The sequence below is a fragment of a genome, unplaced genomic scaffold, assembly GCF_019419815.1.
Source record: "Pyrus x bretschneideri cultivar Hongxiangsu unplaced genomic scaffold, Pyrus_bretschneideri_v1 Contig1, whole genome shotgun sequence".
Classification (NCBI taxonomy): domain Eukaryota; kingdom Viridiplantae; phylum Streptophyta; class Magnoliopsida; order Rosales; family Rosaceae; genus Pyrus; species Pyrus x bretschneideri.
In genome coordinates this window covers 4,732,647-4,867,526 of record NW_025999390.1, presented here as the reverse complement: position 1 = coordinate 4,867,526, position 134,880 = coordinate 4,732,647, and the positions used below count along the sequence as shown (strand labels likewise).

At 36.6% G+C, this 134,880-nt stretch overlaps 16 protein-coding genes, 1 long non-coding RNA gene and 2 pseudogenes across 24 annotated transcripts; 6 read left to right on the top strand and 13 right to left on the bottom strand.

Moving 5' to 3' along the window:
- Positions 1–14,587: 14,587 nt before the first annotated feature.
- On the top strand, positions 14,588–41,849 carry LOC125475759 (protein TIC 22, chloroplastic-like). The gene is made up of 3 exons (XM_048581026.1): positions 14,588–15,015; positions 15,265–15,384; positions 41,542–41,849. Exons 1-2 carry the CDS (start codon positions 14,620–14,622, stop codon positions 15,352–15,354), a joined length of 486 nt encoding a protein of 161 aa, XP_048436983.1. The 5' UTR covers positions 14,588–14,619; the 3' UTR covers positions 15,355–15,384; positions 41,542–41,849.
- Positions 40,745–44,006, top strand: LOC103950014 (protein TIC 22, chloroplastic). Of its 3 annotated transcripts, none has more exons than XM_009361165.3 (8): positions 40,745–41,172; positions 41,422–41,481; positions 41,856–41,930; positions 42,447–42,494; positions 42,927–42,986; positions 43,094–43,165; positions 43,324–43,359; positions 43,456–44,006. In XM_009361165.3, the coding sequence occupies exons 1-8, from the start codon at positions 40,777–40,779 to the stop codon at positions 43,546–43,548; spliced, it is 840 nt and encodes a 279-aa protein (XP_009359440.2). In that variant the 5' UTR covers positions 40,745–40,776; the 3' UTR covers positions 43,549–44,006. The 3 variants fall into 3 exon arrangements, with proteins under 3 accessions (XP_009359440.2, XP_048436974.1, XP_009359448.2); XM_048581017.1 differs by having other exon boundaries at positions 43,324–43,371; XM_009361173.3 differs by lacking the exon at positions 42,927–42,986.
- A 1,496-nt stretch (positions 44,007–45,502) lies between these two features.
- Positions 45,503–48,273, top strand: LOC103950028 (UDP-glucuronate:xylan alpha-glucuronosyltransferase 2-like). Of its 2 annotated transcripts, none has more exons than XM_018648189.2 (3): positions 45,503–45,970; positions 46,173–46,813; positions 47,139–48,273. In XM_018648189.2, the coding sequence occupies exons 1-3, from the start codon at positions 45,717–45,719 to the stop codon at positions 48,080–48,082; spliced, it is 1,839 nt and encodes a 612-aa protein (XP_018503705.2). In that variant the 5' UTR covers positions 45,503–45,716; the 3' UTR covers positions 48,083–48,273. The 2 variants fall into 2 exon arrangements, with proteins under 2 accessions (XP_018503705.2, XP_048436969.1); XM_048581012.1 differs by having other exon boundaries at positions 45,826–45,965.
- Positions 48,274–56,789: 8,516 nt separating this feature from the next.
- LOC103950039 (protein WEAK CHLOROPLAST MOVEMENT UNDER BLUE LIGHT 1) lies at positions 56,790–61,100 on the top strand. Its single transcript, XM_009361193.3, is given in 5 exon segments — positions 56,790–56,996; positions 57,138–57,197; positions 57,803–58,596; positions 58,599–58,675; positions 58,886–61,100. Coding segments are annotated over 3 exon segments (2,730 nt in total). The 5' UTR covers positions 56,790–56,996; positions 57,138–57,197; positions 57,803–57,824; the 3' UTR covers positions 60,767–61,100.
- Positions 61,101–61,498: 398 nt separating this feature from the next.
- On the bottom strand, positions 61,499–63,514 carry LOC103950048 (protein HEAT INTOLERANT 4). The gene is made up of 2 exons (XM_009361204.3): positions 63,349–63,514; positions 61,499–62,891 (listed from the first exon to the last, which is right to left on the bottom strand). Exon 2 carries the CDS (start codon positions 62,883–62,885, stop codon positions 61,830–61,832), a length of 1,056 nt encoding a protein of 351 aa, XP_009359479.2. The 5' UTR covers positions 62,886–62,891; positions 63,349–63,514; the 3' UTR covers positions 61,499–61,829.
- A 620-nt stretch (positions 63,515–64,134) lies between these two features.
- On the bottom strand, positions 64,135–65,841 carry LOC103950058 (photosystem I chlorophyll a/b-binding protein 5, chloroplastic). Its single transcript, XM_009361215.3, has 6 exons — positions 65,624–65,841; positions 65,400–65,532; positions 65,096–65,208; positions 64,812–64,916; positions 64,546–64,634; positions 64,135–64,441 (listed from the first exon to the last, which is right to left on the bottom strand). The coding sequence occupies exons 1-6, from the start codon at positions 65,824–65,826 to the stop codon at positions 64,302–64,304; spliced, it is 783 nt and encodes a 260-aa protein (XP_009359490.2). The 5' UTR covers positions 65,827–65,841; the 3' UTR covers positions 64,135–64,301.
- A 167-nt stretch (positions 65,842–66,008) lies between these two features.
- On the bottom strand, positions 66,009–69,049 carry LOC103950068 (protein CYPRO4-like). The gene is made up of 2 exons (XM_009361225.2): positions 67,283–69,049; positions 66,009–66,499 (listed from the first exon to the last, which is right to left on the bottom strand). The coding sequence occupies exons 1-2, from the start codon at positions 68,921–68,923 to the stop codon at positions 66,200–66,202; spliced, it is 1,941 nt and encodes a 646-aa protein (XP_009359500.2). The 5' UTR covers positions 68,924–69,049; the 3' UTR covers positions 66,009–66,199.
- A 340-nt stretch (positions 69,050–69,389) lies between these two features.
- On the bottom strand, positions 69,390–71,922 carry LOC103950077 (pentatricopeptide repeat-containing protein At2g04860). The gene is given in 2 exon segments (XM_018648202.2): positions 69,390–70,202; positions 70,204–71,922. Coding segments are annotated over 2 exon segments (2,169 nt in total). The 5' UTR covers positions 71,593–71,922; the 3' UTR covers positions 69,390–69,422.
- A 153-nt stretch (positions 71,923–72,075) lies between these two features.
- LOC103950105 lies at positions 72,076–74,026 on the bottom strand (annotated as a pseudogene).
- A 799-nt stretch (positions 74,027–74,825) lies between these two features.
- LOC103950098 (sterol carrier protein 2-like) lies at positions 74,826–76,098 on the bottom strand. Its single transcript, XM_009361251.3, has 3 exons — positions 75,708–76,098; positions 75,558–75,618; positions 74,826–75,199 (listed from the first exon to the last, which is right to left on the bottom strand). Exons 1-3 carry the CDS (start codon positions 75,834–75,836, stop codon positions 75,015–75,017), a joined length of 375 nt encoding a protein of 124 aa, XP_009359526.1. The 5' UTR covers positions 75,837–76,098; the 3' UTR covers positions 74,826–75,014.
- A 2,169-nt stretch (positions 76,099–78,267) lies between these two features.
- Positions 78,268–79,946, top strand: LOC103950088 (thioredoxin-like 4, chloroplastic). The gene is made up of 3 exons (XM_009361245.3): positions 78,268–78,807; positions 78,944–78,997; positions 79,588–79,946. Exons 1-3 carry the CDS (start codon positions 78,277–78,279, stop codon positions 79,717–79,719), a joined length of 717 nt encoding a protein of 238 aa, XP_009359520.1. The 5' UTR covers positions 78,268–78,276; the 3' UTR covers positions 79,720–79,946.
- A 4,220-nt stretch (positions 79,947–84,166) lies between these two features.
- LOC125479435 lies at positions 84,167–88,000 on the bottom strand. The gene is made up of 2 exons (XR_007260014.1): positions 87,735–88,000; positions 84,167–84,546 (listed from the first exon to the last, which is right to left on the bottom strand). It is a non-coding gene; the product is annotated as an uncharacterized LOC125479435 (long non-coding RNA).
- Positions 88,001–92,319: 4,319 nt separating this feature from the next.
- LOC103950115 (abscisic acid 8'-hydroxylase CYP707A1) lies at positions 92,320–96,006 on the bottom strand. Its single transcript, XM_009361265.3, has 8 exons — positions 95,659–96,006; positions 95,244–95,565; positions 94,815–94,964; positions 94,459–94,707; positions 94,034–94,123; positions 93,839–93,917; positions 93,066–93,172; positions 92,320–92,773 (listed from the first exon to the last, which is right to left on the bottom strand). Exons 1-8 carry the CDS (start codon positions 95,862–95,864, stop codon positions 92,558–92,560), a joined length of 1,419 nt encoding a protein of 472 aa, XP_009359540.2. The 5' UTR covers positions 95,865–96,006; the 3' UTR covers positions 92,320–92,557.
- A 16,045-nt stretch (positions 96,007–112,051) lies between these two features.
- LOC125475729 (coenzyme Q-binding protein COQ10 homolog, mitochondrial-like) lies at positions 112,052–114,317 on the bottom strand. Its single transcript, XM_048580948.1, has 4 exons — positions 114,034–114,317; positions 113,544–113,739; positions 112,540–112,671; positions 112,052–112,380 (listed from the first exon to the last, which is right to left on the bottom strand). Exons 1-4 carry the CDS (start codon positions 114,312–114,314, stop codon positions 112,258–112,260), a joined length of 732 nt encoding a protein of 243 aa, XP_048436905.1. The 5' UTR covers positions 114,315–114,317; the 3' UTR covers positions 112,052–112,257.
- Positions 114,318–115,502: 1,185 nt separating this feature from the next.
- Positions 115,503–117,961, bottom strand: LOC103950130 (cold-regulated protein 27). 4 transcript variants are annotated; one of them, XM_048580915.1, is made up of 5 exons: positions 117,719–117,961; positions 117,025–117,234; positions 116,617–116,928; positions 116,206–116,268; positions 115,503–116,067 (listed from the first exon to the last, which is right to left on the bottom strand). In XM_048580915.1, exons 1-5 carry the CDS (start codon positions 117,818–117,820, stop codon positions 116,035–116,037), a joined length of 720 nt encoding a protein of 239 aa, XP_048436872.1. In that variant the 5' UTR covers positions 117,821–117,961; the 3' UTR covers positions 115,503–116,034. The 4 variants fall into 4 exon arrangements, with proteins under 4 accessions (XP_048436872.1, XP_048436881.1, XP_009359564.1 ...); XM_048580924.1 differs by having other exon boundaries at positions 116,637–116,928; positions 117,719–117,957; XM_009361289.3 differs by having other exon boundaries at positions 116,159–116,268; positions 116,637–116,928; positions 117,719–117,956.
- A 4,017-nt stretch (positions 117,962–121,978) lies between these two features.
- Positions 121,979–126,836, bottom strand: LOC103950158 (serine/threonine-protein kinase tricornered). The gene is made up of 12 exons (XM_009361320.3): positions 126,330–126,836; positions 125,742–125,916; positions 125,416–125,499; positions 124,859–125,100; positions 124,354–124,585; positions 123,995–124,159; positions 123,778–123,909; positions 123,397–123,510; positions 123,120–123,167; positions 122,795–122,873; positions 122,628–122,684; positions 121,979–122,426 (listed from the first exon to the last, which is right to left on the bottom strand). The coding sequence occupies exons 1-12, from the start codon at positions 126,518–126,520 to the stop codon at positions 122,368–122,370; spliced, it is 1,578 nt and encodes a 525-aa protein (XP_009359595.2). The 5' UTR covers positions 126,521–126,836; the 3' UTR covers positions 121,979–122,367.
- Positions 126,837–127,554: 718 nt separating this feature from the next.
- Positions 127,555–128,091, top strand: LOC103955080 (probable E3 ubiquitin-protein ligase ARI11). Its single transcript, XM_009366955.2, has one exon. The coding sequence runs from the start codon at positions 127,555–127,557 to the stop codon at positions 128,089–128,091; it is 537 nt and encodes a 178-aa protein (XP_009365230.1).
- A 183-nt stretch (positions 128,092–128,274) lies between these two features.
- On the bottom strand, positions 128,275–131,657 carry LOC103955089 (glutamate receptor 2.9-like). Of its 2 annotated transcripts, none has more exons than XM_048580900.1 (5): positions 131,162–131,657; positions 129,793–131,084; positions 129,393–129,696; positions 128,903–129,300; positions 128,275–128,730 (listed from the first exon to the last, which is right to left on the bottom strand). In XM_048580900.1, exons 1-5 carry the CDS (start codon positions 131,421–131,423, stop codon positions 128,404–128,406), a joined length of 2,583 nt encoding a protein of 860 aa, XP_048436857.1. In that variant the 5' UTR covers positions 131,424–131,657; the 3' UTR covers positions 128,275–128,403. The 2 variants fall into 2 exon arrangements, with proteins under 2 accessions (XP_048436857.1, XP_048436860.1); XM_048580903.1 differs by having other exon boundaries at positions 129,393–129,627.
- A 1,126-nt stretch (positions 131,658–132,783) lies between these two features.
- Positions 132,784–134,880, bottom strand: part of LOC125475723 — a 2,901-nt pseudogene continuing 804 nt past the window's right edge.

Sequence of the window (134,880 nt, the reverse complement as noted above, 5' to 3'; positions counted from 1 at the left end):
CTTCTCTCAAAAGATCATCTCTATCAAAATCAACGTTTTAAAAGACGCTAGGCTCTAGTTGGGCGAGTGGGGGCCTAGCGCCTAGGTGCTAGGGCAAGGTCTAGGCGGACTAGGCGAATTTAAGTAAATATATTATATCTCGTATAAATAAGTGTTTGATTATACTTAAAAAATACATAATTTCACTGGAATACATAAATTGCAACATAGAATGACATATAGATTATAAAGTATTAGAACATAATGTAAACATGAGGAACACATATATCATGTGTGTTGATCTAAGTATTCAACAAGTCTTTTAAAATTTATTGAAAAATATAAAATGCAAAATAAAAGTTATATATTTTCTATCTAAGTGAGAGTCGTGACCTAGGCGGGTCTAGATGGGCTAAGTAAGCACCTAAGCAGGTCTAGGCGCCCCTTCCTAATCTTCAAACGCCTAGGGATTAATTAGAGCGATGACTAGCCGCCTAACGCCTAAGTACGGCCTAGGCGGCACTGGAAGGGAATTTTAGAATAGTGTCCAAAACATACTACCTAATATCGAAACAGTATGACTGTCAGACAAAATGGCAGTCATTTTAGTACCTTTTTTTCTTTTCTTTTTGTAGAATTAAATATATTTGCCTACTTTTTTACTACAAATGAACGTTTTAATGATTTTAGATTTATTTAATTTCTTGCATAAGATGATCTATGAATGATGATAAAATATAGAAAGTTCATATCCTTGAAAAAGGTTACGGAATGATAACCATAAAAAGGTGTGTTAAAAATTAAAATGTTTGTCATAAAGTATACGTCTCCCAATCTAATCTATATATCAAAGCTATCTTTCTTGTAGAAAATAGAGTCAAATTAATTTGACTTGGACAAAACAAGAATAAAATTATAGCACATGGGTTATCTTTGTAAGAATAAACTTAAAGATGGTACGGTCTCAAAATATCTCACATCAAGTAAAAGAAAAAGATAGCATAAGTTTTAGCCTTAATATCCTCTACAAGTTGTATTTATAGTTTTGTATGCGCAAATTCTATATAGGATGCCTAGTCACACCCAACTTCTAAATAAGTTTTGTTTTTGTGCGTGTACGTGAAGTATGGAACTTTGCAAAGTGATGGATAAATATAGGTTATTCTTGTTGACTAGGTCATATGGGTTTGCGATGAGCTAGCTTTGATTTCCCCAGCAGTTTTATATTGATCTCTAGAAGTAAGTGATGAAGTGCCGAACGCTACAATGGATCACAGTAAAATTCTTCATATCTGTCGATAATTCAACTTTTTTATGTTTGGGAAGCCTCTGTTTTCTTTTTATTTTTTATTTGGACAAAAAGAGACAATTATTTAAATTGGTTAGGCATATAGATAATTGCACAACGCATGATATAAACGAGCTAAATCAAATTATTAGTATTTTATTGCATTCATCAAACGTCGACCTAAATATCTTGGATTGGAAAGAATCAGAATACACCATTGGTAAACTAGCATATCAGAATCCACAATATTATACCATAGGGGGTTTGGTAAACTAGCATATCAGTGAAAATGTTTGTGCAAGAAGAATTTCCTAGGAAAAACACAAAGGGATAATTAACATTTGGCCCCTAAACTTTTGGAGTTTTCCATTTTAACTCTTCCAACTGTTTTTGGTCTCAAGTTGGTCCTTAAACTTTGAAAATGTGTAAAATAAGTACATCAGTGAATCAACTACAAAGGTTGATAGATCATAGAATTACTAGTGGACTCAATTTAATACGTGGTTGGTTGTTTGGAACGTACCATATTGTAAATTTCAACCCGACATCAAATCTTCGTAACTCCTGTAGATTTCAAAGAGAGATGAGAGATTGACAAAGCAATGTAACACTGAAATGATTAATTAAATTGTTGCACGTGCAAGAAAAAATTATTAAATCACATCATTTGTTCAAGTCGGTTATAATCATGTTGCTAAGGTAAAACTAGCTTCTTCCATTGGATCCATTACTGTCATATTTAAAAATATATATATATTTGAATTAGTGACACACCCCGACCGAGATCAGGGTATGCTGGCCGTCACGTGGAAGTGACGTAACCATGTGCACAGTGCAGAAGCTAATAAAATAATATTAAAAGTACGAATAATAAAAAAAAAAACCAGCTTTACACCAAGTAAGAACATACATGTGCAAGCGTAAGTGTGAAAACAAAGTTCAGAGCACGAAGACCTAATGCAGTCCGGGAGGAACGACACTACAAAAACACACTCAAAGGTGGTCCTATACTGGTGATAATATGTCAGATATGTCGGGGAAATCCTCTAGGAAGCCACCACAAGTGCTAGCCAACTAGAACCTGGAGGGGCGCAAAACGAAAAGTGTGAGTGGGCAAAAACAAAGCTTTTCAAAAACCATTTCATAAACAAGTTCTAACCCTTCGCCGTAAAACCTGTATACTTCCCAGAAAAGTAGAATATACCTATATATATAAGTCATGTTCAAAAATATGTCATGCCAAATGCCTCGAATAAATGCAAGTGCTCAGGAAAATGTCAAAATCAATGCCATGAATCTGTCAACCGGAGTCACCTAACGTGACCTGTACGGCTGAATCTAGAGCTCAAATCTCCATCTCGCTAACTGTACCTGCACACGAGTCGGAACCACCTAAAGTGGTATGTACGACAGGACTGGGTGTATAATAAGTACACTCAAGTGCTACGATCACGTGAAGGCTGGGCGACGAATCGCGGGTCACCTACGAGTCGGAACCACCTAAAGTGGTCTATACGACAGGACTGTGCACCTAAATTGGATCCAAGATGAGCGTGTGGTGCGGGAGGTGAACATCACGTGAAGGACTGTGCCCAACTCTGGGCGGGAGCACTAACACCGGGGGTGCAGGTTATGAGCTCTCTATGCATCTCAAACCACTACTGAAAATAAGCATAAACCATACTCACCTGGCACTTACCTGTGCGCCCGCAGCACCAACATACATACATACATACATATATATATATATATATATATATATAGGCTACTAATAATGCATAAACAAACGGCAAACATAATGCATGGCATAAAAACGTATAAATGTTTCAATTCATTTTCTGGGAAAAAACATAAGTATGTAGGTATATACGGAAAACCAAAAGCCCACTCACTGGTATGTAGAAGGGTCGTAACCCCCTTGCCTCGAGTGACCACGCTCGTCCTCCGGATAGGTCTCACCTATATGCGAAACAACTATAAAAACGTTAATTTTAAAGCACTTAACCAACCTTACGAAATAACTTCTCATACAATGCTCAAATGGGGTGTATGAATACACCAACGTGATCTACTCAACCTCAGGAACATCCCCATATTTTTAGAAAAAATTTCCACCGCCGCACGCGCCCTCACGCGCCGGCTAAGGCACGGCCACACGTGCCGCCCACGCGTAGGCACGTGCCTGGCACACTGACAGTGTTAGTTAACGCCATTAGGAACATTCCGTTAACTCTAACGGATTCCATTAACGCCGTTAGGAATATTCCGTCCAAACTGACGGAATATTCCGTTATCTTCTCCTGCGAAGCTCCGGCGCCGGAAAATCGGGAAAACTTTAAAACCTTGTATCTCACTCGTTTTTCAACCAAATTTCACAAAATTGGTACCAAAATGAAGCTTACAACAAGAGGAACAAATCCATACCACTTTCAAGCACTAAAATCTACGGAATCTCATCGGAAAAACACCACCAACTCCGGCCAACCTTGTAACTCACGATCCCGACGTCCAAAACCTTCAAACTAACCACCCCGAGCCTCCTAAGGACTTCACCAAGCTTCCTACAAGCTTGAAATTCCAAAAAACACAAGAATTAACGTGTGCATGAACAGTGACCAAATCGGGGTATCCCGAGTTCGACGTGAAAACGAAGGTATCCTTACCTGAAATGGGTATGGTTGAACTCCTACGGACCTCACGAACATGAATATATAATTTGTTTCCTCGATCTGTGAAGGTTTGGATGGTTTTGGTTGTCGTCCGTACAAGAAGAATAGAAATGAGAAAGAGAGAAGGCTCGAGACAGGGCAACAAAGAGAGAGTGAGTGAGTGTGGTGTGTGTGTGTGGTCCAAAACTAGCCAAGCAACACCCAAAAACAACCACACAATGAAACAACCATGCTAGGGGTAAAATCGTCATTTCACCCCTACGATTCGAAAATCCGGAACGGGTTGTCACAATTAGATCAAGCTTATTCATTTTTGTTGGTTTTGTCCATTTTTCTAGATAAACATATTCCACGTTCTAATCAATCAAGGACATTTTGGTCATTGTAATAGATTATTGAAACGCCTTAATAAAAATGGTGTCGTATTTGTCACCTTTGTAACAAAAATTACTTGTTACTTTCTTTCATCGCATTATTTAACACACTTTCAAAAATTTAGGGACCAATTATAGATGAAAAAGTTGAAGGACGAAAGTAGAAAACTATAACAAAATTTAGGGGCCAAATACGAGTTTAACATCCTGCCAAAAAAAAAAAAAAAAACAAATATCTCATTATCGCATACACCAACCACTTTTCCTTTTTTTCAATTATCGATCGAAAGGAAACTTTTAAAGAAATTAAATTTTTTAACGTAATTAGAGTAAATAAATAAACATGGCATATGAAATACGTGCATAGTTGAATGTATATATAAGACGTGGACTAAAAATTATGGTGGATTAGTGGAATTCTCCTAAAACATGCTAGGCGCTAGTTAGACGGCGAGCTAGAACCTAGCGCCTAGGCAGCTATGAGGGAATTAGACGGGCTAGGCGGATTTGAGTAAATTATTATATCTCATATAAATAGTGTCTATTTTTACTTAGAAAAAAACCTATACTAGTATTGGATGACATTGCATATAATATTTCTTTATTTTTATTAAAGTTACTATAAAACATATGAATAATTACATTATACTTGAAATTTTCAAATATTAAAAACTTAATGTAGGTCCACTAAGTCTAATAAAACACTAGAAATGAAAAAGCCCATTAACTTTCTTTTGTTATATTGTTGTTTTGGAAATTTTTGGTTGGGTCAAGAAGGCCATTAAATTTTAAACTCATTTAGCTCTGGTAAACGAAAAGTAGCGGATCCACTTAAATAGCAAACGACGACGTATAATGTAGGTCATTTAAACTATTCATCATCTTCATCTTCTCACCCGCTGCTCTCATTAATGCATCTTCTTGTCGGTGGCCACTAAACTTCACGCTTTTCGTTCTGGATGCAATTCTTTTTCAGACAAACTCAATCGCCCAAGCAGATTGCTCAGCCGCCCAACCCCGCCTGCTCCGCCTAGCCCGCCTAGACCCTCGCTTATGCACCGCCGAATGGGTTTTCCGACTTATCAAATAATTTGACCTTAATCAGAACGGCTGGCCACCGCCCACCACCTAGGCTCTGCCTAGGCCGATTTTTAGAACACTGGTATTCTGACTTCCCACTCCGCAAGGATGTTGAGCCTTCCTTGTGGCGGTGCTGCTGGTCCCTGGCGCTATGGCTCATGTGCCTGTTTTCATCTGGCTTCCATGGAGTACTGTCCATATCTTGTATATGCTCTTTGTTTGTGCAAGGTGTATTGAGTTAGATCAAATCTTTGTATTTCATAAACCCTCCCCTGTTGGGTTATGAAACTTGAGACTATTATTTCATGTAAACGTTATTTTTTTTTTTCCTTTAAAGAGTATTCATTTTTATGCTCTCATTTTCTGTTTTTTCATGCATCTAATTCTCTTTTCAGTAATTCGTTCCACACCAAAAAAGGAAGGAGTGGAAGAGAGAATAATGAAATGCGGAAATCACTTCCAAAAAGAAAAGACTTATATTAATTTGTTGATTTTCTTACGAGTGCTACTATATGGTTTCACAAAACTAACATTATTGGTATAGCTGAAATGCCTCTATGAATCTTTTCAACCCCCGAAAGGATAGACTGCCCTGGTCCCTTTAAAACAAAGAGTAATGCTAGGTAGAATAAACTTGTAGACTAAATCTGTAAATTAAATGATGTGTCACCAATAAGAAATAAGCGTGTTAATGAACACTTAAGTAATAATCCAATCAACTTCCATGTCATTAATTAGTTTATTAAATTAGTCTACAAATTTAGTCTCCCTAGTATTACCTTAAAATAGAAGAACACACTCTAATACATGTGAGTTCTACATGCACTAACAAACTTACCTATATTAGAAAGTGCATTTGTAATGTGTCTAAATAAATAAATAAAATAGCATTAACGGTTTTTTTTTTTTTTTTTTTTTTTTTAACAAACGATATTATCTACACTAAGAGGATGGAGGATTGGGTTAAGCTTCACAATCGGCTAGCAATAATATGGTTCACATTTGCTTTTGGTGAGAATCGAACCTAAAACCTCTCACTTACAAGTAAAAAAAAAATATCACTAAACCGTAGTACTAAATATCAGCATTATTGGTTTATTAAATATAAAGTACCTCTAATATATATTTTCATGAATTTGTAGTGATCCTATATGTGATGATTCTCCTTAACACATTTCTCATGAAACAAATAAAGAAGCAAGTTTAAGCACGAGATTTTTTTTCCTTCAGCGAACTTGAGTCCGATAATTATTTTTAAAACGGATATATTAAGGAGAATAATAAAAAGATTTTCGAACAATTTTTATATGATAAAATTTTATCATGCGGCCTACATGCATGAATATATTACAGAAATATACATAAATATGACTAACTAGTAAAGCAAAATTGATTTCTTTATTTTGTAGCTGTTTTGCTTAATTGGATATATTACATGATATATAATCAGGGATCAATTACATGGATCATGAGTCTCAGTATTTAGTATTCATGTATTTACACACATTTAATTAAATATTAACCATTATCTTAATCTAATGAATTTCAATCTATCCAGGTCAGTTTAATGTATTATATCATTTGCACTGTATCCCATCTCTCTGTAACTTTCATTTTCCATATCACAATTCCCAATCTCAACTTCATAGGCCAAAAATGCCTCTCTCTCTTTTTTTTTTACCTCAAATCAGCAGAAAATTTGAAGGAAATAAATGTAGCCCATAAAATTAAGAAAAAAAAATGGAGGTGAAAAGCTTTTTTGGGTTTATTGGTTTAGGAATATATAAGGTGAACTGAAAAAATAGGAAAAGGAAGAAGACGATCTGAAGAGGTGGAATCGGGCAAGAAAGAGTTCCAAAAAATCCAAAATGACAAAATTATGAGATTATTCATTTCTATTTGGATTTCAAAACGTGGACTTGATTTGCATCTAATGAAGGTCATGGTTATTTCATGGGTTTATGAGATTTCAGGTTTACGAATATGATAATATGGAGAACAAAAGCAGAACAGACTGAATAGTCACGGAAGAGAACATACATGAAGGAGAGATGGGATACGGTGCAAACGGTGTAATACAGTAATTCTGACGTAGATTGATACAAACTCCTAGATAATACTCAAGATGCACAGATGATAAATGTAGAAACTCGAGATCCCAAATATATTACCTTGTCCAATAAGGGGCTACGAAAGGTCGCCTCTTTTATTCGTTACACTATACACTTACACACACATATAGCAAAATATATAAAAATATGAGTAAGATCTTTAATATACATGGCACGTGAGTGATATTAAACTCATTATACTAATTTACGATATACCCAACGCCCACGGTATAGTCGCCAAGCTTGTCCAACTCCTTGTCTATAGAAATGAAGCCGTCGCCGTCGTCATCAGCATGCCTACGACCATCCCAAGCTCTAAGGCCAGGGCATATCGCGCCGAGTTCAGCGAAAGCTTCCTTGAGCTCGGCCTTGGAAAGTTGGCCGTCTCCGTCCTTGTCGTATCTTTTGAAAATCTTCAATATCTGCTCCTTTGTGTAGGGTATTTTCTCACGCTTCTTTGGAGGGATTATATTGGGCATTATACTCTTTAAGTTGATCTACTAGCGTGATCTTAATTTGCAAATACTACAAGAAATTAAGGCTGAGGTCACTTGCTTGCACTATGAAATTAAAGGGCAGATATACACATATATATATAGGGCTATGCCCGGTCAAGAGCCCGATCCCCTCATGCATGGGCACACTCTGTACAATAGGAATTATTTTAATTCTTGGACCTCAAGGGTCCACGTGTAGAAATATATAAGTAGTCAATTTTTTCTTTTTATATAACTACCAATCTAAAGTATTTTGGTCAGCATTTGGTTGATTCTAAGTTGATATACATTTGAGACATTAAGAAAGAATAATGTTGTTTGGCTACAGTTTTTGACTACCTACCTCTCTCATGAATCTCACTTATATAGAATGCGATTCACATATATAAGAGAATGGATGAGTATGTGAACTGAATAACAGCACTCATTTAGTAACGTTGGCAACGTACAAAGTTTTATAGTTTTTTATATTATACTATGCTACCAGCCAATCACTCTCTCTCTCTCTAAATAATAATTGATTCCCATGGAAGAAATTAAAAGGTTCCCTATCTTCTTTTGTTGAGTCATTTTTATTTTGTTCTAGCTAACTTTTAGGTGCTGCATGTTGTAGTTCAATTTGTAGCGGATCAGTTTTAATTTTCTTGTATTTGTATATATGTGGACTAGATTTTTGCGTGCACATAAAGCATGGAACTTTTGCAGTGGTAAAGCTTGTAACAGTAAAATTCTTCATCTGCCAATGCTTGTTATGGACAGTGATGGAAGGGAATGGTTCGTTCAACTTTTGGGTTTATCTTTATGAGGCCTTACGTTTTTTCTTTTTGTTTGGTTGATAATTAGATTCGTGAAACCTCTTGGAAAATAGGTATGGATCGGGACACATTTTTTTACACAATTTTTTAGGGTTCACTTTATGTTATATTTTAATGATCCAATTATTTATATTTTAGATCTTCTTTGAAAGATCATCTTTACCCAAGATATAGTACTTAAATTCGAAATCATATATGACCGTCGAATTAAATGGTAATCATTTTATTGTTTCTTTGGAGAACTATATATATTCGTTTATTTTTTTCATTCCAAATGGATGTCTGAATGATTTTGAATTTGTTTAAAATCTTGCAAAGATGATTTATGAATTATCAATTGAAATATAGAGGGTTCATATCCTTGATAAAAAGTTGCAGAATAAAAACCGTAAGGTTTATTTCCCTCCCCCTCTCCCAACTCTGCAACTAGGTGTAATTTTTTTCCTTTTCCATATCAATAAAATTCCCTTATTCCGTCAAAGTTCTCCGCACAAAAAAAATGTGCGTCCCCTGATCTAACCCATATAATTTAGAAGATAAAATCAAACTAATTTGACTTGGATAAACAAGAGTAAAACTAATGCACACGTGTTGTCTTTGTAAGTATAAAGCTTAAGGATGGTACAGTTACAAAATATCTCACATCAGGTAAAAGAAAAGGACAGCATAGGTTTCAGGTATTTCCTCTACATGTTGTATTTATTGACATTCAACTTCTACGTAGTTTCGTAGTTTTATAGTTTTGTAAGGGCAAATTCTAGATGGGGGGGCCTTTATTGACATTCAGCTTTTAAACAAGTTAACCGAACTAGTCGATGGTGGTGGTGGGACTCGAGGTCGACGCCAGACGATGAGGAACAACAAGATCAATGGTTTTATTGGATCTCTTGGTTCCTATGTGGGATGGCTTTAACGCCCTTTTTCGTATAGGATTCTGTATTTTAATTTTAACACTCTTTTTCATCAGTATTTCTTTACTAATCACTTCCTTCATTGTTTGATTCAATTTCTTGGTTACAGTCTTACAGATTCGTATATAGGTTGGCTTCAGATTGTCGAAAAAGAAGGAAGACGAACTTAACTTTAAGGTAATCCGATTTTGTAGATATAATTATTCCTCTATGTTTTGTCTTATCTTTTTCATTGTGGAAAGCACATGATGACGCTTTTAGAGTGATATTGACAACTCCTAAAATAATTTGCTGAATGGAATCCGCTACACTTGATAAAGCACTTATCATCAACCACGGCAATAGTTGCCTATAACATCCCATATTGTCTAAGGAAATGTATCCTATAAGCTTTATATGTATATTCTCATCTCTACCTAGCATGAGGCCTTTTGAGAGCTCACTGGCTTCGGGTTCGGTAGGAACTCCGAAGTTAAGCGAGTTCGCACAAGAGCAATCCTATGATAGATGACCCACTGGAAGTTCTCGTGTGAGTTCCCAGAAACAAAACCGTGAGGGTGTGGTAGGGGCCCAAAGCGGACAATATCGTGCTACGGTGGAATCGAGTCCGAGATGTGGTGGGGGTCTGGGCCAAGATGTGACAATTTGGTATCAAAGCCAATACCTGGCCGGAATTGTGCCGATGAGGACGTCGGGCCCCTAAGGGGATGAATTGTAACATCTCACATTGCCCAGAGGAGTGGATCTTGTAAGCCTTATATGTATATTCCCATCTCTACCTAGCACTGCCTTTTGGGAGCTCACTGGCTTCGGATTCCGTAGGAACTTCGAAGTTAAGTGAGTTTGCACGAGAGCAATCCCAGGATGGGTGACCCACTGGGAAGTTCTCGTGTGAGTTCCCAGAAACAAAACCGTGAGGGTGTGATAGGGGCCCAAAGCAGACAATATCATACTATGGTGGAGTCGAGCCTCCCAGGATGGGTGACCCACTAGGAAGTTCTCGTGTGAATTCCCAGAAACAAAACCGTGAGGGTGTGATAGGGGCCCAAAGCAGACAATATCATGCTATGGTGGAGTCGAGCCTGAGATGTGGTGGGAGCTTGGACCAGGATGTGACATTGCCCCTCTGCAAATACAAGTTGATAAGATGGTATATATTGTCTAATAAAGTTCTTAAGTTAAACAACTAGTGAAAGATGTTACTGATTAAGATTACTCTTATCTTTAAAAATGTCATTTATTAACTCATTTGGCATTTATATGCTACTTTAAAAATTTGTCACTCAAACCCATTTTTCAACATTCTTTACATTTTATCTCACATTTTAAAATATTAATATATTAACTTTATCTTATCATATGGAGTCCAAATTTTATTTTCAAACTCTTTACCCAACAATACTTTTAAATAAAATTTGTGCGGGATCCAACTTGTTAATTTGAAGAATTAGCAACTGATTGTATATTGTTAACTCTATTCAAGATGCATTTTTCCTATGTGTTATAGCAAACCTAACTTTCCTACCTCAAAGATACTCATGTTTATTACTACAAGTGATAAAAGTTTACTACAGTAGAAATATGCTTGACAATATGGAATTATTCGCAAAGAGTGATTGAAGGGAATAATTATCAACTTTAGGGTGAAGCCTCTTGATATGCTTTAAAGGAACGTTTTTATTCGTATCCCCAAAGTTGCATGCATTAATTTATGGACCATACTTTTCTCATTCTCCGGAGAAAAAATCTTTATCTTGAATATTACTTTTGTACGATAAAACAATGTCGCATTTCATCTTTACGAGAAAATGATGACTTTCGTCTTTATCAAAAATAATGCAAGTTTCATCCTTACTTTTGTATTCAAATCGAGAAACTCTTAGACCATTTGGATGGAAGGACTCTCAACACGTATATAGAGGTTTTACAATAAGCTTGTATTATTTTTGGTAGGTTAAAGAATTTTTTTACCATTAGTACAAGCAATGTATTACTACTCTCAAACATATTATAATGAGGGGGAGAGTCTGAACCCAAGAAACAATGAGTTAAATAATAGAGCTCTATTAGAGGGGGCATTGAGGAGGAGCAAAAGGTGTAGTCGCACATGGCCTCAAATTTGAAGGATCCCCTAAATTTTTGCCATCTAGCATCATGTAATAATGTTCTATATTTAAAAAATTGCTTTTGTTAGCACTTTAAACCGCATTGTGCACTCCTTATAAGAGTATTTTTTTTCCTTTCTAAATATAAAAACTTGGAGTACAATGATATTTTTTGAGTGTCAATAATAACACCCTGAAAAGCGACAGTTTCTTAATTTTATAATATAACAACGTTATATATATATTCAAGTGAACTATAAAGTTAGAGGTTTTATTTATTTTTATTTTTTATGTTTGGCTGTTTAAGAAATAACACTGCTTTTGATTATTTAGTGAAGGTTATGTTTGTAGCTCTTTTTACTTATCATTAAGGATATTTGTAAACATGCAATCAGTAAGTGCTAAAGTTTGTTTTGAATTTTTTTTTTGAACAAACGATATTATCTACGCTAAGAGGATGAGAGAGTGGGTTAAACTTCACAATAGGCTAACAATAATATGGTTCAAATTCGTCTTTAGCGAGAATTGAACATAAGACCTCTCACATACAAGTGAAGAGGAATACCACTAGATTGTAATACTAAGTGACTTTATTTTCTAGTATCAATACATTGTCATACTTTTTCAAAACTTAAAACTATCTTAAGAAGGGCCCCTTTTACAAATTTCGCACAGGGCCCTCAAAATCTCAGAAACGGTCCTAAGCTCTACCAGCTAAGACAATCCACTACTTACTAAAACTAAGGACGTTAAACCCCTAGGTCAATGTATTTCTTTGGACTAAAAGGAAATAGTTTTGAGGTCTCAATAGGAGCACTATGTGTACTCCTAGTTGAAATTCTCAAAACATACAAACAAGAGGGGTGTCCTTATAAGAATAAAGGGAAACATATATAGCATTGCCTCAAAATATCTCACATCGAATAAAACTATAGGACTGGTCTGCATGAACTTTTAGGTATCCTTCACTTACAAGTTGGTTTGTGAGGACAAGTTTTACTCATAAATTATTTAGCATGAAAAATTGATTCGTTGATCTACATTCGAGAGCACACCATGGCATCGATAATTTTCTCACAATATGCATTTTTTTTTTCAATGAGTCAAAGATTCAAATGTGAGATGTGTTTAACATTATGGATATTATAGAGACAAGTAGACAACCATTACCCCTTTAGATGCCAAATGGATAAAGAGTATGTGGATATGGCACGGAATAATGTACAACCCTATCATCCTCATAGGGGATTTATTCAGTAATTTTATCAAAGAAATATTAATAATAATCTAATCGAGTGGTAATTACCTTTGAGAAGAGTTGCTGTTTGGAGAGCACAGTATGATGAAAGTTGTAAGCTATGTTCCCCGCTGGGGGGGGTGTGGGGAGGGAGGGAGTTATTGTCTATCGTTGGCCTCTATGGTATAGATTCCAAACATTCATGATCTGGATGTGAATGAGTTGAGTTCAAAAACTCACCAAGCGTAATTGTCTTGATGGCTTTAAGAATGATGCAGTATGCAACAGCAAGCAGCAACATAGTGGAGAGCCTCCTTAACAACCTTAGGATACAACTTTCACAATTCATGGCCTTGCCTAGACCGAGAACGATCACGGTATGCAACAGAATAGTATAAAGCATAAGCATCATCTAACGTAATATCAGATTCCTTGAGAAGAAATCCAACAAGTACAACGTCATCAGAACCTAGTGCCTTGTGGATTCTCATGATTCTCTTATCCTCTATCGGCTAAATTTCCATCATACTTGATTCATCATTTTCCTCAGATTTGAGACGGTGCAATTTGTTGTCATTTGAAACTTCATGCAGAAGCTCTTTATAGCCATGTTGTCAAGAACGGACCTTGCTACCCTCTAGATGCAGTGGAAGGCAACTCCTCCTGCATCGGGCCTACACCATTAAGCTACGTGAAGCTACATTAAACAACACAATCTCCACACTAGCTTGGTGGAGTTATTCAAACTTAAACAACATGAAACTTAAATAACATTAAAAAAAACATTTAACAACATAAAACTATTATTGGGGGAGATTACATATTGACAATAAATCTAGACAGTTACTCACTTTAACGACACGTGTCATTTGAAATCTGTTCCGAAAATTTATTGAGATTACATATCAACAAGAAATCTGGAGAATTACTCACTTTAGCGACATGTGCCACTCGAAATCCGTTCCGAAAAATTATTGAGTCGACAAGAAATCTGGAGAGTTACTCATTTTAGCGACACGTGTAACTCGAAAACCTATTTGAAAAGTTACTGAGATTACATATTGAAAAATTATTTAAGTAACCATATTAATTCAATTAAAATAATAAATTATGTTTGGCCTATGACCCTTTGGCTCCCTTGGTTGGAGATGGTTTTTTGTTACAGGGCTATGTTTGACCTATAGCCCTTTGGCCCCCTCGGTTGAAGATGGTATGAAATATAGCTTGACACTGTTCATTAAAATATAATTTCTTGGAGAACTATAGGACTAAAGGGAGCCTTCTTGCCCTCTTTCGGTTGGAGATGACCTAACAATCAATAAGCACCTTTAGAAGGTGTTTAAGAGGCAACGGCCACACTTCAAAAAACTGTGTCCTTACACGTTCTAAAATTTGCATTACGGAGTGGGCCACCGAACTGCATGGGCTGGATTGTATTGGGCCATTAATTATAAGTCAAAGTGGGTTGCAATATTTAGCCCAATAAGTTTTATTTAATTATTTAACTTTATCAAAAAAACCATTCAGCTTTACTCGGCTCACGCACTGAGACGATGGAGTCCGCAAAGCCCTACCCGCGCTCAAACCCTCTGCTCTCGCTCTCCACCTTCATACACCAGCACTGCCTCCGCCTCGGCGCCGAGCTCTCCACCCGTTTCGAAGACACCAAGCGGCTCGCGGGAATCCTAGCCGGAAACTTCGCGCCGCTGGCGAGCAGGCGCATGTGTTCGGCTCCGGTTGCTCCGCCCTTCGCGTGGCTGGCTCAGAGCAATCACGCCCTGGCCGCTACCCTCAGCTCGGACCACGTGGCAAAAAGCTTGGCCGGCACGGCGGTGTATACGGTTAGCAATTCGAACAATGAGTTCGTGCTCATCTCTGATCCCAATGAGGCCAAGTCCATTGGATTGCTTTGCTTTCGGCAGGAAGACGCCGAAGCATTCCTCGCTCAAGTTAGCATTTTTAATTTTTTTTGGATGGAAAGATTAGTAGGATGAGTAATTAGTTGCATTTAGAGGTTAATTGGATGGAGGAATTAGTTGCATTTAGGTTCATTGAGTGGAAATTTAATGTTTTGCTTGATTTTTTGGCTGAAAGAGATGCATTTAGATAAATTGGGATTGTTGAGAAGTCAGTGATTTGAAATGTGGATGTTATTTTTTGCTTGAATTTTCAGCTGGTTTTGTATTTGGGTGATTCAGGTTCGATCGAGGAGAGAATTACGAAGTGCGGCTAAAGTTGTCCCGATTACTCTTGACCAGGTGACTTGGTATAAAATGGAAAGCAATTAGCACACAGTAACCAGAATTCCATATTATTACATTGCCCAGCTCCTTGTCTATAGAAATTAAGCCGTCGCCGTTGTCATTTGCATGCCTAAGACCTTCCCAAGCTCTAAAGGCAGGCCATTTCGCTCCAAGTTCAGCGAAAGCTGCCTTGAGCTCGGTCTTGGAAAGTTGCATGGGCGTCTCCGTCCTTATCGAATCTTTTGAAAATCTTCATTATCTGCACCTTTGTGTCATCTTTGTTTGTGAGGCGAACACGGGGCATTATACTCTTTAAATTGATCAACTAGCTAGCGTGATCTCAATTTGGAAAATACTACAAGAAATTAAGGCTGAGGTGACCTGCTTGCACTATGAAATTAAGGGCAGATTTATACATACATACATACATACATATATATATATATATAGGGCTCTGCCTGGTCCAGAGTCCGGTCCGCTGCATGCATGGGTGAATGAGAATCATCTCTAGATTCTCTTTGTGAGGATTCTGGGAATCCTCAAATCATGTCCGTTTATTGTATATCATGCGGTCAATTTTCGTCAGGTACTGTTTATGTTTAATTTTAAATAAAAATATTTAAAATAATTTATGACCATACGATGTACAATGAAGGAACATGATTTGAAGATTTCCAGGATCGTCACAAAGAGGATCCTAAGATGATTCATTCTGCATGAGCACTCTCCAGTCTCTACCGTAGGAATTATTTTAATTCTTGGACCTCTGGGGTCCACGTGTAGAAATATATAAGTAGTCAATTTTTCTTTTTATATAACTACCAAAAGTATTTTGGTCAGCATTTGGATTATACTAAGTTGATATACATTTGGAACACTAATAAAGAATAATGTTACTCAACTATAGCTCTTGACTACTATCTCTCTCATGAATCTCACTTATGTACAATTATACATGCGATCCACATATATAAGAAAATAGGTGTATTATGATTAATATATTAATGTGAGTAGAATAGCAGCACTCATTTAATAATATCGGCCATGTACGAAGTCCTATAGTTTTGTATATTATGCCACGCTACCAGCCCATCACTCTCCCTCTAAGCAAAAATTGATTCCCATGGATGGAATTAAAAGGTGTTCAATCTTCTTTTGTTGAGTCATTTTTTTTCTTGTTCTAGCTAACTTCTAAGAGCTGCATGTTATAGTTCAATTTCTAGCGAATTATTTATAATTTTCTTGTATATATGTGGACTGGATTTTTGCGTGCACATAAAGCATGAAACTTTGCAGTAGTAACGGACAGTGATGTTAACGAATAGTTTGTTCAACTTTTGGTTCTAGATTCTGCATATATGTGGACTCGTATATATGTTGACTAGATTCTCATCTGCCAATGTTTGTTGTGGACAGTTATGGAATAATTTGTTCAACTTTTGGGTTCATCATTTTGAGGCCTTAGGATTTTTTATTTTGTTTGGTTGGATTTGTGAAACCTCTGGGAAAGTGCCCAACATCAACAAGTTTTAATATGCAAGGTCCCTTAATTCTATAGATGATTAGAATTGACGGATGCATAGTTTGATACACATGTTGAGGCAAAGCCGGTTCTAGCCCTTTCCAGTACCAAACAGCAACATGTTTTAATATGCAAGGTCCCTTAATTCTATATATGATTAAAATTGACGGATGCATAGTTTAATATACATTTTGAGACAGAGCCGACTCTAGCTCACGGCTACTAGGGCAAGAGTCTAGGGCTCAAACCAAGGAGGGTGCCAAAATAATTTTAAGTCCATTTAGATATAATGTAAAAAAATTACAATAATTAAAAAATGGTTTTCATGCCACGATAAGAAAGAATTGCGTTGCTCCTTGCGGGTAAGAAAGAGAACAGGCACATGAAAAAACAAAAAACAAAAAAAAAGGAGGAAAAACCCTTTTCCCTTCCCGTCTCCCCCCAACTTCTAAATTCCTAATTTCAAAGAGCCGAGAGTAAATTAAATTATCTACCTATTTCAAGAAGTGAGATGCTATTCACAACCCTACTTTGTTTTACCTCCCATACATTCATATTAATTTATGTTTTTTTGATATTCTTCAATTTATTTGATCAGATGATAAAAAATTAAAAGGGAATGTGAAAATGAAAAATAAGTGTGTGAATAGCACATCCCTTTCAAGAATTCACAATTATGAATTTTTTCTTCCACATCTTCTCCTCTTTCCTCTTTTCTCACAATTATGCAAAAAAAATTACAATCCAAGCGGAAAATTCAAGTCTACGGACTACAATACATGCAATTGTATTGAACTGTACAAGGTATTTGATTTCTACTCATTCAAATTATGTTTTTCATTTTACGCTGCTAGTATTTTTCTTTGTTTGATTGTTTAGTTTTTTTTTTTTTCATTGTTTTTGCATTCAATTATAGTAGTAATTACGTGCAAATGTAATTTCTGTGACATCTCATATCGCCCAAGGGAGTGATCCTTAAATGTATATTCTCATCCCTACCTAGCACGAGGCCTTTTGGGAGCTCACTAGCTTCGGGTTCCGTAGGAACTCCGAAGTTAAGCGAGAAGGGGGCTACAGCAATCCCATGATGGGTGACCCACTGGGAAGTTGCTCATGAGTTCCCAAAAACAAAACCGTGAGGGAATGGTAAGCCCAAAGCGGACAATATCGTGCTACGGTGGTGGAGCGGGCCGGGAAAGTGATCCGTCCCGGGCCGGGATGTGAGAATTGGTATCAGAGCCTAACCCTGGTCGTGGTGTGCCGACAAGTACGCCGTGCCCCTAAGGGGGTTGGATTGTGACATCCCACATCGCCCAGGGGAGTGATCCTTAAATGTATATTCTCATCCGTACCTAGCATGAGGCCTTTTGGGAGCTCACTGGTTTCGGGTTCCGTAGGAACTTCGAAGTTAAGCGAGAAGGGGGCTAGAGCAATCCCATGATGGGTGATCCACTGGGAAGTTGCTCGTGAGTTCCAAAACAAAAAAAACCGTGAGGGAATGGTAAGCCCAAAGCGGACAATATCGTGCTACGGTGATGGAGCGGGCCCGAAAAATGATCCGCCCTGGACCGAGATGTGACAATTTCCCTACAACATAGAATTAGGAAAAGATACTGTCCATCGAATTTGAAATCCTTCCCTAATACAAATAGCCATAGGAATAGGAAAATATATTCAAGTTGGAAAACAAATATCGAATAAGGTAGGTGCACAGTCCTGTCGTACATACCACTTTAGGTGGTTCCGACTCGTAGGTGACCCGCGATTATTCGTCCAGTCTTCACGTGATCGTAGCACTTGAGCATATTTATTTACACCCAGTCCTGTCGTACAGACCACTTTAGGTGGTTCCGACTCGTGTGCAGGTATACTTATTGAGCTATTGGCTAGCCAGGATTGATGAGATATGGATAAGTCGTACATGTCACTATAGGTGACTCCGACTTATATGCTAGCCAGGATTGATAAGATATGGATAAGTCGTACAGGTCACTATAGGTGACTCCGACTTATATGCTAGCCACGATTGATGAGATACGGATAAGTTGTACATGTCATTTTAGATGACTCTGACTGATATATCACTTTGTATTGATTTAGTTCATTTGGCCTACTTATTAATGTATGGTGGAGTTGATGGCAAATCGTGGTTTGGTCAGTTCTGAGTATGGTTTGGATATATGTATATATGTTGTACTGTTTTATGGAAAACGATACGGGTTTTACATTTAGGGGCATTACTTTTAGAAAGGTAATAACTTTGGGAAGCTTGATTTTATTGCTTACTCACACCTTCTGTTTGGTGCCCTCCAGGTTTTAGCTGCTGAGTTTGTATCGACAAGAATCTGTGGCGAATCTTAGTATTGATGGATATTTCTGAGGGTATGATTCTTACCCACATTACTGTACCTTACTTATGCTCTGACATTGCGTGTGAAATGGGTTCGCTCCCACTCGTAGCGCACTCTGGTATTAATAATTTTTAGGTTCAAATTTATTCACTTTTTATACACTATCACGAATTATGGCTTCGTCACCTTCCAGGTGTCGGCCAGCACAGCTCGATTCAGGGTCCAAGTGGACTTTCTGGGTCGGGGTGTGTCAATAGTAGATCCCAAAATTTGAAGTTTAAAATTTGAATTTTTTTTTATTTTATGTGATAATTTGATTAGATGCACATTTTTTGTTTATATTAATCTTTTTTTAATTAATTAAAACCATTAAAATTAAAAGCATTAAAATCATTAATCAAGATTGTGAGCCCATTTTTCATCCAAGATGCACATTTTTTTAAGAAAACTAATGAAAATGATTTGAAAATTTTGAGTTTTAACGATAAGGATAAAATAAAAGGTAAATTGAGTAGTATCAAGATTTACATTTTAGTGTAAAAATATGGTTTTTCATTAAAGTGAATAATACCTGGAGCTTTTCGTTAAAGTTCCCCATTTTTTTTTTGTTTATGTTAACTTTTTTTTAATTAATTAAAAGTATTAAAAGCTTCAATCAAGATTGTGGCCTCTGTTTTTCACTTACGATTGTCCATGTATAGTCCTTATATGTGAGGCCATACACTATGTATCCGGTGAGTTCCTATACTTTAGGGACTCACTTTCCGATCCATTGAAGATCCATTTTGTCCCTATATTTGTTTAATACTTATTTTATACGATGGTTATCCCTATTTAGGAACTCCACTGGAAATGCTTTTAGGATTTGGAAAACCTCTTGGAAAGTGCCCAACATGTATTTATATGCAAGGTTTCTTAATTCTATATAGGGATAGGATTGAAGGATACATATACGCATTTTGACATAAGGCCAGCTTTGGCCCAAGACTAGTAGGGCAAGAGTTCATGGCCTAGACCACTATGACGTAAAAAAAGAGGTAAATTACATTTTACTCGCTCAAATTTGGATGCAATTACAATCTCATATACTATCTTTAAAACATTTCAATTTTCTACACAAACTTGTATTTTGTTGCAATTTCATACATCTGTTAATTAAACCGACAATTTTCTTGTTAAGTAATGACGTGATAAATGAATGACTCACATATTTGATGACATAGCATATAAAAAATAATTAATTATAAAAAAATTAAATAAAAACTAAAGTAAGACAAAATAAAATGGTGCCCACCCCTCTTCTCCCACCCAAGCATCCCATCTTCATCTCTTTCTCCATCACCACCAGCCATCTCGTATAACCACTGTCAATCCTCATATAACCGTCAAACAAAATAAAATATATTACCTCAATTCGAAGCAATATGACCATCAGACAAAAATGGCAATCATTTTAGTATTTCTTTGTAGAATCATATATTCATCTATTTTCTTCACTACAAATAAATGTTCTAATGATTTTGGATATGTTTAATTTCTTGCGAAGATGACTTATGAATGATGAATTGAAATATAGAATATTCATATCCTTGAAAAAGGTTACATAACGATAACCATAAAAAAAATATGTTAAAATGTTTGTCAAAAATGTACGTCACAGAATCTAACCCATATATCAAAGCTATATTTCTTGTAGAAAATAAAGCCAAATTAATTTGACTTGGATAAATAAGAATAAAACTATAGTCACATACAAGGTGAAATTCTCCATAACATCTTCGGGTTCAGAAGGAATGGATAAACGTAGTTTGCCACCAGTTATTTCCCATTTAAAGAAAAAAAAACAAGAATAAAACTATAGCACATGTGTTGTCTTTATAAGAATAAAATTTAAGGATGGTACATCTCAAAATATTTCACATCGCGTAAAAGAGGAGGATGGCACAGGTTTTAGTATATCCTCCACAAGTTGTATTTATAGTGTTGTAAGGACAAATTCTACATAAGATGCCTAGTGACACCCAATTTTCAAATATGTTTTGTTTTGTGCGTGTACTTAAAGTATGGAACTTTGCAAAGTGATGGATAATAAATAGGTTATTCTTGTTGACTAGTCATATGGGTTTGCGACGAGCTAGTTTTGATTCTTCCAGCAGTTTTTCATATATATATATGTTTGTCAATAATTAACGGAGACAGAAAGGAATAATTCAACTTTTTTAGGTCTAGGAAGCCTCTGTTTTCCTTTTCTTTCTTTGGACACGTAGAGACAGATAGTTGCAGAATGCCTAATATGAACGAACTAAATCAAATTATCCGTATTTGATTGCATTCATCAAACAGTCGACCTAATATGTGGGATTGGAGAGAATCAGAATACATCACGGGCCATCAATCAAAAAAGATAATCATCTTTTATGGATTCTTTTCGCCGCCCTCTTATCTGAGGACCCATGGAATCCACAATCTTATCTCAAAGGTGGTTTGGTAAACTAGCATATCAGTCAAGGTGTTTGTGCAAGAAAAATTTCCTACAAAAAACACAAAGAGTTAATCAACATTTGCCCCCCTAAACTCTTGGAGTTTTCCACTTTAACTCTTCTAACTGTTTTTGGTCTCAAGTTGGTCCTTAAACTTTGAAAATGTGAAAAATAAGGACAGCAGTGACCCAACTACAAAGGTTGATAGAACCACTAGTGAACTTAATTCAATGCGTGGCTGGTTGGAATGTACCACATTGTAAACTTCAACCCGACATCAGCTTCTGTAAATTTCAAAGAGAGATGAGAGGCAAAGCAATGCAACACTGAAATAACTAATTAAATTATTGCACGTGTAAAAAAAAATTATTAAATCACATCATTTGTTCAAGTCGGTTATAATCATGTCCCTAAGGTAAAACTAGCTTCTTCAATTGGATTCATTTCTGTCATATTTGAAACAAAAATATTCGAATTGGATCAACTTATTCATTTTTTATGGTTTTGTTCATTTTTTTTTTCACAATAAATGTATATTATAGACAAACATATTCATGCTCTGATAAATCAAGGGCATTTTGGTCATTGTAAATGAATATTTAAATGCCCTTAAAAAAGTGGTGGCATATTTGTCACCTTTGTAACAAAAATTACTTTCTTTCATTGCATTATTTAACACACTTTCAAAAATTTAGGGACCAACTATAGATGAAAAAGTTGAAGGACGAAAGTAGAAAACTGTAAAAGAAAATGGGGGCCAAGTACAAATTTAACACCCCGCCAAAAAAAAAAAAAAAAGGGAAGGAAAACAAAGTATCTCATATTATTGCATATAGTTATAGTAGACACACCAACCACTTTTCCTTTTTCCAACTATCTGATATGATAATATTGTTTTCGAGCCATGGATATTGATATAAGGATTCTGATTTGTGTGTGTACCAAAAGTGGGAAGAACCCAGTCACATGGATTGGAAGTTTTTTTTAAGGTCATTATCGAAAGGAAACTTTTAAAGAAATTGAAAATTTTAAAATACGTCCCCGGTGCTATGGCTCATGTGCTGCTATGGTTCTTCTTAGGCACGTGTGGTACAAGTCTCTCAAAGACTCATGTTTTCATCTGGCTTCTATATATGGAGTATTGTCCATATCTTGTATGTGCTCTTTGTTTGTGCAAGGTATATTGATTTTAGATCAAATCTTTCTATTTCACAAACCCTCCTCTGTTGGGTTATGAACTTGAGACTACTATTTAATGTAAACTTTATTTATTTAATTTTTTTTTATTTCTTTAAAGAGTATTCATTCTTCTTTTTTGTACACATCTCTTTTTTGAGTTACTTGTTCCACACCAAAAAAGGAAGGAGTGCAAGAGAGAATAATGAAATGCGGAAATCATTTCTAAAAATAAAAGCTTTACATTGGCTTGTTGATTTTCTTACGAGTACTCCTACATGGTTTCACAAAACTGACATTATTGGCTTGGCTGAAATGTATGTAAGTCTTTCTGGTCCTCGAAATAGTTCCAACTTCCAAATAATCCAAAATGATAAAATTATGGGATTATTCATTACTATATATTTGGATTTCAAAACGTGGACATGATATGAACCTAATGGAGATCATGATTATTCATGGGTTTATGAGATTTCAGGTTTGCGAATATGATTATATGGAGAACAAAAGTAGAATAGTTGCGAAAGAGAACATACGTGAAGGAGAGATGAAATACGGTGCAAACAGTGTAATACAACATATAATTTTGACGTGGATTGATACAAACTCCTAGATTAACCCAATAGTTAAGTTTTAACTATTCACAGATGCTAAATGTAGAGACTCAAGATCCCAAATACATTATACCCTGTCCAACGAGGGGCTGCGAAAGGTCACCTCCTTTATTCGTTACAGAATACATGTACACACATACAACAATATATATATAGAAATACCAGACACGACTAGTAAGATCTTTAATATATACGGCACATAAGTGATATTAAACTGATTATACTAATTTACGGTATACCCAAGATTCACGGCGTGGTCGACAACCTTGTCCAGCTCCTTGTCTATAGAAATTAAGCCGTCGCCGTTGTCATTTGCATGCCTAAGACCTTCCCAAGCTCTAAAGGCAGGCCATTTCGCTCCAAGTTCAGCGAAAGCTGCCTTGAGCTCGGTCTTGGAAAGTTGCATGGGCGTCTCCGTCCTTATCGAATCTTTTGAAAATCTTCATTATCTGCACCTTTGTGTCATCTTTGTTTGTGAGGCGAACACGGGGCATTATACTCTTTAAATTGATCAACTAGCTAGCGTGATCTCAATTTGGAAAATACTACAAGAAATTAAGGCTGAGGTGACCTGCTTGCACTATGAAATTAAGGGCAGATTTATACATACATACATACATACATATATACATACATACATACATACATACATATATATATATACATACATACATATATATATATATATATATATAGGGCTCTGCCTGGTCCAGAGTCCGGTCCGCTGCATGCATGGTTGAATGAGAATCATCTCTAGATTTTCTTTGTGAGGATTCTGGGAATCCTCAAATCATGTCCGTTTATTGTATATCATGCGGTCAATTTTCGTCAGGTACTATTTATGTTTAATTTTAAATAAAAATATTTAAAATAATTTATGACCATACGATGTACAATGAATGAACATGATTTGAAGATTTCCAGGATCGTCACAAAGAGGATCCTAAGATGATTCATTCTGCATGAGCACTCTCCAGTCTCTACCGTAGGAATTATTTTAATTCTTGGACCTCTGGGGTCCACGTGTAGATATATATAAGTAGTCAATTTTTCTTTTTATATAACTACCAATATGAAGTATTTTGGTCAGCATTTGGTTTATACTAAGTTGATATACATTTGGGACAGTAATAAAGAATAATGTTACTCAACTATAGCTCTTGACTACTATCTCTCTCATGAATCTCACTTATGTACAATTGTACATGCGATCCACATATATAAGAAAATAGGTGTATTATGATTAATATATTAATGTGAGTAGAATAGCAGCACTCATTTAATAATATCGGCCATGTACTAAGTCCTATAGTTTTGTATATTATGCCACGCTACCAGCCCATCACTCTCCCTCTAAACAAAAATTGATTCCCATGGATGGAAATTGGAATTAAAAGGTGTTCAATCTTCTTTTGTTGAGTCATTTTTTTTCTTGGTCTAGCTAACTTCTAAGAGCTGCATGTTATAGTTCAATTTCTAGCGAATTATTTATAATTTTCTTGTATATATGTGGACTGGATTTTTGCGTGCACATAAAGCATGGAACTTTGCAGTAGTAACGGACAGTGATGTTAACGAATAGTTTGTTCAACTTTTGGTTCTAGATTCTGCATATATGTGGACTCGTATATATGTTGACTAGATTCTCATCTGCCAATGTTTGTTGTGGACAGTTATGGAATAATTTGTTCAACTTTTGGGTTCATCATTTTGAGGCCTTAGGATTTTTTATTTTGTTTGGTTGCATTTGTGAAACCTCTGGGAAAGTGCCCAACATCAACAAGTTTTAATAAGCAAGGTCCCTTAATTCTATAGATGATTAGAATTGACGGATGCATAGTTTGATACACATGTTGAGGCAAAGCCGGTTCTAGCCCTTTCCAGTACCAAACAACAACATGTTTTAATATGCAAGGTCCCTTAATTCTATATATGATTAAAATTGACGGATGCATAGTTTAATATACATTTTGAGACAGAGCCGACTCTAGCTCAGGACTACTAGGGCAAGAGTCTAGGGCTCAAACCAAGGAGGGTGCCAAAATAATTTTAAGTCCATTTAGATATAATGTAAAAAGATTACAATAATTAAAAAATGGTTTTCATGCCACGATAAGAAAGAATTGCGTTGCTCCTTGCGCCTAAGAAAGAGAACAAGCACATGAAAAAACAAAAAACAAAAAAAAAGGAGGAAAAACCCTTTTCCCTTCCCGTCTCCCCCCAACTTCTAAATTCCTAATTTCAAAGAGCCGAGAGTAAATTAAATTATCTACCTATTTCAAGAAGTGAGATGCTATTCACAACCCTACTTTGTTTTACCTCCCATACATTCATATTAATTTATGTTTTTTTGATATTCTTCAATTTATTTGATCAGATGATAAAAAATTAAAAGGGAATGTGAAAATGAAAAATAAGTGTGTGAATAGCACATCCCTTTCAAGAATTCACAATTATGATTTTTTTTCTTCCACATCTTCTCCTCTTTCCTCTTTTCTCACAATTATGCAAAAAAAATTACAATCCAAGCGGAAAATTCAAGTCTGCGGACTACAATACATGCAATTGTATTCAACTATACAAGGTATTTGATTTCTACTCATTCAAATTCTGTTTTTCATTTTACGCTGCTAGCATTTTTCTTTGTTTGATTGTTTGGTTTTTTTTTTTCGTTGTTTTTGCATTCAATTATAGTAGTAATTACTTGCATATGTAATTTCCATACAACATAGAATTAGGAAAAGATACTGTCCATCGAATTTGAAATCCTTCCCTAATACAAATAGCCATAGGAATAGGAATATATATTCAAGTTGGTAAACAAATATCGAATAAGGTACAAATACACAATCTTTCATTTATCTTTTTTATTTTTGCAAACCATAGAATATCCATCAAACTACAGGGACGAAATTTAAATACGAGGCGCTAAGTGGTTTCAAGCCACTTGAATACTTCATTCATCTATTGCTTTCAATAAATTTTGTGTCAGGGTTAACTCTATTTCCCAATTACAATTTTTTATTTAAGGATCGTAACCATATAAAAATAACTAATTGGGTTTTCTTGGTTCGGGTCATAAGAGGACGGGGCATTCTAATGGGGTTGGGTTCTTCCCATTGCTATGAGGGATAGGTTGCATTTACGCTTAATCTCTTATGGCATAAGCTAAACTTTCTTTCATCAGATTGCCATTTTTTTGTTGTGTTAAACTTAACATCTATTATTACCTAATCCACTATTTAAATGTTAAGAGGATGGAGATGGTTCGTAATTATTAAAATAATTTAGAAGAGGAGGCAGTTTCGGACTCGGATGCATAGCTGGAAACCAAATACTCAATTCATTAAGATATTGGACCACAAGTAAAAAATAAAAAATAAAATAAAATAAAAAACTCTTAATAATGTGTATGAAATTAATTAATCTTTTGTAAAAGAAAATTTTCAACTAATTTGTCTATAAAAAAGCATCATTTGAGTTTTAGTCCTAGGCCTCCGAAAACTTTAGACCGGCACTGTTTTGAGGTCTTCTCTCAAAAGATCATCTCTATCAAAATCAAGGTTTTAAAAAACGCTAGGCTCTAGTTGGGCGAGTGGGGGCCTAGCGCCTAGGTGCTAGGGCAAGGCTTAGGCGGACTAGGCGAATTAAAGTAAATATATTATATCTCGTATAAATAAGTGTTTGATTATACTTAAAAAATACATAATTTCACTGGAATACATAAATTGCAACATAGAATGACATATAGATTATAAAGTATTAGAACATAATGTAAACATGAGGAACACATATATCATGTGTGTTGATCTAAGTATTCAACAAGTCTTTTAAAATTTATTGAAAAATATAAAATGCAAAATAAAAGTTATATATTTTCTATCTAAGTGAGAGTCGTGACCTAGGCGGGTCTAGATGGGCTAAGTAAGCACCTAAGCAGGTCTAGGCGCCCCTTCCTAATCTTCAAACGCCTAGGGATTAATTAGAGCGATGACTAGCCGCCTAACGCCTAAGTACGGCCTAGGCGGCACTGGAAGGGAATTTTAGAATAGTGTCCAAAACATACTACCTAATATCGAAACAGTATGACTGTCAGACAAAATGGCAGTCATTTTAGTACCTTTTTTTCTTTTCTTTTTGTAGAATTAAATATATTTGCCTACTTTTTTACTACAAATGAACGTTTTAATGATTTTAGATTTATTTAATTTCTTGCATAAGATGATCTATGAATGATGATAAAATATAGAAAGTTCATATCCTTGAAAAAGGTTACGGAATGATAACCATAAAAAGGTGTGTTAAAAATTAAAATGTTTGTCATAAAGTATACGTCTCCCAATCTAATCTATATATCAAAGCTATCTTTCTTGTAGAAAATAGAGTCAAATTAATTTGACTTGGACAAAACAAGAATAAAATTATAGCACATGGGTTATCTTTGTAAGAATAAACTTAAAGATGGTACGGTCTCAAAATATCTCACATCAAGTAAAAGAAAAAGATAGCATAAGTTTTAGCCTTAATATCCTCTACAAGTTGTATTTATAGTTTTGTATGCGCAAATTCTATATAGGATGCCTAGTCACACCCAACTTTTAAATAAGTTTTGTTTTTGTGCGTGTACGTGAAGTATGGAACTTTGCAAAGTGATGGATAAATATAGGTTATTCTTGTTGACTAGGTCATATGGGTTTGCGATGAGCTACCTTTGATTTCCCCAGCAGTTTTATATTGATCCCTAGAAGTGAGTGATGAAGTGCCGAACGCTACAATGGATCACAGTAAAATTCTTCATATCTGTCGATAATTCAACTTTTTTATGTTTGGGAAGCCTCTGTTTTCTTTTTATTTTTTTTGGACACAGAGACAATTATTTAAATCAGTTAGGCATATAGATAATTGCACAACGCATGATATAAACGAGCTAAATCAAATTATTAGTATTTTATTGCATTCATCAAACCTCGACCTAAATATCTTGGATTGGAAAGAATCAGAATACACCATTGGTAAACTAGCATATCAGAATCCACAATATTATACCATAGGGGGTTTGGTAAACTAGCATATCAGTGAAAATGTTTGTGCAAGAAGAATTTCCTAGGAAAAACACAAAGGGATAATTAACATTTGGCCCCTAAACTTTTGGAGTTTTCCATTTTAACTCTTCTAACTGTTTTTGGTCTCAAGTTGGTCCTTAAACTTTGAAAATGTGTAAAATAAGTACATCAGTATATCAACTACAAAGGTTGATAGATCATAGAATTACTAGTGGACTCAATTTAATACGTGGTTGGTTGGAATGTATCATATTGTAAATTTCAACCCGACATCAAATCTTCGTAACTCCTGTAGATTTCAAAGAGAGATGAGAGATTGACAAAGCAATGTAACACTGAAATGACTAATTAAATTGTTGCACGTGCAAGAAAAAATTATTAAATCACATCATTTGTTCAAGTCGGTTATAATCATGTTGCTAAGGTAAAACTAGCTTCTTCCATTGGATCCATTACTGTCATATTTAAAAAAATATATATATATTCGAATTAGATCAAGCTTATTCATTTTTGTTGGTTTTGTCCATTTTGCTAGATGTGATATTCACGTTCTAATAAATCAAGGGCATTTTGGTCATTGTAATAGATTATTGAAACGCCTTAATAAAAATGGTGTCGTATTTGTCACCTTTGTAACAAAAATTACTTGTTACTTTCTTTCATCGCATTATTTAACACACTTTCAAAAATTTAGGGACCAATTATAGATGAAAAAGTTGAAGGACGAAAGTAGAAAACTATAACAAAATTTAGGGGCCAAATACGAGTTTAACACCCCGCAAAAAAAAGAAAAAAAAAAAAAACAAAGTATCTCATATTATCGCATACACCAACCACTTTTCCTTTTTTTCAATTATCGATCGAAGGGAAACTTTTAAAGAAATTAATTTTTTTAACGTAATTAGAGTAAATAAATAAACATGGCATATGAAATACGTGCATAGTCGAATGTATATATACGACGTGGACTAAAAATTATGGTGGCTTAGTGGAATTCTCCTAAAATATGCTAGGCGCTAGTTAGACGGCAAGCTAGAACCTAGCGGCTAGGAGGGAATCAGGCAGGTTAGACGGATTTGAGTAAATTATTATATCTCATATAAATAGTGTCTATTTTTACTTAGAAAAAAACCTATACTAGTATTGGATGACATTGCATATAATATTTCTTTATTTTTATTAAAGTTACTATAAAACATATGAATAATTACATTATACTTGAAATTTTCAAATATTAAAAACTTAATGTAGGTCCACTAAGTCTAATAAAACACTAGAAATGAAAAAGCCCATTAACTTTCTTTTGTTAAATTGTTGTTTTGGACGTTTTTGGTTGGGTCAAGAAGGCCATTAAATTTTAAACTCATTTAGCTTTGGTAAACGAAAAGTAGGGATCCACTTAAATAGCAAACGACGACGTATAATATAGGTCATTTAAACTATTCATCGTCTTCATCTTCTCACCCGCTGCTCCCGCTAATGCATCTTCTTGTCGATGGCCACTAGACTTCACGCTTTTCGTTCTGAATGCAATTCTTTTTCAGACAAACTCAATCACCCAAGCAGATCTCCCAGCCGCCCAGCCCCGCCTGCTCCGCCTAGCCCGCCTAGACCCTCGCTTACGCACCGCCGAATGGGTTTTCCGACTTATCAAATAATTTGACCTTAATCGGAACGGCTGGCCACCGCCCACCACCTAGGCTCCGCCTAGGCCGATTTTTAGAACACTGGTATTCTGACTTCCCACTCCGCAAGGATGTTGAGCCTTCCTTGTGGCGGTGCTGCTGGTCCCTGGTGCTGTGGCTCATGTGCTGCTATATGGTTCTTCTTAGGCACGGGTGTACAAGTCTCTCGAAGATTCCTGTTTTCATCTGGCTTCCATGGAGTACTGTCCATATCTTGTATATGCTCCTTGTTTGTGCAAGGTGTATTGAGTTAGATCAAATCTTTGTATTTCATAAACCCTCCTCTGTTGGGTTATGAAACTTGAGACTATTATTTCATGTAAACGTTATTTTGTTTTTCTTTAAAGAGTATTCATTTTTATGCTCTCATTTTCTGTTTTTTCATGCATCTAATTCTCTTTTCAGTCATTCGTTCCACACCAAAAAAGGAAGGAGTGGAAGAGAGAATAATGAAATGCGGAAATCACTTCCAAAAAGAAAAGCCTTATATTAATTTGTTGATTTTCTTACGAGTGCTACTATATGGTTTCACAAAACTAACATTATTGGTATAGCTGAAATGCCTCTATGAATCTTTTCAACCCCCGAAAGGATAGACTGCCTTGGTCCCTTTAAAACAAAGAGTAATGCTAGGAGAATAAACTTGTAGACTAGATTTGTAAACTAAATGATGTGTCACCAATAAGAAATAAGCGTGTTAATGAACACTTAAGTAATAATCCAATCAACTTCCATGTCATTAATTAGTTTATTAAATTAGTCTACAAATTTAGTCTTCCTAGTATTACCTTAAAATAGAAGAACACACTCTAATACATGTGAGTTCTACATGCACTAACAAACTTACCTATATTAGAAAGTGCATTTGTAATGTGTCTAAATAAATAAATAAAATAGCATTAACGGTTTTTTTTTTTTTTTTTTTTTTAACAAACGATATTATCTACACTAAGAGGATGGAGGATTGGGTTAAGTTTCACAATCGGCTATTGAACTTAAGACCTCTCACTTACAAATAAAAAAAAAAATATCACTAGACCGTAGTACTAAATATCAGCATTATTGGTTTATTAAATATAAAGTACCTCTAATATATATTTTCATGAATTTGTAGTGATGCTATATGTGATGATTCTCCTTAACACATTTCTCATGAACAAATAAAGAAGCAAGTTTAAGCACGAGATTTTTTTTCCTTCTGCGAACATGAGTCCGATAATTATTTTTAAAACGGATATATTAAGGAGAATAATTAAAGGATTTTCGAACAATTTTTATATGATAAAATTTTATCATGCGGCCTACATGCATGAATATATTACAGAAATATACATAAATATCACTAACTAGTAAAGCAAAATTTATTTCTTTATCTTGTAGCTGTTTTGCTTAATTGGATGTATTACATGATATATAATCAGGGATCAATTACATGGATCATGAGTCTCAGTATTTAGTATTCATGTATTTACACACATTTAATTAAATATTAACCATTATCTTAATCTAATGAATTTCAATCTATCCAGGTCAGTTTAATGTATTATATCATTTGCACTGTATCCCATCTCTCTGTAACTTTCATTTTCCATATCACAATTCCCAATCTCAACTTCATAGGCCAAAAATGCCTCTCTCTCTTTTTTTTCCCTCAAATCAGCAGAAAATTTGAAGGAAATAAATGTAGCCCATAAAATTAAGAAAAAAAAATGGAGGTGAAAAGCTTTTTTGGGTTTATTGGTTTAGGAATATATAAGGTGAACTGAAAAAATAGGAAAAGGAAGAAGACGATCTGAAGAGGTGGAATTGGGGAAGAAAGAGTTCCAAATAATCCAAAATGACAAAATTATGAGATTATTGATTTCTATTTGGATTTCAAAACGTGGACATGATTTGCATCTAATGAAGGTCATGGTTATTTAATGGGTTTATGAGATTTCAGGTTTACGAATATGATGATATGGAGAACAAAAGCAGAACAGACTGAATAGTCACGGAAGAGAACATACATGAAGGAGAGATGGGATACGGTGCAAATGGTGTAATACAGTAATTCTGACGTAGATTGATACAAACTCCTAGATAATACTCGAGATGCACAGATGATAAATGTAGAGACTTGAGATCCCAAATATATTACCTTGGGGCCTACGAAAGGTCGCCTCTTTTATTCGTTATACTATACACTTATACACACATATAGCAAAATATATAAAAATACGAGTAAGATCTTTAATATACATGGCACGTGAGTGATATTAAACTCGTTATACTAATTTACGATATACCCAACGCCCACGGTATAGTCGCCAAGCTTGTCCAACTCCTTGTCTATAGAAATGAAGCCGTCGCCGTCGTCATCAGCATGCCTACGACCATCCCAAGCTCTAAGGCCAGGGCATATCGCGCCGAGTTCAGCGAAAGCTTCCTTGAGCTCGGCCTTGGAAAGTTGGCCGTCTCCGTCCTTGTCGTATCTTTTGAAAATCTTCAATATCTGCTCCTTTGTGTAGGGTATTTTGAACCGCTTATACTTATCCTTGTTTTTTTCATTTGGTGAAGTCTCACGCTCCTTTGGGGGGATTATATTGGGCATTATACTCTTTAAGTTGATCTACGAGCGTGATCTTAATTTGCAAATACTACAAGAAATTAAGGCTGAGGTCACTTGCTTGCACTATGAAATTAAGGGGCAGATATACACATATATATAGGGCTATGCCCGGTCAAGAGCCCGATCCCCTCATGCACGGGCACACTCTGTACAATAGGAATTATTTTAATTCTTGGACCTCGAGGGTCCACGTGTAGAAAAATATAAGTAGTCAATTTATTCTTTTTATATAACTACCAATCTAAAGTATTTTGGTCAGCATTTGGTTGATTCTAAGTTGATATACATTTGGGACATTAAGAAAGAATAATGTTGTTTGGCTACAGTTTTTGACTACCTACCTCTCTCATGAATCTCACTTATATAGAATGCGATTCACATATATAAGAGAATGGATGAGTATGTGAACTGAATAACAGCACTCATTTAGTAATGTTGGCAACGTACAAAGTTTTATAGTTTTTTATATTATACCATGCTACCAGCCAATCACTCTCTCTCTCTCTAAATAATAATTGATTCCCATGGAAGAAATTAAAAGGTTCCCTATCTTCTTTTGTTGAATCATTTTTATCTTGTTCTAGCTAACTTCTAGGTGCTGCATGTTGTAGTTCAATTTCTAGCGGATTAGTTTTAATTTTCTTGTATTTGTATATATGTGGACTAGATTTTTGCGTGCACATAAAGCATGGAACTTTTGCAGTGGTAAAGCTTGTAACAGTAAAATTCTTCATCTGCCAATGCTTGTTATGGACATTGATGGAAGGGAATAGTTTGTTCAACTTTTGGGTTTATCTTTATGAGGCCTTACGATTTTTCTTTTTGTTTGGTTGATAATTAGATTCGTGAAACCTCTTGGAAAATAGGTATGGATCGGGAGACATTTTTTTACACAATTTTTTAGGGTTCACTTTATGTTATATTTTAACGATCCAATTATTTATATTTTGGATCTTCTTTGAACGATCATCTTTACCCAAAATATAGTACTTAAATTCGAAATCATATATGACCGTCGAATTAAATGGTAATCATTTTATTGTTTCTTTGGAGAACTATATATATTCGTTTATTTTCTTCATTCCAAATGGATGTCTGAATGATTTTGGATTTGTTTAAAATCTTGCAAAGATGATTTATGAATTATCAATTGAAATATAGAGGGTTCATATCCTTGATAAAAAGTTGCAGAATAAAAACTGTAAGGTTTATGTCCCTCCTCCTCTCCCAACTCTGCAACTAGGTGTAATTTTTTTCCTTTTCCATATCCATAAAATTCCCTTATTCCGTTGAAGTTCTCCACACAAAAAAATGTGCGTCCCCTGATCTAACCCATATAATTTAGAAGATAAAATCAAACTAATTTGACTTGGATAAACAAGAGTAAAACTAATGCAAATGTGTTGTCTTTGTAAGTATAAAGCTTAAGGATGGTACAGTTACAAAATATCTCACATCAGGTAAAAGAGAAGGACATCATAGGTTTCAGGTATTTCCTCTACATGTTGTATTTATTGACATTCAACTTCTACGTAGTTTCGTAGTTTTATAGTTTTGTAAGGGCAAATTCTAGATGGGGGGCCTTTATTGACATTCAGCTTTTAAACAAGTTAACCGAACTAGTCGATGGTGGTGGTGGGACTCGAGGTCGACGCCAGACGATGAGGAACAACAAGATCAATGGTTTTATTGGATCTCTTGGTCCCTATGTGGGATGGCTTTAACACCCTTTTTCGTATAGGATTCTGTATTTTAATTTTAACACTCTTTTTCATCAGTAGTTCTTTACTAATCACTTCCTTCATTGTTTGATTCAATTTCTTGGTTACAGTCTTACAGATTCGTATATAGGTTGGCTTCAGATTGTCGAAAAAGAAGGAAGACGAACTTAACTTTAGGGTAATCCGATTTTGTAGATATAATTATTCCTCTATGTTTTGTATTATCTTTTTCATTGTGGAAAGCACATGATGACCCTTTTAGAGTGATATTGACAACTCCTAAAATAATTTGCTGAATGGAATCCGCTACACTTGATAAAGCACTTATCAGCAACCACGGCAATAGTTGCCTATAACATCCCACATTGTCCAAGGGAATGGATCCTATAAGCCTTATATGTATATTCTCATCTCTACCTAGCATGAGGCTTTTTGAGAGCTCACTGGCTTCGGGTTCTGTAGGAACTCCGAAGTTAAGCGAGTTCGCACAAGAGCAATCCCATGATGGATGACCCACTGGGAAGTTCTCGTGTGAGTTCCCAGAAACAAAACCGTGAGGGTGTGGTAGGGGCCCAAAGCGGACAATATCGTGCTACGATGGAATCGAGCTCGAGATGTGGTAGGGGCCTGGGCCAGGATGTGACAATTTGGTATCAAAGCCAATCCCTGGCCGAAAGTGTGCCGATGAGGACGTCGGACCCCTAAGGGGATGGATCGTAACATCCCACATCACCCAGAAGGGTGGATCTTGTAAGCCTTATATGTATATTCCCATCTCTACCTATCATGAGGCATTTTGGGAGTTCACTGACTTCGGATTCCGTAGGAACTTCGAAGTTAAGCGAGTTTGCATGAGAGCAATCCCAGATGGGTGACCCACTGAGAAGTTCTGGTGTGAGTTCCTAGAAATAAAACCATGAGGGTGTGGTAGGGGCCCAAAACGGACAATATTATGCTATGGTGGAGTCGAGCCTGGGATGTGATGGGGGCTTGAACCAGGATGTGACATTGCCCCTATGCAAATACAAGTTGATAAGATGGTATATATTGTCTAATAAAGTTCTTAAGTTAAACAACTAGTGAAAGATGTTACTGATTAAGATTACTCTTATCTTTAAAAATGTCATTTATTGACTCATTTGGCATTTATATGCTACTTTACAAATTTGTTACTCAAACCCATTTTTCAACACTCTTTACATTTTATCTCACATTTTAAAATATTAATATATTGATTTTATCTTATCATATGGAGTCCAAATTTTATTTTCAAACTCCTTACCCAACAATACTTTTAAATAAAATTTGTGCGGGATCCAACTTGTTAACTTGAAGAAAAAAGTAACTAGGCAGAATTGTAAAACGAATTCCTTGAAAACAAGATAATGGATGGATTAGTTAGAGGTCCATTCTCCACACAAGACACATTTGTATATGAATCGATTCTCCAATTGCTTTTCATTAGATTGTATGTTGTTAACTCTATTCAATATGCATTTTTCCTATGTGTTGTAGCAAACCTAACTTTCCTACCTCAAAGATACTCATGTTTATTACTACAAGTGATAAAAGTTTACTACAGTAGAAATATGCTTGCCAATATGGAATTATTCGCAAAGAGTGATTGAAGGGAATAATTATCAACTTTAGGGTGAAGCCTCTTGATATGCTTTAAAGGAAGGTTTTTATTCGTATCCCCAAAGTTGCATGCTTTAATTTATGGACCATACTTTTCTCATTCTTCAGAGAAAAAATCTTTATCTTGAATATTACTTTTGTACGATAAAACAATGTCACATTTCATCTTTACGAGAAAATGATGACTTTCGTCTTTACCAAAAATAATGCAAGTTTCATCCTTACTTTTGTATTCAAATCGAGAAACTCTTAGAACCATTTGGATGGAAGGACTCTCAACACGTATATAGAGGTTTTACAATAAGCTTGTATTATTTTTGGTAGGTTAAATAATAGAGCTCTATTAGAGGGGGTATTGAGGAGGAGCAAAAGGTGTAGTCACACATGGTCTCAAATTTGAAGGGTCCCCTAAATTTTTGCCATCTAACATCATGTAATAATGTTCTATATTTAAAAAATTACTTTTGTTAGCACTTTAAACCGCATTGTGCACTCCTTATAAGAGTATTTTTTTTTCCTTTCTAATATAAAAACTTGGAGTACAATAACATTTTTTGAGTGTCAATAATAACACCCCAAAAAGCGACAGTTTCTTAATTTTATAATATAACAACGTTATATATATTCAAGTGAACTAAAAAGTTAGAGGTTTGATTTTTTTTTATTTTTTTTATTTTTCATGTTTGGCTATTTAAGAAATAACACTGCTTTTGATTATTTAGTGAATGTTATGTTTGTAACTCTTTTTACTTATTATTAAGGATATTTGTAAACATGCAATCAGTAAGTGCTAAAGTTTGTTTTGATTTTTTTTTTTTTGAACAAACAATATTATCTGTTTTCTTAATTTTAAATATAACAACGTTATATATATATATATATTCAAGTGAACTAAAAAGTTAGAGGTTTGATTTTTTTTTATTTTTTTTATTTTTCATGTTTGGCTATTTAAGAAATAACACTGCTTTTGATTATTTAGTGAATGTTATATTTGTAACTCTTTTTACTTATTATTAAGGATATTTGTAACATGCAATCAGTAAGTGCTAAAGTTTGTTTTGATTTTTTTTTTTTGAACAAACGATATTATCTACGCTAAGAGGGTGGGAGAGTGGGCTAAGCTTCACAATGGACTAACAATAATATGATTCAAATTCGTCTTTGGCGAGAATTGAACATAAGACCTCTCACATACAAGTGAAGAGGAATACCACTAGACCGTAGTACTAAGTGGCTCTATTTTCTAGTATCAATACATTGTCATACTTTTTCAAAACTTAAAACTATCTTAAGAAGGGCCCCTTTTACAAATTTCGCACAGGACCCTCAAAATCTCAGAAACGGTCCTGAGCTCTACCAGCCAAGACAATCCACTACTTACTAAAACTAAGGAAGTTAAACCCCTAGGTCAATGTATTTCTTTGGACTAAAAGGAAATAGTTTTGAGGTCTCAATAGGAGCACTAGGTGTACTCCTAGTTGAAATTCTCAAAACATACAAACAAGAGGGGTGTCCTTATAAGAATAAAGGGAAACATATGTAGCATTGCCTCAAAATATCTCACATCGAATAAAACTATAGGACTGGTCTGCATGAACTTTTAGGTATCCTTCACTTACAAGTTGGTTTGTGAGGACAAGTTTTACTCATAAATTATTTAGCATAAAAAATTGATTCCTTGATCTACACTCGACAGCACACCATGGCATCGATAATTTTCTCACAATATGCATTTTTTTTCAATGAGTCAAAGATTCAAATGTGAGATGTGTTTAACATTATGGATATTATAGAGACAAGTAGACAACCATTACCCCTTTAGATGCCAAATGGATAAAGAGTATGTGGATATGGCACGAAATAATGTACAAACCTATCATCCTAATAGGGGATTTATTCAGTAATTTTATCAAAGGAATATTAATAATAATCTAATCAAGTGGTAATTACCTTTGAGAAGAGTTGCTCTTTGAAGAACACAGTATGATGAAAGTTGTAAGCTGTGTTCTCCGCTGGGGGGAGGGGGGGGGGAGGGGGGAGGGAGGAAGTTATTGTCTATCGTTAGCCTCTATGGTATAGATTCCAAACATTCATGATCTAGATGTGAATGAATCGAGTTCAAAAACTCACCAAGCGTAATTGTCTTGATGGCTTTAAGAATGATGCAGTATGCAACAGCAAGCAGCAACATAGTGGAGAGCCTCCTTAACAACCTTAGGATACAACTTTCACAATTCATGGCCTTGCCTAGACCGAGAACGATCACAGTATGCAACAGAATATTATAAAGCATAAGCATCATCTAACGTAATATCAAATTCCTTAAGAAGAAATCCAACAAGTTCAACGTCATCAGGACCTAATGCCTTGTGGATTCTCCTGATTCTCTTATCCTCTATCGGCTCAATTTCCATCATACTTGATTCATCATTTTCCTCAGATTTGAGACGGTGCAATTTGTTGTCATTTGAAACTTCATGCAGAAGCTCTTTATAGCCATGTTGTCAAGATCGGACCTTGCTACCCTCTAGACGCAGTGGAAGGGAACTCCTCCTGCATCGGGCCTACACCATTAAGCTACGTGAAGCTACATTAAACAACACAATCTCCACACTAGTACTATTTGGCGGAGTTATTCAAACTTAAACAACATGAAACTTAAATAACATTAAAAAAATATATTTAACAATATAAAACTATTATTGAGGGAGATTACATATTGACAATAAATCTAGAGAGTTACTCACTTTAATGACACGTGTCACTCGAAATCTGTTTCGAAAATTTATTGAGATTACATATCGACAAGAAATCTGGAGAATTACTCACTTCAACAACATGTGCCACTGGAAATCCATTCCGAAAAATTATTGAGTCAACAAGAAATTTAGAGAGTTACTCATTTTAGTGACACGTGTAACTCGAAAACCTATTTGAAAAGTTACTGAGATTACATATTGAAAAATTATATTTGAAAAGTTACTGAGATTACATATCGAAAAATTATTTAAGTAACCATATTAATTCAATTAAAATAATAAATTATGTTTGGCCTATGACCCTTTGGCTCTCTCGGTTGGAGATGGTTTTTTGTTACAGGGCTATGTTTGACCTATAGCCCTTTGGCCCCCTCGGTTGAAGATGGTATGAAATATGACTTGACACTGTTCATTAAATTATAGTTTCTTAAAGAGTTATAGGACTAAAGGGAGCCCTCTTGCCCTTTTTCGGTTGGAGATGGCCTAACAATCAATAAGAGCAACTCCAGCGGGAGCTTTTGCTCTGGGCACAGGCTCGTGAACAGGGCTAGAGAGCCCGACTAATTTGGTCCAGCGTGTGGTAGCCCGAGGGACAGGCCCAGCCCGGGGGAGAGGCCTAGCACGAGTTGCCAGCCCGAGAGCCCGAAGTGGGTGTGACGTCAGGGCGACATCAGCTGCTTTTTTTATTTTTTTTCTGTCAGGCGCGTGGGCGCGCGTTAGGGGACATAAATTCAGAAATGGGGCCCGTGGCCCACTCAGATTTCTTACCGTTGGGGAGGCCACGTGGCTTCCCCATGTCCATTGGATTTCAATGGCTATATTTTATGGACCGTTGGATTTTCAAAGGTAAAAAAAAAAATTAAAAACCTCATTTAATTTCAGTCGTTGAATCTGAGATCAACGGTCCACGTTATTAGGCTATGGAAATTTAAAAAAAGAAAAAAAGAAAAAACAATTTAAAATTTTGAAATGTTACAGTTGTGCCACGTGGCATAATCTGGAGTGTTGGAAATTCAAATTTTTTAATCCAACGGCAGAGATTAATTAGGTGAATAAAAATTAAAAAAAAATGTAAAAAATTATTATAAATCAGAAAAAAAAATGAAAACATTAAAAAAAAATTGATTTTACTTTTCTATAAATACCTTCTCATTATCTTCTACCTTACACCACAATTTCATATTTTCTCAACTAGTTTCAACCACATTCCTATCTTTCTTTCAAAGTTTCAATCTATTTTTTTTTTCCATCACCAATAATTGTCTTTTCGGATTTTATGACAAGTAGGGCAACAAGAACGATTAAAAATCTTATCTGAAATTACAAATAAAATTATTTTGTATTATTTAATAATACTTCGGATAATGACACGTAGCGCAACGAGAACGATTAAAAATCTTATCCGATATTATAATTAAAATTATTTTGTATTATTTTATAAATAAAAAAAATACTAATATTTTATTACCTATTGCTAGGGCTATTGAAGTGTAACGGTGAAGATGCAAATGCTATTGCCAGGGCTATTACTATTCATTAAGGGCAGTTACTGTTCATTAGGTGGATTGAATAGTGTATAGTCTGGGAGAAGGCCTCTAACGCCGGAGTTGCTCTAAGCACCTTTAAAAAGTGTTTAAGAGGCAACGGCCACACATAAAAAAACTGTGCCCTTACACGTTCTAAAATTTGCATTACGGAGTGGGCCACCGAACTGCATGGGCTGGATTGTATTGGGCCATTAATTATAAGTCCAAGTGGGTTGCAATATTTAGCCCAATAAGTTTTATTTAATTATTTAACTTTATCAAAAAAACCATTCAGCTTTACTCGGCTCACGCACTGAGACGATGGAGTCCGCAAAGCCCTACCCGCGCTCAAACCCTCTGCTCTCGCTCTCCACCTTCATACACCAGCACTGCCTCCGCCTCGGCGCCGAGCTCTCCACCCGTTTCGAAGACACCAAGCGGCTAGCGGGAATCCTAGCCGGAAACTTCGCGCCGCTGGCGAGCAGGCGCATGTGTTCGGCTCCGGTTGCTCCGCCCTTCGCGTGGCTGGCTCAGAGCAATCACGCCCTGGCCGCTACCCTCAGCTCGGACCACGTGGCGAAGAGCCTGGCCGGCACGGCGGTGTATACGGTTAGCAATTCGAACAATGAGTTCGTGCTCATCTCTGATCCCAATGAGGCCAAGTCCATTGGATTGCTTTGCTTTCGGCAGGAAGACGCCGAAGCATTCCTCGCTCAAGTTAGCATTTTTAATTTTTTTTGGAGGGAAAGATTAGTAGGATGAGTAATTAGTTGCATTTAGAGGTTAATTGGATGGAGGAATTAGTTGCATTTAGGTTCATTGAGTGGAAATTTAATGTTTTGCTTGATTTTTTGGCTGAAAGAGATGCATTTAGATAAATTGGGATTGTTGAGAAGTCAGTGATTTGAAATGCGGATGTTATTTTTTGCTTGAATTTTCAGCTGGTTTTGTATTTGGGTGATTCAGGTTCAATCGAGGAGAGAATTACGAAGTGCGGCTAAAGTTGTCCCGATTACTCTTGACCAGGTGACTTGGTATAAAATGGAAAGCAATTAGCACACAGTAACCAGAATTCCATATTATTACATTGCCTGTGAACTTGCGAATTAATCATTTGTAGGCTAGAATTTGGTGTCAAGTAATTTCAATAGTTGAACAAGTAAGGATAAAACATATCTGTGAGTGGCGAGAATTTGAGGAAAGGTTCCATCTAGTGGGCAGCATATGGTCTCAGATTATCAAAGTTATGGGGGTCGTATGACATGTCCCCCTTTTAAAGTGTAACGAGAACTAGTGTTAGTGTTATGCTACTTAATTTCCAAATTACTTGTTGCCTTTAAACTTAGATATTATGTCCAGTGGTAGATCCATACGATTTAGCATTACTCTGTATCTTGTAGGTGTACATGCTGAAGGTTGAAGGAATTGCATTCCGGTTTCTGCCTGACCCGGTTCAAATAAGGAATGCACTCGAGGTTTCTGTTTTTCATTATGTATTTGCTTTATATTTCAGTTACAATTGGTCCTCTTTTTTTTATTTTTATTTTTTTATGGTCTTATAGTTTCACTATGGTATGTCTATGTTTTGATACATAAGCCACATGCACTTTCATTCCTTATGCCCCTAGTGGCCCTTGGACACTTGCTTCGCCCAATGAACCCTGTATGACATGCATTATACTGGACTTCTGTCTTCATTAGTAATTGTCTTGGAAGAAACTCTTGGAATGCCTGTCATATGGGCCTTCATATCGACACTCTCGAATATCAATTTTTAAGACATCTAGTGCAAAGTGAGAACAAGGAGCTTCGATGAAATGGATATATTAGATGCAACACGTTAAACTGTGTTCGTACAGAAAGTCTACTGCCTGTCCTTACATATTGACTGTATCTTTTAAGACAATTCAAACTGGGTGTGCATTACATGAATCTGTAATTTCTTTTCTGAAACAATTAAGATTGGCTCGCAATCATTTTCTGTTTTGTAGCTCAAATCCGCTGACAGGAGTGCATTTGATGGAGTTCCTGTTTTTCAGGTAGGCTAGTCTACTTGTTGATTGTAATTAATAGATTGCAGGAGTATTTGAAACATGCTAGGTAGGACGATCCAGGGGATGAACACCTCCAACTTTGTAGTGCATGATATGGATGACATTAGTAATTCACACATGAGTAGTGCATTTTCATCGTATATTGAAAAAAAAAAAAAAAAAAAAAAAACAAGTTTATGTTTTGGGAATTGCCTGACCTTATGGGCTTCTATAAGTGCCCAGGCGGTAGAGTTGTCATATTGCTGTTCTCAGATCTAGTGAATTGGTGGGCATTATCTGGGAGTGATCCTTAGGCAGTAGAATTGCTTGGGTGAATATGGCGATTATCTTACGACTAAATTTTTGTTTAGCGTCGGACCTTCTGGAATTGCTTGTGTGAATATGGCGATTATCTTATGAGTAAATTTGTGTTTACAGTCGGACCTTCTGGTTATGAAGAAGAAAAACAAGTGTTACTGCCCAATATATTTCACCAGGGTACTTAGAATTGAAGCCTCGAGCTCGTATTTATGTATTGTTTTGTCAAGTAACTTGCTTTTATGAGATTGGTTTAGACATAATTAAATTTATTTTCCATGGTGCAGGAAGATATAGAAAAAGAATTGTCAAAGGTCTCAAGAGCATCTAGAGGACCTGGGGTTTCTCAACATATTATGGTGTTGTATAAGCTGTTGTCAAAACCTTTCTAGATAATAGATGTGCAAAAAATTTCATTACAGTCGGAAAATAGGAAGAAAATATGTTATCATATCTGTTGATAAGGCTTCCCGTTGCTTTATTGCATTCTCATTATTTCAATAAAATGTTTTAACAGGTTGGCAGTTTGGAAGACGTTTTGAGAAAAATGGAGGTATTTGGTCTGGTAACTGCAAATTTTTTTTTTTTTTTGGTTCTTTTGCTCCTACTCTCTAGTATTTTTGTTGAAAGAAGTTCAATGTTAATGCAGTCAAGCGAAAAGAATTCAGGCTGGGAAGACCTGATTTTCATTCCACCGGGAAAAAGCTACTCCCAACACATTCAAGATGTGGTTAAAGCCTGAAACGTACAGAGCCCATCTTCAACTAACCGTGCGAGGATTTCAATTAGCAGTGAGCCCCTTGCATGTTTCAAAAGGTTCTCATAAATAAGGCAGGTCCGCCATCATGCTCGCTCATTCTTTGTTTTCCCTCGGAGCTGGTCGATGATATGCAAAGGGAAGCAGAGCTTGGAAGAGAACATGGCAGAGTGGAACAACCCAAATTTTTCTTTGCTGGAGGTGAGTGAATTGCCAACTGTGGACTCTAGTGGAAATTATTTGGTAAATTTGATGTCATTGTTCTCTAGAGAGTGTATCAATGTTCCTGGTATCGTAGACGGGTTAAGAGTATTCAACTATTTATACACCATGTCGCTCTCCAATCCCCGTGTAACACATGTTGAAAGGCTTAATGCTAGACCACACTATATATTGTATGGAAGTTCTTCGACAGGAATGCTATGTTGTGTATTATCTTGTAAGACGACGTTATTTCGGGTGGTACTTTAAGGATAAAAGGGCAATAATGCACGTTGAGAAATAGTTTGCCGAAAAGAATGTCAACCACCAAACCCCAAACCCCAAACCCCAAACCAACTAATGTAAGCTTGATTAACCTGCTATTGAAAAACACTCCACAGCAAGAATATGTGGATTTGGTGTTGGGGTTTTGTTTGTGTATGTGGATTTGGTGATGGGTGGTTGTTGGAATCTTGTGAAAAATCATCATGAATCTGTACTTTTTTTCTCAATCGGAATTCATATGATGATGTGTGTTAAACAATATAATACTATTAAATATTTTCCCCATCTACACAATTGTTATTAAGGATTTTTTTTTTTTTTTTGGGTTTAGTGCCTAGATTGGATTAGATATGATTGAATAATTCACTGTGTTCAGAGTATGTTCAACAATAGTCGATAAGATTAAGAAATTTTGTCCAACTCAAAGGTAGAAAATAGATTACTGATGAAGGAAACTTTTTCCCTCCAAACTCCTTGAAACGAAAATTCATCTCCTCTATTATCTTACGTACCTTTAATTACATAAATTATCTAATCTCATTCAATTCCTTTTGGCAGGGCTGGAGCCATTAGCAAAAAATCACCTTGAAAGTGCTAGAATTCTAACTTTGTGTTAGGACATATGGTCCTAGGGATAAATTCTAAACACCAAACGAACTCTTGAGTATTACATTACCAAATTCATGGACTAATATGTGACATATGTAACACACTCTTGGATCTAGAGGACATTGATAAAGTTTACTCAAGGCCCCATCTTCAGTTGGTCACAAATCAAGATGTTAACATTTAATCCAAAAACCATGATGTGCTGATGTCTAACCTAAAGCCTATTGATAAGTTATAAATCAATTGCATTTTATGGAGGAGAAAATGTGGATATATAGGTGCAACCACACAATTTCTTAAGGGCTAAAAGCGACATTGCATTGCATGAAGGAAGATGACAGGACAACCATTAAGTTGTTGAAGTTGGGGGCCTGAATTGGATACCTTTGTATTTACTTTAAAGTACCGATATTGCCATTTGTCAGTTGTCACCCCTGCCCTCCTATCTATTGCTTTTATTTAACGGGACGATAAGACAAATTTAAAAACAAAAAGGGTTATTAAGGATATATAACTTCACGTGCTTATGACATGATTGTTATTTTTGTTTTTCAACTTTGTTAGTTTTGTTTTTCAACTTACGGTAATTCTTTTTAGCACCCCTTTTAACAAATTGAATTGAAATAATACGTATATTATCTTGTTATATTATTGTTAAAGTTTAAGTTACAATCCTACATTCGAACTTGATTTCATTCATAATCAATTAAATTGATAGTGATGACTACCAAGAGTATTTTTGGAATTTGGAAAATATTAAAATTGCCATTAACCACAAGTACTATTACTAATTTACTATCATGGAACAAGAAGAAGCTACGCGCCGACCTTTTGTTGTTGTCTGCGAGGGGAGGGGAAGTCCAAAACAAGGCAACGACGCTCGAGCTTTTTAAATGGTTTTCTTTTCTTTGAGATTTACTCTAATTTCGCTGTCTTTAGCTCTCTAACCACTGCAGCTAAATTCATCTCCCAAAACATATATTTCCTAATCGGAGAGAGAGAGAGAGAGAGAGAGAGAGAGAGAGAGAGAGAGAGAGTCGATATTTATATATATATATATGTGTGTGTGTGTGTGTGTCTATCTATATACAGAGAGTTCCCAAAAGATGATGGAAGGACATGCTGGTCTTCAAAAGATGATGAAGGCTACTTCTTTCAAATCTGCTATGGTGATCAAAATCAACTTGGTTTTAATTGCTTTGTTTTTCGTTGTCTATGCTGCCCTTCTTCTCCAGCCATCCTCCTCCGTCTACTACGAGAATGCAGCTTCTCTTATTAGGTGCTCATTGCGAGAGTGCAATCACAAGGTGAGGTGAGCCATTTCTCTTTAATTAATCATTCATTTTGGCTAAACAAATTACTTATTAAGCAGCATGCTCCAGGTGCGGTACCTTCCGTCAATTCTTTCAAGTTTTCAGCCTTACGACCATACTCTCCAGCCAAACAAATTTAATTTCTCATAACGTATATATAGACGGAGTTCTATTTATTAAAGCCCGTTTTTGTGTAAGCAGGTGGACAATGGAGAAGATCGTTAAGCCAGTATTGGAGGAGAACAAATATATATCAAGGCCTAAAGCCAATATGAGCAAGATAGAGGTGCCAAGCTTTTTGAATGAAACAATAGGAAGACGGATGAAAATTGGCATGGTAAATATGGATGAGAATGATTTGAGTGAGTGGGATAAGCATGGAAAGACAATTCCGATCCGTTTTGATCGGGTTTCGGATAATTTCAAATGGGATGATTTATTTCCCGAGTGGATTGACGAAGAGGAAGAGAGTGACGTCCCAACATGCCCGGAGATACCAATGCCAGATCTTCAAATTTACGAGAAGATGCACATGGTGGTTGCTAAGTTGCCATGCAAGTATCCGGAAGAAGGGTGGAGGAGGGAGGTGTTTAGGCTCCAAGTTCATCTTATAGCGGCTAATTTGGCTGCGAGGAAAGGAAGGAAGGATTGGAACAGGAAGACAACTAAAGTGGTGTTTTGGAGCAAGTGTAGGCCAATGCTGGAGATATTTAGGTGCAATGATTTAGTCAAACGGGAACGGGATTGGTGGTTGTTTGAGCCAGATATGGCTAGGTTACGGCAAAAGGTATCATTGCCTATTGGTACTTGCAATTTGGCTTTGCCTTTATGGGGACAACAAGGTATGCCTCCAAATTCTGACATCATTTTTGAAATATATTATTGTATATAATTATATATCTATTTCTTTTTTTTCTCAAGTAATTTAATTCGTGATTAGAGAGATAACTACATAATTGTACACCACTAACAATTTAGTAAAAAGTTACAAAGAGTTGTTACGAGATTTTAAAATATAGTCACAAATTTGTTAACTTGATTAAAAGAACAAACATAGCGAAAAACATATGGCAAAAATATGATCAACATTGTGACAATAAATGTGATCCAAATCACACAATTGATGATGAAAAATCTGTAATTGATGAGAACTTAATATTGTTACAGGAATTGATCAAGTGTATGATCTGGCTAAAATTCGAAGCACAACAAACAAACCCAAACGAGAAGCCTACGTCACAGTCCTCCACTCCTCCGATATGTACGTTTGTGGCGCCATAACCTTAGCCAGGAGTCTACTCCAAACCGGCACCAGACGCGACCTTGTCCTCCTCCTAGACAACTCCATCTCTGCCCTCAAGCGAGAAGCTCTCTCAGCCGCCGGCTGGAAGCTCCACGTCATCGAACGAATCAGAAACCCTAGAGCCGAAAATGGTACCTACAACGAGTACAACTACAGCAAGTTCCGACTATGGCAGCTCACTGAATATGACAAAATCATCTTTATCGACGCCGACATTATTGTCCTTCGAAACCTCGACCTTCTCTTCCACTTCCCGCAAATGTCAGCCACCGGCAACGACGTTTACATCTTCAACTCCGGCATCATGGTCATCGAGCCCTCCAACTGCACGTTCCAGTTTTTGATGGACCACCGAAGTGACATCGTATCGTACAACGGTGGCGACCAAGGCTACCTCAACGAGGTCTTCGTGTGGTGGCACCGGCTACCGCGGAGGGTGAACTTTTTGAAGAATTTTTGGGCGAACACGACAAGCGAGAGGACGGTTAAGGATGAGCTGTTTGGGGCGGACCCACCGAAGCTTTATACGATACACTACTTGGGATGGAAGCCATGGGTTTGTTATAGGGATTATGATTGTAACTGGGACGTGGCGGAACAACTTGTCTACGCGAGTGATGTGGCGCACGAGCGGTGGTGGAGGTTCCATGACGGCATGGACGAGGGGTTGCAGAAGTTTTGTGGGCTGACGAAGATAAGGAAGAATGATTTGGACTGGGAACGAAGAAGGGCGAGAAAGTTAGGGTTTCCAAATGGGCATTGGAAGATCAAAATCAAAGACCCTAGACGGAAAAATGTGTTGGCATAGCAGAATTTGTATGTTTTTTTTTTTCATTCATATTAATTTTTCTTGTCATTTTTTGTTTACAGAAATATAGGAGATGTCCCTTCCATAACCAGACTATATATACATTATGCATGTACTCATATCCTGGGATAATGTGTTTTCCTTTAACTTGTAAGTATGTGTTAATACTTAATAGAGATGCACAAGATCGAGATGGAAGCGTGACAATTTTCACATAAATGACAGATACAATTATTTGTAGCTTTGAGCTTACAGAGATACGGGTAACAATATGGTATGCATTATATTAGCTAATTGATATAGAAAAGTGGGTGAGCTTAGCTGAGGGACGTGCTTGTTATGGAGTTAGTGATTCAAACGTTAATTTTTTGGGTAAATTCTTAAAAGATCATGTTGGTAAAATATTCAATTGTTTAGTTAAACTGTAGTCATGTTGTTTTCAGAAAAATCGTGTTCATTATTTATTTTATCACAAATAGATGTTTTAATTATTTATGATTTGTCAAATTAAGCATATTTTATTATGTGCCAGTGATTATGTAAACCAGCTGAAGTGACAATTTTTTTCTTGTAATTAAGCTGGCCACTATCTGTCACTAAGACTTAAGAGCAAACATTAAGAGACAAAACTCATTAATCTGATTGCGTGTAATGTAATGCGAGGATCGATGGTTGATCGGGTGTGATAGGGAAAGGATACGGAGATGAAAGATTGGTTGAGCTAATTAAAATAATTTGGTATACCAACTAAATTAAGGATCACCACATACCAATGCGTAACGAAATTTATTGGCCCAAAGAAACTAAATGCTTTCAAAACTGAACACAGGGTAGAAATTGTATTATAAATTTAGCAAGGGGGTGTATAATATCTTTTTTGGTCAACTGAATCAGTAAGATTTACGTATAAACTTTTCACACAACTTGATGGGCTAAAGAAATATATATAGAAACCAGAACGGGAGATGTTTGTCACACCTTTTTAGCTTGTTGAACCTACTTTTTTTTTTAGTATTAGAACAGATTGTTTTACATACACAGTCTAACAATTATATATGTCGAATCTACTTTTTTTTAGTATTAGAAAATGTTTTTTTACGTATACAGTCTAACAATTATATGTGCTCTATGTCAACCCGTTTATATTGTCTATGTATTTGACTTGAAAATTTATCACACGTTAAAGAGCGTGTTAAGATGAATCCACATTGATAGGAGGAGAGACTTTATATGGACTAATAATTAACTTGTGCTACTCTTTATTTTGCCAATTGTTTTTATGGTAGAATCTCAGTTTTCTTCACGTCACCATGTTTATGGTGTCTGCGTGTTTGGCTAACCAACATGTTAACTACTGAATTACGATAAATTGGATCGGCACATGTAAGGGGTGTGTTGAGAATGAGTTCTACATTGATGGGAAAATGAGACCTTGCACGAGCTTATCAGTAAGTTGAACTACTCCTCATATTGCCAATTAGTTTCACATATTATCAATTAATTTTATAGTGAAACCTTATCTTTAAATATTGTGTAATAAGCTCATTTTTTTTTTCAATGATATTATGAATAATGACTTAAAAAACAGACAATTAAGATCCTTAAAATAGAATGTTAAATTGACTGAATAAGATGTCTCACAAATAGGCTAATTATTTGAAGAATCTTTCAATAAAAGATGGCTTAAAAACAAGTTAAGCTAGTTATTTTTTTCCTTTTAAAAAATGAGAACAACTGGTGGTAAGTCACGGTTATATACCATTTTTGAACCCGAAGAGGTTATGAGGAATTTCATCCCACCCGTGACCACAATCAAGCATGGTCACCGATTCAGAGTAACAATATGAGCATAAGTAAATCAACGACTGAAGAAGGTCTAGATCTCTCTTCCATGGCACAGGTAAATCTACAACTGTAAACTGTGCTCGTTTCTCTCTCTCTCTCTCTCTCTCTCTGCGTTCTCTTTGTTCTCTTTCCTACATTCTCTTGTTTCCTCATTTATGCAGATTATATGATACAATGATCAGTCAGATGTGGTAGGGAAATGATACGAGCATGTAAGATTAGTTGAACAAAACTACTTGGGTGTACCAACTAAAGTACCATCACAAATGAAATATGTAAAATTATAAGAAATTTCTGGTCCTAACGTCATTTGAGCAGAAGAGGCCTTTTGTCACACTGACATACTACTATCTATTGCTTCCTTGACAAAAAGAAAAAGAAAAAAAAAAAAACTATCTATTGCTTTTATTTAACAGGAAGATAAGACAAATTTGAAAACAAAAAGTGAAATATGTGTTCCTAGTGCTTATGACATGGCACGTTTAAAGGTCATTTCGTTTTCACTTTTTTATTTTTTTTTTTAATTTTGCTTGTAACATACTGAAATAATTTGGTACATGTACTGTTGTCATGTCATAATGTTGGATTTTGAGTTACGATCCTATTGATTAGATCAATATAACAAAGATCATACTTGTATTCCTCCCATGTATTTTCTCGTTTGCAGATAACGTATCTTCAAATAAAATTAATGATCGGAATTGTTTAACTCTTTATCTTCATTTGAATATCACTTCTACAAAAAAAAAATTATTTCAATCGAAGATCATTTAGTCATTCAAATTAAAAAAAAAAATAGACATTATAGGTATCAATTAATATATTCCTGATGAACCGTCCATTTATTCGATACATTTGGATGATAAAACGATCTTTAATTCAAATGATTTTTTGTAGAAGTGATATTCAAATGAAGATTAATAAATTGAATGGTTCCGATCGTTGGTTTAGTCCGTTAATGTACATTATTAGCAAATGGGGATATGTGCAACCCCACATGGAGATGCAAGTATTATTCTAAAGTTAATCTAAAGAAAGCTACACTTAATTAATAGTGGAGACAAAACAAGGGTATTTTTCGAAATCCAAAATAAGTAAATTTTCCATAGCTATAACTATTACTATTATGGAACAACTAAACGGAAGAAGCAAAACCTTCTGTTCTCCGACCTTGTTTGTTGTTGTATGCGAGGGCAAGGAAGTCCAAAATATGGAAAACCAGCTTCTCCAACTACAGCTGCTAAATTCCACTCACAATATATATGTTATTTTTTTCTAATCCCCATGATTAACTAGTGTGTATTAAATCTAATCGTGTAGAGAGAGAGAAAGAGAGAGAGAGAGAGAGAGAGAGTTGCCAATAGGTAATTGAAGCTGGACGTGGTCTTCAAAACATGATGAAAGCTGCTTTTGTGATCCGAATTAACTTGGTTTTTATTACCTTCTTTTTCATTGTTTATGTTGCCCTTCTTCTCCAGCCATCTTCCTCCATCTATGACGAGAGCGCAGCCTCTCTTATTAGGTGCTCATTGCGAGAGTGGCATCACAAGGTAAGGTGCCCTTTTGTTTTCGTTATTAGTCATTCATTTGGTTAGGGTTATTCAGAATTGAGGGGGTAAATGTTAATTTATTAGATTCTAATTACATATTTCTAAGAATGTTACTATGCTTAATCACCTGTTCAGTTTTTCAACCCAAATTTATAGCCAAACCCAAGGTCATGTCATATTAAAGCAATGCACCTTAAAAGTTGGAGTCAAATATCTATTTTTAACTTAATTTATGTCCAATGCATTATAAAATTTGGAGTCATACATGACTCCGGAGTTAAGTGCAAAGTCATATTTGATTCTACATTCGACTCCAAAAGTGATATATGCTTATGCATTTGATTGCAAAAGTTATATTTGACTCTTATTTGAGTGCATTGGCAATGATATAACATTTGGAGATAAAACTAAAGAACCACAATCAATATTCAGTCATATACCGAAGTTGAATAAACTAAACCTCTTTCAAGATACTAATCTAATTGTCTTTCGGTTAACATAATTTGTGCCCTTCTGTCAACTGTTAATATTAATTTGTTGGCTATGCGGCCACTCATCTGTTTTTGTGTAAGCAGGTGGATATTGGAGTTAAGATCATGAAGCCAGTATAGGAGGAGACCGAAGGCAATATAACGATGTCTGAAGGCGGTATGAGCAAGATAGAGGTGCCAAGCTTTTTGAATCGAACAATGGGAAAGGGGACGATGAAAATTGGTCTGGTAAATATGGAAGGAAAGATTTGAGTGAGTGTGATAAGCTTGGAAAGACCATACAAATCCATTTTAACCATGTTTCGGATAACTTAAAATGGGATGATTTACTTCCTAACGGGACGACGTTTATGGATGAACTGTATAGGGCGGAACCTCCAAAGGTTTTTACGATACATTACGTGGGGTGGAAACCATGGCTTTGTTATAGGGATTATGATTGTAATTGGAACGTGGAAGGATTTCGTGTCTACGCGACTGACGTAGTGCACGAGCGGTGGTGGAAGGTTTACGACACGGTGGACGAGCGGTTGCAGAGGTTTTGTGGGTTGACGAAGGAGAGGAAAGGTAATTTGGAGTGGGCACTAAGTAAGGCGAGAGAATTAGGGTTTCCAGATGAACATTGGAAGATAAATATCACGGATCCTAGACGAGAACATTTGGTGGCAGTGGCGAAGTCAGGATTTGCTAAGGAGAGGGGAGAAATTCAAAAAAATGCAAGGTTCAATCGAAATGGTTGCTTTCACATTGGAGAGTGCAAAGTTTTGAGTCAATATTCATAACAGAAAATAGTCTCTCCACCAAAATGATTGTAAGCAATAACATCAAAGCCAATGTAAGAAGCTTAAATTGGCTAGGATTAGATCCTAAAAAATGTTAGGTGCTAGTCAAACAGCGTACTGGGACCTAGCAGCTAGGTGCCTATGCGAGATATAGGCAAGAGCCTAGATGGATTTAAATTATCATAAATAAGCATTAAACAATATTTATAAATAATATGAGAGTTTAAGATAAATACAGTAGGAGTCTTAAAAGATAAGATAAAAATGCATACAAGAATAAATAATAAAAAAAAGAAATAAAAAAAGGAGAGAAATGGGTTAATAAACCACAAAAAAAATGTGGGGTTAGAAGAGAAAAAAAGGGGGGAAATGGGTAAACAAACAAGTGGGGCAGAAAGATAAAGACCAGAAGAGAAGTGGTGGGTAAATACTTGGGTAAGGTGTCAGTACCCAATTTTTACTGACTTATTAGGTGGCCCAATAATTATCCAACACATGTCTTTAAAACTCACACACAAACAAATAAGACTTGGGTACTCACAAGGGAGTACCCAAATTTTACTCACTTCTTATGTGGTCCAATAATCTTGAAACACCTGTCATCTATACTTTCTCGCTACATTTGTAACCAAACACTAAGTTTCCCATTCAACCCGTGACCAAACACAACCTTTCCTCTTCCTACCATCTTACCATCACTACAAATCTCACCCTCTAGTCCCTTTCTCCTCCGTCGAACACCCACCCACCCCTTTGTCCAACCTTTCGTCGATTCTAACTTGAATAGTTCTACAAACCGCTTTTATCCGTTGAACCCTCTCCTTCACTGAAACCTCTGTCTTCCATCAAACCGATCCCTAATTCCTCCTTCATGAAACCCATTTTTATAGGTGCCATGAATTCCGACGAGAGCGGAGGGGCTGAACCAGAGCTCCTAGGCGTGTTTTCCGGCAAAGGGAAGGGCGGCCGCCACTCCTCGTCTTCACATAGCTTCGCCACTGTTTGGTGGCATAAAAGAATATATATATGTTTTTTAATTGGATAATGCTAGGGAAATTAAGTTTTTAAACTAAATTTGCAAACAAAATGATGTGTCACGATAGAAAATGAGCACGTTCATCAACACTTAAGTAATAATTCAAGGTTAAGGCCAAGTAGACCAACTTTTTAAACCAAATTTGCAAACTAAATAATTTGTCACCAATAGAAAATAAGCACGTTAATCAATACTTAAATAATAATTTAATCATAAAAAACCACATATTTGGTTTACAAAATTTGGTTGAAAAAGGATAATGCTAGGCAGACTAAATTTGTAAACAAAATAGGCTAAACTAAATGATATGGAAGTTGAAGGTTGAATTATTACTTAGGTGTTGATAAACGTGCTCATTTTTATTGGTGACACATTATTTAGTTTGCAAGTTTTGTCTACAAATTTAGTCTCTCCATCATTAACCATAATCCAATCATCAACTGTAACATCCCACATCGTCCAGGGAAGTGGATCCTGTAAGCCTTATGTGTATATTCCCATCTCTACCTAACACGAGGCCTTTTGGAAGTTCACTGGCTTCGAGTTTTGTAGGAACTCCGAAGTTAAGCGAGTAGCGTGCGAAAGCAATCCCATGATGCGTGACCCACTGGGAAGTTCGATTGTAACATCCCACATCGTTCAGGGTGTGGATCCTGTAAGCCTTATATGTATATTCCCGACTCCACTATAACATGATATTGTCCGCTTTGGGCCCCAACCACGCCCTCACGGTTTTGTTTCTGGGAACTCATATGAGAACTTCCCAGTAGGTCACCCATCATAGGATGACTCTCGCGCGCTACTCGCTTAACTTCGGAGTTCCTACGAAACTCGAAGCCAGTGAGCTCCCAAAAGGCCTCGTGCTAGGTAGAGATGAGAATATACATATAAGACTTACAAGATCCACTCCTCTGGACGATGTAGTATGTCATCAACATCCTAATCATTTGGTTTATAAAAATTGGAGAAATTTTTCATTGTGACAGGAACACGAGGGTACATCACGTGTTTTTATGCAAGTGGTGGGAAATTTTGTTTTTTAAGTTATTAACTTTTTAACACACATATCCCACCATTTATATAGTGACACGTGATGTATCATCTTGTGTTTTGGTCACATTGAAAAATCTTTCCAAAAATTGGTTTAGAAATTTCGTCTCACTAGCATTAAACATAATCCAATTATCAACATCCTAATAATTTGGTTTACAAAAATTGGTTTAGAAATTTGATCTTCCTAACATTACTATTTTTAATTTCCTCTTTTCGATTCTTGTAAATTCCGATTTTATCTTTGTTTTTGTTGAAATATGTCATACATATATGCATCATACACACAAATGAGATGATGGTGTTTTTCCTTTTTTTTAATTGCAAATTGTGTTATACAAGATGTACAAACAAGAGTGTATCCTAACATATATTATATCTAATTGACTTAACTCGCGTCTACGTAAAAATCATAATCAATCTCGATATTTCTTAGGAAGAAAACAAAAAAGTAGTAGCTGTTGACCTTTTGGGGATTTGGGAATCTTGTTTGTTGCTGCATAAGGTTTAAGGGCAAAGACCTCACATTTCAGTTTTGAAGTGCGTATGTACCAACAAAACCACCGAACGTGGCTGGAGCCACAAATCCCAAAATGTGACAGAAATGGAACATCTCTCACCCACTCACTCGCAAAACGCCATACTCCAACAGTTACTCAAATTCTGAAACCCACACTAGAATCAATGGTCCCGGCAGTTTTGGCCAGATCGGGGAGCTTTTGGACCGTTGGGGGCTGCTTACGCGTAGAGTTTTATATCCATTAAGCTACGTTTTTTTGTGATTTCATTAAGCTACATTCTCATACGTGCTATATTGTAATTTGATTTCTATTGATTTAAAATTAATACAACCATGAAAAGAAGAAAGTGATTTCTACACATTTGTTTTTATCTTCTTGCGCATTGATTTTTACATATGATCAACGAAATAAATAAAACGAAATCAACTATTATGACTAAAAAATTAAATATAACAGAGTAAAAAGAGTGTAATTAATAATTACTTCTCAAAGGGAGAACGTGGCATGGGCAATAGAGTCATTTTGAGCCAGAGTATCTTCAGTAAACACATTATCCACGGTGGGCGGTGCCTTTATTTACTTTATGTAATAATTATCTTTAGTTGTAAACAGTGTGTGTTCCAAGTCTTAATCAAACAGTATTTATTAATTAAATCAAAATATCTTAACTTAATTGATGTACTGTCTTATATTTTTAATCTTATGAAAAAATTAAGGAAAGCAATCACATATGGATGCCCTTTCTAACTAATACATGTCTCTTAGTGCCCATCCATAACTAGCACGTACACAAACAAAACAAATATAATAATAAATAAATATTTTATGACAAAATATTTGAATATTATATTCCAAACTTGGTCAAGAATAATTAATTGCAAAATTTCATCAACAATTTAAAAAAAAAAAAACTTATTTAGGTTGTTAATAACAACCCGTTGCAATCATTCTATCTATCTTTCCTTTTTCATTTGCAATCTAATTTTCTTTACTTTATTCGATCTAACGATTGAAAATAAACTTGAAATGTGCATGCGAAAAGAAAAAGTATGTTAAAATCAAATCCCTTGCAATAATAGTTTGAGTCTAAATTTTTTTCTTCAAGAATCTAAAAAGTGGTTCCAAACTAATCCTAGTGCATCAAGATCCACTTGAGTATTTTTTACGAAATAGTATAATACGATCATATTTTTAAATTTATTTATTTTTCAACTTTAGTGGATGTGATGTACTTTTATTTTCTAATTAAATGGTACACCAAAACAGAGGCTCAATAAATGCATCAACGTTCGAACTCAGTTCAGAATTTCAAATCTTTGTTCGCTTTCAACGAATATCTAATTATTTATTTTAGTAAGAAACTAGAAGTAAAAAAAAAAAAAAAAAAGTGGTCTCATATTGCGCATTAAAATCCTTTTCTTCTTCTTTGTGGGGGGGGGGGGGTGGTGAGCTGGACAGAAGGAGGGCAGCTGAGCTGAGCTGCACCACCCAATCCAACGGACAAAACCTCCCCGCCTTTCCGTTGGTCAAATCCCCAATAAAAAAATTGAAAAAAAGAGAGTGAAAAACTGAAAGATGAGAGATTGGAAGAAGGAGCGTACAGATGGATGCAGTCCGTGTGTGACGAGACGAGGAGGAGGTAGGCTCCACTCATCTCTCTGCTCTCTTCCTTCCCCCGCTATTTTTCTCTTCGCTCTATTTTTAACTCCGATTTCTTGGCTGCTATTTTTTGCTAATTTTTATCCCTTTTTTGTGCTTTTTTTTTTGCCTTAATTTTCAGCCTTCTTTGATATCCGAAACTCCATTCCCACTTTCCTTTCAATCGCATCTCGTTATTCTGGTACGTTCCTCTCTCTCTCTCTCTCTCTCTCTCTCTCTCTCTCTCAATTAATTTTTGGTTTAAAGTTTGAATTTTTATTTATTTTTTTCCTCTGATTACACTTGTTCTTGCAAATTAGCTGTTTTAATTCACTGTTTTGGATTGGATTTGGAATTTTTTTTTTAATTATGTGGAATTGATGATCTAAGTGAGTATTCGAAGTTCTTGGATTGTTATTTTTACATGCAGCTTGCTATTTAATTGTTCTTATTATTCCTTGTATGCGTGGCAGCTGTTTGGATGGATGATTTTTTTTTTTTGGAAATTTATTTATTTTTCTGAGAATTTCGATAATTGAAAGTCGATACAACCCCAGCAAACTAAGGATAGTAATTTTGGATTGGTTGGTTTTAGACCGGAGAATCGAAAATCTAATATTTTTACTACAATTTCATAGAACGTGATATTTTGAGTCTAAAAGAATGCAAATTCTGATGAAATAATGCAAAAAATATTTGGTTATAAAGGTCCTACATGTTAGAAGCTCTAATTTTCTTGGCTTTTATGCAGTGATTTACTGTTTCTTTTCTGTTTTGTTGATCCGATTTCTTTTACTTGGATTGTAGATTTTGCTCACACTTACTAGGAATGGAGGTTGTGAAAACTGCAGAAGTAATGCCTCCTCCAGAATCTTCTTCGTCCTCCAACCATAATCAACAATCCACTGGGGATGCTCCTGCAAATTCGGAAAAGCATGACAGTGTTGAAAGTAACAGTTATTTGCCAACGATGGACAACCCTAAATTAGAAACGACACTAAGTTCTTCTGACGGAGGACCCTCTCTGGAACAAAATCAACCACTTCCAACAGATAATCCGGCTTCTAGCTCATCAGCGATGGAAAATGGTAAATTACCAGCTGCAGAACATGCTTCAAATAGCACATCTCCAGAACAAAGTCAACTTCTTCCAACAGATACCCCACCCTCAATCGCTACAGTCACAGAGAAAGATACTAAGGATAGTCCGGTGGAAGATCTGGGTCCCAAAAGTGTCGATAATGGTGCATCTCAGGAACAAAATCAACTTCATCCAACAGATACTCCAGCCTCAGCCTCAGTAAGTACGGTCAATAAAACAGAGACCGATGTTCAGGGTACCATGGCGGAAGATTCTGATCCTAAAAATGCTGACAAGGTAGTGCAACCCACAACACGTTCTCTACCCAATATAAAAGTTTCCAGAATTGCTGTTAACAAAGCTGAAGCCATTTATTCTCCTAAGAGTGCTAAGCTGGCATATGTGAACAATGTAGTCTCATCACCCAATGCAAAGTTTGCTAGCTTCTCTGCAAGAAAATCGGTCGCCACTGATTCCCCTAAGAGTGCTACGAACAGAGGACTTATTGATACAACTGCACCTTTGAATCAGTTAAAGAAGCTGTTTCCAAATTTGGAGGAATTGTTGATTGGAAAGCCCATAGAATCCAAACTGTGGAGGTACATTTTCTTTATTTTTTCTGTTTTATTAGCTATTTATTGTTTTCTGTTGGTGTTAAAGTTCACAATCCCCTTTCTTTTGAATCCATAATCGAGTGGTTGTTTGGTTTTTTCCTTTTTTAATGGAACTCTCGTCTAAGCATTATGTTGAAATCCGGAAAATACCTACGTTTTCTAAAACAAATCGTAATCTCTTCTTTGGCTGTGCAGAGACGCAAGATTGTGGAGCAAGAACTTGAGAAAGCACAGGAGGAGATTCCTGAGTATAGGAAACAATCAGAGGGTGCCGAAAATGCAAAGGTTCAAGTATTGAAGGAGCTGGATAGCACTAAGAGACTCGTAGAAGAATTGAAGCTCAACCTGGAGAGAGCACAAACAGAAGAACAACAGGCAAAACAAGACTCCGAACTTGCCAAACTAAGGGTGGAAGAGATGGAGCAAGGTATAGCTGACGAGGCTAGTGTTGCAGCCAAGGCACAGCTTGAGGTTGCTAAGGCGAGGCATACAGCTGCGGTGACAGAGCTGAAATCTGTTAAAGAGGAGCTGGAAGCGCTGTACAAGGAATATGCTTCTTTAGTCACCGAGAAAGATACAGCCATTAAAAAAGCTGAAGAGGCCATTTCTGCATCCAAGGAAGTGGAGAAAACAGTGGAAGAACTGACGATTGAGCTAATTGCTACAAAGGAGTCATTAGAGGCTGCGCATGCCGCTCATTTGGAAGCGGAGGAACAAAGGATTGGAGCAGTCATGGCCAAGGAACAAGATTCGCTTCATTGGGAGAAGGAGTTAAAGCAGGCAGAAGAGGAGCTTCAGAAACTTAACCACCAAAGATTGTCGGCTGAGGATCTCAAGTCAAAACTAGACACAGCCTCGGCCTTACTACTTGATTTGAAATCTGAATTGGCTGCATATATGGAATCAAGATTAAAGGTGGAAAATGGAGGAGTCTTGAAAGATGGGCTACAGGAACCAGAGAAGAAAACTCATACCGATATACAAGCAGCAGTTGCTTCTGCAAAGAAGGAGCTGGAGGAAGTGAAGCTCAACATAGAGAAAGCAGTTGCTGAAGTAAATATCTTGAAGGTGGCTGCCACATCATTAAAATCGGAACTTGAAAGTGAGAAGTCAGCTCTTGCCACCATTAGGCAGAGGGAGGGAATGGCATCAGTGGCTGTTGCGTCTCTTGAAGCTGACCTGGAGAAGACTAGGTCGGAAATAGCTCTAGTTCAGATGAAGGAGAAAGAAGCCAGAGAGAAGATGATTGAGCTACCCAAAGAATTACAGCAAGCAGCACAGGAGGCTGACCAGGCAAAGGTACTTTCTGAAATGGCTGGTGAAGAGCTGCGCAAGGCAAGGGAAGGAGCAGAGCAAGCAAAGGCTGGAGCAAGTACTGTGGAAAGTAGATTACTTGCGGCGCAAAAGGAAATAGAGGCTGCTAGGGCCTCCGAGAAGTTGGCATTAGCAGCAATTAAAGCTTTGCAAGAGAGTGAACAAGCCAGAAGCACCAATGATACTGATTCACCCACTGGGGTAACGCTTTCTGTAGCAGAGTATTATGAGCTCAGCAAACGGGCCCATGATGCAGAAGAACAGGCGAACACGAGAGTTGCAGCTGCAAGTTCCCAAATCGATGTGGCCAAGGAGTCTGAGCTCAAAAGCTTGGAAAAGTTGGAAGAAGTTAATCAGGAAATGGCTGCGAGAAAAGAAGCACTCAAGATTGCAATGGAGAAGGCTGAGAAAGCCAAGGCAGGCAAGTTGGGGGTTGAGCAGGAGTTGAGAAAGTGGAGGGCCGAACATGAGCAACGGCGAAAGCTTGGTGAACCTGCTCAGGCAGCAGCAACTGCCACTAAAAGCCCGAAGGCCAGTTTTGAGGCAAGGAAAGAATCCAAGGACTTTGACTGCGCACCTGATTCTGCCGCATCTGAGCAATATTCATCAAGCCCCAAGTATGGACTTGGAAGCCCCATCGAAGCTGGTCCATCACCCCCAGAAGTAAAGCAGGGAAAGAAGAAAAAGAAGTCGTTCTTCCCACGGATATTTATGTTCTTGGCCAGAAGAAGGGCGCATCAAAACAAGTTAAATAACTCTTGATTGAAACCAGTACACGTCTTTGTTGTTGTGATTTTTACCTCCTTTTTACAGGGTGGTTTCTCTCGGAGTGACCGTAAATGGTGGATTGATCTGACAGATGTTTACTCGAGTGTACATGACGATACTGGTAAATTGTTTGTTGTATGATAAGTTACTTGGATGATAGTTTTGCTCGCTGTAAGGATGGTTTTGGAGCGAGGTTAATATTGTTGGTGCCTGAATATTGAGAAGGGAGAATGACAGAACTTCTGTGTAATCTGTAGGCCTCAAAAACTCTGTAAAAGTTGGTTCGTGTTTGCTGTAATGAAAGAATTTGGGTCTGAGATTTCCGTGAGCTACTTTTAGTTGAAATTCACACTTTTTTTGTATTCATTCATAGTTTCGATGAAGTTTTATCGATCCGAAAACAACGGTACTAATCACATGACTACGGGAGCTGCTCTCTCCATCTGTGTTCGGTCAGTTTTCTGAGCAAGAGTCACATAACTTCACCATGCAATCTGTGTCAAAATTGCTCCTCGCCGGCACGATGCAATTAAGTTTAAGCAATTGATTTTGCTTCAGAACCAAGCAGAACAAGAATGTGAATGAAACTAAGAAAGTGTTGAAAGATAGAGGGGTACAGCTTCTAAACTCTACACAAAGTCTTTTTTAAGAAGAATACAAGTTAAAGCCGAAACGAAACAAAACGAGACATCTCAACTCTTTCTGATTCAGCGAGGACAACAAGCCATCAAACAAAAATATTTCATTGAAGTGAAAATCACCCTTCTAATCGGCCGTACAAGAAAACAAGACAAGTTTAACTCATCCAAAACAATACCTCAAGTTTTATATTTGAAGCATTATTCGAACAGAAGGTAAATAAATGACCAGAGTCGCTACAAAATTTAATGAGACCTTGTCTTTATATGATTTCAAATGAGATCAAACAACAAGAACAACAGGAGTATGCGAAAATTTTCTCTTTTCCCAACACTTTGGGACACATTAAACACAAAAGTTTCAATTACCGTAGGCATTACGCGCAGGCCAACAAGGATATCGGTGAAAGTGAAACTAATCACAGAACCTCATGAGCCTTGTTGTAGTACCTGTTGATGTATGCAGCCTTGACACCTGATATGTCAGGAGTATCGGGTGTTTGCACGGGGTAGAACTTGTAATACCTCAAATTTTCAAATGCTGCTTTAGTTTCCGTACTCATTTTTTCAAATTCTTGTTTGCGGGCCTCCTTTTTCTCTCGGTTTTCTTTCTTTTGTTGACGCACTTTCTCCTTGACAAACTCCATGAAGGCATCCTTTTGATCTGCAGATAGTTCCTCCTCTTTTATCCGCTCGTCAGTGAACTCCTCAACTTCATCAAACTGCCAATCAAACACACAGTAAACCGGTGGATTTGGTTCCTGTGGAAAAAGTATGTCGACCTCGGTGCTCAGCTCAAGCTCCTCTTCCTTGATCGGCATTAGATACGGCAAGCAGTAGTCAAATTTCTTTAGACGATCAATCTTCATGTGTTTCAAGGAAGCCCGTCTCTGAGTGCATCCCAGCACGAATATTTGAGGAGAATTTCGACTATATTCAACAACTTGGCTGTCTCTCTTGTCATAAGGAATATATGGAATCCAATCCATTTTCATCTGTTTCATTGGAACAATTTCTTCAGTCTCCCTCTGAACCGACTTAATCCCAATTTTGTCAGAAGGTGGGCAAGGCGATACAACAGCCACCACAATAGGTATGTAAATAATTTTTAAATCACCCTTATAGGGGACTTGTTGAGGCTCTGTACCACCAAAGAGATACACTTTGTTGTTCCCAAGATCGTGCAGCTTGCCCCCCTCTTCAAATGCTTTTTCAAGGTTTGAGAAATCCCACTTGAATTGGTACACCTTGTCCAAGTGATCCCACTCTGTCCCAACAGGAAAGGCAGCCTTCCAGAGATCTTCCAACTGACGAGGCTCCTCAAAGTACTCGGGCTCGGATTGGGGGTGCGATGCCTTGACCCGCTTTGACCGAGTGGCGGCCTTGCTGGATTGTTCTTTGTGGTTGTCTGCCTTGGTTGAATTTTCCTTGTTTTCTTCTCTCTGGCTGGCGTTCCTCTTAGCTCCCCTCGCCATTGTATTCTGCCAAAAACACAAAAAAAAAAAAAAAAAAAAAGACAAATACAAATAAAAAATCAGGGCTACGGACCTAGGGTTAGGGTTTGTACCGTTTGGCACACAATCCAATTTATACACATAAAGTTCTTCCGCAACTTCGACAAATAATTTTAAATTTGTATGAATCAAAGATTTAAACTTCGAATCTATAAATCGTACATCTAATCGAAAATCAAAATTATAAAAGAAACCCAAATAGCAGTTCATCGTTTCAAGCAGCAGATTCAAATTTCAACTAATATCTAATCTAATACGAAATCATAAAACCAATCGTCCCTGAATTCATTGACAGGTAAAAAAAAACCCTAGGAAAAATCAAAACCCAAATCAAATCCCCTATAAAACCCTAAAAACCCAAATCAAAACCGTAAAAATTCAAAGTTTCTGAAAAATTATAGCACACTGAACAGAAAATTCATACCCGAAAAGGCTTTTGTCGAGGACTGAAAATTCCAACACAATCTGGGTTTTTTGAAAATTGGAAGCAAAATCACTGCAGCGGGCTCCTTATTAGGCAAAAGTGAGAACCTTTGCCTCCTCTCTCTCTGCTTATATCTTCCAACACATCTTACCGTTTCACTTTATTACATCTGAACCGTTCATTTTATCCCACGGCTGAGATTTGAACGTCTAATTTTCTACTCCCGCTAGGAAACGTAGGTTATGTGCGTCAAACCAACGCCACGCGAAGTCCGCCTCGTGTCTACTGGTGAAAACTAGCATAAGAGCAATACATCAACGTTTTTTAAGGCATTAACTTTTTAAGTCAGGGCATCATCTGCTATCAATGTTATCAATATTATTCTTATACACAGGATTTATATTATTGATATTGTTCCAATTTACTCATTTATTACCATTTTTTCGTCAAATACTTGCCTATTATTAGGTAGTGTGTTTTATTACAAGAAGATTTCAATGATATTAAAAGTGGAACCCGCACATAAGCTATATGTTATTTTGTTGTATCTTCTAGGTGAGACTTTATCTTCTAATATTTTTACACTTGTACATGACTTGCACATAGAAAAAAATAAAGAAAATTCTAAATTTTTTTATTTAGACTCAGAATAACAAACTTAACCACAACAGTATTTCTACAATTTTTATGGAACTTTACATGACTGACAATGACATGTGAAGTTGTGACCTTAACCACCAAGATGCAAATAAAAGTTTGGGATTGAGCTTCTTCCGAAGAATATGCTAAGTGTAACTAGTTGCATATATTTACGAATCTATCTCTTTAATCCTCATCGTGTGATTATTTAATGACATAAACAACCAACATAAGTCCAAAGATAGATGATGGTCCTGCAACCATTGAACATTGTTACATTGGCACATACAAAGACCATGGACTTGGATTTACATTTAAGAAGAGTTTGCAAGGGTCTGAACTATGGTTCTGTGCCATGGGTTGGAGAGGTGCTCCAGAAGATTATCAATGGGTCCCACATGAGTCACAGATGCTTGCACAAAGAAACCCAGCATCGCCACCATTGCAAGCCGTCCTGCAACAACACACAACTAATTTGAAGCAACAATCCAACTAGAAAATAAGACTGAAATGGAAGATATTGATTTGGAAAAATCAACGAAACAACGCATTTTATACCGTTCTTAATCTCTTTAAGCTTCCACTCATGAGCCTTCTTGATATCTTTTGCCAGACCTAGAGGGTTCAGCAACGGACCTCCGGGATATCTGACATACACGCGGTATTATTAATCAACTTCATATCATAATATAGGTAGACATCAATGTTCATATGTCGTTGAGCTTGCGTGTAGTGTTGAAATTGAATACTCGTGTTGTAACATGAGTGAATTAGCAACAACACTTGATAGAGTAAGGATGGGATTGTGAATCAAATAAGATTACCCAGGTTCTAAACCTTCAAGTGCAGATTCCAATCCAAAGAATGATCCATCTTTGGCTTGAGATCCAGGAGTTTTGAAATCCATGTATCTTTTAGTTTCAACAAATCTACAAGCACAGCAGGAAAGGAGAACATTAACACAGAATCACAATCAAAGCAGAAATATCTTTCGGATCAAGCGATAGTTTACTTTAAATAAGTTTAAACTGCGGAGAGAACGATTTAAACTCGGGTGCATAAGGGAACCAAATCCACTCTAGCCAATGCAAATTAAAACAGAACTTACCCCATCAAGATAAATTGGACAATGAGCAGAGTTTCTGTATTAGCAAAGCCAAATTTAACTGCACCTGCATTGTACCAAACTGGTACACTAAGAAGCCCTGTTACCCTCAGTAACTGCAAAAAAAAAATCACTAGTTTCATTTTTTAACATTTATCCACAGTCGTTAAGTAAAATTACAATGCTACACTGCCCTCAAACTTCTTATCTACAATATGTGGTAGGTATTAAAATCAAATAATTGAAATTTATTTTGGAATTTCCAAATGAGTCCACAGCGAGAAACAGAATGCCATTTTGGTCTTACATCTGTAAGTAGAATTCCTGCAACTCCAAGCATTGCAAAGCGAGCATGAACCAGCTCTGCCTGCACATACCACCTCAAGCTTTCCGGGTCCTCCCCGAGTCCAAGCGGGTCAAACCCAAAATCCCCAGCCAAGCTGTTGAAGAGGGACAAGGAGTGTGAACCTAAATAGGGGAAAAAAGAAAGAGAGATGAAATCAAATTGAACCAGCTTCTTGAGGGACTTACCTTCCGTCGAGGTAGGCTGGTGGGTCAAGCCCTGGGAGCCATGTAGGGCGCACTTGGGCTTGAGCCACGTGGCGGGCAAAACCTCGAGCCCTTGCTGGTTTACCATGCCCGATAGCAACTGAGGGTCTTGATGTGTTCTTATTAGAAACAAAGGATAAAGGACATGGCTGCACAAGGAAACCTCTCTCCACTGCAGCAGCCATTTCTCTCCTTCTATCTTTCTATCAAGAGGTCCACAAATTTTATGTGTGCATGCATTATACATATATATATGAGAAATAAGGACCACTTGGACATAACGTTAAAATATCCAGGTCACTAAAAAGAAGTGGGAAAATGTTCAAATATTGCTGGAAGATGGAAAAGAAAATTTACCAAACCTTGCTTCAACAAGAATTAAAGCACTATTATTGCTGGAAATCATTAGATTACCATTGAAATTCCTTCAGAACATGAGTACAATTCAACATAGTTCATTACCGGCACGACCTAGCTTAAAGAGTATACCCTACAAATACTTGACGGGAAAAAAAAAAACAAATACAAGTGTAAGTTCTTAATAGAAAATTAGAAAGTTCACTGCAGAGACAATTGTCTATTGGTACTGGATATGCTGAAGGAGCTGACTTTCAGAGGGGTTGCAATCACAAGTGGGGCCTCAGGTGAGTCAGTAACTGCAAACTTGTCATGCATGAAGCGACTGTCGACAATGGAGTCATCCTTGGGGACTATCTTGTAGCAGTAGCAGCTCTTCAAGCCCTGCTGGTTGCGGTAGCACTGGTGTGAGCCATCTTTCACCTGTTGAAAGTTCCAAACCACACTAAATTTGCCCACAGTTGCAACCAGATGTCGCTCCTGCTTCCCGTTCTCCGTGACCTGAACAATAATGTAAAGCAAGATTATCATAATCTTCTACCAAACAAAATCATATGGCTACAAGAAAAATAAACTGAGTTCAGAGTGTTAATTGCCTAGACATTTTCCATTCATAGACAATGCTCCAACCAACCAAAATCGGTACTACCATCAATGTACTGAAATACTCCAAACTAAAGTTCATATGTAAGACCAGACTTCTGTTTCAACCATTCTAATAGTAGTCATTAAAAGCGAAAAGAAATTGGGAATTTTTAGAAGTTATATAAACCTCCTAATGGTTATTTAGTTAAATCAACAAAAACCGCATTCAAAATCTAGAAGTTACTTGGAAGAGAGAGGGGAAAAGCCAGACAAATTAGTTTTATACATGACAACCCCACCATTAGAACCTTCGATGTAAAACCAATCTATTCTCCATCTTTCAGCAATTCAACACTAAAACATACACTGAACCGAAAATTATTCCAACTTTCAGATCTGAAGTGGACGTGCGTGTGCATATAATTTAGGAAAAGGAATGCCAAAAGGGGGGAATTCTAAATAATAGAAAACAGTCCAACCATTTTTGATACTGTAGGATGGTAGATTCACATTTCAGGTTCTATTCATGACTTAGCAAACCAGGTTTAAGAGAGGCCACTAAGTCATGCACATTACAGCAGATGGAAACTAATATTTTCATCACCACAAACAAAAGGAAGAAGCAACATAATGTTGCATAGCCCCACCAAATAACAGAAAAATATTTCTAACCAACAGGCTGAAAATACATATACTTACCCACGAAAACTGAGCATTACGAAACTTGTTATTTGTGCCCGCCAAATGTGAATCCAGGGGAGTCAGCTTCAGCAGTCTTGGAGCTGAAATTCTATTTCCCATACGCCCGCTAAAACCAGTCTTTGTCTTGCCATCCTTATCAGTAAAGACTGTGCAGATGAGGATCAAATAGGTGTCCGTTGTGCCCAAAATCCACTTCCCATCAAAAGTAACATCAACATGAGTAATAGGTGAACCAAGGCCTGGAAAAGCAGTTTTCGCCTGCCTCATCGAATTGATCGAGTACAACCTGATCTTCCCATCAAGCGACCCAACAGCAATTGAGCCATCACCAGTGCTAGCAAAGCACTGAAAGTTAGTCCCTCTTGAGAACTGATGCCCTTGGTTCCAATTGAGAACAGGACCACTAGAAGCTGCAAGGTCCTGAACCATTCCCTTCCTATCACGCATATCCCACCGGCAAAGCCTGTTGTCATCCAAACCCAAGAATGTCGATCCTGAGGGGTCCAACTGTGCTCCCTTACTATCATTTGTGATATCCCTCATTGTAATGTCAGCTCCATCTTTCTCAAACTTCCACTCAGTAACAACCTTCCCGGTTTCGATATCAAGCTGATGGAGCCCGGTTGTGTGAGGCTTCCCTTCATTCATCGGACTCATAAGGAGCATGTTAGTCTCGGCCTTCATCAGCAGAGCCTTCCTAGGTGTAGACCGTGCCAAATTTGAACCGCCTCCATAGCTCCCATCATCAAAATTCACATAAACACCTTTACCGTGTATTCCATGAGCAAAATTCTTAACAACCTGAATGCCAGAGTTCCCCACCAAGAAACTATTGTCCAATGCACCTAATGCCAAGCTCTGTATACCGCCATTGTGGGCCTCCTCAAACTCCTCTCTCAAATTCTGATTTCCCCTCACTGGTGTTGCTGAGCCAGGGCTCTTCAAAAAATTATCCTCCGCATCTTCCCAGACCGAATCATCCGCCATTTCGGGCTTCGCCCACCCAACAAAATCTTTCCCATAAACCTTCACCCTGTTCTCCTCAGTGGCCTCATACCCATAAGTGTTCTCAAACAAACAGTCATTGTACTTAATCACAAAAGCCCTATACTCCTCATCACTGAAAAACTTCATTGCCCACACGCCTCTGGCAAAGAAATCGACACGCCGCTGATCGGCAAAAGTGAGCAATTGCATCTCTGCCGATACCTTAGCCTTAACTTTGGCCCCCACCCTCAAAACCCACAAACCCTCCTCATCAAATTCCTCTTCTTCCTCTTCCTCCTCATCATTATCAACCTCCATTCGAGATGTCTTAATAAAATTGAAAGAAGTGAGTTTTTCGGAAGTTACCCATTTCGCTTTTGGGGTGTTCCCTCCAATGTGGAGGTACAGCTTCACCGGATTCTTCAGATTCGTGTTCCTGGAAGAAGACCCGTACTTGAGACTCAAAGCCTTGAGCTTGGCGTCCACGTCGTCTAATGCAGCCGACGACGGCGTTTTGTTTCCCCGCTCGGCGGATCTCTGGCGCTGGTCGGCTTCAGTTTCCTCCACGTCCTCGTAGCTCTCCTGCTCTTCGCTCTCTTCCTCGTCGGAGTCGGAAAGCTCGAGGTGTTCGCGGCTGTGAGCTCCGCCCATTTTTGTACGAAGATTTGGGAAATGGTATGTGAAAGATGAGAGCCTTGGGAGTCTGAGAGTGAGATGGTGTGTTTGGATGAAAAGTTCAAATTTCAAATTTGGGAGCGCTTTTGCGGTTTTTTGGCATCGTCTTACTTTTCCGTTAGGGTTTCTAAAAGTATGATTGGGCCCGGGTCGGGTCGGGTTGGGTTGGTGGCAGCCGGGTTAAGTCATGACTTATTTTCGTGGCATTTTACAAAAATTGTTTAGTTATGGAAAGAACTACAGTAACCATCATAACGTTTATTTAATACACAAATGACGTGATGTATCGGTATAATAATAGATAACTTGATTTGCTTCAGAACGCACATCAAAATTTTTTGGTTAAAACATTGTAGTGCTACATAATCCGTCATAAACTTATTCTCATGTCATTTTTTACAAATCATGTTTTTCAAAATTTATGCAAAACATTCGAGAGATGTAATGGTGATACCAAAATCAGGTCTAGAGATGATTATATAAACAGAATCTGCCCAAAATTTGTATTCAAACTAGGTTTATTCAAGCACAAACTTACATTCGTCTCAATAACACTCACTCCTGAACAACCGTCCCCTCCGGTCTCTCTCATCATCTCCCTCACCCTAGCTACATCGTCCCACATCCCTTTAACCGCGTAAAGATTTGACATCAGCACGAAGAACCCGCCACTTTTACTGTCCAAGAGAAACAACTTTTTGGCTATGTACTCCCCAAGCTTCACCTCTTGGTGGATGCAACAAGCATTCAGCAAGGCTCCCCACACTGCGAAGTCGGGCTCCATCTCCATATCTCTGATGAAAACCAATGCCACCTGGAAGAAGCCCGCGCGGCCAAAGAGACCAACCATGCAAGCGCAGTGTTGCAAGCGTGGCACTATATTGAACTCTTCCCTCATTATTTGGAAATATTTTCTTCCCTCCTCAACAAAACCTCCATGAGTACAAGCAACCAAAACTCCCAAAAAAGTGATATTATCGGGCATTATCCCCTGCTCTTGCATTTTCAAGAAGCAAGCAAGAGCTCTATGTTCTGACCCGTAGTGGCTATAACCCAAGAGGATTGAGTTCCACGATGCCAAACATGGTTCTTGGATGCTCTTAAACACCCTTTCAGCAAGCTCTATTCTTCCACACTTGGTGTACATGTCTATAAGAGCGGTTCCAACAAAATCTTCCACTTCAAGATTGTTTCGGAGGACATAGTTATGAAGTATCTCCCCAAATCGCAAGTACCCAATTTGGCCACACCCAGACTAGTAAGCTAGAAACAGTGATGCTATCTGGACTATATCCGGACATTTTCATTTGGAGAAACAAGTCCAGGGCATCACTTGACCTTCCCACTTGTACACATCCCGATATCAAAGAATTCCAAGTAAGCAACGATTTTGCTTGCATATCAAGGAATAAAGAAAAAGCGGCTTCTATCTTGTCAAACCTCGAGTACATGCTTATCAAACAATTTGCAACCAAAGAATCAGCCGTCAGCCCAATCTTTATTCCATAACCATGGAAAGCAAGTCCAAGGCCAATATCAACAGGGACTTTTATCCCATGAAGGATGCAAACCATAGAAACTGCGTCCAGTTTCATGTCTAACCGCTGCAAGTGAGCAAAGCATTCCAGTACCTGAGCTATGTTATCTTTCTCAGCATAGCTTGAAATAATTGCAGTCAGGGAAACCAAGTTCTTCTGAGGCAATGACCTGTAAAGCAGTTTTCCGGATTCTGTGTTCCCTCGTGTTGCATATTCACAAATTAGCGAAGTAATCACAGAAGCATCATTTGCATGACCAGTTTTAAGGGCATGACAATGGGTAGACTCTGGATTTGCATTTGCTGAGAGGAGGCTTACCATGGTCACCAGATTGGCCGGAACATTTTCCTCCTGCATTTGTTTAAAGACAAGCATTGCCTCATGAAAGAAACCATTTTGTCCATAAGCGCCAATCATAGTATTCCAAGAAACTACACTCTTGTCAACTATCTCTTCAAACAAGAGCTCCGCCGCCTCCAAATCTGCAGATTTAGCATACATCGAGGTAAGCACATTCTTCACGTTAGAATCCGAATCCAGGCCCGCCTTAATTCCAAACCCATGAACACATTTCCCAAGAAAAACTAACTCTTGCCTACCACAAGACGGAACCAAACTAACCAAAGTCGTCCGACAAGGACAAAGCCCCTCTCTACACATTCGGACAAAGCAATTCAACGCTTCAAAAGCATACCCATTTCGAGAAAACCCACAAATCAACGCATTCCATGAGACAACATCTCTGTCAGGCATATCATCAAACACCTTCTGGGCAGCCCTTACACAACCCAATTTCATATACAAATCAAGAAGAGCAGTACTCACATATACATATCGATTGACACCTGATTTCAGCAAGTGGGTATGAATCTGATTTGCTTCTAGTTTTGAGCTCACTGAATTAAAACCCGAGGCGGAGGAAGAAGTGCAGGATTTAATGAGCAGAGAGAAAGTGAGATCATTGGGCTTCAAATTGTACTCAAACAACTGGCGAAAAAGAAGCAGTGCCTGTTTAGGATTTTTGCTTTCGCTGTGAGATTTTAGGAGAGAGTGGAAATAGGGAAGGTTGGGCTTCGCAGAGAGGCCGATAGAAAAGGCCAAGTTCATACTCAAGTTTGGCGCGAAAGTTTTTAGAGTGTGCAGCTTCTGTTTTTTGGGTTTTTGTGGTGGAGGGCAGAGCCACAGTGTGCAGCTGCTTTATAATTGAGTAATAAAAAGACAAGCAGATGGTGTTTTACCGCAATCGTGAATACAATCATGTATATGTACCTTAGTACGATTTGATTTTCACCGATTTTTCTCTCTCCTAACAACTAAATATTTAATCCACTAACAGTATCGCGCTACCAAAACAGAGACAATTTTGTTATCAGGATAAAAAGACAAGCTTAACATTTCAAGTGAATCTAGTTCATTAGTAAAAAACTAATACCATAGTTTGAAAACTCTATGCTCTCCTTCACCCGAATTCGAATCTCCATTCTCGTAGTATGAATATAACTAATTAGAATGTCGTTTAGAAGGAATAAATTAGTTTAAATGTCTTAAGTTCAAATGTTCCATCTCTAGACGAGCTAACTAGAACCGACGATCTATCAACATAATTGTTTGAACTACGAGTTGGGGTTTATAACTCAATTGGCTAAGAACATTTATATAGGCGTTAATAATTCTATTACATTACACATCATTTTAACAAGCTTTTTCGAGTTCGTTTCTCTCCCACACAGCAAAGTCATCCCCACTTCTGGCAACATGGAAGTTTGAGTTTGTGGGATCAAGGTCTCCGAGGTCCAACCTTGGCCAAACCTTCATTACTATCTTGTCGTCGATGTTGGCCATATATAGGTCACCCTCGGCAGCTAAGATAGTCACACTGCTCTTGGAATTGATCCCATTCCTTGCCCTTATTGCTGTCGAATTGCGTTTAGGGTCCTTCGGCCACCCCCACTTAACGAAGTGATCATAGAACTGCAACACCGAAAACAAGGTAATTTAGAAGTCGAAATATGTACACGAATGTTCTCTTACCAGATTTATATTACTATGCAAATAATTAATGTTATTAAACTGTGAATCTGTCTCACATAATCAAGAAAAAATAAGATTAATATTGATCCAAGTTGACTATTTGGTAATATAATTATAAACCACTTGCGCTAGCTATTAGACAGCATGACAAAAGAACATTTCCCAATTCAATAAGACGACGCATGTTTTACGTTACTAGACGAATATTCATGTTGTCATCCTGTGAATCTGAATCACAAATTTATGAAAAAGTCAATATAAATGGTGATCCGAATTCTATTCTGCAACATAAACTAATTGTGTGGTTAGATAATATGACAAAAGAACATTTTCCAGTAAATCGATGTTTAGTACTTACTATGCTTGGGGTGCCAGGATGGGTGAGAATGTAAGCATATCCAAGCCGGACTTTTATCAGATGGGAAGGCAACAGTTTTGAGACCAAGTTTCATGATTGTCGATAAATGTCACAGCACCTTCTGGCTTGATGCCGATCAACCCTGGTGGTTTCCCATTTGAATCCTTTAGCCTCCATAGCTCACCCTCCACAGCAACATCCATAATATACTTGGTTGTCATATCAAACGTCGTGACAACACCCCCAATGCCTGAATCCAACTAACTATTTCATTCCTAATTTCCTATGTGCATCTTGGTTCTGAATCCAACGCCAGTACTCGGCAACTGCGAATTCCGGCAAAGTTCTGTCCATGTAGAGCTTGGTTAAGCTAGAGCCGTACCCAATCGCATAATCAAACCTCCATCCATCAAACCCTATTTCGGTTTTCAACCAGATCATCCAATCAGACAACTCGCTTTGAAGCCTAGGGTTTCTGTGGTCCATGTCAGCTGTGAACGGGAAGTTGTCTCCTGTGTCTGGGTTGCCAGTGCCAAAAGGGTGGTCATTGTCATCCCTGCAAATCAAGGAGGCATCAAAGTCAAGACGTCCATCCGGCTTTCCACCTTCAAATATGCTCCATAGTCCGTTCTCATCTTGTTTGACAGCTGCTCTGTGGTTTATCACAATGTCTATGGCTTTGATTCCCTTCTCATGCCTGGCAGTAAATAGGAACTTCAATTCTCGATGCATCAAGATCGCATAGCCTTCCGGAGAGCATCCTGAAACGTTTGAATAATGGTAACGAATTATTATCTTGCTAGAATGTGCAATCCAGATTCACAGTCTAGCGAGAGAACATTATTGATTACTTGGGATTATTAAACAAAAAATGCGATTATACAGAGATAGTGATAGGCTAGTAGCTAGTAAATACCCTCGGTTCCATTAGCGTGAGGCGGAGGAAGCCAGACATGGGTGATGCCAGAGTCAGCAAGTTCAAGAATGGAGGTCTTGAGTGAGTTGTACCACCCTCCTTTTTTACTTGAACCCCTGTATCATATTCAAAGACATCAAAATTCAAAATGCGCATTCATAACAGGCTAAACGTAATCTGTAAAAGAGAAGCGTATATAGCGTAGTTACCTAATACAACACAGCGGGGGTTCCAAAGTAGGGCAAGAGAGAAATGCAGAGGCAAAAGCAGAAGGAAATGAGGAAGTTCATGGTGCCTTTAGTTATCTCGTGGAGTTGACTTTACCAAAAGTCACGCATTTTATAATTAAACAGCCAAGACAAGTGGAGATTGAAACTCCAGAGAGTCAACCAGTTTGAACAACAAGATATACTGAAGCAAATCCAAAGTATCATGCCGTGTGTGATCAGCTAGAAAAGGGCTGACTCGTCCAAATGCGATCAGTTTTTCAAAAGGTTAGGCAACATTCATGAAATCAATTCACAATCATATACTTTCAACATCCTTTAACTAAGACCTTTTTTTCTTCTTGGACAAACGCATGTTGGTCTATGTGAGAGATAGAGTGAAGGGGATCAAGGACCGATTACACCCAAGATTTAGCCTCATTGGGTTCTGCCCCAGCCAACATCATAACAATGAATTGTTTCACTTATTGTTTTTGGTGGAAAACTGCTACTCTCTTTCTTTTTCATTATCAGAGTTTCAGTTGTGAGGCAATTTCGGCACACCCCAGTTTATTTCTGCCCGTTATATTGGATACATAAAAGGAACACCAAATGACAGAAAAAACATGGATATGTACAAGGTGAAAGGGGTGCACGGAGTTCATTTCCCTTTCAGTTTATCATTGAGTTGGCTGATTTTCCCTGTTTTGCAGCCAAATCAAACCCCTGAAGCCACCCAACTCCCAAATATCCAAAGACTACAGATAGCAAATTTGCAGGAAAACACAAGAAAAATAACAAATATTATAAGAAAAAAAACCCTCAGTCATATTCGAATCGGCAGCTTATTGCATTAAGTACGAAATGATTCACATATCAAAAAGCACAAGCTTTCATCTAATTGACTTCTAGTTTCTCTTTAGTGGAAAGCTAAAATTCCTATCGGTTCAAAGTTTCCTAGTATTTGAGAAATTCATTTGAAGCAATCAAAATATAATTAGGCCTAAAATCCGAAATCTCACATCTTGGCAGGCTTGGGGAAAATGTCAGGTGTGAATTTCGTGGCCGCACTCAGGCTGCCCTTGATCTTCATTGCCCCCCTCATGAAAGCGATTTGTGGGTTCATCTTCCCTAGCGCCACCTTAACGAAATCATCATCCTTGAACGAAAAAGTTGCATCTGGCTTCCCTCCTTCATATGCCCCTGTAATTTCAGCTCAGATTTCAGGAAAAGCTCTCATCTTTCACACATTAAACAGAATTATTAAGGGCCTTTTCTAGGTGCTTCTTTCCAGAAGGGGCTTCTTCAAAAAGCACTTACATATGAGCCAAATACATTTCTTTATTTTTTCAGCCAAAGGCAATCAAAAGCATTTTCTTCTAGGTGCTTCTTCGGACAGTACTTACGTATATGCCAAATCGCTTTTAAATTTTTCTGCCAAACGTGATAAAAAAAACACTTTCGACCATCACAAAACGCTTTTAACCACAAACAATCTCAACAGGCCCTAAATTGATTAATTAATTAGGATTAAGAGCAAACCAAAATCAGAAACCCTAACCTTTCTTGACCTCGCCTTTCTTAAGATCAACTGTAAAAATCACCTCATTGAATCCAATTTTCTGCGATTTCAACTCAGAAAGTCAAGGGAAAATTGGGAATTGATCAGATTTAGAGAATTTGAGGAAGGTCGGCGAGTGGTAGAGCCTACCTTGGGTGCGATGTTGATCTGATAGACGAGTCCGATTTTCTTGGTAATTTCTTTGCCGGCGTCGGTTTTCAGGTGCTCTTTCATCAGCTCCAGCAAGCTCTCCGACTTCAACTCTGCACCGCTCGCCATTGCTTCTCTCTCTCTTCAACTCTGCAAGTATCGAGATGTAAAGGGCCTCGCAACAACGTCGTTTTTATCGTTCGATTTCTGAGAGACTGGTTAATTTGGTCGGAGAATTTAATTGTTGTATAAGATCACGCGCTAACTAACCGCGCCTGAAGAGATCAGATGACGGACAAGGCACGCATTTCCATAACTTTATTTTCTGGTAGTTTTTATCGTTCGATTGGGCTGGCATCATAAATTTGAATTTTTCTGGGACCTTACTTCGAAATCAATAACTCTGTTTTAGATTTATAGCTCTACAAAAAAATTAGTTGTAAATAAACAGTATTATGTCATTTACAAGACCATCTTCAATGGTTGGGCTAAAAGTCAAATATTTTAATCCGAAAAATTTAGTTTTTAGCCCAGAAACAGTTTTTCTGCTCCAACCGTTCTAGCCTAAAATTTTAGCTCAGGATTATTAAAGAATGAACTTAGGCTTTTTTTTGGTTAAATTAAATTTAAAAAAAATAAATAAATATGTAGACTATCGTAAATTAATTTTATGAACATTTTAATCTAAAAAAATTTAAATTCCGATAAATATTGGGTGGAGTCTACTCCGATTTATGAGCTAAATTTTGTGGGGAATTTGACCTTGGTTTAGCATTTAGCATTTAGCCCAAATTTTCCCCTTAGATTGGATTGGGTTTGGGGGGGGAATTTTGGAGGGTAATTTGACTTTTAACCCACCATTGAAGTTGGTCTAATCGAATGGATTAAATATAATTCTATAAAAAATTTATTGGTTTTAGGTTTATATTATAAATTAGTTAATTTAATTAAACTACCGTTTAATGTTTTTAAATCTAGCTGTGAGGCCTGTAACATGTGAATTAATTATTGCAATTGAGGAGCTGACGTCATCTCCAACTGAGTCGGCTAAAGGGTTATAGGCCAAAACATAGTCTGTTGTGACACAAAACCCATCTCTAAGACCATCTCTAACCCTTGGGTTAAAATCTAAAATTTTTAACCTATAAAATTTAGGTTTTAACTCATAAATAGCTTTTTTGATCCAACCCTTATGAGTTAAAATTTTAGCCCCAGATCATTAAATAATGAATTTAGGCTAATTTTTTCTTAAAGTAACTCTTTTAAAAGAAAAAAAATTATGTAGACTATCCTAATTTAATTTTATAAACATTTTAACATAAAAATATTTAGATTCCGATAAATATTGAAAAATCACTAACTGACACCATGAAACTTGTGAAACGCTATGAAAGAATATGAAACACATAAAAGAAATTTTTTTTTTATTACTTTAACCATTGGATTTAAATTTGGACCGTTAGATTTTTTTTTTTTTTTTACCGTTGGATTTCATCAAATTAGATCTTAACCGTTGGATTCAATGAATTTATAATTATAAATATGACAAAAATATACATATATGATGGACCAACCCCACTAAACCAAGGGGAATCCTGAACTAAATTTGGCCCATAAATGAGTTTTGAGTTTTAACTCATATTTGCCCCAAGGTTGGAGCAAGTTGGGATAAGTTTTGAACATAAAATTTGAGTTTTACTCCAAGGTTGGAGTAGGTCTAATGAAGGGTTGGGCTAAAAAAATTTGGGACCCACCTAACCAAACTATAGCCAAATGGCCAGATGGCTGGGCAAACATAGTCAGCCCTATAAGTTGGGCCCAGCTGTGTTGTTAGCTGGCGTCATGTAACCTCTTCATTTTATTTTTTTTAAGACGATATTTAAAAAAGAATATTAAAAAATTCTAATTTTTTCCTATAAATACCTAAGCTATTTCTATACCATTTTTCACATCATTTTCACCTTTCCATACTATTTTATCTCATTTTTCTGTCTAAGTTGTTAACATGCAAGTAAAATTAAATATTTAATAACATACAACTTAAAACAACATTTAGGGATAAGTGACCCTGAAAAGATGTCTGGAAATCTTATTTTAATATGATAGTTTAATTTAATTAACCGATAAAATTAAATAACAAACTTAAATTAATAAATTATTGAGGCGCTAAAAAATAGCCTCCTTCGGTTAAAAACTGTATATAGATATGGTCTAGCACTGTTTACTAAAAAATAATTTCTTGTAGGGTTATAATCTAGACGGAGGGTTAAACGTAGCCCTTTCGGTTGGAGATGACCTGAGTCCCAAAAAAAAGCTTAGAGGGGCTACATTTCACCACCCGGATACCCTTTACCTAAATAATAGTCTGATAAACTCTATAGAATTACAGTCTAGATATTGGTTAGAAATAAATTTTTTAAACAAATCAGACTATTTTTTTACTTTTACTCAAAAGCCAATTCATGAAAAACATAACCGGCCCAAAAAGTTGTCGTTAGGAAGGCCAATCCGATATGGTTGGTGATGTCGTGGCACCTTCTGAATGGGTAGAACAATTCAGAGTTCAGATATGGCAATTGGGAGCATATCAACCGCCAAGAACTCACCTCCCCAAAAACCCCACTCTTCAATTTTGGCGTTTGTTCTAATGCAAAGGCAGACCATTCTATACGGCAGCAAGGCCACGGCCTCTTTCAACTTCGTCACAAATCTAAACACAAAACATGGTTCAACAAGTCCCTTCCAAGTTAAATTTTGTCTCGTGAAAGCAAATTTTCCATCAAACATCATCAAAGGATTGGAAGTTTCGGGATACCGCCACGCATTCGGTCACGTAGAGGTCCGAGTGGCGTCTGGAAACCTAGGAGAATTGGCCGAGGAAGACGACGATGATGTGTGTCCCGTTGAATGTGTTAGAGAGTTTAGTACCGATGCGGAGTTCAGCAAAATTCTCGAAACGGCCAAAGAAACTGGTGCTTTGGTTGTCGTAGATTTTTATCGGACTTCGTGTGGGAGCTGCAAGTACATAGAGCAAGGGTTTTCGAAGCTGTGTAAGGGAGCTGGTGATGGAGAAGCTGCTGTTATCTTCTTGAAGCATAATGTGAGCCTTATTGTTAGGATAATACCTTCCTCGTTCCTTATAGGATCATTTCACCGTACAAACGCCATTGTAATTTCAACTTTGCTTTATTAGCTCAATATGTAATTCTGGTAAGGATTTTTACTAATTACTGCAGGTAATTGATGAGTACGACGAACAATCCGAGGTTGCTGATCGACTTAGAATTAAGGTAAACTTTCTCTCGATTGATTGGTTTCAAAGGAAACATTGCACACTAGTCTTATATGTTAGTTTGATTGAGTGCTCACAAACTTATTATATGCATTTATGTTAAGCTGAATCATGGCACTTGAATTGCAACATGCTCATCGAGTTAACTACTAGGGAATATACAAAAATAGAAATGTTTACAAACTTTTAATAAAAATTTGAACTGAATTGGTACTAATTAAACAGATCTATCAACATATATAGATTGACTGATATATTTGCAAAAGAACAGAGAAGAAGATGAAAAACTAGAGAGAGAATGAAGAATTGTAGAGAGAGAATAAATTGCTATGAGCATTACAATATTTATGCGGAAGTTGCTACACAATCTTCTTAAAAAAAAATCTAACTGACTTATCTCAAGCTAACCATCATAACAACTCACTAACCAATCTAACAACTCTCTCCTTAATCTGGTGACAAATGTCACTCTTACAACCATTGATATTGTCACTCTTATACGATCGGCATACACTAAATTTTGATTTATATAAGGCTTATTATCAATCTATTATCCTCTTAGCTTTATTTTTTTATGAAACGATGCAGACGGTGCCGCTCTTCCATTTCTATAAAGACGGGATCCTCTTGGAAGCATTTCCAACTAGAGACAAAGAGAGGATCACTGCAGCCATTAGTAAATACACAAGTCCAGCATCTCAAGATACTCGAGCTAGTTAATTAATAAGGCATTTATCTGTAAATAATGTAAAAGCATTCACTCCACATATACTTGTTGTGATATATTGAGCGCTCCAATCATGTCACAATTTTCTTGATTTGCAAACTACAGATGTTGACTTCATTGGGAACAGATTCATCACAAGCATGAAACCAAAATTTGGGGTGGTAATTTGACAGTTTGTTGTAAGCTAATAACAGTTTCTAATGGATGTCTATGTTTGCATTTTGCAAGTCCATTCTGCATGGTGGGAGGACATGATTTTTTTTTTTTTTAATGTATTATACCTTTTTTCTAGGAAGAACTGTTTGAATTTATTGTTTACAAACTCGCCACCTCCGTCCATTGGAAAGATTCAAGTCAATCTTGTATATTCATAGACATAACACTTGAACCCTTCAACAAATTATATTGGAGCAGGACTTGAACCCTTCAACAAATTATATTGGAGCAGTATTGACACACCCCGTCCCGAAGGAGGGCATGCTGGCCGTCACGTGAGAGTGACGTAACCATTTACACAGTACGGAAGCTTTAAAGATACAATTTCTAAGATGAAACACCCAAAGGTGAGTCCTAATTTTTGTCCATTCTGTCAGAACACCGTTGGATTCCTCGTAGCCACCAAGCTCTGATATCTTAAACCTGGAGGGGCACAAAACAAAGTTGAATGGGTCAGCAAAACAAAGCTCTTTGAAAATCATTTAGTAAAACGCATTCTAACCCCTCGCCGTAAAACCTGTATACTTTCCCAGAAATAAAGTATATACTCATATACGTAATATATCTCAAATTATGCTAGACAATATGAATGTATGTCATGCCAAGTATCATAACAGAATGCTCATCATCTCTATGTGAATATGATGGAATAACATATAATCAATTCAACATTCGGCTATAAACATAGTTCATACTCTTTCATTCTAATCAACTCAGCCCTCGGCTGCATATATAACTCATAATTAACTCATCATAATCAACTCAGTCATCGACTGCATATATAGCTCATAATCAACTCATCACATCAACAGCATAACATCTGGCAGCCGGAGTCACCTAACGTGACCTGTACAGCTGCATATAGAGCTCAAATCACAAACTTAATAACTGAACAACTGAACCTGCCCACGAGTCGGAACCACCTAAAGTGGTCTGTACTACAAGCCTGGGTGTAATATATATGTACGCTCTAGTGCTACGATCACGTGAAGGCTGTGCGAATAATCGCGGGTCACCTACGAGTCGGAACCACCCAAAGTGGTCTGTACGACAAGACTGTGCACCTAACTTGGAATCCAAGTTGAGCGTGTGGTGCGGGAGGTGAACATCACGTGAAGGACTGTACCCTACTCAGGGCGGGAGCACTAACACCGGGGGTGCAGGTTATGAGCTCTCAATCACATCTCTATCATATCATTCTTCATATCTCAATCATATCTCATGATCGTTATCAGCATAATATCTCAATCGTATCTCAATTATATCTCAATCATATCACAAACATATCACGATCATATTTCCTTTGTATTTCCATAGTATTTCAATCGTATTCCAAACGTATTTCATACGTATATCAAATGTATATCAAATGCATATCAAATGTATATCAAATGTAGCTTACCTGGGCCTCCTCAGCACCATGCAACAGTATGCATAATTATGGTAATGCACATATTAAAATATGATGCATATATGACAGGATATTTAATTCGTATTTCTTTTAAAATACGTTTTCTGGGAAATACGTCAAGCATACGTATATATATACTGAAAAATAACTGCCCACTCACTGATAAGTAGCCGGTTCGTAACCCTCACGCCTAGTTTGGTTACATTCGTCGTTCGTACAAATTCCACCACGGTGATCTACACGACGTCACGAACACGTGACAATTTTTAGAACTCAATTTGGAGCTCTCACGCGCCCTCACGCGCCCTGTATACGCGCTGCCCACGCGCGCGTCTTCTTCCTCGCGTCGCCGGACTGGTTTCGCCGGAGGTGGGTGTTTTGCCGGAATTTCTGCCTCGACCCCTAACTCGCCGTGGATTCGCCAGAAAAAGCCTCGAAAGCTCCGGCCAAACTTTGAACTTGTCGTTCTCCGTGTTTTTTCGTCCAAAAACTTCCAACGAATTACTCCAAGCCTCCTAAGGACCTCAAGAAGCTTCCTATAAGCTTGAAAAGTCCTGAAAATGGTATGGTTGCACTCGTACGAGCTTCACGAGTTCGAAGGTGTCCTTAGTTTCCTCGATCTGGGATGGTTTGAAGGGTTTTTGGGTTTGTCCGTACAAGCGTGAAGGAAGAAGAAGAAATGGGAGCTCGGGAGAGAGAGAGAGAAGTGACAGAAAAGAGACAGAGGGAGAGGGAATCACGGGAGAGATAGAGACAGTGTGTGTGTGAGTGTGTGTGTGGTCCAACACATGCCACACCACACAAAACAACACTAAACGTAAATGTAACGAACTAGGGGTCAAAAGGTAAATTCACACGTACGTTTTTATATAATCTCAGGACGGGATGTCACAAGTATCCCAGACATCACTTTGAGTTTGAATTATTTCTAATGGTTGTACAAAGATGCAAGATATGGAAAACATAATTTTGTGAATAGATTGATAGTAGTCATATTATGAGCTGTAATACAACTATATATATACTCATTACATTGGCTACTCACTATGCAATTCATTACTTAGCATACTGTTAAACAACTAACGACTCTGTTAAATAGCTAACAACTATGTTTCAACAACAAACCCTAACAATGCTAACAATCTGTTGCTGAGCAGTTGCATCAATTTCTTAATTTTTATAATTAATTTAATTATCACTAAAGCACTATTTTCACTTACGCCCTAAACCCACGAAGACCAAATAAGCGTGAAACGTCATTGTCCACCCTATCATCTTCATTGCTTTCAGATTTTGTTTCAATCATACTGGCCATGGTGGAAGAGAGGAAGAGAAGGTGATGATGTGAAGAGAAGCGCTCGGATATCTAAAGAAAAAAAGAACAGTGCTGGATCAATTCAAATACTGAATAAGCTTTGTATTAATAATGTGATAAAAGTTCACCCAAAGGGAGAGGGTGAAAAGGTAGAAAGGAACAAAAAATGTGTGGTTACCAACATGAGAAGAGGATGAGTTTTGCGTCCTTGGTGTATGCTGTGGTTAGAATGATCAGAACATTATTAATTACTATTATTTTTTTTCTGTTGGATAAGAGAAGCAACTATACAAAATAAGTAGCAGCAAACTGCAGCAACAAAGAACCAAAGTGCATCAACACAGCCAGAAAAAAGAAAAGAAAAGAAATGAGAAAAGAACAATCCCAAGAGAAGGCAATGAAAAAGCACACTAACCACCAAAGGAGACATTTCATTCCTGTAAAATAGAGTCGTTAGCAACAGAATGAGCGATTTCAAGGGAACTCAAACTTTAAATTTCTTTAAGTTGGTTACCTTGACTTTTTTCTAAATAAAACGACCCATAGTGTAATAGCAATCCCTCCTCTTATAGTGTACGTGTTGCATGTGATGTGTATATACAGGGGTGTGCTATCTATATACCATTTTTAACTTCTCACACGCTCGTTGTTAATTTATATCCTTTGATATCCTTTAATTCATTCAATTCGAAAGTCGAAAATTAAAAAGGTGTGTGAGAAGAATGTGATTAGCAAATTACAAATGATTGCAGAATGGATGCGATTCATCTCTCTCTTTATTTTTGTTGTTGGATGTGATTTTAGGGATCAGCGTTTCTGTTATTCCAACTAAGCATTTGTTAATTAGTAGTGTTGTAACTCAAAGAACCTATGAAGCTATATTTGGATAAAGTTAGAACATGCGAGAGTATTTAACTAGTACACTTGTTGAATGACAAAGATTGATAATAATATAAAACCTAGGTCTATGAATAAGAAGCCCGTTTCTTAGGTATCGTTTGGTATGCAGAAGGGACGGGACAGAACGGAATGGGACGGGACTGGACTGGACAGGACGGAATGGAACGGAGCGGGAGCAAAGATGCCCTCGGATGGAAACAAGGAGGAAGAAGAAGGAGACGGAGATGTTATAATTTTGTGTTCCACGGATGTGGAACGAGTCGTTCCAGGGGGTGAGGTGAAACGAAAATTCACCCAAAACTTGTCCCGTGGAACAGCTCGTTCCACCAGTTTTAGGCGCACCAAACGTGGAATGAAACGTCTTGTCCCACTCTGTTCCGTCCCGTCCCACGTCAATGGTATCCATACTCATGTCAACATCAGCCCAATAATGCGCTTTTTCAATACAAAGTGAAGCATTTTAGTTTCTGATCACTCCCATAAAAAAGAAAAAATAAAGTAAAAAATTGAAACGTGCCTCAAAGCATCTCAAAAGTGATATCAAATCTAAAATGATAAATTTGCGTTTGGTCTACGTAGCAATTTGACACTCTATAAATTGTGAGTGCACTCTAAATATAATATATTATTTTATTAATTTTAAAAGAAAAACATGACCTAACACACCTCAACTCCAATCGAGGCATGCTAGTCGTCACGAAAGGATGACGTAGACACGTGTGCTGTGCGGAAGTGAACATGATATGAAAATACAGATAAATAACAACCTACTAACTAATTTACACTAGACTAGCATAAGTACGAGTGTAAATGTTTAGAGTAAATAACACACATAACCAGAGCGTGGGCATCAGGATGCAGTCCAGATGTCTAATTACTAATTGTACATATCATAAAAGAAACCCTACACTGGTGGATGTCTGTCAGAATCCGCCATGAAGTCCTCGTGAGCCACCGACATGAACTTCTATCTAGAACCTAGAGGGGCACAAAACAAAAAGTGTGAGTGGGTAAAAACAAAACTTTTCAAAGCCATTTGTCTTTTCAAATATAATAACCCCTCAACGTAAAACCCGTATAAGGTTCCAGAAAATAATACTGTAAACATCTATGCAAACTAAACTTGAGAATAACAAACCATGTGTATGCCATGACAATCATCTCAACCATGAATAAGTAAGCCAGGTGAATTGCACTAATATAAAGTGACATATCAACCGGAGTCATCTAACATGACCTGTACTGTCACACCCCAAAACTTTCGTTGTGAGATTAAGAGAAATAAATAAAACAAAGTGGTTGTTTAAGGTTGTAACTTAAGATTTTGTCAATGAAAATTTAAACTCAACAAATACATTAATCCAAAACTACAAAGCTAACTTAAAGAAATAGAGTTAAAGACTTCTTGTGGTAATAATGCCATGCCCCAATCCCGACATACGTCCAGAATTGATACGCGACGTCACCAAAAATCCATATCTATCATACCCCACCTCTGGGATATGGGCAAAGCACAACTCAATAATCGAATCGCATAGTAATTTTTCGTATGCTTTATGGCTGCATCTAACCTCCCCGTTAGACTGCCTACGTACCCTAAATAGGGATCAAGCCATTCGTAGTTCATCATGCACAATAATTAACATATAACACAGTCCAATTAAGTCGAAAGGCATAACATTTCTCAATCAATCAATAGAACTTGACAAGCATGAAATTACTAGACTCAGGGTTACATAACAAACCCATCTGAAAGTCATGATTTCCCCTCCATCAATATATAGGTCATTATGTCGCAACATGATACCGCAATTCACAACATATATCATTTCAAAGAACCAACGATGTACAATACCAGTTCTCTAGCCACATTTATCAACAAGTCTAATCATAACAATAACAATGATATCCAGCATAACAATCCCACATGACAATTAACATTTCCACTTCATCCATCACATAAATCATCACGTTTCCCACATAAAATTGCATTTCATAGCGTGTAACATATTTAAGAATCAACAAAGTACATATTATTCTCTAGAAATATTAATCAACTAAAATACTCATAATAACCACACTCATATTCAACGTCAGTCCACAATCCCGTCAATTAATCAATTCATAAATCTAAGATGCACAATCTTAGCATTTAATTACGTTATTCAAACAGTGCGATAACATAACATTTCACGAATTAACCAAGAAACTCTATATAATTCCCCACTTAGATTATGAGTAATAAACATGGTAATTCTAATTTATATTCACAATATCTATTGTGGTAATTCCCATATACTCGAATTTAGGATTCTAAGATCACCTTACGGAATAAACAAGAGCAAGGATTCAGACCACTCACGGAATCCAACAACATCAGTTCCGGACCACTCAACGAACCAAAATATCAAGCGGTTTCTCATAATCTAACCAGACCTATCATATGTAAAGTCAATGCCAATATTATGAAATTGGTGCACTGGCAAATCAAGCACTCAGATAAGCTGAGAGGCTCAGGTGAGTGACAATAAAATAAGCATGTGATACAATAATAAAACTAACCATCAATCACAATTTTTAAACCATGAATATAAATCATTCATAAGAAATCAATACCAAACTTTTGAAAACTCTGAAGGAGTCACCTAGACATCTAATGGTTCGTCTGAAACAAATCACAATATCTCACAACCATAATCTCATACAACACAATGAAAAGTACGACTAGAGGGATGCAGTTCAACCGAAGCCTACGTAAGTAACCAAACAGGAAGTGGCCCCCCAAAGCGGATTAACCAAACAGAGCCACCCCTAAGAAAGTAACCCAGCATGTCGTGACCCCCCCAATACGGATTAACCAAGCAGAGTCACTCCTACAGCTGTTAGGAAGTGATCACCCAATGCGGATTAACCAAGCATGATCATTCATAAGCATACATGGCCATAAGGATCGCCCAACGCGGATTAACCAAGCACGATCCATGCATATAGTATGGTCCCCTAGTGCGGATTAACCAAGCAGGACCACTAGTGACCCCCCAATGTGGATTAACCAAGCAAGGTCCTAGTCCACTACTAGCCCTCACCTTTCATCAAATCAAGCCAATCATACAAAATAAACCATATTTCCAATATGCACGTCAAATCCCACTTCATAAACTACCTCGATGGCTAAATATAAAAATTAACAATTTATAGGAAACATAATTATAAAACCATTTCATATTCACATATATTAAAATCACTCACATTTCATCATATCATACCATCTATGCAAATCAACCACCTTTCAAATATGCACGTCAAATCACATATCACGATCATCATCAGTACACAAGCCAGATCATGTTTAATAAACATAGGTCAATGACTAAATATATATATATATATATATATATATAGTAATCACATTTCAATATAATCACATTATAAAACCAGGTCAAATTCACAGATGATACCAATATAAGAAAGCAATGTAATAAACATATCACATATATTCAAGTCACTCTCTAACCAATGTAGACCCACTAGACTTCACTTAAGTCTCCCATAGTACTAATTTTATTATCTAGAACATATCGAGACATGTTGACCACTATTCAACTCTCGGTCAACGATAGGGTCCACCACTCTACGTAATTTGATCTTGAAGATCCGCATATAAGAATTATGATCCATAACTTCCCAAAGTCCACATTATGCATCTAGGATAACATACTAAAATTTCCTTATGATCCAACAGGTCGGATTGTCGTCAATCACACAACAAGTGGCGGTCTAAATTGATCACCACATCAAACAATTGAATCTTTAGAAACCGAGCTAGACATAGGTTCACAGGGTCACTAGAAGGTATTTGAAACCTAGATAATACTCGTGAATGATTCCACGCACAGCTACACGCGGTGGTAGTCAAGATGAAGGGTTTAGAAACCCCAAATTTTCAACATTAACTAGATGAGCTCAAATTTACGTGGTAGCTAGAGCTCAACAAGGGAAACATTTTTCACAACTAGCCCGACGATAATTTCTAATCGGAAACCATCCAAATTCACCAGAGAAAACCGGATTTCTAGGGTTCTAAACACCCAACTCTAAAATGAATATGAAAGCACAAACTAAGCATACCAACTTGAAGATTATGAAGAGTAGATGAAGTTTCATACCTCACTTGAAGGAAATGATTGCCGGAACCACCGGAAAAATGATAAAACCGCCAGAAAAGTCGTGGGCTTTGTGGCTTCGAACTGCAAAGATGGAAAAGAAATTGGGAAATCTAACACTACAGAGATATAGGGTTCGTCAAGAGCTTTCCATGGACACCAAAATCACCCAAAACGGAGCTCCGATGAAGAAGATACAAGCGGGTCAAGTTTATGGGTTAACGGGTCCAAGTCTCCCTAAAACGGGTTAGGGCAGCTACCCCCTTTCATTTTCAGAAACCTCCCCCTTTTCTGGAGGTTTCCCTCCCATTTATAACATTTTAGTAAAATTACCAAAATGCTATCAACTTCAAATGACTTTACTCCGTTCTGACTCGGAAATAAGATCTGTTTACGCCTACGCGCTCATGGAATCGAACTCTACTTAACTAATTCAAGAGTTGACTGAAAAGATTGATAAAATTGGAAATGACTAAAGTACCCCTCACTTCATTTTTCTCAAATTTGGAGAAATAAAGAACTAGTTCCAATCAAATCTTTGAAATACGTCAAGAATAAAATAAAATAATAATTTTAGGGACGGGATATCACAAATACAAACTGCAAAGACGACCTGAACCATAAAATTCACCAAAAATAACTTGTTAAAAAAAAAAAGTGTGAAATTTTCCAGATTCAAAGTAGACACATAAAACTAAGTTGTGTTAAAATTTCATTGATTTTTGTTAAAATTTCTTTGATTTTTGAGTTCGGGAAGCCTAGGAAAATTTAAATCTAAAATAGGCATGCTGCTGTTTTTCTAAAAAAAAAAATAGTTTCAGCAACACCAAGTCACTTTGGAAATAAAGCTGAATATGTTCCAAAGGGTACAAATCTGAAATTTTCAAAATGTCACCTAGATAGTAGATAATCACCCACAGTTTTAAACATAACCCAGTTCATAGTGATTCTCCAAAGGCAATTCATTAAGCCTTATAGGCTATAATAAGTTCACAAAAGACCTTCAAGGTTTCATACAACAAAAACGTGTTCAGGTCATTTAATGAAAATGTACATGAGCATAATTTATACAAGCCAAAAGATAGGTAATTATATATACACATGGTTTTCATTGCCCAGGTAAGTAGAGACACTAACCCATTTTGGCCTACCCCTTCTTAGTCTACAACGCAACAAATAGATCATTTACAGTCTAAGATTAACTATACAAATACTTTGGCAGCTCGCCCAAAAGATACGCCTGGACTCCCTTCTACTAGTCCAGAATAGAGCTGCAACTCGAAACCTAGCAAGTCAACCCTACACCACCTGAAAAATACATTTTGAGAAAAACGGGTGAGCATAAATGCCCAGTAGGGGTTTTTCAATAAGTCCGTAGTCATTTAAAATTTCTAGTGCATGCTGAAAAATGATAATAGTGATTCAAAACAGTTTATATCCACCACTACATAATCCAACACTGGAATTATACTCTAAAATGCTTGTAAGTAATAGATGGTAGGAAAACCAAAGTTTCAGAGCATAAACAGCTTTGATAACAACACGGTACAACACATAGTTCAAAAACACTTCTTTCATCATAAAGACAATAAAGCCATTGTCATTAAAAGAAACAATAGCACAACTGATCACAAAGTTTCTCTTTTATCCCAAACAAGTGATTAGTAGATTGGAAAGAATCGTAATATACCTGGCCAACATATATACTACACATATCTGTCACATTGATAACCCATTCTTACAGCCCACACATAGAGCTTTCCTCGTGGAACATTGGGTCATTGTGCCCATAATCTAACAATTTCACTAGTCATTGTGCCCATTCATACATTTCTCAACATTCTCAACATCACATGTATTATACTACTTTCCATCTACTTTCAAAATCAAACATTCATCTCAACATGCTTCAAAATCTCATAATGAGTAACATAAAAGTCATGCACGTTAGAACGAAATCTTGATAGCCTTTGAAATCATTTTAAACTTCCCCAAAGTTGTAGGAAGAAAATTAAAATCATTAGAAATCAACCCATTAAAAACATTTGCTTCACTTCTTTCACATAATCGAAAATAGAAAACATTAAAGTAAGGTTGAAATAGTGCTCAAATGCCAACAATTCTTTATCAAGTAAGAATGGAAAATCTAAATATTTTTATGGTTGAAATTTCCTCAACACAATTTCTTGATATTCAACTCCCATGGTGGTCGTCGACTTGTTTAGTAGTCACCTTGTCCTTCTCTTCCTTATCTATAAGTAAGAAAAATCATCACACACTCCTCATACAAAATACTAGACAACATACCCTAATTCAAGGTTAATTGGGGACTTTAAACAAACACTTGGTGCTCATCTCAAAAACTATAACATGCAATATGATACTTTCATGTTTCCTACTCCCACCCAAACCAATTTATGGGTTATCAAACCAAATATCAAATAGATTTCCAAGGTAAGAAATAGATACCTCTAATAGAGACAAAGGAAGGATCCCACTTGTCCTAATCTTCACAAATAGAGGAAAAGAAAACTAAATTCCTCTTCCTTAAACTTTTTTTTTTTTTTTTTGAAAGTTTAAGAGCTAAAGGAGAGGAATTTCTTCATCTCTCTCGGCTGGAGAGGAGAGCAACAAAAGAAAAGGTTTTTCTAGAATGTGCTTAAACCTTTTCTCCTTACTAACATAAGCGTCATTTTTTTTTCCTCTTCTTTTAGTTCTTTTCTTTTCAATCCAAGGCTTGGTCTCAATAGTAAGAGAACTTTTAATGGGGCAAAGGCCAATTGATCCAAACCTCAAACAAGGTAAATTAATTTTGCTAACAATGGCCACCAGCAATCCACTCTTAATCACTACTGAAAATTTTCGGGATATTACATGTACGGCTGAATCTATAACTCAACAATCAAATCAAATCATGCACACGAGTCGGAACCACCAATGTGGTCTGTACTACAGGCTAGGTGTAAATAAGTACGCTCAAGTGCTACAATCATGTAAAGGCTGTGCGAAGTATTGCAAGTCACCTGCGAGTCGGAACCACCTAATTTGGTATGTACGACAGGCTGGCACCTGCCTTGGATCCAAGTTGAGCGTGTGGTGCGGGAGGTGAACAATCACGTGAAGGCTACCCCCTATCCTCAGGTGAAGCACTAACACCGGGGTGCAGGATATAAATCACTAAAAGCAACTCATCATAATCATACACACTACCATCACAACCATCACTATATACTCACTTGAAGCTTACCTGAGCGTCCATGATGTTGAGCAAAAATATGCACAGCTATATTAGAGCATATACTAATATGTAATGCATACGACATGGTATTTAAAACGTAAAAACCATTTAAACAGTTGCTGGGAAACATAAGGCATATATTGTATATATATATAAAACCAAAAAGCCCACTCACTGTATGTAGCTAGGTCGTAACCCCCAAGTCTCGCCTGGTTGCGTTCGTCCTCTGGAAATGTCTCACCTATATGTGAAACAACTATTTTAATGTTATTTTAAAACACATAACCATCACTATGAAATAACTTCTCATACGTTGCTCAATTGGGGTATTTGAATATATCATCGTGGCCTACTCAACACCATGAGCATCCTCATATTTTTAGAATAATTTTCCGACGTCCCATGCGCCTTCACGTGCCGACCATGCTCAGGCACATGCCTGGCACGCTGACGATAACCCTCACACCGTTAGGGAATATTCCGTTAAATATACCTGACGCCGTTAAGAATATTCCGTCAAACTTGACGGAATATGCTCTGTCTTCTCTGATGGTTCGCCGGAATCCGTCGCCTGCCGCCGCTGCACTTGCCGGTTTCTGTAAAAACTTTGAATCTCAATATCTCTATCATTTCAACACCAAATTTCATGAATTTTATATCAAATTGAAGCCTTGAACAAGAAGAGCACGTTCTTATTTATTTGGGGTCCTAAATTCGACGAAAAATGACCAGAAAAATCCTTGAAAAGCCTGCTACTCCTACAAACTCACTACTGAGCTTATTCTGACGTCCAAACTTAACCAAAACTAGTCTAACATGTTAGATAAGTTGAGTAATTACCTTACTAAACCTCGAAACTAAGTGAAACACCCTCGATCATGCCGGAGATAATTTCACTCCTTACCGGAGTTCGGGTATCCCGTGATCCCGTCAATTGCTCTCTCAACTACAGGTATGGACAGGCTCGTGGAGTCAAGAAGAAGATGATGGTGACTAAGTTAAAGACGGTCTGTGAGGTTTTGGAAGGATTTGAGAGCTGTAAGTTTGAGTGTACGGAGAGAGAGAGTTCAAGAAAGAAGGAGAAGCAGATGGTTGCACATGTGTGTGTGTGTGAGCCATGGGATAGGCCAAAATAAAAGAATCAAGGCCCTGATTGGGCCATGAGGTTTAGGGCAAAAGAAAATCAATCTAAAACAAACCCAAATTCTAATTGGGTCCAAATTCGTGGGAGACGGTTGGTCAATTCCTTAGGCTCGATTACACAATCGTATTACAACATTTCAAGGGCAACATCGTCATTTCCACGCTATCGAGGAGAAAATATATAATAATTCGGGACGGGTAGTCACATGACCAACGTTAAAAAATATTAAAATAATATTTGAAAACAAATCTTATGGGATGCCAATTTTGACATTGCCCTCAGTGCCTCAAATCTATGAGGATTTGACTACTTAATGGTTTTCTCCTTCAATTCTTGCAATTTTGTGTCTGCATAGCAATTTAACTTATCGGTTGAGATGCTTACAAAAAAACATGAAATATAAGGATGAGTTAAATTGGGGAGGGTTATGAGAAATCAACTACATCAGGCAGATTGTTTCCAAAATTTGGTTGGGAGTCCATGCAGAGGCACAGGGAAGGGGCTATATTGAATCTCACTTTGGGATCCCACTACTTCCCACTTCAACTTGGTGACCAAATGGTGCATCATAACCAGCATTTCCAGCTTTGCAAGCTCGTTTCCGGGGCAGGCATGCACTCCACTTCCAAATGGCATAAATGTATTTGGCTTTGGTGCCACCTAATTAAGCATCAAACACAGTTTAATTAAAACATCAAAATGCATTAGTTGTTAATAATTATAGTACGTTATATCTTATCCTACTTTACATCAACGTACAATAATATATATTTGTATTTTAAGTCGTTCAGATTCATCCGCTAAACTTTTTATATATAATTTATTAACGCACATCTCACGATTAAATTTTACAATATACTCATAAATTCTAAAATTCTCGAGATCTTATAAGTTTAGATATAGAGGGGTAGAATGAGCAAGAACAGAAAAAAAGGAACAGTAGTCCCCATACCTCGAATCTAGAAAGATCGAATTTCAGAGGGTCGGCAAAATATTCAGGATTGTGATGAATGTTCCTGAACAAAGGCATCACTTTCCAACCTTTCGGAATCAAGTACCCTGTGACATATTCCACCGTCAATCATATATACATCTCTAGGTTTATTTTTTCTTATGGCTACTACATCTCATTTTCTAGTTAGATAAATTAATGCACATATGCTAGAAACAAGAGAATATGTTTGACCAAACAAGTAGAAAATGTGTATGTAGTCATCAATAATTAAATTTTTGTTTTTGTTTCTTTTCTATTAAGGGTGCTATAGACACATACATATTTTACCTATCACACAACTCTCTTAATTTTCAACCGTCGGATTGAATAAATTGAAAAAGATCGATGGATTAACAAGGGTATTTAAGAGGTAAAAAGATGTGTGAAATATTACTATCCTTCACTAACTTTCGTTCATGACCAATTATTTCGTCTTGGATATATATCTTATAGGAGCAATTTCATTAAAAATTTGGGGACACAATGATACAATTATGTATGACAAAATGTCTCTTGTGAATGTCATTAAAAAATTAGAGACATGATTATCGCATAGTATAGAATCAATAGACATAATGAATTAAATGTTAATCAATGGAAAAAAAAAAAACCAAAAAATGTGCATAAGTTGATAAGAAGAAAAAGTGCGAAAATCATAAGAAAAATTTAAATGCCACCTCATATGTGTAACTTATAGAAAATTATTTATTAATTTATAGTCTTGTAAGTACCTTTGTATTCCACATCAACGACAGCCTCTCTAAAGGCAAAAGATATAATAGTTGCCATTCTCAAACTCTCTAAAATAACCTGAGAAAGAAAGAAGACACGTAATTCCCTACAGTTAGCAACAAATTAAGTAAAAATATAATTCCATTTCTTGTATGATTGCATCGTATGAGACAGTGCATGCATATATCTCATACCTTGTGACTAACTGGCATGTTTCTAGTCTGTGCCCAGCTCAATGGGTGCTGGCCTTCTTCATTTGCTTCACGAATTATCTTCTGCTCAGCCTGCAAATTAGGCAAGTATACTTAAATATAAACAAAATTGTCATATCATTTTACAGATAAAGAGACAACAAATGGTGTGAAAGTGAGTTGTTCTAGAAAGAACCACGATGATATGGCTATAGCTGTATTTTGGTGTCCATACATATACATAGTTGTAAGCGTATCATACTTGATTTCTAACTGTTGATGAAGTGTGAGTTTTACAGTAATCAAAGGATTAAACATTGCTTATACGCATGAGTAGTTGTGGATCTTCACACTGATAAAAACAATGAGAAATTACTCGCATGCGTGAACAACTGAATATATCATTTGTTGAAGTGTCTTTATAGTACCTTTACAGCCCCTAGAAGCTTAGGGTCATCGTGGAGGTACTTGACAATCCAGGTCATTACACTAGCTGTGGTGTCTTGAGCAGCAAAAAGCACACCCAAAATGTTGTCAGCAATTTGGTCATCAGTTATGACTTCAACCTTTTCATCTTTTGGGTTCAACATGCAACCTAATAGATCTTTTTCGAGTAATCTTTTCTCATTCCTATCACGTATAATGTCACCCAAAATCACTCTTAGTCTCTTCCTTGCCTACAAATAATCGAAACAATTAGTTTATCAAAAACATGTTTAGATTTAATCAATAATTACATGAAAATTTGACAAAAATAATTAATTACATGAATTTTAAAAAATACCAATAAAGCCTTTTTGTATGGTGTGCCCGGAAAGTTTGTGGGGAATGAATTGTAGCCTTTGTCCACAATGGTGTAATTCTTTTTGAGCTCTTCTTTGTAATGTGCCTCCAAATTGCCAAGAATTGCAAGTATACCAACCTCGAAAGATAACTACGAGGACACAATAAATAAAATAAAATAAAAGTCAGTCAAAATAAAAACCATACGAGCAAAGACAAGAAACTTTATCATATGAAATATGAACAGTACTTTTTAGATAACCCATTTGTTTAAACAAAAAGGGCATAGTCAAAGATCTTTTTATTTAATTGTATTTTATCACGATTACAGGGTTCCGCATGCGACTATTGACGAATAACTAATCTTCCGTAATTCTTTCATACTATCACTTAAAACAAAATTAATGATTTTAGGTTAGGAAAATCTCACCTTCTTCATATGATGGAAGGTGTCGATGACTTGGCCAGTGGCCCAGGAATCTGTGGCAGAAACAGCTAAGCCTTCAATATGAGGCACCAAATTTCGAATAATGTCAAGGGAGAGAGATCCTTGAACTAATTTCCTCATCCGCATATGGTAATCTCCTTGGTGAAAAAACAGCGCTGACGGACCAATCAAACGCTCTTTGCTTTTGGGATACGTGGGCTTGAACAAGTGAGCTCGAGTCACCAATACAAACTTTGCGGCCTCGGGGCTTGCCAGCATGACACTTGGACATCCAAGGATATGCGTTTTGAAAATCTCTCCGTACCTGAACAAAGTATAGAGCATAGAAATGTTCAGAGTTCAGGAAAAAAAAACAGCCTGATCGACGAGGAAATGGGGGGCAATTTGACCTACGTACCTTTTCTGTTTGGAAGAAAAGAAGCTGTTTGGGTTTTGAGAATAGAGCTGGAGGGTCTCTCCTATATAAGGCCAACCTAATGAACCTGGAGGGAGCTGAGCCCCTTTCTGGGGTACTTGTCCTCCTCTCTTGTCCCTTTTCATAAAAATTACAAATGACAGAAGGGTGAAGAGAAAGATCAAAACGTAGGTCAAAATTGCATCCATCGATCTCTAAACGCTAAACCCTAAACCCGATGGCTTTCTCTCAATCTCTTTCTTAGTGAGAATGCTAATTTAGTTGGTGAGGTTTTGTAGAAAAAAAGAAGAGTTGTATGCTTTGCTAATTTTGAGCCACTGGTAGAGAGGAAGAAGAAGCAGTTTATATAGAGGTAAAAGGTTGCAGAAGAGAGTAGAGACAGACAAAATGTGGGGACAAGTGTCGATTGGAGATTTGGTTGCCAGGTGTATATGGTAAATAAGGTACACAAATTTCCAGAGGATCCTGAGTCTCTACATCTTGAACTTGTGCATTTACTTGCATTTCGAAAAATCTAAACCAACCAAACAATCTGATGGCTTAAAGTAAGCCACGCCAATTCCGCTAATTTTCTTTCATCTCCCCTTCTGTTTTCTACTCTGTTAACAGGTCTTGATCAATCATCCTAGTCTCTCATCTTGTGTTCCATGAGTAACACGATTTTGACTTTTTTTCTTCACCTGATTGTGTTATTTCTCTTTAATACAATACACGTTCCAACATTAAGCATACACTAAAAATAATGACAAATCTAGTGGAATTTTGCCTCTCAACATCTTGAGAGAAAGAAGTATGAAAGCTAAAAATAGTCAAGCTCGCTTGTTAATATTCTCTTTGCTTTTGTTTTGTAATATAATTTTCCAATTTGTAATTCACAAAGCTATTACCGTCAATTTTGAGAATGTTACAAATTTACCCTCTAGGCTAACGTGGTTACTTTGACCTGTTGGATCATTCAAATGGTTTAGATTTTTTAAAACGTAAGTAAATACATTCTCTAAATGAAGAGACTCGGGATCCAATTTCTAACTATAGCAACAAGAAATTCATTACCTGTACACACAATTTTCACCTTGCAGGGTTAATTGCTTCGTTGTTCAAATCATTTTTCACCTTTCTACGTTAATTTTTTTTTAGCCCCATACGAATCCCCTTGGATTTTCTTGGACATGCTTAATCCAGAAAGTAAAAACACTAGCGTTGTAATTACTTTTGGAATTTAAAAATTAGCCTTGTAATATGTTGTTACAAGAAATCTAGGAGGCTCAGTCCAATCTAGTCGATATAAATTTTGATTTATTTTTGGGGTTAAACCTAAGTTGAACAAGAGTATAACAAGTGCACAACTTTCATTCTAACCCGACAATAAACTTGAATCTAAGCTAGAGTATATGACATTGTACAAGAGATTTCTAAAATCGAGGAAAATAAGCAATACCAACTAAATTGCAAACTTGGTCTTATATATAGTTAGGTTAGTCAAAATAGTGTGCTCTCTTGCACTCAAGTTCGAATTCCTCTAATAATTCAGACAAATTCACTTGTATCGCTTGGCATGTGAGTATACTGAAAATTGCACCATTTGGCATGTGAGGATATTGAAAATGTATATCAACTCAAAACAACAAAGTTTTACATTCCCCCTTTCATATTTAGAATTTCAACAATAATCTTAATTGATTAGCAAATAATAGAACTACAAAATACAATGTATTTGAAATAAGTAAATCTATTCAATGTAATATTTTGAATTTTAAAAAATTAGGTTTAATGAATCATCAATTAAGATCTTCCATTTTTTTCATTTCTTTCAACACACCATTGTTAACATGATAATCATGCACTTTAACCATATTTAGACACTTAAGTGCATTCCTTATCTACTTGAAATACAAAGGGATGCATGCGACCTCAGTCTATATTAACCGCATTGCTGTCTCCTAATCCTAAATTAAAAAGGTAATAAAGTTACAAATATGGTAAAAATACTTGGCTAATTAGTACTGTTGATTTACCATCAAAGTTAATTAAAATTTGAAAGGTAAGAAATGTGCTCCGTCTAAAATATAAGTGACATGCATGCATGCTTAACTTGGTCTTAACTATTTAGGTTTCTTGACATTATTAGAAAAGGAGGCAATCCAAGACAAATTAAACCGATCTTGTTGTCTTTTGATTGCGATTTTCAACAGGGTATTCGAAAATCTTCTAGCTATGTGCTTAATAGTACGACAGGGACGGAGCTACAATTTTTTTTTAGTGGGGGCATCCCAAAAATTAACTAAGAAAACCTTATTATAGTGTGGTTTATACTTAATATGATAGTAGGGATACTTTCAAATGATGATGTATCACAATTTCATGTTACAAAAATTCCAGTATAGCAGTGGAAAGTGGAAAAGTGGTGAGAAAAATATTAAAACATGATAGGCGGGAGAGGAGTTTTTCAGTTTGAATGATAGAATAAGAGCCAAAAGGCATTGTGCTAGGTAGAGATGAGAATATACATATAAGGCTCACTGGCTTTGGGTTCCATAGGAACTCCGAAGTTAAGCGAGTTCGCGTGAGAGCTTTCCTAGGATAGGTGACCCACTAGGAAGTTCTCGTGTGAGTTCCCAGAAACAAAACCGTGAGGGCGTGGTCGGGGCTCAAAGCGGAAAATATCGTGCTACGGTTGAGTCAAGCCCGGGATGTAACAATGAAGGTATGTTGGATATTAGATACATATATTTTCTTCGAAGATAACGTGTGTATATTACATAACTCTAGTCTACAACTTAACAAACGAATTACTTGAGTGGGGATATCTGCCCCCAGTAAGCCTTTATTGACTCCGTCCATGAGTACGAGAATATATGGATGATTTTAATTAGCTTGGAGACAAGGTAATCTAACCACTCCACCGTCCTCTTTAATTACTCCCTGTAGGAGACCACTAGCATTTTCCATGGACTTCGTCGACAGTGACTGGAATGTTAATACAGTAGTCCCTAGTAATATTGCTTCATGATGACAGATCGTGTTTCAAATTTTTTACAGGTAAATCACCCTTAGAAACTTGCATAAAAAAAATTGTGTTTATAATTAATAATTTATGTATATTTGTTAAACTTTAATGTACATATATTGAATAGAAATTGTGTTATACATAAGGAATTGAGGAACGTATTAGTAGAGTATGAAATATATAACAGTCCCTTTAGTTACATTACCTGATTCATAATCATTTTCAAACTTACAGGGTTAATTAGAATATGCCTAGAAGATTTGTTTCTTGACTTTGTGTCAATTGGTTTTTATTTTTTGGTATTGAACTTGTATATGATTTATTAATGTGTTGGTTAGGCGGCTATATTAGTTACAGTTAAGTGTTTTCATTTTATTTTTCTTCGTGAGGTTACAGCATGAATTTGAAAACCAAATGACATGCAACATTAACTAGCTAGCTGGGAATTTTTTTATCCATGTTTCAATAATGTATTTTGGTCACAGATAATGTTTTATTACAGTGATAAAAAATAATTATGCCTATACATTTTAGTATGAGTTTGATCTCCCTGTAACAACTTAATTCACCAACATTATCATTATGTGTGTGTGTACAATATATTTGGTCAAATCATCAAAGTATAAACAGAAAGTGATGAACATTTTTTTTTTTTTTTTGAGTGGGACCTTTTTTTTGGGTGAAATGAGTGGGACGTTAATTAAACCTAGAGAGTCGGAAATGGGGAGGGAATAATCCAAGAATCTTGATGGGGCAGATGAATGGCCATAGTGGCATCCAGTTCATCGTTTCTAAAATTCTCATGATATCTCACCTTCCAGATCAGATCGTCCTCGTGGTCCTCGTTGATTCTCCTGGGGCTCACTGGAGACGCATTTTGTTTGTATTTTGTAGGTAACACGTTCATATTGATGAAATTAGGATTTCACCATAAAACTAATTGGTATAAGTCACTAACAAGGTTTGTCCCTCACTGATGTGGGACAAATTGTTCCTCACATTTGAACTCTCAACAAGTCCCTGCACGTGTGGCCAAGTGGATGACTCGTGAGCATGTGTGGCTCTTAAGCTTTCACACGGAATAATCTGCTCTGATTCCATAATAAAATTAGAATTTCACTATAAAATCAATTGGTAATATGAGAGTAGTCCAAGACCATATAAGCCACTAACAAGGTTTGTCCCTCGCTGATGTGGGACAAATTGTTCCTCACATCTCTCAACACATATATAGTACTAATTTATGGGTTATAATATGAACGGTCGAAAAATTTATATACAACTTAAGATATATAGTATTGGTTATACGCATTTGCTTTTCCTATCATAGACGGACTAATTAGTTACATTATGTGAGTCCTGACTATTACAATCAGAATGCACACTGGAAAGTTACTCGGCTCGGAGATATTACAAGGAGATCATATTAGGGTACGTACGTAATTTTGTTTTATGTTAGGTAGACTAAATTTGAAAATCAACGAGAAATAAGCACGTTAATCAATATTTAAATAATAATCCAATTATCAACTTCTATGTTATTTAGTTTACAAAATTTTGTCTACAAATTCAGTCTCTCTAGCATTACCCTTTTCATTTCAAAATGCATGTTATTGAAATTTTAAATTTACAGATGGATAATGCTAGAGAAACCAAATTTGCAAACCAAATGATGTGTCACCAATAGAAAATAAGCACGTTAATCAACACTTAAGTAATAATATATTCATCAACATCCACATCATTTGATTTTCCTAACATTACTTACTACGGATTTGGTGAGTTTGAATTCAATCGTTACCCCATTCACGTATACCCACTGTTCTAAAATCCCCGCCTAGTGCCCCTAGACCTCACCTAGGCGCTAGGCAGCTGGTCACCGCTCCGATTAATGCCTAGGTGTTTGAAAATTAAAAAATGGTGCCTAGACCTGCTGAGGCACCCGTCCTAGACCGCCAGACAGCCTAGGCACCCACTTAGGTTGCGACTCACTTAGATAGAAAATAAATAACTTTCATTTTGTATTTTATTTTTTCAATAAATTGTAATAGACTTGCTGAATAGTTAAATGAACACATTATATGCTTGTTCCTCACGTTTTCATTATGTTCTAATATTTCATAATATATATGTCATTCTATTTTGTAGTTTATGATGAAATTATATATATTTTAAGTATAAACAAACACTTATTTACACGAAATATAATAGATTTACTTAAATCTGTCTAGTCTGCCTAGACCCCGCCTAGGCGACTAGACCTCCGACTAGCGCTTAGCATCTTTTAGAACATTGCTATACCAAATTAATTTACTTAGAACCTGGGGAAAAGAATATTCATTAATTTTCTTTGGAAGGGTGCATGTGCAATTCTGAAGGAAATAATGTGGATTTCCCAGTGAATCTCATCGACATAATAATTAGAACCTGGGGAAAAGAATATTCATAAATTTTCTTTGGAAGGGTGCATGTGCAATTCTGAAGGAAATAATGTGGATTTCCCAGTGAATCTCATCGACATAATAATTATATATGCTGCAATGTACAACTGCGAAGTACGAGAAAATATGGAAATATAGTCTTTAGACCTATTAAAATTTGGCACGGTAAAGGGCAGGACATGTGTAGGGCATATGTGACTGCAAGTTTTCAATCATTTTTAAGGATACACGAAAGATACTCTCTCCAAATGGGAACGAAGAAAGCTCGACCTTCATTTCCCTTCAGTAATATATGTGACTAGTATCGAAACTTAATATGTTAACATGTGAATCAAACAATGAACAGCTTTCTGAAAAGAAAAAAGAAAAAGAAAAAAACCAAACCATGGTGCCATCTATCACCTTTGTTCTTTTAAATACAAAATGTAGTTCAAGTACTATAAAATGGAAAAGATTTTCATTTCCTAATATAATTTTTCCACTAAACTCTAATGTTAAATTAGACTTTAATTCTGGTGTTTACTTAGGTATAATAGTACTGGTAAAGTACGCAATAATCGGGTGTTTTGTGGGTTGTGTGCATGCCTCCAAATCACTTAACAAAACATTAAGCAATTAGAATAATACTTGCATTCCCTCACGAACGGAATGCACATATTTGATTATTTTCTAATAACATATGCTTATCATATAAGTTTTATAGCCCAAATAGTTCAATTTTTAATCTTCATTTGAGATCATATGTACAAAAATTCATCTAAATTAGAGATTGTTTAGTCACCCAAATGCATTAAATAAATTGACGGTTCATTATAAATATGTTCCTTGATTCTCATACCATCTATTGGTTTTATACATTTGGATGCATAAATGATTTCCAATTCGAATGAATTTTTGTAGGAATAATCTTCAAATGAAGTTAAGAAATTGAGTTGTTCCCAATCAAGAAATTTATATGATGAAGATACATTATTTGTAAATTGTAAAATATGTGCATCCCTCTTATAGAGAGTGAGTGATGCAAGTAATATTCCTTAATTCATATTCTAATTAATTAGGAAAGTTTCATGAACACAAGCTGAATTCTTATTAGTGGTGTGCGTAAATACGTACTACGCAAAGAAATTCCACCAAGACTGACGTTTAGTGTGTATCTACCACTTTTTCAGGTTTTATAAGAAAGGTAATGACATGGAGATCAAAATTTTAAACTAAATTTGTAAATGAAATGATTGTTGATAATTGAATTATTACTTAAGTTTTTATTAACGTGCTTATTCATATTGGTGACACATCATTTAATTTATAAATCTGATTTAAAATTTTAATCTTCCTAACATTATTCCATAAGAAATTTGATTAGGACACAAGGGCTGCAACATGCATGCGCTCTTCCTTACGTTGAGGTCACACAAAATGTGTTTTTTTTTTTTCTAATTCCTTGACGCGGTATTCACACTCTCAATATTTTTTAGGAGCGTTTTCATTTCAAGACCTTTAGCACACTTGGATAAGAATTGCTTTACTAAAGCTAGTGAGCATACAAAAGAGCCAAATCAAGTCAACACAATTATGTTCTTTAGTGAGCGTGGGGGATCCTCGACAGATTCTCTTTGTAAGGATCTTGAAGATCTTTCAATTACTTCTGTTTATCGTACATCGTGTAGTCAGAAATTATTATAAATTTTTTTATTTAAAATTCAATATAAATAATATCTGACAAAAACTGGTTACAAGATATACAATGAACAGATGTGATTGGAAGATCCAACGAGGATCCTCTTTCTCTAGTGAGCACAATCACCCTAAATCATCTAGGAGTCAAAGCGCCCAAGTGCGTGACACGTAATGCTATGAAAACTAACAGAGGTGATAGTACATTCACGCTAAAAAGTACAATCCACACAGTAAATTGCTTAAAAACTTTAGTGATATTTGTATAAACCTTAAATAGTTTATGCGGTATTTGCACAACACTGCCATCTATTTTCCGATACAATGGAAAGAGGCAACACGAACAGCAGACTCAACCAGAAACAAGACGGGATCTGTTACCATCTATTTTACATTGCTCTAACTAGACATGTAAAAGCTATGAGGACTATATGAGGAGTGCCTTAATACAGAATGTATTTCCCATGTTTTGGCAACTATATGTGTGACCACCTCTTGTATGTACAAACCCTGACCACGTGTTTTACAGCTCTTAGGGCTGAAGGTGTAGCTTGATTATGTATTTATCTGAACACGTACAATTTATTAGTACTGTCGACTTCTTCGGACAGAAGTCGAATATGCGCACCTGAATGCACGGAAACAATGTCCAAATCAAAACGAATGATGAGTGACTGGTGTATGCCTACACATACAATATGTTGTGTTGGTAATGCTCTCTCTCTCTCTCTATCAGTTGGTCTCCATCGCTTTCAAACTTCACATGCTCAACAATTGAAACACAAAGCTACGAACATTTGCTTGCTCCAAATCCTCCCCCCACAACAATAACTCTTGTTTGGTTTTTTAGGGCATGTTTGGCAAGCCCGTCAACGCGGCAATCATGCATGGTACGAATGTCATGTGCACTGAAAGGCACAAAGTGTACCAGAAACCTCCACACGATATCTCTTACCTTTTTCAGAGTTGGGGAGGTGTTTGATGCTGATTGGTGGTTTGGGACCCAGAAATCCTAGTAAATATATACGTATATATATATATATATTATATTGTATATATAATGGTCTGTATTATTGGGACAGGTGTCTGTTCATATATATATGCTTGCACGTCCCAATGTACGATGAATCCCACCATGCATAACACCACAAATGTACGATTAAGTTTTAAAGCTTCAAGGGCATTAATGCTTAATTAGGCATGCAGTGGTACTGTGGTTGCAGTACTACTTATGTTTATCATTGAAGAAATTAGAAAGAAAATAAACTTAGTGTAACTATTCTAAGAAGTTTGGTAGTGAAATGGTGGTGGTGGCAATCTAATCAACTTGGATGGGTGCTTTAATCTGGTATGGAACACTATAGAGAGTACACTTTGCTTCACCTTAACTACTTGTAACGTTAGTCATGATTTGATGTATTAGTAAGTTCTCTGGCTGAAATTCAAAATCCAAATTTATATTAGAGGGAATGTTTGGATAATGCTACATTGTCTTCTTAATTCTTATGTTGTTAAAACAATGAATAAGACATATTTGAAAAATAGTTTGAGTTTATGAGTGACTCATGTTCACATTATGATAATATAAGCGTTTCATATTATCAAACAATTTGACAAACGAATATAGCCAATGAAAAAAGAAATAATCAAACCTATCAATGACTCATATTCCATTATAACGATATCAACATTTTATATCATTAGACGGTCTGACAAAAATATTCAATAAAAAAGGAATCAAGTTTATCAATGAATCAAATGTAGGCATTCGGACAATATAAACATCTTATACTATATCAGACAAGTTAAGAATATTATCGATAAGAAAGAAATGTTGAGCACGTGTTAGGTTGATAGACTAGCTAGTAACTAGTGCCCCCATTACCACATACATGTAACTACTGCCCCCATTACCACATACACGTGCAGCTAGGAATCAACATTTTGGAGAATTATCTTCATGGCTGCTAATAAGACTGGTTTTTAGTGGGGAACGAAGATTGTGTTTGTTACACTCATCCACTACCTAGCTTATACTACCACGTTTTAGATGGTGCTAGAAGAAGGGGTCTGCACACATATGCAACACACGGCCGGCCGGACACACAACACACCAACGTAGGTATTTATATGCACACAAAAACACATGTAGGTAATGTACACCACTACCTAGCGTAAACCTTAAATTCTAAATGAATAAAGTTGAAGTTCAACTATAAACTTAGTTGACAACATGAGAAGTAGCTCACCTTCGTGTTCCTTATCTTTTTGCAATGTATTCATACCCTCAACACTAAATACTAAACTTAGTATATAAAAAGAATTGTAGATATTTCAAGTTTCATGCATAAACATTGAGCGTAACATCCCGGCTTGGACACAGAAGCATAATCATGAAGCTGGTCATGATATAGATTGTGCGAGATCTAGTCGAGTCCAGGTAAATCCAGTAGAAAATTATACTGGGAGATATTAGATCTGAAATTCATCAGAGGCATTATATATTATGATGTATGATGAGAAAAGGTTGGGGCTATATAGATATCGACTATAGATTTGCTCTACATGCAATGCATGCAAAGCGCCAGAAAACAGATCAAATAAAGATATGAAGATTTGAGATCGCTCGTATCGTCATCATAATAAATATTTCTCTGTCAACCGGTCACTTCTTGGTTTGCAAGGTGTAATATATGCAATGCATGCCTGGAGAGAGAGTGATGAACGAGTGTACTGTGTCGTTTGATAGCCGCCACAAAGATTCACACATAAAATGCAGCTTCCTTGACAGATAAATGGCTAAAGATACGAATTAAGGCCATATGATATCTCACCTAGACCTACATAGTTAGCTATATACATAGAGGCTAGGTATATTATATAATACTAGACTCTCACCACATGTTTAATCAGTCTTTTGTTTCTCACGAAAAAAATAAGCACGAGTTAATAGCTAAATGCTTATCATTATATATTTTGCAAAATTAAACATTGAGCCAAAGAGAATGAAAATTGTTTCAAGGCACCCCATCCAGTTCATGAAGTTGGCAGCAACGCTGCTATGGGAAAAAAAGGCCATACTCGCTATTGTGTAGTAGGGTTTTGAGTTATGACAGATGATATAACTCTTACAGGTGCAATTGTTCTGCAGGTTATAATATTCATATAACGTATATATATACTACTCTTTACAGAAAAACGTGGTATTAGTGCCTTTGTTTTAATAAAATTTAAAAAGTAATTTAGACCGTTGATTAAATTTAGTGAATTATCTTGTTCATTAGATACCTTTGAATTAATTAAGGTTTAGTTATTTCTCTACAACCTTAAAAATTATAATGATATCATACTAACTTTGATTGTTACAGCAGTGGATGTCTTCTTACCATATAGACATAAGATATTATTAGTGGGCATCATGAAATTACCTACTACGTTATTGACTTTTGGGTCCAAAACCTTCATATTTAACAATATTACAACAGATGTTAAGTTTCAATGGGATTCAATGACTTTATTACAAGAAATGTGAACTTAACAAAATTATCTTTTGACCCAAAGTTATAAATTTAGTATGTTGTTTTAAACATATTGAAATGAGTTGCTAAACTAGTCAGAAAATGTTTTTTATATACAGTAAGCTTCCATGAAGTCATACAGTTCGGAACAAACCAATTTAATAAGTTTAGGGAGGTTATTACTTAATACAGGTGTTGTTAAAAAATATTATTTATTGACTTATTTATCCTTAATGGATGTTGTATTTCCTAAATAGGATTCTTTTGAGGCTAAGTATGTTATTTCTTGCACATATGTATCCACAAGCTCAAAGACGTGATATCAACTCTAAAAACTAAAGGTATTGTCCCAAACAACTTTAGATAACTATTTAGTTCATCTTAGACTTTTGTCACTATGTAGAGGTGTTTCTCCTTAAGATAAGACCAAGAACAATTGTAACTTATTACAATATGAAGTTCATTCTTATACATAATTGGTCCCCAATTAAACAAATATTGGATTTAGGATTGCATTTGACCAGGCCCGGCCTTGAAAATTTAGGGGTCCTAGGTGAGCGTTTGAAGTGAGGTCCTAGAATTCTCTAATCCTCGACTCATTGTATATTGATATGTATAAAAAAATTCGCTAAATACATGAAAAAATCTATTTTTATATCAAATATAATTAAAAAAATTAATATCAAACACAGGGGCAAACGATAAAGAATCAAACCGACCCTTTTTTTTTTTTTTTTTTTTTTTTTTTGCAATGATGGAAATTTTGAAACATGGACAAATTTTCTCCAGATAATTTTTTTGTGAAACGAAGAGGGAAAACGACTAGGGCTGTATCGAGAAACATCTAATGGTTATTGGAAGCTGGAAAGGCCAAAACTAAAATAAATAAATAAAAATAAAAAAACAAGAGAAAAAGGAAAGCAACACACTCTACAAAACACTACGAAGCATTGCACACTCTATTTCCACCACACTAGCAACTCATTTGCTAACTTTGGCTTACTTTTATTTTTAACAAATGATATTATCTATACTAATGAGATAAGAAAATGGACTAGCCTTACAATAGGCTAGTAATAATGTGATTCAAATTCACCTTTGGCGAAAATCAAACTGTAAACCTCTCACTTACCAGTTAAAAAAAATATTACTAAATCGTAGTACTAAGTGGCACCAGATTGTAATACTGCGACCTCTCACTTAATTTTTATTATATTACAACATAGATAGAAAAAAAAAAAATATATGGGATCCGCCAAGATCGGGCTCTCTAGGCGGTCGCTTTATCCGACTAATTTCAAGATTGGCCCCTGCATTCTACTTGTACACAATTACATGAACCATTTATAACTCTTAGCTGTCTATCTTTAGTGTCATTTAGAGCAATAAATTCTTCAATCCCTACAAGTGTCATTCGATTTGAAAATTATTTAATCACTTATATATATAGAATACACCGATAATTATGTAAATAAGTAGTATTCTAATAGTTAAATTGTCCATTTCTTTTTTTATACGAATAACTAAACAGTATTCAAATTGAATAAACTTTTGAAGAGTTGAAATTTTTTATGATGATAAAGATATTGCATAGTTCCAATTATGAAGTTTGTATCGGTGTAAATATCTCAGATATTATCGAAGTATGAGCACTTTGTTACCCCTGGGAAGGAGGAAGTACTGTATCTATGAGAAATGTTAACGAGATTCTCTTCAAGTGAAACTCTTTATAGATTCTAGCCACCTTGTAGTTTAACGTTGATCTCGTGTCAACATTATCTAAAAACATGAGGTAACGAAGAGTCTATAAGAAGTCTCACTTTTAAAAGAGTTTCGTTAGCATTTCTCTTCTATCTGTAAGTATGTCTAATCTCGTTGTAATGATGTGCCAGCTGCTAACATGTTTCAGAGGTACTGAGGTACTAATGATGTTTAAACTTTAAATTACGTGATTAGACTAATTGAAGGAAGGAAACAATGATTATATCCAAACCCAAATGTTTCCCATCTCCATAACACCTTTCTGGCAAGAATGGAGTTTCTGCATGCCTCCTTCATTGCAAAATTATTGAAATCGATAAGGAATTGAAGAAAAAACAAAAAACGATAAAAAAAGAAAGTTAGGCCATTGGATTCTTTAATTCTGTAAACACACGGTGGATAATCATCTGTTGAGCACCATCAATCAGTCGGCGGTCGAGAAGATAAAAGACATATTCCCATATAGGTAAGCCAGCTGTGTTACTTCCATGTAATCCAAATCATTTGGGGTCATTTTAATGAAATATTTGTGGTTCCAATCTCCAATCATTGAGAGGACTTTGGACCAGGATACTTGATTACGTAACATATCGATTATTTAATGTTGGCAAATATCTATAAGTCATTACTATTGATAATGAAAATTTACGTACGTAAAAAATAAATGACAAATTTATTAATGTCTGATTGGATGATCAGACAAAACACATGGTTAAGCCAAGTGAAGCAAGATATTATATATGGCCAACTATGTTCTTCACGAGTCATGGTTTCAATATGATCAATGTTTCCGGTTCCCATTTCTAATTATTTAAAGAATATTAAGTTAGGCTGCTAATTACGTAACATATTTTGCAAACTCAATCGACAAACTATTGACTACAAACTTGTCATCTATAATTAATGCCCTTGATACTCCAAATACATAGTTATCAATATGCTAGCTTGCCATTGAAATCCTAAGTGAAAAGTAAATAATGACGCAATAACATCTTATTAGTTGTTTCGATAAGATACGCGGTGAGCTTTGTGTAGACCATGAATTTCTTTGGCCCTCATCCTTCAAAATTACAAGAGTGTATTTTTGTTCGTTATGCTCACTAAAATTATTGTTAGATTATTTTAAGTTTAAAGATTTGTATAACAAATAGAGTAAATCAAACTCATGCAACGGTAATCAATAGGGTGGTGAACATGATCATCACTTTAGAATGATGAACATCACCACCACTTTAAGATGATGAACATCATCATCACTTTTGGCTGATGAACAAAAATAGTTGCATTACAAGATGATCCTAGTGGGATCGAAATCAAAGTTTTAACTTAGCCGTGTCACAATTCCAGCTGGCGAATCTCCAAAAGTGCATGAATTATTGGTTAATTTTTGAGGTATATAAGAATCTACAGTGCCCTCAAATGGGCTGCTAGAGGGTGACAACTCTTTACTAATTATTCTCATAAGAAATTGATGGATCAAAAGTTTACACAATTTGTGTAACGTTTACTCGGTCAAAGCGGGCTCATACACCACCAAATGTCTTCCATGATTTTCTTAGCCCTCTGTGGGTCAGGACAGTGGTCACTATATCTAAAGTGTGCCATAACCTGACAAAACCCCAATGTCGGTCAGAATATTCAGATTACATTTTGAAGGGAGATGTTAAAAAATAAAATAATGCTAAGTAGATCAAATTTTATTTAATAAAATTTATAAATTAAATAATATGTCAATAATAAAAAATAAACATATTAATTGATATTTAATTAATAATTTAATAATCTACAACCATATTATTGGTATGCAAATTTTGTTTAAATAATTTAGTTTCACTAGCATTATTCTAAAAGATAAATATCAAATGTTAATTTGATAACTGACGACGTGATAATGTCAATTTTTTCTTCCTTAACCCATTAATCTATTTTTAAAAAGAAATCAATTAAAATTAATTTTCAAGATTTATAACTAATGTCTCTAATAAAATAATTAAAAAATAGTCGACAACATTTTTTTCATATGTCAAATTTGGCAGTAAAAAATTCATATGTCAATTCACTTAGGATTGGTACATCGGTTGGAACTTTTTTATACTTTCAAATTTGATTGCATGACATTCCATTTAAAATCTGACATCTTCTTTAGAGATGGTTTTATGTCCCGGTGAAAATAAAATAAAATTGCCTCATATATTGTATCATTAGGTTTTTTTTTTAAAAAAAAAATTCATTTCAAAAATCAAGAAGATGATTTTGCTTGCAGTTAAGCTTATATTTCAATATTTGTTTTGTTAATTTGATTGAACGAGTGCAGACTGCAGTAGGCATGTACAAAAGTGCGGCTATTTTGGACTGAGTTTGGTATGGACAGAAATGGCATGTCATTTAGTATTGGTTTTCGTTTTGAACACGAATACTCTACCAAATTGATAGCTCCATAAAATTTAGGGAACAAATCGACAAATATGTCAAAAAAATGGTTCGGTACAGAAATCGTACCATTACTGATTGATACCACTTTTTGACATAAAACCAGTTTGCTATGATGGATAATTCGGTAGATACGGTGCAATGGTACAATAAATAGTTTTGCAGCCGATGAAGTTGGTTGGGGGCTTTTGAACCGGTGAAAAAAACCCAACAAAGAACCAAACCGGTTCAAATCATGATCGACTTTGTTGGTAAAACAACCACAATATTAAAAACCTAACCGAGTCGATTATGGTTTGATTCAGTTTGGTTCTCAGTTTTGACACTTAAAAAACCAAACAGACCTGTTATTAAGTACATGTAATCACCTGCTTTTCAATCGCAAACCTATGTTTGAAATTTGATGGTTATGCATGGTTTTGGAGGTGACCTATCTAAACCGAACCGTTTCCATTCTTAATGTTGGTGAGGTGCAACTACTAGTCTCAAAAGTTTAATTTGCAGAAAAAAAACGAGTCAACAATGTTTATCAAGCTTACAGTTCGCTATCATGAGTGTCATTTATGACATAGAACCCATTTCCCCGTTTAACAACCATCGGACCATCCCCTTTTCTACCTTTCATTTTCTCCTTTGCGGCCAACAACCCCTTTTGATTGTTATCTCAGTTTATCTTCATCTGTTTGGTCTGCCATGCTCCATTATTGTTTGGACTCCCATCCTCTCCTCAGCAGCATTTTGGTTCAATAATTTTTGGATCCGTGTTGGGTCTTTAGCCACACAATTTCAATACAAAATCTCAGGATTTTGCCAAGCAAGCATGGATCAATACAAAGAAAGTTTCTGGCGACTTTCCGGTCAAAAGGATAACTATTAGGGTTACGTTTTGCACTCTCAGATTTGAGAACAATTGCAATATTTATACAAAATCTTTAAAATATTTCAATCTCATACATAAACTAATATTTTAGTTGTACTTTCATACATCCTATTAAGTTAGCTGTTAAGTGATGACATGATAACATGTTCCACATTTGTGTTGAAACTTGACGTGACTGCCGATTTATGCCACATGACGAAACAACTAATAAAATATACTTGATTATAAAAAATATTAGTTGTTTAGTCATGTGCTACAAGTTGGCAGCCGCGTCAATCTCAAGTTTGTATATGAGATGAAATGTTTTAAAGATGTATGAGGTTGCGATTCCAACTAAACTTCAGAGTGCAAAACGTAAGTTACCCAAACAAATATTAGGGACGCATTTCAAAAATACAGCAATGCCTAACCAAAATCACAGGGATCAGGAATGCAATAGCTCCTGATTCATACAAAGAGGGTTGCAAACAAAACCGATCTAGAGATTGAAGCCACCATCAGAGAGGTACATGACAGAAACTTGATCGTGTTTTTATCATTAACAAAGGAAACAATAACGTCGATACATCGGAACCGATTTAAGATTGCAATTGCAGTCCTACTGAACTGAAAACCGGCCTAGAGATGCTGATGTGGTGTTAAACTTCATTCTAGTGAGCACATGTACGGAAGACATCAAAAATCTATTAAGCATAAATTGTGTTATAACAGAAGAAACCCTCTGCCGCCCAGTGGCTTAAGCACTGACTATGATAAAAAAATAATGAGCCTCTGGGCATGGGGGACTATCATACTGAATTCAATCATATTGCGGACTGCATTACACAGAAGCTCATAAACGCTTTGTTTAATGGGGAAAAATGTCAAACCTCATGCCCTTTGTCCATATGAGTTTTCAAGTACTCGAACTCCTGGTCCATATATCAAATGACATCGCTCATTAAATGAACCAACAAGCTTAGAGACCACCTCCTTAAAGAATAGCGATGCCACCTGGGACAAGAACCATTGCCACATCACAATTATTAATCGAGTTCATCATGATTTAAATTCTCATCTTCAAACTTTAGACAATGAAGAATTCAGGATAATTTATGTGGTTGCTGAATAACTGCCACGGAAGAAAGTCTAATACTGAATAAAGAACCTTACCTGTCGGTAAAGTGGCGACTGGAATTTAAAATCCACCAAGAAATAAAGGCTGCAAGATCCTGGAACTGGCCCCGGATTGAATTCCCAGATGTTTATGAGATGATCGAAAAGGGAACTATTTGATACAGTTGACTAGAATTAAAACAGAAATAGAGACTGTTAAAAACCGAACTTTCAAAAATAAAACCAAAAGCAAAACCAACAAAGCAAAGCAACAAATTCAGGGTATATTCAGTAAGAACCACTTAAAATACTAGTTTGAAAAATCACATCAACAAACGATACCAAGATATTAGTGAAAAACTAAATTAGCCATCCAACGACTTACAAAAGTGACAGACTGACAGTACTGAGGTTTTTCTTTTCAACCATCAACAGCAATCTATTGTTGCTCTAACTTGTCATGTTTAAGCCAAACGCACAAACAAAATTTTAGGAAGAATTCAATCAAAATTTTGTATCCCAATAAGCATTAAGATCTGGTACATGCCATGCCAATCCTAAGCACACCATCAACTTCAAAACTCCAAGTGTGTGATTTCAGCAGGTACATTGGTCAGTTTCTCTCACACTCACTACTACAAAAATAGACAATGTCTCCAAGCTTAAATAACACAAATATTTTTTTTGTTTTTGAGAATATAGTAACAAGTTGCAAATTAACTTTTGGATGAATTATAGTATAAACTAACGTCATCTCCCAATGTTCTAAAACGCAAGTGAAGCTCCTTCAACATAATCCAAAGAAAACCCCTGGACACCTCAGTGAAACCTAATGTCTGTGACGCAAAGGCAGCTAAAAACAAAACGGTGTTTAGATATTCTCTGGTAGCTCACATATAAGTCTCAGGTATTTTGTTAACAGAGTTAAGAAAATCAGAGTATATCACCAGTGAACTACTACAATACTATTGATCAACTATCAGCAAGCAGAAATGTTAACACATGGATGGTAATAGAAACATATAGAAGGAATCATGGCAAGCTTGAAGAAAAATGATTGCCTTTATACGCTTTGGTCTCTCTAATTCGACATGGGAGACGTAACTTTCAACAAGAAATTTAAAGCCAATCTCGAGCTCAGCATCAAATGATCCATCCCGATAATTGTTAATTATGTCAGACCGCTGACACCAGGGAACGAAACCATGATACAAGTCTACCGCAGCAACCACATCGTATAACTGCTCCGGAGAATACCTAGATTCCAAAAATGCATCAGCCCACGTCTATCTCACATAGCAATCAAATGAGGGATACATCAAAACGATACAAAAATGAAATTCGGCATTCAAGACGAAATCTTTCATGGCTGGTAATCAATTGGGTCATTAGTTAATACAATGTCAAATATTATAATGCCAGAATACATATCAAGAGCTCCATTGCCTTTGAACTAAACAGAAATTCTAAATACAAGTGAAATCGTTTAAAAGCAGCTAACATAGGGGATGGTCAGAAAATCAGAAAATTATGAAATTGAAGAAAACTTACCCCAATACACGCCTCTCCTCATAAACTTTGGATAACACGCCGCCTTCTTCGCCGTCGCCGCAGCCGAGAAATTGCCTCCGTGACCTGTAATTGAAATCCAGCTGGGAATCGGCGGTCCATTTGTGGACCGATGATGACGGGGTTTCTATGCCCACAATGCTACCAAAGCACCGAATCGGGTCGAATTTCCGGCTGGACCGGACCAGATGCCTGGGACCGATTCTGCGGGAGAGCAAGGACCCCACCGCCTTCGAGGTCGTGCTCGACCAGAACAGCGGCATTGTGAGGTTCTGCGATCGGGAAACCCTAATTGCGATGGAACGCAATCGAATTGACAGGGAGATTGAAAGCCCCAAATGTTTAATTAAGTTTTCTTTTTTAGTAAAAATTGTTTGCAAAGTCTGGGACGTAAAAGCTGAGGAATTTACGTGAGAGGTATACGAAAGTCACAGAAGCCAAGGGATTAGAATTGACAGTGGACAAAAAATAAGAACGATCCGGATGCGTTTACGGATTTTAGGTTGACGTGTCCATATTTTTATCTATTTTAATTACGGCAGGGGTCGAAGGAGACGGATATAATGTCATAGCCCAGCACTACCGAGTACGGCACGTTTTGTGTTCGGTTTCTGTCAGTGGTGAATCAGAAATTGAAATATTTCTTAAGTTTTTTCGAATTCCTAAAGGATGAATTATTATAGTGAAATCATCAGCTACCCCTTTTAAAAAAAATCACTTAAAATATATTTTTATTTCACAGTAGCGTTTATGTTTGAACTTAATGATGAATTCGATTAATATGTAAACACGATATAATAGTGGGATTAAAGAACTTGCATGTTTATGGTTTGTCATATTTTGTGACTCCAAAAAGTAGGTAATCATTCCTACTCCACTCTCAATACAAAACATGGTCGGCTTACACGTATGAACTTCCTAATTCCTACCAAAAACGCAGCCTCCATCAAGCCTCCACCAAGTCTTTCAAAAACAAGTACGACAGACATCACCAATTTCTTACCACGTTCAAACTTTCAGTCCTACTTTTCGCATTTTTCAGTTCACAATGTCTCACCTCAATTTAAATTACACTACCCATACAAATGTTCGAAACCAGAAACCCTAACTATCACCTGTGGAACCCGAAGTAGTTGTAATTATCAACTTTATCGATATCGACAGACGGCTAACAAGGAGGAAGAGTTGGTTGACCGCTAGCAGAGAAAAACTCTCTTACAAAGAGGTAGAGTCAGTTGACCGCTAGCGGAGAAAAACCCTCTTGCACCCCATATATTATCTCAATGGAACCACTCTCTATTAGATAGTTATCACGTAATGTCACAAGGCTATAAGAAAAAATCTGTATCACTAGCAATTAACAATTCAAAAGACTGGCGTCTACCTTGTTTTCATCGAAATTCCAGACTTTCAAGGAGCACAAACTAAGCCATAGAAAATTTAACAAATACTTCCTGAAGGGTTGATTTTACTTTATTTCAGGCTTGGTTCAACAGTCATTACAGTCATTGCAGCGCAGAAGGCCCGGCCGCAGTAGACAGTAAGCTGTCTGAACTGCCGGTTTCTGCCTCGCCCGAAAAAAATGAGATACAACGTTCAATCAATACAGTACTAGCAATCGGCAATGGTACCAACAACAATGACTAATGAGAAACCAAATCTATACAGGCATAATAACAGCACATTCTGGCACCCGATTCCTACTCCTGCTGTTCCGATGTCACTTGTACTCGTGTTCAAAACATATGAACAAATGCCTTGATTGAACTTTATCTACCTCTCCACCTCTCCCATTGACATACACACTAAAGTATGCGTGTAGACAACAGCACTTTAAACTCGGTGTCTAGCGCCCATCTGCAGTCTCCAATATCCATCCATAATTTCGTAGGTTACAAAATAATCGTCCTATGCATCCATTTTCTCTTACACGGTCTCCTTTCCTCTAGCTGTAGCAATAGTATACCATTCTTAGTTACATCGTCAGGTACCGGCAGGCTTGCGGAGTGGAACAACCTAAAGTTGCAGAAAGAGAACAACAATTTTAGGACTCCATCGCCACATGATACGATAGTATGGTAGTAGCATAATGCATTGAAGACATTACCTGATCGTTACTTGAGGTATTAAGTATAAGAGTTTTCATCCTCTTACCGTCACATGAACCAACTGCCTTTTCTTTGATATCTTCATCGACAAAATTCTGATCCGAGACCTCTGCAAGAATAATCAAAATATGAGTCAAAACTTTTGGGATGTATAACATATAGACAGAACTCCTGTTTCAGACAATTGTAGAGAGAGAGTACGAATTACGATCCATTCGGCCTTAAAGGACTAACATTTATCGTTACTTTGCGATGCTGAAAAGGAATCGTGTCTGCAAAATGCATGAAAGATGTCCAACCATATTTCCATTATTCTCTATTTCTACGTTCGGGCCATCTAAATCGCAACTACTTCACAATGACTATAACCGAGTTCAAATCTTAAAAGATAAAAATTCAAGACTGAATGAATGAATGAGGCACGATATTTCACTAATCAATTTTCCAGCAAACACACCAAAGTGTAGCTGAGAGCACCTGTGTTGCTTCCAATCATATCCTGATGGCGCAACTGAGAGTGAGATGCATGAAACTGCGTCGAGCATGTAGCTGGTGCACCCGTCATTTCCTTCTTCCTACTTGAATCGACTTCTTCACATAGTGATGTATCCAGTTCTTGGACAATGGGAGATTCAAATTCTTTGGGCTTGCCGGCAGATCTAAAGTGCAGGAACCACGGATTCGCCAGAAGATCTTCATCTGCCCTTGCTTCAGCCTCAGCTCTTACAAAATTGACTTTCTGCCAGCAACCGCCTCGAAGTACCTTAAACTGCAGTAAACAAATAACTCCGAATGAATCAACCATAATCATACAATACAACACCAAAATCCATAATCCATTTAAAGTAATAGATTGAGTTCAGACCCGGCCGGAAGGGGCACGAGAATTAAACTGGGGTTGCTTTTGCCTTGACAATTTCGGATGCGATGAATTCCCCTTCTGCGAGTTCCGACCACGCGAATCCATGGAATTATACAACTGGTTAACAAATGATGCTTCCATGGATTTCAGGTACATGCTGTGTTTCTCATCCGTCCATTCTGTAGACATAGTTTCAGTCGGAGCCGCTATACCCTAATACAAGTTGCACACAATCATCACAAAATCTTCAGAAAACATTCAAACTAACACAAACAATTTCATACACACTGACAATATATTACTTGCATAAATATCAATAAGGAAAATTTGACATTCAATTAATATTTACCCAGATGAGCAGTGGCATGACAAATATCACACATTATATTCATAAAATAAAAACCCATATTTCTAATTAATATAAGAACCTAAGAAGGATTGGGGAAAAATATATATATAAGAAGGATTTTATATTCTAATTATTTATAAAAATCTATAAAATAAGTCAACCCCATCTGGGTGCAATTTCCATTAGATCCCAGCTCAAAGATGAAGAATTTCCAATACAAATTTAAGTTTAATTGGGTTTTATTATTCCTGCAAAAATTTGTAATTCTCAAAACTAAGAAATGGGAAACACCGAAAAAGATCCAAGTAATGATTTTTCAGCAAATAATAAATAAAAAAAGGGCTGTACCAAGCCGTCGGAAGGAGGGTCCTCCGCCGGCGCAACATCCCCGCCCAGCCGCTCACCGGTCTGCATAGAAACCTTCAACTCTCCCCCGATGAAATTATCCATAACTACCAAAAACACCCACCTCTCAGAATCTACGATTATTTTATTTTTTTTTTTTTTTTGGAGTTCTGAAAATTTTCAGATGATTCCAGAAGGAGACGAAAGGGGAAAGAGTTGGAGGAAATAAAATGTGAAGAAATGTGAGGGGGGTTTTGGTGCTTTTGGAGGCGGTGATGGGAACGAAACCGTACAGTTGTCACTCTTTTACACGTGTCATGGGGCCATGGCGTCGCCACGTCACTCCAGGGTTCGATTGAGGCAGCCCAGATATTTATTGGAGGCCTCCAAAATATCTTTTGCCGATTTGGTTTTCGATCTTTCTGGATTACGTGGCATCCCCACTTTTTACCGTCAACCCGCAACGCTTCTTCGCGCGCGCTCTTTCCCTTTTGGGTCCGGTCGGTGGTCCAATCGTTTTCTTCTTGATATTTGTTTGGTTTCTTCGTTTGAGCTTCTGAGGTCAAAAGATATTTTAGTATTTCCCAAACATTAATTCAATCGTTTAATTGACCAATCAAACTCATAGACTTCTCTCCACTTTTTTCAAGGGAAAAGATTATTTTCAAATCTCGAAATAATTAGTTTTCACTGTATTATCCTTATCTCATTTCTATATCTTTAATATCTGATTGATGTAATACCGTAAAATATCTCATTCTGATCGGTCTAATAATGGGTAAAAAAGTGCCAATTTTTTACATCTTAACTGATGTTCCATTTTTTGGTCATCATTTAGTTTGGTTACGAGCCTTCTCAATGGGTAAAAAGGTGCCAATATTTCGGCCCTTTTCGAATTAATAGAGCATCTATAAAGGAGATCTTACGTCTAGATGAAGATATGATTGTGCAAATTTGACATAAAAAATCTTTCAAGCTGAAGGATTATTTGCTGACTGGATTTAAAGCTTGTGTATTTAGAAGTCAAATTTGTCATCAACGTCAAATTTATGTTTGATTAGCTTAATGGTGGATTCCTTATTCCACTAACATTTCAATCAATATTGTTTCAACAATTTTTTTAAGAAATATTGTTGTGGCCTATATTCTACAAAGGGGTGCGGCAAAAGGAAGAGAAAGATATTCGAGAATAGACTTGAGGAATTGTGTGTTTATTTCTCAATCTTTGTGCTTTATTTATAGTAATAAGAAGGAAATAAACTTGCTCTCCAAGTAATACAAAGTCTATTACGAAAGATCTTCTAGATCCCAAATGATTCCTATTTTATCTCTACTTAGGATTTACACAATCACAATGTTGATAAGAACGTATGTCACACCAAATATAACAATTTAAAGCTCAAAATTAATAGAAAAATAACATTTAACAATTCGGTTAAACAAACACAAAATTTAACATAAAAATTCAGATAACATATCAGCCATCAATTTTAATTTAATTCTAATAATTTGACATTTTCCATTGAATACGGCCTTACATCTGTTAGCTATCTTCACTTGAACATCCAAAAGTAACTCTTTATTAATTTATTTCGTTTGACGGTTGATATTAAGTTAATACATTATAAAAAAAATATTAACAGATTAAAAACCAAGTTGAAAGTTTGAAAATAACAGTGAGAAGAATGTTGGGGTAACATTGGGGATTAGTTTCCTTAAACATAAATATCTGAATTTGGTGAGGTCCAATGGAATCACTGAAATTTAAAATTATGGAAGAAAACGACGTGTTGGGATAAAGAAATGCCATCACTTTTATGAAAGTTCTGCCTCACTAAATAATTCAAAGTTTGCAATTTGATTCTTTTTTTCTACCCTTCTTTAGGGATATTTTAGAGTATTTTTAAAAGAAATATCAAAAAGTCCACATTAATAATATGAAGATTATATTCACACTTCAAATTACTTCTCCCACATCTTTTAATTTTTTAATATTTTTCTATCAAGTGTTAGTGGTGTGTAGAAAATATTAAAAAATTAAAAGAATGTGGGAGAAGTAATTTGGGGTGTGTGAATATAATTTCTTTAATAATAACAGTTTCTAATACAAATGTAAATTTTTGACATGATATGAATTTGCAGCAATAGAATTGTTGTCAAACTTGACGAATGAGGATCTTCGAGATCATCTTTTTGAGGATCCTATGCATCCTCAAATCGTGTTCGTTCATGATACATCGTGCAGTCATAAATTATTTTAAATTATTTTATTTAAAATTAAACATGAACAATACCTGATAAAAATTAGCCACACGATAGATGATAAACAGACATAATTTGAGAATTCCCGAAATCCTTCAAAAGATCCTCATTCAAACTTGACAATATCTTCCAATTATTTTTATTATTTTTTCTATTGGTTAAAATATTGATTTATTCTAAAGATTTTATTTCAATTATAATTTGATTGTATTATTTATTACAATTTAAAATATGAGTTCAAAATAGACAAAAATAAAAAGTGTAGATCCGGGATCAGAAAATATCTGTGAGTAGGGCCCCAAAAATGAGGTGGTAATCTGGCTCATTGAAAATTCCAAGGGTATAATTGGGCAAGTCAGAATCGGATCACTTGGATGAGGTCCATTGAATATAGCTCTTTCTAGTACTAACTCGATGAGAATTCATGCATTGCATCATTACAACTAAAAGCAACTTCATCTCATCAACAGGAAAATAGGTAGTTGTAAAACCGGAGAGGGCTTTTTAGTTAAAATAATTTTGAGAGGGCTTTTTAGTTAAAATAATTTTTAAAATTTGTATAACACATTATTTTGATATTTGAGATTTAAAATCAATAAAAATGATATTGTCCACCATCAATCATTTTGGTTATTTTGTGCAAAATTATATTAAATAAAGATCAAAATGACAAATATACCATCAACTTAATAAACAATGCGTTGACAAAAATTAAGGGTATTTTGGTTATTCTATTCTTATTTAATGAATTTTTTTTTCAAGGAATGACCAAAATGATTGATGATGGACAAGCTCATGAACCAATTATATTGATTTTAAATATCGTGGATCAAAGTGAAGAGTTATGCAAATCTTATTGACCATTTTGACTAAAAAGCCATTCAGAGATCAAATCTATGCATGCATTTTGCGTGTGGCTTATTTGTGACATTGATTATTAATTGATATGTGTTAAGTTTATAATAATAAAAGTAAGGAGAGCTAAGTTTATAACCCGTGTTAATCAATGATAGAGACAACAGAGAAGCAACATACACAAATTGAGTGTAGAAAATTTGAACTCATCACTTCAATATTTTTTTTTACAAAGGATAAGGTAATTATACTAAATTCATCTAATCTATAGGAGGAGATTCAAACTTGAATGCAAATAGTGTAGCACACTGCAATAGTCAACTTGGTTAAGCTCAAATCTACAAGATCATTTGTATTGGTTGAGAAAGCTAGCCACATTACCCTTGCACGCATTTCTTTTATTTTTTTCTCGTTATTTCACATAATACAATGTAACTTTAAAATCAGAACCATCTATCTTTTTAAACGTCTTTATAAAAATTGATCATATCTTGTAAAATATCTTTATAAAAATGGATTTATCAAAAATCATGTAATCATCCAATTGTTCTTAACCACATAAAGTTATAAACATTGTTTTGGCTAAATATTATGTTACCACATAGTTAATTAAATGAGTAGATAACATTGATAATTGCAAGCCAACAGAAATGCATTCATCAAAGTTTGGCGGTGCCACTTGTCACAAAAATAATGAGTGCACAAATGGATAAGTGATTTTCTTTGCTAGAACAAATGGACAAGTGAAGCCCCCCAAAATGAACGAGGATCCTCTCTGAATCCTTAAATTATGTCTGTTCATTGTACATTGTATGATCAGTTTTCGTTAAGTACTATTTATATTTAATTTTAAATAATTTCTGACTACATGATGTATGATGAACAAACATGATTTGAAGATCTCGGAGATCCTCACAAAGAGAATCTGGAGAGGATCCTCGTTACCCCAAAATAAGTTCATTTTTTGTCCTTATCCAGTTTGTCAACAACAAATGGAGGTGTAACGTGAGCGAGGCCAATTGATCAGAACAATGTGCCCTGCCCACCTTACATTCTAAGTTCAAATCATCCTCCCCTCAGTTAGAACAATCGCACCGGTCAAAATAATGTGTCGTTGGTGTCAAATTCAATTTGACACAGCATCCATACAACTTGTTAATGTGATACAAATTTCAAACATGTATCCATTCTGATAGACAAAACTGAATTAACCTGTTAATGTACAACGAAAGTCTGTACCAAAGGGGGATCTCTCTATATGTTAAAACAACAAATCTCCCAAAAATAGGGGGAGCGGGGATAAATGTTTAGCTTAAGAATGATGGATTTTACAATAGTTATACATCAAAGGCGTATTTGGGGTGGTGTCATAAGAGAAATAGCACCCAAGATCATATCAACTTTGAGCTGACCTTTTTATTCATGTCTTCGTGTAATAAGCACGTGTTGCCGAATCTAATCTTGAATAGTAACGACGTCTTCCGTTGCAGATCACGTGCATGAAGAAAATAAGAATACGCGGTGCAGTACAAAATTTAGATTTCCTGCTTCGGATCACCCTCCGGTATCACAGTGTCTTGCAGGTCAATTCTACCTGCAATTGCAGGAAGCAGAAAGAGTAAGGTAAAATTTAGCCAGTTGTTGTGTTCCAGAAACTAAAAAAATTATAATTATCGGATGCCGGAGTCTTGAATTATTGGATAACAGATGAAACTGCCGATACATAATGATGCTATAACTCTATACCTATACACTGAGAGTTGAGATAAAAGATGTAACTGCAAGAAAACCGTACCTAACAAGGAAATCAGAGAAGGGGACTTTGAAGATCCATTTGATCTCATATCTGTACCTACAATGTATGGCCCAAGTATAAGGCTAGGCATAAATTTTGAAAGAGGCACAAAGAATAATGCGACATCTCCATGAAATATGATTCATTTTCTCATGTCAGAAGCAGACCTGAACTTTCAAGCGATTTAAGGACATCGGATTTCTTAAAGGTGTATCCAATGAAATTGGTATCTTTTGATGTTAACATCTGCAATGCCAAACAAGCTAAATCAGGTAAGGCTTCATACTGATACAGCAATGATTAGCATAGAGAACTAAAACAATTCTCTCTCATAAAATGCTTTGTAGCGTGCTGGCAGGGGTAACGGGGGACGCTATTGGACATGTGAAGAAAATGCTTTACTTAAAGGGAAAACAAAATTGAAAGAGCATAACAGAGATTTCAGCATCTTGGTCCCAAAACGAGAATATGAATAGGGAATATGAAGTTTACCTTCCGCCAAGGTCCCACTGTTGGCATTGTAGATGGCGGTCCCTCTACCTATAATGGAGCAAAAAAGAGGGAAGGAAGTTAACAACAATATTTGGTTTTGATTCAACAAAAATATGCTTAAAGACATGGACCCAAAAGATAGTGCCAGGCCTCTTAAGGAAGTACAAATGTGCAAAGAATATCAGGCATATCTATATCTTCATCGGTTCATCTTAAAAAAAGTTCAAATTTTGCCCCACTAAAGGATAAGATTCCAAATCAATATCAGTGAACTCACTTCAGGAAACTTCTCGAAATTCTGAGTGTCCAAGTCTCCGATGACTCTGGGTTTATATGCAGCTTCGCCTTCATACAGCCTGTCCCACTGAGTAGATCTGAACCATGGATGGGCCTGAGAAACATTAGCTTTATAAGTGAACAAATATCAAACAAGAATACATTACAACATTAACATTCATGAGTAAAATAATTTAAGAACAATCCATTGCATTTGTTTACTTATGTATAGTACCATAACTATTTCAGCACACCCCACCATGTGATTACTTTCAGGTTTAATTTCTACATTATAGCAGCTATTTCAAAAACAGTAGTTCCTTGAAATTTCATGTGATACTCATACAGAACATCATTAGTTCTTTGAAACCTGGTAACTTACCTTAATTTCTTCTGCTCCATGAGTCCCAAGCCTTGACTCAACATCACATAACAAGTGACAGATCAGATCCTTTGCTTCTTCCGAGATTTTGGGTTCGTCAGGGAATTTCAGGTATGTCCTCCAATTGATTATCTACAGAAAACAGTAATGTTGTCTAACTCTGCTGCAATTATAAAGGATTGTTTCAAATATCTAAGAAATACAATCACGATATTACCTTGCGGCATGTGATCCTTGGGTCATCAGAGTAGAAGGGAGGATAGCCTACAAGCATCTCATACATAATTGCCCCTAGGGACCACCAATCACACTCTATTCCATATCCTTTCTTGAGCAACACCTCAGGTGCCATATAGTCAAGAGTTCCAACGGTTGAATAAGCCTAAACAAGATGGATGTTTTTAGTAACTCAGAACAATTACAATTAGTCACTCAATAACTACGAGGTGAAGAAGTTACAAATTTCAAATAATCTGCATAAAAAAGTGCATCACTGCTTGATATGTCAGCATACTTAATTCAATATTTTGGATGAGTATTTCAAGAAGAATTGAAAAGAAAATCGGATTAAATTACCAAGGCACGGCGATTTCGTTTCCATTGTTGCAACTGTTCTTTTGGCATCAACCAAGGAACCTTATCACAACCAGACTGTCCTTCAGTTTCAGATATGGATTCCTGGGAGGTCAAATCATCATTTTCCAGCAACAATGTCGAATACTTGTCATCCAGAGGTTTACACAAGCCAAAATCTGAAAGCTTCAAATGGCCATTTTTATCCAGTATCAGGTTATCTGGTTTTATGTCCCTATATGAAGAACAAGGTCACGTAGATGTAAGTTTAACTGTTTTTACTCCGAAACAAGTACTTTTTCAAATAACATGGAGTTTCGTGTGTTTTTATGTGTTCCCTTTGTGTCTGTGTACGTTAACGGTAAGAACCTGCTAGAGAACCCAAATGTGTCCACATTCAAATCACCTTTATATTGAACTAAAATACTATCGAACCAAAAACCAAGTGGAAAGGAGAAAAAACTTGTTGCTATTGACTAAAATTTGAAACGGTACACAACTGTCACACCTATGAATGTAGTTGTGTTGATGGATTGAGTGAATAGCCAGAATACTCTCTGCCATGTAGAAACGAGCAACATCTTCAGAAAGAGTATCTTCTCTCATCAGTAATGTCATAATATCACCACCAGGTAAGTACTCCATGATAAGGTACAAGAAATCAGAATCTTGAAACGAATAATGAAGTTTTACAATGCACCGACTATCAACCTCTGCAAGCAAGTTCCTCTCAGAACGCACATGCTCAACCTAAAATGCAAAAAGACAATATATCATGACGCACAATGATATGGTAATATTGTATCAAAAGACAATATATCATGACGGACAATGATATGGTAATATCATACAATATCAAGACAAGTATCATGTTAGCGTAACATGATTGTATTAAAATAAATATAGATCAATTCTTAGGGTACTCAGTTTTCTAATTAGAACCAATACTTTATAGAACTGCTTCGTATACAAGGAGCTAATGGGTACAGCAGCAAAGATAGTCTTCTCCTATTCCGCAAGGAATAAGATTTTAGAGATACAGTTCTTAAAATTTTAAACAGTCACCTGTCCGCGACTAAGCATCTCTGATTTCTTCAGTTTCTTCATGGCATAAATCTCTCCTGTACCTTTAGCACGACATAACCTTACCTGCAATTATTAAACACAAAAGAATGGTACCATATTTTAACGACAGGCAGTATATTTCATTCTATATAGGTAGGTCAAAACATATAAGTAACCAATAATTTTTTCTTCAGCATATAACCATAATTATCAAAGCTATGTAAGTACCCATAAAGCTTATACAAGAGCTATTTGAACTGGAGAGATTCTCCTTTGCCAATAAGGGAAAACCGAAGTAGTTCTGTGAAATATGATAATTCACATACCTCACCAAATGCACCTTTGCCAATCACAGTTAATTGCTCAAAATCATCAATGCCAATTTTACGTCTTTGCATCCTCATATATTCTGTTTCTCGGCGTTCCAAATTCCGCATCATCTCCTCTTGTTCCTCACTCGGTATCTGATCTTCTTGTACTTTCCTTTGAAGCGCTCGACGTCTATAACAAAAAAATTGTCTAATCTCAGTAACAACACATTTCAATTCCTTCATGTTCAGCACTTACTCAAACCGATCCATAAATGCGAACAACAAGTAAACTAAAGTTCACAGCTAAATCGAGTAATCGTATCAGAATTAGTTCTTCCAGTTTCTCGAGTTTTCGAAAATGCCAAACAGAAAACATAAATAGCAAAAGAAAAACTGAAACTATCATTAATATGGAAAAGATTGATTGAAACAAAAGGGAAAAATTAAGCATTTCAAAATCGAGCTTAAACACACAAATGCAGTATTAGCAGAACTGTGTGCACGAAAATCAAAGACGAAGTTCGAGATTTCTAATTGGAATCACAATCAATACAAATTTTGAAACTTTTGACGAATTAAAAACTAAAAAAATGCGCAAAGTACCTCTCTTTGCGATCCTGCAGACCTTGAAGGTAGTTCTTGTAGTGATTCTCAATGAACTGCTTTGCCGCCACAGCCTTCTGCCTCGTGACCGGCGACGAAACCGACACGTCGGGACCCGACTCGAAGCCGCCGACCCGATCCGGCTTCAAGTTAAGAGCACCGAGCCTCATCGTCCCATCGCCGCCGTCCATCTCCACCGACGAACCCGATCAAAACGGTTCAAAAGCTCAACATTTCAGCGGCGGAGAAGAGAAGCTTCCGGTGGCAGGAATTCGAGGAGAGATCTAGCGCACCGAGTGCTTGCGAAAATGACAGAGTAAGAGTTCAGAAGGGACACTAGGGAGTCTGCACTGGCATATGCGTGAGACGGTGAGAGTACAAAATTTATAAATAATATTCACTATTTATATATGCTTGGCTGGATAAATTAATTAATTACTTAATAAGTAATCTGGTTTTGTTTTATTTCGATGGATTTAATAGGGAATGGAGTGCAATCGACTCCACCGTCTTCCTCGCATGACCTGGAACCTTAAAGGCAGGATTTTTTTATTTTATTTTATTAAATTTCGTTTCTGACTTTTTAGAGAGAGAAAAAGAGGAGAGAGAGAGGGTAAAAGGCCAGTGTACAGACGACTGGGTGTGTCGGCGGAGATCTGTACGTTGACAAGCAAAGGCTGAATCTGAAAATAGCTGGACTGTACTGGTTTTGATCGGGTTTTGGGCTGGACTTGGAGAGGAAAACCATTTTGTACTTGGAATGATGTGACGGTGGTGGGCCAATTATGTAAAAATGACTTGCTTGGCACGGGTACAGAATTTTCATACTCGCTTTGCATTAGTAATACAACGAAGAGTTTTTTTGCATATGAGGTTGTATTGCTAGCACATGATGCTACGGTGAACAGTGAACTTGTATTTTGTAAGAAGTTCTCTAATTACACACAACCATATATTTTCTTTATAATTAATGACAAAACAATCCAAGACAATGCTATAAAAACGATTCAAATCTACTATGAAAGAAAGCTAAACGCAAAGACACATACTTATTAATTGGTCAACAAACTTCACCTACATTTGCACACTATTGTACGTTAAAATTAACTAAAATTTGAGTAGCATAACATGACAAGTGCATAATTAACTTGTTGATCAAAGTGTTGGTTCGTTCACTTGCGAAATTTGCTTCGAAACATATGGTGCTGGTGGTGAAGATCATAGAATGAGCTCCGGTTTCTGTGGCCATTTTTTTTGTAGAGCATGTTGGGCAGCTTATGTAAGCGAATCGATTGGCAAAGATGGTGTTGGATGTTTGTCTCTAAAATGTCCTCATCTGCGCTGTGGCGCTGCTGTTGGCGAAGATTTGGTCCTCTCTGTGTTGGCAACCAAAGGCAATGGTGATGCCGATAAGGCTAAGTATTCGCGGTACCTTCTGAGGTCTTATGTGGAAGATAGTAACGGGAAGAGAAAGTGGTGCCCTGCTCCCGGTTGCAACTGTGCTGTAGACTTTATTGGTGGCTACGGAACTTGTGATGTTTCATGCCTCTGCTCTTACAGATTTTGTTCAAATTATAACGAGGAAGGTCTGAGTCCCGTGAACTGCGATATTGTGGCAAAGTGGATGATGTTGAAGAACAAAGATGAGTTGGAAAATATAGAATGCATTGATAATATAGATTGGATTACTGAAAACACACAGCCGCGTCCAAAGTGCGAGCGAAATATCAAAAAAGACCGAGGATGTAACCAAGTTTCGTGAGCATGCTTTTGGGAGGAGGCTGGCAGACCTCAAAATTCAAGTGGCTGGATTCATTAAGATCGCCCGGTGCTCTTATTTAGCAGCTAGCAGTTACAGGATTTACAAACAATCCTGCCTGAAATAAACTGAAACCAAACAACGGAACTGACTTTGGCCGGATATGAAAATCATTGAAGGGAAGAATGCGGAAACATGTAAATTCACATTCGCCGGCAACAAGTCGTGTGCCACTGACTGAGCTTACAATTTTGTTTAATCAGCTAAAGTAAGGTACGTGTTTCTGGAGCAATGATGCTTAGAATTCCGGTAGCTCTAGGCTAAGTGTCTCCACATTTTTGTGTCGGTTAACATTGCTCGTAGTCGCGTGTAGCTCAAGTCCTGCAGATGCTTACGCACTATACGTGCAACTATAACCAAATATGCCAACGAACAGGCAAGACCAGAAATTTGAAATAGGCCAGAGAAAGGACCAGGACCTATTCCTACTGGACCACCATTCAAGTTGTTTGAAGAAGTACAGTTAGGAGATGACAGCCCGGCCAGCATTTGCTTTTCCAATTTTTCGATTTGTCCATTCTCAGTTGCCTCTAGCATTGCCTCCGAGATGTCAATAGCCAGAGGAGAACCCTTTGGAAAAACCTGCGGCAGACAACGAGAAAAAAATGACTTACTCAGTTACCTCTAGCATTACTATCCCTTCAAAAGGATTTTATGTGCACAGCATGATCCGTAAATATGGTACATGTAAGCTATGCAGAAACAAATTAAACACGACTATACAATGTTTAAAGAAGGGAGGGGAGAAACACACAAATCCAAAACCGCTAGGCTTGTAAACAGGCCCTGTTGTCATGTAGCCCTTGCAGTATTTTGCGAGGAAGACTTTAGCATGAGGCACAACAAAGAAAGCCGCTGCAATATCTTGCTTCTCAAAGGCATTTGGGTAGTCACCTATGGAGGTAATACTTTTGATGTTTTCGGGTCTAAAATCTAAAACATCGGTCAAATATCTAACAATAAAAGAGTTGCCATTACAACCAACGGTTGCATTCATTTTATGAAGTGTGCCAAGATCAAGCATGGACGGGTGGACTTGAGAGAGAGTCATCATGGAGGTGAGGCTTGCAGTGAAAGTGGCCGTTACAGCAAGAATCACAACTAACCATGGAGCCAGAACCAACCGAGCCCAATTGTTATGAACTTGTTCTCCTGCATATATACGAAAGCATGTTAGGCTGTACGAAATGGAGGGACTCCGACAAAGCAGTATGAACGTTTTCGTTTTTTACGAGAGTACTTACTGTGTGCAAAGAAGAGGACGGTGACAGAGAACCAAAGCATTGCCCCAATTCCCTTTATTTCAGGGTTGTCTCCATGTTCATTTTCAATTAACCAGACAACGAAACATACAGAAAGGTGTGTAACAAACAACATGAACCACATTTCTGTGGTGAAGGCACGCATGAACATCCATTTTTCCTTCAGCTTATCTGGCTTCACTGGAACAACCATCTCAAGCCCCGAGCTTATGTATGGCTGTGTGAATTCAACATAATGATACCGATCAGATATGACTTCGAAATCACCAACAGCTGCATCAAAGCTCTGCTTTAAATAGATTAAAATGGTCATCAGTGTCTATAGAAGAGAGCCCTAGGAAAACAGCGTTAACATGAAAAACCAGAAGAAAAGAATCTCTACCTTATTGTAGACCAGTTTCACCATTTCATCATACGAGCCATTGAAGGGAACTAGCTCGTAAGGCAACTGATAAGGAAGATATTCGACAGCTGCTTTAAACACATCGATTGAAAATCCCGAGATGCGTGTTTCATTCGTGCCAGGATCATGTCTTACGTCCACAAACTGCTTGAATGCACCCCTTGCAGGAACCCCTATCTTTAAGGGTCGATCCACATTGACCGGAGTCCACCAATTTGGGGTTGTTTGTAATCCACCAGGCCAATAGGTTGAACCCAAAACTTCAGAAAAACCATTATCCATCCCCTTTTCCATCAAGCTCTTTGAGAAACCGTATCTTGGCGACCAGAATGCCATCTCTCTGTAGCTTCTCCCAACCACATTAATGATTTGAAACGTTGGTGGTTGTGATAGCATACCGTTCTTGAATTCTAGCATGCCACTAAGACCTAGGGAAGCAGTAGACAAAATTTTTTGAGACAATTCTTCTGAGGTAGCATTTCCATGTTGCAATATTGTCACTGCTCGAGTAATGGCCCCAATTGCATCATAAGCTCGGAGAGCGAAGATACTAGGACTAGAAGTTTCTTCTTCGTCAGGGTACTGTAGTCCGTATATCCTGCGAAATCTGGTTTTGAACTGTCTGAATGACGCGGTTGTTTCGAAAAAATTGGTTTTAATACCAATAATACCTTGCATATTATACTTGACAGAAATGTTAACAGAATCAAGAAGGCTTGCAATCTCATCTGTGACAATCCACGCATAGCCCTTGTCCATCATGCCCATCTGCTTCACTTTTTCGAAGAAAAAGACAGCTGACTGCAAAGAGAATTGCATGACTATGAAGACCCTATTGTTCTTGCTTCTCAACTTCTTTAGCTCTTCTTCAACGAAGGCATCCGAGTTAGAGAGAGAAGACAAGGATGGGAAATCTCGGTGGTGTTCAATCTCTGAGTTGACCGAGCTAAGTGAATGAGAGAGGAGAGCTATTATCCCTGAAGTGGAAGAAAATTCATTGTTGCGCTCGTAAACTGCAGTCACCTTTCGCCATTGGAAATGACCAACTAAGGCTGCAACGCATTGCATGTGAAAGACGATATCGTTAGCTATTTGGATGAAGATTGGCCTTTGAGGTGACGCTGATCGCGGCATCGTTGCAGTGGAAGTAAGGGATATGATGGGAACAATACTCTCGGTGATATTATCAATCTCAGAGATAAGAGCTGCTTCCTGCACGGTCAGTCCTCCGACAACGGCCACAACCTGTTTGCTGCTGAGGAGATTTATTGCTGCAAAACAAAAACAAACCGCTGATATCGGCATTCAAATATAAGGTTACAAATTGGTACTGCGAATATAAATTTACCTGCAGCTGTTGCTCGAGCTGAGTTCCCTTGAGAATCTTTCAGGTGCAAATCCACTTTAGCGCAGGTTGACTCAAAAAGATCTTGGACAGCCATTTCCATGGAGATTTTTTGTTCTTTACCCACGCGAGAGCTGAGATCGATGACACAACCGATTCTTGCAGTTATCTGTTGAGTTAGTTGACATTTTTCCTCTCTTCCATTAGCCTTGGCTGAACTCACAAACAATAGCAATACCAGAAAGAAGGAAAGACCACGAAGCATTCTTGCTTTTCGTTGTTAGTCCTTCCGAAATATACAGAATTCATGGTATTTAGAGCTTGATGACTTGACTTTAGGCACAGGGGGAATCATGAAAAATTCAAAGTTGGGGGTTTTCTGAAATTTATATTTTATCGTGTTTGTTTTACATAACATTTCAACGACGATTTTCTCTTAACTTGTTTTTCTGGTTTTCTGGGTGCAATATTTTGTGAAAGTCAACACTCAACAGATCAATAGGACTAATAAGCCTCCCCAAGCCTAAAGTCATAGCAAGATACAAAGAATATTACTGGAGAAATGAGAATAACATGTATTATACAATGCAAAGAATTCCCCACTTGTTTCAAGTCCTCAACTAAAAAAGTACACCTTAGGTCTTGGATTTTGTGAGAATGTGAAGACAAAGTCTCACGTCACTGGGAGACCAAACCATAAAAGGGCTTATAAGCAGTTGGGCTACTCCTTATACTGCCAATTGGTTTTATGGTGTAACCTCAAATTTCTATAGACTTTGACCCGATTGAAGCTTTGATCCTTGAACTAAAAATCCGTGAGAATAACACTATGTTTGGATGAAGCAATTTAAGATTACTAAGGAATTTTAAAATGACGGAAATTGAAATGACGAGATTTTATTTTCTAGAATTTGTGAATTTTCTAGAATTGAATACGGAATTTGTTATTTTTAAACTCTAAGTCAGAGAAATTGGGAATTGACACCTATTTACATGGAATTTAAACTTGGAAATTCGAGGTCTCAAATCCCAAGTTTTTTTCCATACGGAAATTTTAAATTTCTATGCTTATGAATCCAAATAAGGGAATTGGTGCATGTCAATTTATAAATTATGATTTTTATCTAAATTCCAAGTTTATTTTCCTCATCCAAACATAGTGTAAGTGTCTTAACTACCTACATTTACATCACACGAATTGCATTTGACTCAGAAGAATATATGTAGATTCTCGGAAACAGATTTGAAGATAAACTTGATGTCGTATATTATAGCGACATGATGAATTGTTAAATGGGAGAGGAAATATTAATTCTTAGGTAAAAATCGGTGTGATATCGAAGTCAAATAAATTGTATCATCTCAGAATGCCATGGCAGCTTCCTGCATAATGTTAATGTCTCACAAATATATATATATATATATATATATATATATATTCGCGTGTATGTCTATATGCAGATTCTGAGAAATTCATACCACCAAGGTCTATGCTCAAAATAAATTGACAACTTACCAGGGAAAAGTTATTAAAATTTAACTTAATTTAGCTATGGTGCTAGAGCTTATAAGTTGTTGAAAAGGTTGTGTGTAGTTAAAGTAAATGCATTTCATGTTTTTGCCACTCAAAATTTTGTATGCAAAATAAATTGACTACACGATGTTTAAGGAAGGGAGGGGAGAAGGAAACACAGAAATCCAAAACCGCTAAGCTTGTAAACACGTCCGGTTTTTGTGTAGCCCGTGCAGTATTTTGCGAGGAAGACTTTAGCATGAGGCACGACAAAGAAAGCTGCTGCAATATCTTGCTTCTCAAAGGCATTTGGGTAGTCATCTATGGAGGCAATCCCTTTGATGTTTTCGGATCTAAAATCTAAAACATTGGTCAAATATCTAACAATAAAAGAGTTGCCATTACAACCAACGGTTGCATTCATTTTTTGAAGAGTTTCAATATCAAGCACAGATGGTTGGACTTGAGAGAGAGTCATCATGGAGGTGAGGCTTGCAGTGAAAGTGGCCGTTACAACTAGAATCACAACTAACCATGGAGCCAGAACCAACCCAGCCCAATTGTTACGAACTCGCTTTCCTGTATATATATTAAAAATTGTTAGGCTGTACACGATCGAGGGACTGCGACAAGCAGTATGACTGTTTTCGTTTTCTATGACAGTACTTACTGTGTGCAAAGAAGAGGACGGTGACAGAGAACCAAAGCATTGCCCCAGTGCCCTTTAATTTGGGGTTGTCTCCATTATTTTCAATTTACCAGACGGTCAAACATACAGAAAGGTGTGTAACAAACAGTAGGAACCACATTTCTTTGGTGAAGGCATGCATGAACATCCATTTTTCCTTGAGCTTATCTGGCTTCACGGTAACAACCATCTCAAGCCCCGAGCTTATGTATGGCTCTGTGAATTCTACATAATGATACCGATCAGATATGACTTTGAAATCACCCACAGCTGCATCAAAGCTCTGCTTTAGATAGATTAAAATGGTCATCAGTGTCCATAGAACAGAGCCCTACGAAAACAGTGTTAATACGAGAAACCAGAAGAAAGAGATTCTCTACCTTTTTTTACACCAGTATCACCATTTCATCCTACAAGCCATTGAAGGGAACGAACACATAAGGCAACTGATAAGGAAGATGTTGGACAGCTGCTTTAATCACATCGATTGAAAATCCTGAGATGCGTGTCTCATTCTTGTCAGGGTAATATCTTACGTTCACAAACTGCTTGAATGCACCCCTGGCAGGAACCCCTATTTTTAAGGGCCGAACCACATTAACCGGAGCACAGCATTTTGGGGTTGTTTGTAAGCCACCAGGCCAATAGATTGGCCCCAAAACTTCAGAAAAACCAGTATCCATCCCCTTTTCCATCAAGTTCTTTGAGAAACCGTATCTTGGCGACCAGAATGCCACCTCTCTGTAGTTTTTTCCAGCCACGTTAATGATTTTAAATGTCAGTGGTTGTGATAGCATACCATTCTTGAATTCTAGCATGCCACTGAGACCTTGTGAAGCAGTAGACAAAATATTTTGAGACAATTCTTTTGAGGTAGCATTTCCCTCTTGCAATATTGTCACTGGTCGAGTAATGGCCGCAACTGCATCATAAGCTCGGAGAGCAAAGATACTAGGACTAGATGTTTCTTCTTCGTCAGGGTACTGTAGTCCGTATATCCTGCGAAATCTGGTTTTGAATTGTCTGAATGACTCGGTTGTTTCGACAAAATTGGTTTTAACACCAATAACACCTTGCATATTATACTTGACAGAAGTGTTAACAGAATCGAGAAGGCTTGCAATCCCATCTGTGACAATCCACGCCTAGCCTTTGTCCATCATGCCCATCTGCTTCACTTTTTCGAAGAAAACAACTGCTGACTCCTAAGAGAATTTCATGACTATGAAGACCTTATTTCTCTTGCGTCTCAACTTCTTTAGCTCTTGGCATCCGGGTTAGAGAGTGAAGACAAGGATGGGAAGTCTCGGTGGTGTTTAATCGTTGAGTTGACCAATCTAAGTGAATCAGAGAGGAGAGTTTTGATCCCTGAAGTGGAGAAAAATGCATTGTTGTTCTCGTAAACTGCAGTCACCTTTCGCCATTGGAAATGACCAACTAAGGCTGCAACACATTGGATGTGGAAGACGATATTGTTAGCTATTTGGACAAAAATTGGTCTTTGAAGTGACGCTGATCGTG

Bases quoted from the DNA above. Each gene is read 5' to 3' on its own strand.
- LOC125475759 (XM_048581026.1), top strand. From the start codon at position 14,620: ATGGAGTCCGCAAAGCCCTACCCGCGCTCAAACCCTCTGCTCTCGCTC. The intron at 15,016-15,264 runs GTTAGCATTTTT...TGGGTGATTCAG, and splicing joins CCGAAGCATTCCTCGCTCAA to GTTCGATCGAGGAGAGAATT.
- LOC103950014 (XM_048581017.1), top strand. From the start codon at position 40,777: ATGGAGTCCGCAAAGCCCTACCCGCGCTCAAACCCTCTGCTCTCGCTC. The intron at 41,482-41,855 runs GTGACTTGGTAT...TGTATCTTGTAG, and splicing joins TCCCGATTACTCTTGACCAG to GTGTACATGCTGAAGGTTGA. The intron at 41,931-42,446 runs GTTTCTGTTTTT...TCTGTTTTGTAG, and splicing joins AAATAAGGAATGCACTCGAG to CTCAAATCCGCTGACAGGAG.
- LOC103950028 (XM_018648189.2), top strand. From the start codon at position 45,717: ATGTGTGTGTGTGTGTGTGTCTATCTATATACAGAGAGTTCCCAAAAG. The intron at 45,971-46,172 runs GTGAGCCATTTC...TTGTGTAAGCAG, and splicing joins GAGTGCAATCACAAGGTGAG to GTGGACAATGGAGAAGATCG. The intron at 46,814-47,138 runs GTATGCCTCCAA...ATATTGTTACAG, and splicing joins GCCTTTATGGGGACAACAAG to GAATTGATCAAGTGTATGAT.
- LOC103950048 (XM_009361204.3), bottom strand. From the start codon at position 62,885: ATGGCGAGGGGAGCTAAGAGGAACGCCAGCCAGAGAGAAGAAAACAAG.
- LOC103950058 (XM_009361215.3), bottom strand. From the start codon at position 65,826: ATGGCTGCTGCAGTGGAGAGAGGTTTCCTTGTGCAGCCATGTCCTTTA. The intron at 64,917-65,095 runs GTAAGTTCTGTT...CTGTGCTTGTAG, and splicing joins GTCCAATTTATCTTGATGGG to ATTTGTTGAAACTAAAAGAT. The intron at 64,635-64,811 runs GTAATCTTATTT...CGTGTATGTCAG, and splicing joins CTTGAAGGTTTAGAACCTGG to ATATCCCGGAGGTCCGTTGC.
- LOC103950068 (XM_009361225.2), bottom strand. From the start codon at position 68,923: ATGGGCGGAGCTCACAGCCGCGAACACCTCGAGCTTTCCGACTCCGAC. The intron at 66,500-67,282 runs GTAAGTATATGT...ATTATTGTTCAG, and splicing joins GTAATGCTCAGTTTTCGTGG to GTCACGGAGAACGGGAAGCA.
- LOC103950098 (XM_009361251.3), bottom strand. From the start codon at position 75,836: ATGGCGAGCGGTGCAGAGTTGAAGTCGGAGAGCTTGCTGGAGCTGATG. The intron at 75,619-75,707 runs GTAGGCTCTACC...TTGAAATCGCAG, and splicing joins AGATCAACATCGCACCCAAG to AAAATTGGATTCAATGAGGT. The intron at 75,200-75,557 runs GTTAGGGTTTCT...CTGAAATTACAG, and splicing joins GAAAGGCGAGGTCAAGAAAG to GGGCATATGAAGGAGGGAAG.
- LOC103950088 (XM_009361245.3), top strand. From the start codon at position 78,277: ATGGCAATTGGGAGCATATCAACCGCCAAGAACTCACCTCCCCAAAAA. The intron at 78,808-78,943 runs GTGAGCCTTATT...TAATTACTGCAG, and splicing joins TTATCTTCTTGAAGCATAAT to GTAATTGATGAGTACGACGA. The intron at 78,998-79,587 runs GTAAACTTTCTC...GAAACGATGCAG, and splicing joins CTGATCGACTTAGAATTAAG to ACGGTGCCGCTCTTCCATTT.
- LOC103950115 (XM_009361265.3), bottom strand. From the start codon at position 95,864: ATGGATGCAATTTTGACCTACGTTTTGATCTTTCTCTTCACCCTTCTG. The intron at 93,918-94,033 runs GTATGAGATATA...TTTCTTTCTCAG, and splicing joins ACATGCCAGTTAGTCACAAG to GTTATTTTAGAGAGTTTGAG. The intron at 92,774-93,065 runs GTATGGGGACTA...ATGCTTAATTAG, and splicing joins TCGATCTTTCTAGATTCGAG to GTGGCACCAAAGCCAAATAC.
- LOC125475729 (XM_048580948.1), bottom strand. From the start codon at position 114,314: ATGCCGCTGTTCTGGTCGAGCACGACCTCGAAGGCGGTGGGGTCCTTG. The intron at 113,740-114,033 runs GTAAGTTTTCTT...TTTGGAATCTAG, and splicing joins GAGGAGAGGCGTGTATTGGG to GTATTCTCCGGAGCAGTTAT. The intron at 112,672-113,543 runs GCAATCATTTTT...TTTTAATTCTAG, and splicing joins AGAGACCAAAGCGTATAAAG to TCAACTGTATCAAATAGTTC.
- LOC103950130 (XM_009361289.3), bottom strand. From the start codon at position 117,820: ATGGATAATTTCATCGGGGGAGAGTTGAAGGTTTCTATGCAGACCGGT. The intron at 117,235-117,718 runs GTACAGCCCTTT...AACTTGTATTAG, and splicing joins ACCCTCCTTCCGACGGCTTG to GGTATAGCGGCTCCGACTGA. The intron at 116,929-117,024 runs GTCTGAACTCAA...TGTTTACTGCAG, and splicing joins CTCGTGCCCCTTCCGGCCGG to TTTAAGGTACTTCGAGGCGG.
- LOC103950158 (XM_009361320.3), bottom strand. From the start codon at position 126,520: ATGGACGGCGGCGATGGGACGATGAGGCTCGGTGCTCTTAACTTGAAG. The intron at 125,917-126,329 runs GTACTTTGCGCA...TTTTTGTTATAG, and splicing joins CTGCAGGATCGCAAAGAGAG to ACGTCGAGCGCTTCAAAGGA. The intron at 124,586-124,858 runs GTGTGACAGTTG...TTCTTCATATAG, and splicing joins CAACACAACTACATTCATAG to GGACATAAAACCAGATAACC.
- LOC103955080 (XM_009366955.2), top strand. From the start codon at position 127,555: ATGAGCTCCGGTTTCTGTGGCCATTTTTTTTGTAGAGCATGTTGGGCA.
- LOC103955089 (XM_048580900.1), bottom strand. From the start codon at position 131,423: ATGCTTCGTGGTCTTTCCTTCTTTCTGGTATTGCTATTGTTTGTGAGT. The intron at 129,697-129,792 runs GTAGAGATTCTT...TATTTAAAGCAG, and splicing joins TGAAACTGGTCTACAATAAG to AGCTTTGATGCAGCTGTTGG. The intron at 128,731-128,902 runs GTGTGTTTCTCC...TGTCTGCCGCAG, and splicing joins AGCCTAGCGGTTTTGGATTT to GTTTTTCCAAAGGGTTCTCC.